The sequence below is a fragment of the Salmo salar genome, chromosome 14, assembly GCF_965601325.2.
Source record: "Salmo salar chromosome 14, fSalSal1, whole genome shotgun sequence".
NCBI classification, from domain to species: Eukaryota; Metazoa; Chordata; class Actinopteri; order Salmoniformes; family Salmonidae; genus Salmo; species Salmo salar.
This window is the reverse complement of record NC_138304.1, coordinates 76,427,575-76,571,128: the sequence shown is the minus strand read 5'-3', so window position 1 is coordinate 76,571,128 and position 143,554 is coordinate 76,427,575. Positions and strand designations below refer to the sequence as shown.

At 42.9% G+C, this 143,554-nt stretch overlaps 3 protein-coding genes across 4 annotated transcripts; all 3 read right to left on the bottom strand.

Annotated features, from left to right (window-relative positions):
* Nucleotides 1-43,732: 43,732 nt before the first annotated feature.
* On the bottom strand, nucleotides 43,733-47,487 carry LOC106570200 (thioredoxin-interacting protein). The gene is made up of 6 exons (XM_014142278.3): nucleotides 47,015-47,487; nucleotides 46,382-46,457; nucleotides 46,129-46,276; nucleotides 45,297-45,656; nucleotides 44,703-45,005; nucleotides 43,733-44,590 (listed from the first exon to the last, which is right to left on the bottom strand). Exons 1-6 carry the CDS (start codon nucleotides 47,268-47,270, stop codon nucleotides 44,543-44,545), a joined length of 1,191 nt encoding a protein of 396 aa, XP_013997753.1. The 5' UTR covers nucleotides 47,271-47,487; the 3' UTR covers nucleotides 43,733-44,542.
* A 12,005-nt stretch (nucleotides 47,488-59,492) lies between these two features.
* LOC106570201 (thrombospondin-3b) lies at nucleotides 59,493-101,544 on the bottom strand. Its single transcript, XM_014142279.3, has 23 exons — nucleotides 101,195-101,544; nucleotides 97,020-97,226; nucleotides 91,044-91,297; nucleotides 86,629-86,731; nucleotides 80,257-80,283; nucleotides 80,030-80,112; nucleotides 75,992-76,043; nucleotides 74,639-74,787; nucleotides 74,262-74,402; nucleotides 73,870-73,944; nucleotides 73,560-73,712; nucleotides 72,782-72,892; nucleotides 72,541-72,648; nucleotides 71,839-71,998; nucleotides 71,401-71,519; nucleotides 71,261-71,313; nucleotides 70,830-71,023; nucleotides 67,487-67,665; nucleotides 67,348-67,396; nucleotides 66,979-67,175; nucleotides 66,592-66,764; nucleotides 61,414-61,553; nucleotides 59,493-61,292 (listed from the first exon to the last, which is right to left on the bottom strand). Exons 1-23 carry the CDS (start codon nucleotides 101,277-101,279, stop codon nucleotides 61,237-61,239), a joined length of 2,868 nt encoding a protein of 955 aa, XP_013997754.1. The 5' UTR covers nucleotides 101,280-101,544; the 3' UTR covers nucleotides 59,493-61,236.
* Nucleotides 101,545-103,418: 1,874 nt separating this feature from the next.
* On the bottom strand, nucleotides 103,419-129,000 carry LOC106570202 (metaxin-1). 2 transcript variants are annotated; one of them, XM_014142281.3, is made up of 8 exons: nucleotides 128,890-129,000; nucleotides 120,846-120,915; nucleotides 119,213-119,298; nucleotides 111,727-111,819; nucleotides 105,227-105,409; nucleotides 104,727-104,803; nucleotides 104,459-104,616; nucleotides 103,419-104,077 (listed from the first exon to the last, which is right to left on the bottom strand). In XM_014142281.3, the coding sequence occupies exons 1-8, from the start codon at nucleotides 128,890-128,892 to the stop codon at nucleotides 103,854-103,856; spliced, it is 894 nt and encodes a 297-aa protein (XP_013997756.1). In that variant the 5' UTR covers nucleotides 128,893-129,000; the 3' UTR covers nucleotides 103,419-103,853. The 2 variants fall into 2 exon arrangements, with proteins under 2 accessions (XP_013997756.1, XP_013997755.1); XM_014142280.3 differs by lacking the exon at nucleotides 128,890-129,000 and adding an exon at nucleotides 128,676-128,864.
* Nucleotides 129,001-143,554: the final 14,554 nt, after the last annotated feature.

Sequence of the window (143,554 nt, the reverse complement as noted above, 5' to 3'; positions counted from 1 at the left end):
TACATAGACGAGGACACGTAAACAAACAGCCTCGACTGATTCTGAAGAGTTGGTCAACATAATCACAGAATACTCCTTCAAAACAAGGTTGTGTTCATTTGGCACCAAACAGAAGAAAACATCCTGAAATAGGGAGAGAATACCTTGGTCGAGAGCAAGTCATTTTAGTTTTCAGTTGCAAAATATTTACTGTTTCATGTCCGCAATGAACATAACCCTGGACTTCTTCACCACACACCTTCCATGGGTATCCCACTGGAATCGAGCCATGCTGCTCCCCCATGAATCAAGACCATGGGACGTAACCAGAGAGGATTCTACTGTCTGGTCAGGGCCGGCCAAGCAGGCGACAATTTACAGCTCTTGACAGCCCCTACATTTTAACTGCCTGCAAGAATATCAGCCTTATGGAGTGGCCTGTGGCCATAGTGCTGGCACCTACACAAGACAGTTTTTACAATGGGGCACACTTATTTCTTTGTCCACGACCTTGTGTTTGAACAGTGTATAGGTTAGTCCCTGTTGACCTCTTACATGTCCTCTTCCATGCCGTCCCTGGGAGGGGTGCGTCACTTGAGTGGGTTGAGTCACTGACGTGGTCTTCCTGTCTGGGTTGGCGCCCCCCCCCCCCCCTTGGGCTGTGCCGTGGCGGAGATCTTTGTGGGCTATACTCTGCCTTGTCCCGGGATGGTATGTTGGTGGTTGGAGATATCCCTCCAGTGGTGTGGAGGCTGTGCTTTGGCAAAGTGGGTGGGGTTATATCCTACCTGTTTGGCCCTGTCCGGGGGTTTCATCGGATGGGGCCACAGTGTCTCCTGACCCATCCTGTCTCAGCCTCCAGTATTTATGCTGCAGTAGTTTATGTGTCGGGGGGCTAGGGTCAGTCTGTCACATCTGGAGTATTTCTCTTGTCTTTTCCGGTGTCCTGTGTGAATTTAAATATTCTCTCTCTAATTCTCTCTTTCTTTCTCTCTCTCGGAGGACCTGAGCCCTAGGACCATGCCTCAGGACTACCTGGCTTGATGACTCCTTGCTGTCCCCAGTTCACCTGGCCGTGCTGCTGCTCCAGTTCCAACTGTTCTGCCTGCAGCTATGGAACCCTGACCTGTTCACCGGACGTGCTACCTGTCCCAGACCTGTTGTCCCAGACCTGCTGGAACCCTGACCTATTCACCGGACGTGCTACCTGTCCCAGACCTGCTGTTTTCAACTCTCTAGAGACAGCAGGAGCGGTAGAGATAATCTCAAAGATAGGCTATGAAAAAGCCAACTGACACTTACTCTTGTGTTACTGACTTGTTGCACCCTCAACAACTACTATGATTATTATTATTTGACAATGCTGGTCATTTATGAACATTTGAACATCTAGGCCATGTGCTGTTATAATCTCTACCCGGCACAGCCAGAAGAGGACTGGCCACCCCTCATAGCCTGGTTCCTCTCTAGGTTTCTTCCTAGGTTTTGGCCTTTCTAGGGAGTTTTTCCTAGCCACCGTGCTTCTACACCTGCATTGCTTGCTGTTTGGGGTTTTAGGCTGGGTTTCTGTACAGCACTTTGTGATATCAGCTGATGTAAGAAGGACTATATAAATAAATTTGATTTGATTTATGTCTCCTACCATGCTGGTAATTTTATCAGCAAGATCACCTTTACTGTAAGTGTGAAAGTGGTATTGCGGTTAGCCTTCCGTTAATGGTGGGAGAGAACATAACCAGAAGATGATGTGCTGTGTCCTCTACTGAAACCTTTTGGGTGGATGGGTGTCTACAGAGAAAAGGAACTCTTAGAAAAGTAGACTTGCACATCAGAGTTGTGTATAGGGACAAGCTGGAGTGTGATAGTGCAAAGCATCTGACTGTTTCTTTTTTTTGTCATTGTGGTTTCCCGAGGATATGGCCCCACCATCCTCACAGTGGAAGTATACTCTTCTGAACTATGTTCAAAACAGTTCATAGGAGAGGAGCTTGTTGTTTATCTCACTTTCACCTGCCAACCATGGAAACTGTGGGGCTACGCAACACACGTTGCTCTGCCTTTATTTGAAGTAATAACCATCATATGTAATCAAAAGAAATACATTGCATTCACCATAATGTCTATAGATATGGCTGTACAAGGATGAAGGAGCATCCAACTCTAACCGTAGTTGTGAGGTTCACTTGAATGGTGCATTTTGTTTCATTAAAGAAGTTTGTTATTGTGTCCTTTTTTGTCCTTCATGTTTCTTCCAGGCCCTTCATTCAGGAGGGCCTTCCACCATATGTTTGTGTGTGCGTGGCAGTGTGCGCATAAGCTACCTTCAACTTTACGGTGGTTAGAGTGACTGTCTATGGTATAGAGTTAAACAGTGGTCAAAGACTGTCAAGGGCAATCCCTTTATTCGTTTTTTTGCTTGCTAGTTTGTTTGAAGCTTAAGCCATACGAAAGACCTACATGAAATCTTGGACAACATGAAAAGACACGCTGTTTGTGTACCTCCTAAGGCAACACATTGTTGTAGTGACAGAAACAGAGACTACACCATTCTAGGGCAAGAGCTGTTTGAATGTATGGTATCATATCTGTTGGCCTAATCACAAGCTTAGTGTTTATATATCAAACCCCGATCATTAGGCCTACAGTACTTCAGTGTAATTAGCTACTTCAACTATTTCAACACATTTGGTTGGTCCTGGTAGTAGACGATACCTCATTGTGTTTAAATAACACCCCAAAAAACTAAAAGTAATTACTAGGGAAATAAAGTTACGCATTTTCAGTAAGAGAATATCTTTACATTTGCATTACTTATTTGAAATGGAAATTGACGCAACCCTGATTAAGGTTAAATCCGGTGTGTATCTTGGTTACCAAAGTAACCCTTTGGTTCGAGGCTAGTTCTGCAATGTTGGTCTGTCAGAGGCTTATCTTCCTGCCTGGCTGACCCAGCTGAGTTCTGCTGAGTAACACAAGCGGGTTAGGTTCCCAAGCACCTGTCACGCTTGGAGGAGCTCATCACTAATCAATAAGATTGTTGCCTTGAATACTCTCTTCTATATCCACTGTGTTGAGAGACTAGCTTTGACCAAGGTAGGTGCGGTTTGTTACCATGGTAAAAACAGTGGAGATTGACTGACTTGAAGTGAGGTAATGGTCCTTTAGGTTGATGAACTGAAGGACGAGTAGCTGCTCGTCAATAGTGTACATGCAGAACACACTAACCAGTATGTTTGCCCATATTCTCAACCATAAGGTCCATAGTAGAGTTTTGATATGTCCAAGGATGGTGTGTTAGTGTAACATTAGTACCTATATTTCCCAGTGCCTGTACTTTCCAAGATTTCTCAGTCAGGTCAAGTGCACAGACGTGCCGCAGCTAGTCTCCTAGCTCATTCTCTGGCTCTGAGAGGCTCTTTTCACAGGTGGCCATCCAATAAAACAACCCTCTTTGAGCCACCGCTGGTCATCCAATCAGGGCCCCGCAATTATCCAAGCGCTGGCACGGACCCAATTGGATGCTTCTTTCACCATTGGAGGCTAAGCCGGTCCTGGTAGCATGCGGGATAACCGGATGGGCTTATCCGATTTTATCCTTCTCATTCTACGTCACCCCCAGGTCACCAAGTTCTGACCCCGTCCTTCAGGTGACACCACATGGCGCAGGTTTCCGCCACACTGCCAAAACGAGCCAGGTGAAAGTAGAGGATGGAAGAGGAGGTACTTATAGGACCAGAGCTAGGCTTTGCTTTAATCCAGAGTTGGAAAGATTAGAACGCAGTAAGTAAAAAAGAGGATTGGACCAATGAGAATGAAAAGGGTGCACATGTCACAACTTCCCGTTGTGTCACTCCAGACTGGGGGAGAGCTGAGCAGAAGGAGAGAGGAAGAGGACAACAGGAGTATTACAGCAAGGTGATCCCTATGAAGTGTGCCTAAACCTACATTTACTGACGCCATAGTGTAGATTCATGCTTTTCTGGTCTGTTGATGAATCTGTTCTTCCCTAATCTAGCGGCAGGAATAGGGAAAACAGGTTAAAACAGCCATGATTGTCCGCCGGACCATTACTACCCTTGTCCGAGCCTCATAAGAATCAATTTAATGAGGATCTTATTTATGTCCTAAAGGACTGACATACTATTGCAGTTCTGTGGCTGTGAACTATGAATTCAGCTTTCAGCCATACCTATGGAAAGGGAGTATTACAGGGTAACCGAGAGCCGTTACTCTGCACTAGAACTCCTGACCTCTTAGTTATGAGCCCTACATCCCACATTTCAGGCCACAGGCTGACTCGAATGTCTAGCACGGCGCTTGGAATATGAAGTCTTCCACTTTGGCCACATCAAAGTTATCCCCATATGGCCCCAGAGCAACAGCTCCAAATGACACCAGTCAATTTTGTGCCGTTAATTGTTTGATCCTCTGTCTAACTGTGAGGAGAGAAACTGGTCGGTATTGTGTCTTTATATAGTGAATAAAATCTAAGTGTTTACAGAGAGCTACTTGCTTGTCAAGAGGCATCAGTCTAATTTCCATATCAACTTCAAGTTTTGCTGTCTCTTATGTCATGGCTTCAAAAAAGATCAATCTGAAGTGAAGTTTTGTGTGGCTGACAAAAAAGTATCTCTTGTCGGGTATATTTGGCTCAGCCAATGTCTTTTTAATCTGATAGACTCGGTCTTGTAATTGGTTTAAAACAAAACGGAAAACCGTGACCTCTGCTGTTTTATGAACATAGCCACTGGTGATTAACACAGGTTTCCTCCTACTTTAGTTTATCTCACAGAGTAAGAGAGGTAATCTAAGTGTAATAAACAAATCTAAATCTAGGATTTATCAGGTTCTCGTGAAAGCCATCAAGCCACAGATGGATTATAATGTTTATGTCCTGTAATCAGTTTATGCTGATAAGGGAGCATATGTGGTCTTTTCTTGCTGAGGCTGACCCTTTTTTCCTCCGCTAATTCGGTGTGGCGTATCTCCTGTCTCCCACAAGACTCCCGGCCAACAAAACACTTCCTGTTTCACCCACAGCACAGATCAAGCCATTTGACAGTGTTTCCAGTCCGGATGGACCCTGACTGTGGGAGGGTCTGCGTTACACTTCCTCTGTTTGTTCGTTTTACAGCTATCGCTTCCTCACAACTTCCTCTGGAATGGGCTTGCTACCCTGAGACTGCATGCTTTATTATTTCAACAAACAAAGAGGATATTAGTGTTTCACTCTTACAAAGATGTCAGTAAATATTAAATATATTTCTTATCAAATACCTCCTTGTTATAAACGGGGCATATGACGTAAAACCGGTTTCACACTTTCCCTTTTCTCTGTTTCTCATGTTTCCTCTGTTTCGGATATCTAATAACAAATGTACTTTATTTCTAGGTTATTATATTCCTATGTTGTACTGATCCAGTATCTTACTTACTATATTTTCAACATCAAAGGTTATGTTCTTTATGGAAGAATCACTGATCCGATGAAGCCCTTGTCCCCCAGTTCTCATGATGACCTTTAGACTTCCTGGATTCAACCAATTACTGTATGCTCTAAACAGTCTGCCATTGGAACAGCCTGGGGCCTGGGGCAGCTAACGCAAGAGACACTTTGTTGAAGCCCTACCAGCTGTCAACACTTCCTATGTGTGAGCATGTGGGCCCTCGATAGGACTTGATGACAGTGTACTTCCACAAGAGCAGCAGATCACTGAACTCTAATGCTTATGAATGAGGAAGTTAATGCTGACGTTGTTGCTACCTATAAGGCATAGACCTATCAGGGCACTACATTATATATAATCTATAGTGCTGTGTATTGCGTAGTCATTTGAACTCATTGGCATATTGTGCATACTATACCTTTTGTGGTGGATCTGGACATTTCACATGGCTGTAGGGTTATGAATGTTATGTAATGGATGTAGGACTAAGCTAAAGGAACATTACATATCATCTTTAATAGGAAATGACTGGAAGTACAATGATATCGACAGAATCGTAACTGTACTTTGAAGGGCAGACCTCTGAAGATTGATGTGCCATTGTCTTTTGAAGGGTTGTTGCATTGCAAAGTGAAGCACACTCCATCTTATCCAACCAAACTCAAAAGCAGTTTACAGCCATTGGTATCAGAGAGCCTATGCAATATCCATGACAACAAAGCAGGCCATAGCCATTTAAATGATTTTAGATGAGAACATAGAGAAACAAAACAACAATATGCTGAAATCTAGCATTTAGCCATAACACAGTATGATACTCGGAACAAGCCAAGGTCAGTAGTGTGTGGCTAAAGTGATTGGTTTTCTTCCATCCTTTGGGAGGATTCAAGTTTTTCTTTTCTGATGTCCTTCCATACAGAACAAAGACTCAGCAGCTGCATCTTAGCAGCATCCACCTGGACAAATCTGTGTCCTTCTGCGTCCTGAAACACCTTCTGTAATGTAATGCAATCATTAAAACAAATTAAAGTATAGTCTACCCCTTTTTTAATGAAAAACATTTTTGTCTATACCTCCTTCAATTACACTTGTACAGAACAGAGGCATGGGACTCCCAGGTCTGTTTCTCTGATGTCCAGCCAAAACCCTCCATGCTCTGTATCCTCTTTATTCCTTTCATTCCTTTCATTAAAGCTTCTCTCTACCACTAAGAGGGCCAATAACATCAATCTGTGATATATCGTCATTCTGTTCCTTTGCCAAGCCCATGTCAACAAGTTGACACTGAGATAGCGCAACCCTAACCCATGGTGAGACGGTGGGGACATCCATGCTCCGTACTGCCACAACCAGCAGAGCTCAACAGGCCATGATTGATGCTATTATTAGCCTAGGATAGAGGGACCGTGATATGGTATAGTGAGAAGGGCATTTCCCTGCAAGGCATTGCAGCTGCATCGTTAGAGTGCACATTTAGTGGTAATGGAACTCTCTGGCACATGCAATGCTGTTTAGAGCTTAAAGATGTCCATTGAAGTTTTACTGTTGAAAAGCGATAACCCATGTATAAATACAGTAAAGTAGGCACACTAAAGGGTAAAGAAAATATGTTTTTGAGCAAAATAGTTAGTTTTTTTAGACACAGCTGCAAAATTCAAGGAGTTGATCTCATGGGTATTCGTGATGTCATCCACTTTTTGCTATGTCATGAGGATACCTGGACCACCTATTGAGACGGGCCTTTTTTAAAGTAAATCAGGTGATAAATGAGCTGAAAAAGAGACTGGAGTATGACTTTAAATGGGTAGTTTACACCAAAATCAAAGTTTGTAAGACATCTAGAGATCTTTAATGTGGTGTATTTTCAGGATATCTCTATTTTCTAAGTCCTCTATTATGGAGATCCAGCTACTGGTATGTGACTCAATCCCAAATTAATGGAAAAGGCCATTGAAATGCAGTTGCATTACAGTTGACTGGCGTGTTTTGCAACCCTATCAACAATCAAGCAATACAAGTCATTATCAGATAACTAGTGCGGAGCAGCACTTTGCGAGGGGAGTTAACCTCGTGGTATCTCTTGTTTTGTTCTCTTTCGCCTGGTATGCTGAAGCTTCAGGTAAACAGCACATTCTGATCCCTCGCAGAGTGTGGGAGGAATGTGTTTGCTCAGCCTCACTGCTTGCTCAGCCTCGCTCTGCGTGCCTCTGCATGTCCACAAACACACATGTGCACTCATACACCACATGCACGCACAACACATGCGCACACACACACTCTTTCCCTTTCTGTGTACATTCGTTAACGATCTTGCCCATGACGTTTTGATTCTATCTTCTAATTGTCTTAAAGGAGAACCAAGTGTTTTTCACACATTTGCACAGTCTGAATACTGAGAGTATTCAGGTCATAGATAGGCTTACTGTATCTCTGCATGTATACTGAATTTTACTGTGCAGAGCAGTTGACTTTACTCTTTCATTACTATGATCCAGAAAATGAGTGATAATAGCCAGTTTCCCAGACTTGGATTAAGCCTAGTCTAGTTTAGGACTAGGCTTAATCTGTGTCCGTGCGAAACTGTCCCTAAAGAGTTTAACCTGGCAAGTAGCTACAGATTATGTCTGTGTGTTGTGGGCGGAATAGCAGGTACTTTCTCTTCCTTCAGCAGAGAGCATGTACATGACCCCTTTTGAGACATGTGACCGCAGTATCTCAAATTCCACCAGCCCACATCCTGCTTATATCTTTCACCAGTCCTTGTGTTGTGTTTTCTCTTTTACAGTTTTTCTGTGTTAGCTGATCATGTCGATTTTTACACAGCCTGTGTCTCATGTCTATATGTAAGTCAGTACAGTCCTTGACCATGAAAGTACCTTCTATCTGCGGTAAACAAAGAAGACGTCAAAGAAGACGTCGTCTTAGTTTAGTGCTCCGGGAAGTAGTGGTTCAAAACGTGCAAATGTAAGGTAAAAGTGGATGACGTGAAAGAGATTTGTTGAAACAATATGCTATGTTACCTTTTGTAGCATATGCAGACTTATGTAACTATTTAACTGTGTATGATTTCCACACCCCTTCGGAGCGAAAAGAGACATGTGGTCAAGGGATTCCTCACCCTCATGACTTGAGCGAACATCTTGTCTCCCTCTTCATTAAACCCCATTTTGCCATGGCAGGTCACACAGAATAGAAAAAAACTTTCCCGTCTTAATTCAACCTAACAGAGTCTGATAATTTGTTTTTCATGTGTTCCCTTCTAGGTTAAGCTCTCTCCTGTTTTAACAAAAGACTCATAGCAAAACAGTCTACGGCCGGGATTCAATCAAAGATCCCTTCCTTGATGTTCACAGAGATCGGATTCACATTGACATAACGCTGTGGATGTCGGCTCAAGCGTAAAATATCTTGAAGTGCACTTTCGAATCCCGGCCTAAGGAGGAGTCTAATCTTTGCATTCTCAATTGAATTCTTAAATGCAGAATGCTTGTTATAGATGTTACTGTGAATCAGCTTGACTAGTTGGAGCCCACAAAATTACAACAGGCGTGTTTGGAGTAATTATTGAACATTTTATGGTTCAGAATTGACTACAGTGGGTACAGTCAAATAAATGGGCAAGGGCCTAGTTTGGGTTTCAGACGAGTTCCGTGTTATGTCATAGATAGGTTGGTTGTTTAGCAACAAAACAGACGCGTGCGCAACTAAAAACAGACAGGGTTGGCTTAGATTGTTTACAACGTATATTATCGAAAACATAAATACGTTTGCACAATGAGCACTTGTCTCTCAAATACATTGTCACGGTTGTTGGTTAGCTAGCTAGCTAGTACATTTTTGCCATATATGTGACATCAGTCAAAACACCTCAAGTCAAGACATGGTATCAACAACACGATAGTCTAGCTGAAACGAGCCACCTACGATTCCCCACATGGCAGCTTCTTGTCATTGTTGCTAGCTATTTTGCCATCCAGAATCACAACAACACGCGGCCTTCTGCCCCATTAAAGAGCGCACATTGTTTTCGTGACGTTGTCAGCTAACCTGTCTATAGAAAGAGCATATGCTAGAAGACTCAGCTCATTTAACTGACGCATGTGTGTCCACTCAATCATGGAAGATGTAGGTCAGTGTCTGAGTTACGTGGACGCCACCATTGTACCTTCTACCCAGGGGAGATAGGGAGATTGGAGTGGGGCCCAGGGGTGTAGTGCCATAAGAGTGTGGGAACAGGGATTGATGTAGCAAAATTCACTGGGAACCAGATAAACCAGTTCTTCACATGTACTCTAGCAAAATTCACTGGGAACCAGATAAACCAGTGTTTCACAAGAATGAAAGAAATGGGAAGAAATATTTAGTAACCTTTTAGTAGTGCACATTGAGTGGAGGGGGTAAGAGACATTAACTAGCTTTCATTTCTAGCACACCTTGTTCTTCAGGTCCAGTCCATTTGAAGTTGGGCTCCAACGTAGGAATGGTGAGCTCACTCTTAAAACAAAGTTAGTCAGTCATTAGTGGTATGAGGGAGGCCCTGGAGAAAGCCTCTCTTCTAAAAAAAAGTACTGTCTCAAGACCAGAGCCTGAACTGAACTGCCTGCAGGGGATGCTTACATGCACTCCTCGCATGGCAGCCGCATGCACACGCCCTTCAGCCAATCAGAGAGCGAGTGATAGCGCCTGTCGGCCAATGGGGGCTCACCTCATTTTTGTTGAGGATAAGCAGAGAGGAAAAGACTGAGTTCACCTCAAGCGAGGGCCTGTTGTACCATAGCAAATGTTCTGAAGGTCATAAAAGTGATATCACCTCATAGAGTATGTGATGAGTTTATTTGATACAGGCTATTAGATTCTTCTAAAACAATATAACCTTCACATGTTTAAATCCACTTTTAACCTGTGATATATTCATGTTTTAGCACATTCTTTATCACCATCAATCCCATATACATTTCAATTAGTAATTCCCAATTTAATCAGTGTAGTTTGTACACACATCTGCTTTGACTTTGATCATCCCTGCTGTGAGATCCTATACTGCTATCAGATCAGCTCTTCTTTCTAAGCATTTACACAATGACCTAATCAGTTTCCTATTTCAGAGTCAGACAAGGCTATACTGGGAATGAAAGGATCCATGCTTGCATAAGAGAAAGACAGTTACCCTATACTGGCGCTTCTGTGACTGTAGTTATCTAATGCCCGTGTCTACTGGATTGACAAAATGTTGGTCAAGTTAACATTCACCTATCCATCAAATATCTTGTGTGTCATGTAGTCTACATACAGTAGGACTACCTCACTAATTTGTCAGGCAAATTCTTATAGGTGAAAAAGGTATTGGGGGTAGTCTCGGGTCTGTATTTAGAATGGTCAATAGTCAAACTTGTTGAACAGGAATGTGATGTAATGTAAAGCCAGCATGCCAAGTAAGCCTTTGCATTTATCCGGACATGCTCTCCCTAGGGAACATGAAAGAGAAAAACACAGAAAGGAAGACTGCAAAGTTTGATGAGGGATTTTAGAGACAGAAATTGTTTGCCCAGACAATGTGATGCGTTATGGCGTTCTTTCACAGATCAGGATTCATTGTTATTTTACACATGCTTTTTACTCACACACGCTCAACCCCTCTTTTTACAATAAATATGATATATATTTGTAAAAATATATCAGTCTTTTACATGAATCTTTTGTAAACCATTTTATATTAAAATATATTGTGTGCCGTGGTTTTATGGATGTGTTTCAGAGGTGCCTAAGCCTAATACTCGTAAAAGCAGGTCTATAACTGATCAGAGATGCTGTTTGTTTCCTATAGCAGCTAGCTAACACATGGTGGCCTGGATTCTCTCAACCAGCTGTAATACAAGCAGAACAGAGAGGAGAGAAGAGAGGGAGGCTTGCTCGACTCAGGCCCCTAGAACAGAAACAGGAAATCCACAAGTGGGAGTGCAGGGGTGTCTGGTGCAGGGTGTGGTGAACACGCGCTGACTGAATGGTAGCCCTCGTGAACAACCGATATGACCAATCGCAATGTGAGTGATCAAGTGGCTGAGCCAATGAGAAGCCCTATAAAGAAACCAGAGAGTGTGAATACTGAGTTGAGTATAATGGTTTCATACCATCAGAGGGTCTTCTGTGATGAGACAATACTCAAATTTAGAACAAGGGCAGGATAGTCTGTTGCAATGTTGTGCATTTTTGCGGAAAGGAAAGTTAGAACACATCTTCCAATCCAGGGGATGGTAACATGACCTTGTTTTTCCTTTTTGATGATGGAAAAAAGTTGACATGAGGCTTATTTCCAAAGGTATTCAGAAAGTGAATAGAGTTACAGGGAATCATTAATGTAATTTGTGTTAACTGGGTATCATCCTGGCAAATCTTCCCACAAAATGTAATATTCTATTAATTGTATGGTACTTGCTTGTTTCAGAATATAGAATGATTACTGAAGAGAACGACATACACCAAGGACTCCAAACTCTGATTCAAGAGTGACCAACATATAGTAACCACACAATGGGCACAATTATTGTGTCTGTGTGTCGGTGACTGAAAGTTAGCTGCAAAATTAACTATTACTACAGTAGCTTCAGCGTACACGGTTTACCAGTGGTGGAAAAAGTATTAAATTGTCATACTTGTGTAAAAGTAAAGATACCTTAATAGAAATTTACTCAAGTAAAAGTAAAAGTCACCCAGCAAAATACTACTTGATTAAAGTCTAAAAGTATTTGGTTTTAAAAATACTTAAGTATCAAAAGTAAAAGTGTAAATCATTTCAAATTGCTTATATTAAGCAAACTAGACGGCACAATAAAAAAATAAAAAAATGTAATTGACGGATAGCCAGGGGCTACCTCCGACTTAATTTACAAACAACGCATTTGTGTTTAGTGAGTCTGCCAGATCAGATGCAGTAGGGATGATCAGGGATGTTCCCTTGATAAGTGTGTGAATTAGACAATTTTCCTGTCCAACTGTAACAAGTACTTTTGGGTGTCAGGGAAAATGTATGGAGTAAAAAGTACCTTATTTTCCTTCGGAATGTAGTGAAGTAAAAGTTGCCAAAAATATAAATAGTAAAGTACAGACACCCCCCAAAAAGACTTAAGTAGTACTTTAAAGTATTTTTACTGAAGTGCTTTATACCACTGCAGTTTACTAGCCTGGTCAAGTGTGGAAACTGGATGGGGTGTATTTCCTTTTTTCCTAGAAGACCGGCTGCACATATCTTGGCAAGAGACCAGTGTAAGTATGCGTGTGTCAGGAAATCTTGAAGCACATGCCATAGTAGTCAAGGCATACCAGAGCAGCACTGAGCAGGGAAGGAGAGCATTGCAGCAGACAGAGTAACCTTGTTTGGTCAGAGAGAACGGCTAAGAGAACATTGGGTACTTCTCTCAGCTTTACAATGCTGGCCAAGCTTTTGGTCACAACACAATACTTAACACCGACAGGTATAACATATTATGATCCATTTATAATGCACTGTAAGACTTGTTATCAGCACGTATGACTTCCTGACTAAATAACAGCCATTTTGAGTACAACAATTTGCTACATAGAGAGACATAACATAACATACTGTACAATACAGGAATCCTTAAAATAATAACACATTATAAAGGCTCATAAATGGTTATAACAAGTTATAAAGCTTTATGTCTGTCAGTTTTATGTGAAGTAGTTCAATTTAAACCATCGTCTCCCTTCAATATCACTGTAACATGAATAATGCATTTTATAGTTTCCGACAGTTTATCAAATGACTGACCACTTCTGTTACAGAAAAGCTATAGGGAACACAAATAATCAAATCAAAACAAAACAAAATTGTATTTGTCACATGCGCCGAATACAACCGGTGTAGACTTAACCATGAAATGCTTACTTACAAGCCCTTTCCAACAATGCAGAGTTAGAAAGTACGAAAAGATTATCAAAGAAGAGAAAAATAAAAAAGTAAATGGTAACACAATAAAATAACAATAACGAGGCTATATACAAGGAGTACCAGTACCGAGTCATTGTGCAGGTGTACGCGGTAGTTGAGGTAATTGAGGTAATACAGTGCATTCGAAAGTATTCAGACCCCTTGACTTTTTCCACATTTTGTTACGTTACAGCCTTATTTTTCCTCATCAGTCTACACACAATACCCCATAATAACAAAGCAAAAACAGGTTTTTAGACATTTTAGCAAATGCAATGAAATATGACATTTACATAAGTATTCAACCCTCTACTCAGTACTTTGTTGAAGCACCTTTGGCAGCGATTACAGCCTCGAGTCTTGTTGGGTATGATGCTACAAGCTTGGCACACCTGTATTTGGGGAGTTTAACCCATTCTTCTCTGCAGATCCTCTCAAGCGCTGTAAGGTTGGATGGGGAGCGTTGCTGCACAGCTATTTTCAGGTCTCTCCAGAGATGTTCGATCGGGTTCAAGTCCAGGCTCTGGCTGGGCCACTCAAGGACATTCAGAGACTTGTCCTGAAGCCACTCCTGCATTGTCTTGGCTGTGTGCTTAGGGTTGTTGTCCTGTTGAAAGGTGAACCTTTGCCCTGTCTGAGGTCCTGAGCGCTCTGGAGCAGGTTTTCATCAAGGAACTCTCTGTACTTTGCTCCGTTCATCTTTCCCTCGATCCTGACTAGTCTCCCAGTCCCTGCCGCTGAAAAACATCCCCACAGCATGATGCTGCCACCACCATGCTTCACCATAGGGATGGTGCCAGGTTTACTCCAGACGTTGCGCTTGGCATTCAGGTCAGAGTTCAATCTTGGTTTCATCAGACCAGAGAATCTTGTTTCTCATGGTCTAAGAGTCTTTAGGTGTCTTTTGGTAAACTCCAAGCTGGCTGTCATGTGCCCTTTACCAAGGAGTGGCTTCTGTCTGGCCACTCTACCATAAAGTCCTGATTGGTGGAGTGCTGCATAGATGGTTTCTCCCATCTTCACAGAGGAACTCTAGTGCTCTGTTAGAGTGATCATCGGGTTCTTGGTCACCTCCCTGACCAAGGCCCTTCTCCCCCGGATTGCTCAGTTTGGCCGGGTGGCCAGCTCAAGGAAGAGTCTTGAGCTGTGTTCAAATACTCATACTAACCACACTAACTGTACTATTTGTGAGTATATATTATGCTTATTGGTCATTGTATGGATATAGTTAGCATGCCAAAAGTTCCCGGATGTCGTACTACATTCGCCAAAATACGAAGTATACAAGCAGTGGACAATATTTCTGTGTTTTTAGGGCCTATAATGCAATTCTTCAGGAAATGGGCGTCACTTCACAACATTTTCAGATTTGAAGAAAATGGCATAAAAATTCCAACGAGGGATAAAAGCTGTTCAGGAGCCTTTTAGTCCCAGACTTGGCGCTTCGGTACCGCTTGCCATGTGGTATCAGAGAAAACATTCTATGACTTGGGTGACTGGTGTCTTTGACAATTTTTAGGGCCTTCCTCTGACACCGCCTGGTATAGAGGTCCTTAATGGCATGGAGCTCGGCCCCAGTGATCTACTGGGCCGTACGCAATACCCTCTGTAGCGCCTTGTGGTCGGATGCCAAGCAGTTGCCATACAAAGCGGTGATGCAGCCAGTCAAGATGCTCTCAATGGTGCAGCTGTAGAACTTTTTGAGGATCTGAGGATCCATGCCAAATCTTTTCAGCTTCCTGTGGGGAAAGAGGCGTTGTCGTGCCCTCTTCATGACTGTGTTGGTGTGTTTGGACCATGATAGGTCCTTAGTGATGGGGACACTGAGGAACTTGAAGCTCTCGACTTGCTCCACTACAGCCCTGTCAAAGTGAATGGGGTGCTCCTTTGCTAGCTTTGAGGGAGAGGTTGTTGTCCTGGCACCACATTGCCAGGTCTCTGACCTCCTGCCTGTAGGCTGTCTTATCGTCATCGGTGATCAGGCCTACCACCGTCGTGTCATCGGAAAACGTAATGATGGTGTTGGAGTCGTGCACGGCCAAGCAGTCATGGGTGAACAGGGAGTACAGGAGGGGACTAAATATGCACCCCTGAGGGGCCCCCGTGTTGAGGGTCAGTGTGGCGGATGTGTTGTTGCCTACCCTCACCAACTGGGAGCGGCCCACCAGGGTGTCTGCGATATGATGGTGTGATGTGAGCCATGACCAGCCTATCAAAGTATTTCATGGCTACAGATATGAGTGCTACGGGGCGAGTTCTCTTTACACTAGGACACATACAGAGAGCAAAGAAATGAAACTACAGTATACAACAAAAACTTCTTTGAACAATTTTAACTAAATTAAAGGTTAGATCCATTTGATATTTTGAGTGTAAGATCAAGCTGATAAACAACAATGACATTTTTTCACAGCATTTTTTGTTCATATTTACCTAAGGTGCCAACCTGAGGAGGGCACTGTATATACTGGAACCAACTTACAGATCGCATTCACAGATCTCCAGAAGTTGCATTGCATGCGCGCAACGGACGTTCTCCCCATAAGAATCAGGACAGTGAATCATTTTAATAAGTTTGGTTTTAGTAAAATTCTACAAAAAACAAGCAATCTGTTGTGTTTTTAGGGTTTTTCAACAACAATAAATAAATGTAAAATGTAATGATATCATAAAATCGCCAGGATAAAAAAGACAACGCATTGCTGTTGAACCAGCCTTCGTTAAAGTAGGCTTAGGTGAAGGGTAACCTACAGAGCGCTTGGGTTTAAAAAATATGAAACGGAAAACAAACCTTTGTTACAGGAAAATAACTTATAAATACGAGGTTCACCAATATTCACCGAGATCCTCATCTCTTGTTTCATGATGGACATGGACACATGCAGCCTACATCAAGGAGGGGTTTTTACGCATGTCTAAAGCATGGTTAAAATAATGTACGCCTGCCTACAATACATAGATAAAAAAAGGACTGTCCGTTCACTGTTTTACCCCTCTCAAACTTGATCTTTTATTAAAGCTTTGTTGATTAAGATTTATTTCCAAGTGGTTTCATGAACCAAACACTATCGGTGGACTTGACTAGCCTACTTGATTACATTGGGCAGGACAAAAATAAAACAGCCTTCATTGAGAGGAGGAGAGGCTATTTGGTTTTGAATCAAACAAAACGAAAGTTTTATGTTTGTAAATACAAAGTAGCCTATACAGGTACCAAAAGCACATCTTGTTACATGCGCATATAGGCAGTGCGCGCCATGACTGGATAGGCTGCATTTCCGCTATCAAAATTCACACCATAACCAACTGTGTTACCACTAAAATCACTTAAATATCCAAACCAGCGCTGCCTGAAATTAGCACTTTGGATCATGTTTTTAAGGTCACATCTGAAATATTTCCATCCCTCCCATCTGAGTGCAAGCAAGCTGATGTTAGACAGGTAAATTGCCGAACCTGGCATTAGGGCTGGAAAATGCCAGTGTGCCAGTTTTTACATTAAAAAATTCCAAACTAACGTGCATTTGACACTAGCACTGCCTTAATGCTAGCTGAAAATCGAGCCCTGGGTCAGGGAGAGGTTGAAAATGTCAGTGAAGACACTTGCCAGTTGGTCAGTGCATGCTCTGAGTACGCGTCCTGGTAATCTGTCTAGCCCTGTGGCCTTGTGAATGTTAACCTGTTTAAAGGTCTTACTCACATTGCCTACCGAGAGCGTGATCACACAGTCATCTGGAAAAGCTGGTGCTCTCATGCATGGTTAAGTGTTACTGGCCTCGAAGCCAGCATAGAAGGTATTTCGCTTGTCTGGTAGGCTTGCGTCACTGGACAGCTCGCGGCTGGGTTTTCCTTTGTAATCTGTGATAGTTTGCAAGCCCTGTCATGACCAACGAGCGTCAGAGCCTGGATATGGGCCTGGCTCGGGATAGTCAATATGTCCTTCGCCTCTGACTCAGTGAAGTAGAAGTCCTCATCCAAATCAAGGTTAGTGATTGCTGTTCTGATGTCCAGAAGCTCTTTTCAGTCATCACGTTCTATTATTCATTTTCCCCTCTGAAGAGCAAACAAAAACTTGAAGGGCATTGTCATGAAGACTTTGTGTTTGTTACAAGTTAGGTCTGTCAATTCATCCATTGTTCATTGTGAAACAATTGAGTGCCCCTATTGGATATGCCTGGATGGTAGATGGTAAGGTGACGAGTATATTCCACGTACAGATGTTCTAAGATAACAGCCAGAGGGAAAGAGTCACTCCTAAAGTACATTGGTTTCTGATATTTGCCATCACCAAGGACTTCCTATTTCACATGCTGACTCAACTCGTTTCTGATTGGCCAGAGAACTAAATCACTTGCAATGCAATTGGCTGAGACCAGTTTCACATAACATTTTACATTTTAGTCATTTAGCAGACGCTCTTATCCAGAGCGACTTACAGTAGTGAATGCATACATTTCATTTCTAAACATTTTTTTTTTTTTTTTCTGTGCTGGCCCCCCGTGGGAATCGAACCCACAACCCTGGTGTTGCAAAGCCCTTGAAATAGGCCTTGAAATACATCCGCAGGTACACATCCAAATGACTCAAATGATGTCAGTTAGCCTATCAGAAGCTTCTAAAGCCATGACATAATTTTCTGGAATTTTCCAAGCTGTTTAAAGGCACAGTCAACTTAGTGTATGTAAACCTCTGACCCACTGGAATTGTGACACAGTGAATTATAAGTGAAATAATCTGTCTGTAAACAATTGTTGGAAAAATTACTTGTGTCATGCACGAAGTAGATGTCCTAACCGACTTGCCAAAACTATAGTTTGTTAACAAGAAATTTGTGGAGTGGTTGAAAAACGAGTTTTAATGACTCCAACTTAAGTGTATGTAAACTTCCGACTTCAACTATAAATAGCCTTTCTAACGTCGCAAACATTTTTATAAGGATAGTGATGCTGTTTGTTGAGTTGTCATATATCTTTCTAAAAATTAAACTAAAGGTTGATGAAGTCAAATCTAGAACCAAAATGTGAATTGACCCTCTGTTTTTAATCCCATTTGACTGGTCGTGAACTTGGCACTGTGACAGTGATTGCAGGTGTAAAAATACTTTCTCCTACAGTATGCCGGCGCCTCAGAGCACTAATGAACACTGTATAAATTTAGCCCCCACTAATCTAAGGATTTCAATGGCTTAATCAACAGGCTGCTATCTGACAGTGTGCACACTTGCCCTGTCCCTGTAAAGACATTCCAGCACCTTTAAGTATAGAATGTATGGCACAGCAATAATTTGCAATGTTTGCATTAACAGATGCACATTTAAAATAGATGGAAAATATTCAATTATATCATATTAATATTGTCTGGTGGTGCGGGTAGCACTAGCTAGCTTTACACTTATTTCCCTGGGGTTCAGTGGAGTGGAGTGTCTTCTCTGTGACATAATTCTCAGATTAGTTTCCTGAAAGGCACAGTGTACAAAACATTAGGAACACCTGCTCTTTCCATGACATAAATTGACCAGGTGAATCCAGGCAAAAGCTATGATCCCTTGTTGATGTCACTGTTAAATCCACTTCAATCAGTGTAGCTGAAGGGGAGGAGACACGTTAATAAATAAGGATTTTTAAGCCTTGAGGCAATTGAGACATGGATTGTGTATGTGTGCCATTCAGTGGGTGAATGGGCAAGACAAAAGATTTAAGTGAATTTGAGCGAGGTACGGTAGTAGGTGCCAGGTGCACTGGTTTGAGTGTGCGAAGAACTGCAATGGTGCTGGGTTTTTCACGCTCAACAGATTACTGGGTATCAAGAATGGTCTACCTCCCAAAGGACATCCAGCCAACATGACTAAACTGTCGGAAGCATTGGAGTCAACCTGGGCAATGAATTGAGGCTGTTCAGAGGGCAAAAGAGGGTGCAACTAAATATTAGGAAGGTGTTCCTAATGTTTTGTACACTCAGTGGTGCTTTTTCTCTTGACGACCCAAACGCACACCACTCACAGAACCGCTTTATTTGATGAATTTGGTTTGCTCATAGACACAGGATTGACTGTCAAATTTATGTTATACTTATTACTCTATAATGACTGAGCTTTTGTGAAAACGCACCGGCTTTCTTATAAGCTCCTGAGATAGGCTTCTTTACTGAACCTATAGACTGAAGTGGATTTTTATCAATTTATAACCATGCAGTTTCTGCGTATATCTCAATGCACATATTTTTCATTGATTACGGACAGAATCATTTTCACAACTGTCTCAGAAATATAATCCACTTTGTTCTTGAGGATTATTATCTTGCCAACTGGGTGAAAGGGAAGATGGTAATAAGATCAGTATAGATGGGGCTACTAAGTAATCCTTGTTTTGATATAATTCTCTCAGAAAGATCCCAGAACAGGTTTCATATTACGTCCTCTTGTCGCAGGACATGACCTTGTTTGTTCCACCTCTTGGCTTCGCTTGCCATTGAACATTCCAAAACAAACACATTTACACCACATGTTGCATGTCTCCCAGAGTGCCTGGATAAAAAATGATTTAAGAGAAATGTTGATGTCGCTGGCTACCCAGCAGGTGATGGAAACTGGAGAACAGGTTTATCCTCTCACCTTTGTTCCACATGGCATAATGTAACGTAGAAGGCTCATCAGGCCAATTTCCCCACTCACACAGTTCACATACTGTACTCCCAGCTCATGCTGCTCCACATTACATTCAGTTTCATTCGTGATGCTGACGATATGCCTCTTCAGAATGCAGAGATTCTAATACTGCTTGATTCAAAGTTGTTTGATTTTGTAGCATTTAAGGGCCAATCCACAGTTGAAACATTAACAAAGTGACACCACGCCTCTGTTTTGGTCAAAAGCTGAGGGATGGGGCTGGAGAAAATGTAACTACTCTCAAATTCATAGACTGCGCTATGGATGCAAGGACTGACCATCCATGATTAAAAAATATATAGTTTTAACAATTTAGTGAGTCTATACAGGGTTTGTTTACATTTGCTATGTTTACAAAACAAACAAGTTTATATTCTGGGTTCTGTTATATTCTTCAAGAATCAATGGGTATATATCATAAATGTATAGGTCCAAAAATGTATGTAGCAACTGCAGATTGCCGCTTTAAGATTAATTTAGTTATTTCCATGGTCCAATACTATCCAGGTCTGTACCCAAACAATTTGAACTTCTACTTTTAAAAATCCATCTCTCTAAAAACAAGTCTCTCACCGTTGCCGCCTGCTATAGACCACCCTCTGCCCCCAGCTGTGCTCTGGACACCATATGTGAACTGATTGCCCCCCATCTATCTTCAGAGCTCGTGCTGGTAGGTGACCTAAACTGGGACATGCTTAACACCCCAGCCATCCTACAATCTAAGCTTGATGCCCTCAATCTCACACAAATGATCAATGAACCTACCAGGTACCACCACAAAGCCGTAAACACGGGCACCCTCATAGATATCATCCTAACCAACTTGCCCTCTAAATACACCTCTGCTGTTTTCAACCAAGATCGCCAATGAGGCGATCACTGCCTCATTGCCTGCATCCGTAATGGGTCAGCGGTTGAACGACCTCCACTCATCACTGTCAAACGCTCCCTGAAACATTTCAGTGAGCAAGCCTTTCTAATTGACCTGGCCCGGGTATCCTGGAAGGATATTGACCTCATCCCATCAGTAGAGGATGCCTGGTTATTTAAAAAAAATGCCTTCCTCACCATCTTAAATAAGCATGCCCCATTCAAGAAATTTTTAACCAGGAACAGATATAGCCCTTGGTTCTCTCCAGACCTGACTGCCCTTAACCAACACAAAAACATCCTGTGGTGTTCTGCATTAGCATCGAACAGCCCCCGTGATATGCAACTTTTCAGGGAAGTTAGAAACCAATATACACAGGCAGTTAGAAATGCTAAGGCTAGCTTTTTCAAGCAGAAATTTGCTTCCTGCAACACAAACTCAAAAATGTTCTGGGACACTGTAAAGTCCATGGAGAATAAGAACACCTCCTCCCAGCTGCCCACTGCACTGAGGATAGGAAACTCTGTCACCACTGATAAATCCACTATAACTGAGAATCTGAATAAGTATTTTTCTACGGCAGGCAATGCTTTCCACCTGGCTACCCCTACCGCGGACAACAGCACTGCACCCCCCACAGCTACTCGCCCAAGCCTTCCCCATTTCTCCTTCTCCCAAATCCAGTCAACTGATGTTCTGAAAGACCTGCAAAATCTGGACCCCTACAAATCAGCTGGGCTAGACAATCTGGACCCTTTCTAAAATGATCTGCCGAAATTGTTGCAACCCCTATTACTAGCCTGTTCAACCTCTCTTTCCTGTCATCTGAGATTCCAAAAGATTGGAAAGCAGCTGCTGTCATCCCCCTCTTCAAAGGAGGGGACACTCTTGACCCAAACTGCTACAGACCTATATCTATCCTATCCTGCCTTTCTAAGGTCTTCGAAAGCCAAGTCAACAAACAGATAACCGACCATTTCGAATCCCACCACACCTTCTCCGCTATGCAATCTGGTTTCAGAGCTGGTCATGGGTGCATTTCAGCCACGCTCAAGGTCCTAAACGATATCGTAACCGCCATCGATAAGAAACAATACTGTGCTGCCGTATTCATTGACCTGGCCAAGGCTTTCGACTCTGTCAATCACCACATCCTCATCGGCAGACTCAATAGCCTTGGTTTCTCAAATGATTGCCTCGCCTGGTTCACCAACTACTTCTCTGATAGAGTTTAATGTGTCAAATCGGATGGCCTGTTGTCCGGACCTCTGGCAGTCTCTATGAGGGTGGCACAGGGTTCAATTCTTGGGCAAACTCTTTTCTCTGTATACATCAATGATGTCGCTCTTGCTGCTGGTGAGTCTCTGATTCACCTCTACGCAGACGACACCATTCTGTATACTTCTGGCCCTTCTTTGGACACTGTGTTAACAACCCTCCAGACGAGCTTCAATGCCATAGAACTCTCCTTCCGTGGCCTCCAACTGCTCTTAAATACAACTAAAACTAAATGCATGCTATTCAACCGATCGCTGCCTGCACCTGCCCGCCCGTCCAGCATCACTACTCTGGACGGTTCTGACTTAGAATATGTGGACAACTACAAATACCTAGGTGTCTGGTTAGACTGTAAGCTCTCCTTCCAGACTCACATCAAACATCTCCAATCCAAAATTAAATCTAGAATTGGCTTCCTATTTCGCAACAAAGCATCCTTCACTCATGCTGCCAAACATACCCTCATAAAACTGACCATACTACCGATCCTCGACTTCGGCGATGTCATTTACAAAATAGCCTCCAATACCCTACTCAATAAACTGGATGCAGTCTATCACAGTGCCATCCGTTTTGTCACCAAAGCCCCATATACTACCCACCACTGCGACCTGTACGCTCTCGTTGGCTGGCCCTCGCTTCATACTCGTCGCCAAACCCACTGGCTCCAGGTCATCTGCAAGACCCTGCTAGGTAAAGTCTCCCTCACTAGCTTTAAGCACCAGCTGTCAGAGCAGCTCACAGATCACTGCACCTGTACATAGCCCATCTATAATTTAGCCCATACAACTACCCCTTCCCCTACTGTATTTATTTATTTATTTTATTTTGCTCCTTCACACCCCATTATTTATATTTCTACTTTGCACTTTCTTCCTCTGCAAATCTACCATTCCAGTGTTTTACTTGCTATATTGTATTTACTTTGCCACCATGGCCTTTTTTTGCCTTTACCTCCCTTATCTCACCTCATTTGCTCACATTGTATATAGACTTATTTTTCTACTGTATTATTGACTGTATGTTTGTTTTACTCCATGTGTAACTCTGTGTTGTTGTATGTGTCGAACTGCTTTGCTTTATATTGGCCAGGTCGCAATTGTAAATGAGAACTTGTTCTCAACTTGCCTACCTGGTTAAATAAAGGTTAAATATTATATATATATTTTTTAAATCCATGGAAATTGCATGAACCTGGATCCTATCCTGGTGAGGTGGGGACATGTTGACAAGGTTGGTACTATCATTAAAACAATGCCAATCATCATTAGTTGGTGATGAGAGGGTAATAAATGCTCACACATAATGGGGAAGTGGTGATGGAAGGGAGGAGGGCAGGGTTTGACCTGGCCTCACTTGACGCTCCCTCGTGTCTCGTTTCCCCTGTCTGTAGTTACCTGGACTGCTATTTTGACAGCTAGGCGTTTGATTGGCCAAGGGGTGAGGGTAAGGAGGTGAGAGGTATTGGAGTCAAGTCCAAAGGGGAGTCTTGCTCTATTCTAAGAATAGTTGCAGGTGGAGTAAACAACAGTGTTGGGTTGCTAATGGGGTGTCTGTAGGGGCTCACTAGGACACTGACCAATGGGGCTGCTGGGCTATGTTGGTGGACAGAGGAGCCAACAGTTAAATGTAAATGGCCACTGCATTAATTATGCGTTTTAATCTATGTGTTTTTACATTGCTGAAATTATTGTTATCATAGTATACAGTGCATTTGATTTCAGAATTTTCAAAAAATATTAATAAAGAACGAATTGCATATATATATATATTTTTTTTACGTCATATAGTGTGTGAAGTATGCATTTCTATGAACATATATTGTCACCATTATTCCTTTCAATTCCAATCACATTTATTTTCAATACCAGCCATTTGAACCTTACCTCTTCAAATGATAATGGTGCCTGGTGGTGTGCAGGGCCTGCGGGGTAAGGGATAAAGCTTTCAGCGATGAGTCTCCCGAGCGAAGAGGCTACCTCCGACAGCAAACTGCACAAACCTTGCCACGCTTGATATATTAAACTTTTACAATAGCCAGTTGGCAAGCATGCTACAGTATAATGTCTCTTTTGCCAGTCAACCTTTTTAAACACATCTGTTGGAGTGGCTTAAACAAAGGGATGGAATGGACACTGCTAAGATTTGAAACATGCTCACACAATTTCATGTTGACACTGCATGGATGATAAACACAGGTGAAAGGAAGGGTGGGGGCTTTGGCAGAGAGTTTCCATTTACAAGGCTGGAGACTTCGCAAATCGCGTTATCACATTTTCTAACACGTCTCCCCCCAGAGCATCTGACCAAATTACATGAGGTTTTAGTTCTGGGTTAACCGAGATTACTCTAATGCTAACCGTTTCCTGTCTCCGCTAGGTTTAGGGCCTAAGATTAGAGGTATGCCCTGGCTAGGTCATGCAATGGACAAAGGGAGCGAGGGATCGAGGATTACAACGCTCTCACACTCTTTATTTATAACCCGAGTGCACAAATGCAATGCCATGGAAAAAGTTCACAGAAATCTGAGTGGAAGAAAGTAAGGAGCTGCTCACAAACTAAACTGTTTATATTAGCAGATAAGCAGTCCACACAGATAAGGTTTCTGCCTTTGTACTTTATAAAGTACTGGTTACTCCCAGTGCCCTATATTTCCCATTGAGTAACACTGTTTACAGCACACGCTATGTACGTATATGCAATTACAGGTTTTGTTTCGGGATAAATACACGCAACAGTTTTCTAATGACAGCAATGTTGAAACATAGCAATAGCATGTCGATTTTGGACATCGACTTGTCCTCTTCATAACCTGGTATGACTATGTGAAAGACGTCCATAATGTAACACCGGAGATATCTTTCCACACTTGGCTGAGAAATAGTTTCTGTCATATGCCAATGAAACATAGCGAGACTTCCAGTAGCGTTTTTAAGAACTGGCTCTAGTGTTCAGTTGTTTTTAGGGGGCCTTGATCATTTGCATACATGTCCAAAATACAGTGCCTTGGGAAAGTATTCAGACCTCTTGACTTTTTCCACATTTTGTTACGTTATAGCCTTATTCTAAAATGGATTAAATAATAAAAATCCTCAGCAATCTACACACAATACCTCATAATGACAAAGCGAAAACAGGTTTGTTGAAATTTTTGCCAATTTTTTACGAATAAAAAAACAGATACCTTATTTACATAAGTATTCAGACTCTTTGTTATAAGACTCAAAATTGAGCTCAGGTGCATCCTGCTTCCATTGATCATCCTTGAGATGTTTCTACAACTTTATTGGAGTCCACCTGTGGTAAATTCGAGGCACACACCTGTCTATATAACGTCCCACAGTTGACAGTGCATGTCAGAGCAAAAACCAAGCCATGAGGTCGAAGGAATTGTCCATAGCGCTCTGAGAGAGGATTGTGTTCAGGCACAGATCTGGGGATGGGTACCAAAAAAAGTCTGCAGCATTGAAGGTCACCAAGAACACAGTGGCCTCCATCATTCTTAAATGGAAGAAGTTTGGAACCACCAAGACTCTTCCTAGAGCTGGCCACCCAGCCAAACTGAGCAATCGGCGGAGAAGGGCCTTTGTCAGGGAGGTGACCGAGAACATGATGGTCACTCTGACAGAGCTCTAGAGTTCCTTTGTGGAGATGGGAGAACCTTCCAGAAGGACAACCATCTCTACAGCACTCCACCAATCAGGCAGTCACGGATACTCCCTCTCCGGCCTCTAGGTCATCAGGCTGCTGATTATCCCGCACACCTGTCACCATCGTCAAGCGCACCAGCGCCTCATGACACTCACCTGGACTCCATCACCTCCTTGATTATCTTCCCTATAGCCGTCACTCCCCTTGGTTCTTTCCTCATGTATTATTGACTCTGTTTCACGTCGGTGTGTTGTTTGTGTTTCGTGTTTATTGTTTTGTTTATTTATTAAAACACTCACTCCCTGTATTTGCTGCCCGCACTCGTTACACAGGCCTTTATGGTAGAGTGGCCAGATGGAAGCCACTCCTCAATAAGAGGCACATGACAGCCCGCTTGGAGTTTGCCAAAAGGCACCTAAAGACTCTCAGACCATGAGAAACAAGATTCTCTGGTCTGATGAAACCAAGATTGAACTCTTTGGCATGAATGCCAAACGTCACGTCTGGAGGAAACCTGGCACCATCCCTACAGTGAAACATGGTAGTGGCGGCATCATGCTGTGGGGATGTTTTTCAGCAGCAGGGACAAGAAAACTAGTCAAGATCGAGGGAAAGATGAACAGAGCAAAGTACAGAGAGATCCTTGATGAAAACCTGCTCCAGAGCGCTCAGGACCTCAGACTGGGGTGAAGTTTCACCTTCCAACAGGACAACGACCCTAAACACACAGCAAAGACAACGCAGGAGTCTCTGAATGTCCTTGAGTGGCCCAGCCAGAGCCCAGACTTGAACCCGATCGAACATCTCTGGAGAGACCTGAAAATAGCTGTGCAGCGATGCTCCCCATCCAACCTGACAGACCTTGAGAGGATCTGCAGAGAAAAATGGGAGAAACTCCCCAAATACAGGTGCGCCAAGCTTGTAGTGTCATACCCAAGAAGACTCAAGGCTGTAATCTCTGACAAAGGTGCTTCAACAAAGTACTGAGTAAAGGGTCTGAAAACATATGTAAATGTGATATTTCAGTTTTTGATTTTTAATAAATTTGCAAACATTTCTAAAAACCTGTTTTTGCTTTGTATTTATGGGGCATTGTGTGTAGATTGAAGATTGATGAGGGAAACAAACAATTTAATCAATTTTAGAATAAGGCTGTAATGTAACAAAATGTGGAAAAAGTCAAGGGGCCTGAATACTTCCCGAATGCGGGTGGGTGGTATCCCCCATTACATAACACAGGATCACTGGTCAGCCAATCTATTGTGAGATAAACAGGGGCTGCTGACAGCTCTGGTGATGGTCAGTCAGCTACAGAGATATACAGTATATAGCTGTCAAGAGATGGTACTTGTTTTCATAACGCTGGCTCTGGGGTTGGGTTGTGGGGATTGTAGTTGAATAGTTGGGTTACAGACCAATCTCTCTTCTACACTGCGATTATAAAATACTCAGAATCAGGCTGTGTTTGAATTGCCTTCTGCTGTACCCAAACTACAAAAAATATTTTAGTTGCGCAATTTTACATCTAACTAAAGTGTTTGGTGCAGTATTTCGCAAGTATTGTGATGTGTGGTCTTATGTAAACAAAATCAGAACTACTGGGCAGGTCTGTCTCAATGTCTATAGATGGGTTAGCTGACAACGTCACGAAAACAATGCGCACGCTTTAATTGGGCAGAAGTCCATGTGTTGTTTTGATTCTGGATGACCAGATAGCTAGCAACAATGACAAGAAAGAGAGCAATCACCACAGCTGTTCACCCCATGTTAGTGGGCAAATGGACATCGTGAAATCAAAATCCAACCTTCATTTACCCATTGTGATGCACGGATGTTCCAAACTCTGTTTTAGACGAGACTAACTTTATGACCAAAATTATCATATTTACACTTTGTAGTCAATTTTGACTCTAGAATAACTGTTTCTGAATCATATCGATGCCACATACAGTACTCCATTTTCAAAGGGATTCATTGCTTTAAGTCCAGGGACTCTGAAGTCTATTTTGTGTGTTCTTATTTAATTGTTTACGTATACACTGAGTATACCAAACATTAGGAACACCTTCTTTATATTGAGTTGCAATTGTTTTTTTCTGTCAATGACGTTTGGCTTATAGATGTGATGTGATTGGTGTGATGGGAGAATGGGAGAAACTCCCCAAATACAGGTGCGCCAAGCTTGTAGTGTGTATTTCTCGTAGCTGTTTACATACCACCACATTCAGAGGCTGGCACTAAGACAGCATTGAATGAGCTGTATTGTGCCATAAGAAAACAAGAATTTAAGCAGGAAGCACCAGTGACTAGATCAATAAAAAAGTGTTCAGATGAAGCAGATGCTAAGCTACAGGACTGTTTTTCTAGCACAGACTTGAATATGTTCTGGGATTCCTCCGATGGCATTGAGGAATACACCATATCAGTCATTGGCTTTATCAATAAGTGCATCGATGACATCATCCCCACAGTGACCGTACGTACATACCCCAACCAGAAGCCATGGATTACAGGCAACATACACACTGAGCTAGAGGCTAGAGCTGCCGCTTTCAAGCAGCGGAACTCTAACTAGGAAGCTTATAAGAAATCACGCTATGCCCTCCGATGAATCACCAAAAACGCAAGTGTCAATACAGGACTAAGATTGAATCATACTACACCGGCTCTGATGCTCGTCGGATGTGGCAGGGCTAGCAAACCATTACAGACTACAAAGGGAAGCATAGCCGAGAGCTACCAGACGAGCTAAACTACTTCTATGCTCGCTTCGAGGCAAATAACACTGAAACATGCATGAGAGCACCAGCTGTTCCGGAAGACTGTGTGATCACGCTCTCCGCAGCTGATGTGAGTAAGACCTTTAAACAGGTCAACATTCACAAGGCCGCAGGGCCAGACGGATTACCAGGACGTGTACTGTGAGCATGCGCTGACCAACTGGCAAGTGGCTTCACTGACATTTTCAACCTCTCTCTGTCCGAGTCTGTATAGCCAACATGTTTTAAGCAGACCACCATAGTGCCTGTGCCCAATAACTCTAAGGTAACCAGCCTAAATGACCACCGACCCGTAGCACTCACGTCTGTAGCCATGAAGTGCTTTGAAAGGCTGGTCATGGCTCACATCAACACCATTATCCCAGAAACCCTAGACCCACTTCAATTTCCATACCGCCCCAACAGATCCACAGATAATGCAATCTCTATTGCACTCCACACTGCCCTTTCCCACCTGGACAAAAGGAACACCTATGTGAGAATGCTATTCATTGACTACAGCTCAGCGTTCAACACCATAGTGCCCTCAAAGCTCATCACTAAGCTAAGGACCCTGGGACTAAACACCTCCCTCTGCGACTGGATCCTGGACTTTCTGATGGGACGCCCCCTCAGGGGTGCATTCTCAGTCCCCTCCTGTACTCCCTGTTCACTCATGACTGCACGGCCAGGCACGACTAAAACACCATTATTCAATTTGCAGACGACACAACAGTGGTAGGCCTGATCACCGACAATGACGAGACAGCCTATAGGGAGGAGGACGGGGTAGCAGTGGAGCAGGTTGAGAGCTTCAAGTTCCTTCACCAACAAACTAACATGGTCCAAGCACACCAAGACAGTCGTGAAAGGGCATGACAAAACCTATTCCACCACAGGAGACCGAAAAGACTTGGCATGGGTCCTCAGATCCTCAGAAGGTCCTACAGCTGCACCATCGAGAGCATCCTGACTGGTTGCATCACTGCCTGGTATGACAACTGCTTGGCCCATGACCGCAAGGCACTACAGAGGGTAGTGCGAACGGCCCAGTACATCACTGGGGCCAAGCTTCCTGCCATCCAGGGACTCTATACCAGGCGGTGTCAGAGGAAGGCCCTAAAAATGTTCAAAGACTCCAGCCAACCTAGTCATATAATGTTCTCTCTGATACCGCACGGCAAGCGGTACCGGAGCACCAAGTCTAGGTGCACAAGGCTTCTAAACAGCTTCTACCCCCAAGCAATAAGACTCCTGAACACCTAATCAAATGGCTACCCAGACTATTTGCATTGCCCCCCCCCCCCCCCCCCCCCTTTACACTGCTGCTACTCTCTGTTGTTATCATCTATGCATAGTCACTTTAATAACTCTAATAACTCTAGTCGGAAGTTTACATATACCTTAGCCAAATACATTTAAACTCAGTTTTTCACAATTCCTGACATTTAATCCTAGTAAAAATTCCCTGTCTTAGGTCAGTTAGGATCACCACTTTATTTTAAGAATGTGAAATGTCAGAATAATAGCAAAGAGAATGATTTATTTCAGCTTTTATTTATTTCATCACATTCCCAGTGGGTCAGAAGTTTACATACATTCAATTAGTATTTGGTAGCATTGCCTTTAAATTGTTTAACTTGGGTCAAACATTTCAGTAGCCTTCCACAAGCTTAAGTTGGGTGAATTTTGGCCCATCTCAATTGTCTCAAGGCTTAAAAATCCTTCTTTAACCTGTCTCCTCCCCTTCACCTACACTGATTGAAGTGGATGTAAGTGACATCAATAAGGGATCATAGCTTTCACCTGGATTCAGCTGGTCAGTCTATGACATGGAAAGAGCACGTGTTCTTACTTTTTTGTATACTCAGTTTATGTTTAATCTTCCATCATGCTTATATGCATCGTCTATTATTTAGCTAACCTTTTGTTCTGTGTGGTTTTGTGTATCTTCTTTTCTGTGCTACGCCAATAAAAATGTTTCAGAATTGGGGATACATTTTTTCTTAAAAAGGTGTGACTAAGGGTACGCAAACCCTAATTAAGTGACTCACATGACCAGAATGACAGGTAAATTAGTCAGCATTCTGTACTGAACTAAAATATAAACGCAACAATTTCAACAATTTTACTGCGTTACAGTTCATATAAGGAAATCAGTCAATTGAAATAAATTCATTAGGCCCTATTCTATGGATTTCACATAACGGGGAATACAGATATGCATCTGTTGGTCACAGATAACTTTTTTTTTTAAGTGGGGGCGTGGATCTGAAAACCAGTCAGTATCTGGTGTGACCACCATTTACCTCATGCAGCGCAACACATCTCCTTTGCATAGAGTTGATCAGGCTGTTGATTGTGACCTGTGGAATGTTGTCCCACTACTCTTCAATGGCTGTGCAAAGTTTCTGGATATTGGCGGGAACTGGAACACGCTGTCATACACGTCGATCCAGAGCATCCCAAACATGTTCAATGGGAGACATGTCTGTTGAGTATGCAGGCCATTGAAGAACTGGGACAGTTTCAGTTTCCAGGAATTGTGTACAGATCCTTGCGACATGGGGCCGTGCATTATCATGCTGAAACTTGAGGGGATGGCGGTGGATGAATGGCACGACAATGGGCCGCAGGATCTCATCACGGTATCTCTATGCCTTCAAATTGACATCGATAAAATGCCATTGTGTTAGTTGTCCGCAGCTTATACCTGCCCATACCATAACCCCACCTCCACCATTGGGCACTATGTTAGCAACGTCAGCAAATCGCTCGCCCACACGACGCCATACACGCTGTCTGCCATCTACCCGGTACAGTTGAAACAGTGAAGAGCACACTTCTCCTGCATGCCAGTGGCCAACGAAGTTGAGCATTTGCCCACTGAAGTCAGTTACGACACCAAACTGCAGTCAGGTCAAGACCCTGGTGAGGATGACGAGCACGCAGATGAGCTTCAGAGACGGACTGTTTCTGACAGTTTGTGAAGAAATTCTTTGGTTGTGCAAATCCACAGTTTCATCAGCTGTCCGGATGGCTGGTCTCAGACGATACAGCAGGTGAAGAAGCCGGATGTGGAGGTCCTGGGCTGGTGTGGTTACACGTGGTCTGCGGTTGTGAGGCCGGTTGGATGTACTGTCAAATTCTCTGATGGACATTCCTGCAGTCAGCATGCCAATTGTACGCTCCCTCAAAACTTCAGACATCTGTGGCATTGTGTGGCAAAACTGTGTGGAGAAACTGCACATTTTAGAGTGTTCTTTTATTGTCCCCAGCACAAGGTAATCTGTGTAATCATGCTGTTTAATCAGCTTCTTGATATGCCACACCTGTCTGGTGGATGGATTATTTTGGCAAAGGAGAAATGCTCACTAACAGGGATTTAAAGAAATTTGTGCAAAACATTTGAGAGAAATAAGCTTTTTGTGCGTATGGATTATTATTATTTCTTTATTTTATCTCATGACACATGGGACCTACACTACATATTGCGTTTATATTTTTGTTAAGTGTACATAGAATGTTCCCCTAAAGCCTCTAAAGTTCTAAGCTGTTGGGGGGGCTGACAATGGAATTGTTTTAAGATGGTTTTACCATGGATCATTTAGCGATTTGATTTTGAATTTTAGATTGATGGATTTTGATGGGGCAAGTGGGGAAACTTCAGGCTGAGGAGTATGTTTCACACAACCAAATCTCCATGTGCTACACAGGCAGGTAGGGACAAATATCACAGACGTACAATTATGCACACAAACATGTTTTTTTACTTGTGTGTGTTGTGTACTGCAATTTAGCTTTTAGCTGCCAAGCACAGTCTACATGTAAAATGAAAAAAACTACTATCTACAGCTACCCTTTGGACTCCCATCCAGGGTTTTAACCAAGCCCAGCTATGATATTTGTCACTGACTATTACCAATGTGCTATTGTGTGAATGATTGCTGAGAGATCTCCACTTAAAAACTAAATAGATTCACTGTTGCTATTGAAGTCATTCCAAAGGGTAGGTTTAACAGAGCAAACGTGACCATAGTTGATCACTTGTGTATGCTCATATGATGCTATTTAGGCCTACAGTGGCAAGCAGAAGTATGTGAACCCTTTGGAATTACCTGGATTTCTGCATAAATTGGTCATCAAATTTGATCTGATCTTCATCTAAGTCACAACAATAGACAAACATAGTGTGCTTAAACTAATAACACACAAATGATTGTACTTTTTGGTCTATATTGAATGCATAATTTAAACATTCACAGTGTTGGTTGGAAAAAGTATGTGAACCCTTAGGCTAATGACTTCTCCAAAAGCTAATTGGGAGTCAGGAGTCAGCTAACCTGGAGTCCAATCAATGAGACGAGATTGGAGATTAGAGCTGCCTTGCCCTATAAAAAACACTCTCAAAATTTGAGTTTGCTATTCACAAGAAGCATTGCCTGATGTGAACCATGCCTCAAACAAAAGAGATCTCAGAAGACCTAAGATTAAGAATTGTTGTCTTGCATAAAGCTGGAAAGGGTTACAAAAGTATCTCTAAAAGCCTTGATGTTCATCAGTCCGTGGTAAGACAAATTGTCTATAAATAGAGAAAGTTCAGCACTGTTACTACTCTCCCTAGGAGTGGCCGTCCTGCAAAGATGACTGCAAGAGCACAGCGCAGCATGCTCAATGAGGTTAAGAAGAATCCTAGAGTGTCCGCTAAAGACTTACATAAATCTATGGAACATGTTAACATCTCTGTTGACGAGTCTACGACACGTAGAACACTAAACAAGAATGGTGTTTATTGGAGGACACCACGGAAGAAGCCACTTCTGTCAAAAAAAACATTGCTGCACGTCTGAAGTTTGCAAAAGTGCACCTGGATGTTCCACAGCGCTACTGGCAAAATATTCTGTGGACAGATGAAACTACAGTTGAATTGTTTGGAAGGAACACAACACTGTGTGTGGAGAAAAAAAGGCACAGCACACCAACATCAAAACCTCATCCCAACTGTAAAGTATGGTGGAGGGATCATCATGGTTTGGGGCTGCTTTGCTGCCTCAGGGCCTGGACAGCTTGCTATCATTGACGGAAAAATGAATTCCCAAGTTTATCAAGACATTTTGCAGGAGAAAGTTAGGCTAACTGTCCGCCAATTGAAGCTCAACAGAAGTTGGGTGATGTAACAGGACAACAACCCAAAACACAGAAGTAAATCAACAACAGAAATGCTTCAACAGAAGAAAATACGCCTTCTGGAGTGGCCCAGTCAGAGTCCTGACCTCAACCCGACTGAGATGCTGTGGCATGACCTCAAGAGAGTAGTTCACACCAGATATCCCAAGAATATTGCTGAACTGAAACAGTTTTGTAAAGAGGAATGGTCCAAAATTCATCCTGACCGCTGTGCAGGTCTGATCTGCAACTACATAAAATGTTTGGTTGAGGTTATTGCTGCCAAAGGAGGGTCAACCAGTTATTAAATCCAAGGGTTCACATACTTTTTCCACCCTGCACTGTGAATGTTTACATGGTGTGTTCAATAAAGACATGAAAACGTATAATTGTTTGTGTGTTATTAGTTTAAGCAGACTGTGTTTGTCTATTGTTGTGACCTAGATGAAGTTCAGATAAAATGTTATGACCAATTTATGCAGAAATCCAGGTAATTCCAAAGGGTTCACATACGTTTGCTTGCCACTGTATATAACATTTTCAAAGTCATCAACAGCTATTGTTTCAATTCAACCCAGAATTCATCTAAAGATAGACAATACAGTTTCAAGCTAGGGTTTCAAGCTCTGGTTGATTTCAAAATGTAATGATATTTAGTGATATTGTGTTTGGTTGTCAATGCCACCACATCAACATTTAAAGAAGATGTATATACAGCTTGGATAGTTCCACCTGTACCACTGACTTAGTCTGGCTTTAATTCCAGTTTGTCTACAAATTAATAATTAATGTGTTGAATTCACGTCTCATCTCAACCAAATCAAAGTTGAAGAATAGGACTGAATCAAATCAGACTTTAAAGTGCATTTAAAGTTTGATTTGATTTAGTCCTATTCTAGGAAGTGAATTGAATATATAAATTATTCATTTGTAGAAAAACTGGAATTGAAGCCAGACTAAGGGATCTATTCATTCTGTATTGCTGAAGTATTACAGATTGCGTGATTTCCAATTGAGGGTAGATATGCAGCGTTGAATGCAGTCTCCGCTAATGCGGCAACATTGGCTTGTAATTTCAATCCTGCTGTAACGCTGAACATCCACAATACAGATTGAATAGAGCCCTAAATCAGTGGCACAAATGTAACTATCCAAGCTGAAGATAAATCTCCTTCAAATGTTGGTATTTGGTTGCGGGCGGCAGGTAGCCTAGTGGTTAGAGCATTGGGCCAGTAAACGAAAGGTTGCTAGATCAAATCCCTGAGCTGACAAGGGGATCTGTCGTTCTGCCCCTGAACAAGGCAGTTAACCCACTGTTCCTAGGCCGTCATTGTAAATAAGAATTTGTTCTTAACTGACTTGCATAGTTAAATAAAGGTTTAAAAAAAGTATCAGAAGTAAATGTAACTGCAAAAATATAAGTCAAGTAAAAGTATAAATAATTTCAAAGTGCTTATATTAAACAAACCAGACGGCACAATTTTCTTATTTTTTTAATTTACGGATAGCCAGGAGCACACTAGAACACGTAGGCATGATTTACAAATTAAGCATTTGTGTTTAGTGAGTCCACCTGGTCAGAGGCAGTAGGGATGACCAGGGATGTTCTCTTCATAAGTGTGTGAATTGGACCATTTCCCTGTCCTGCTAAGCATTCCAAATCTAATGAGTACTTTTGGGTGTCAGGGAAAATGTATGGAGTAAAAAGTACATTATTTTATTTTGGAATGTAGTGAAGTAAAAGTAAAAGTAGTCAAAAATATTAACAGTAAAGTACAGATACCTCAAAAAAAACTACTTAAGTAGTACTTTAAAGTATTTTTACTTAAGTACTTTACACCACTAGAAATGACTCACACCCCACTGGCCACAGATGTCCATTCAATGTCTATTCCCTGTTGGTTCAGTGTAATGTCATTAAAATTAGATGGAAACAACATTGATTCAACCAGTGGGACAGTTCACCTGAACAAAAATGTATGCTTTACCCTGGTGAGTGGGCTGTCAGAAACATGTCCCCTTCCTTAACCCCGTGGCAGCAGAGCTGTTATAGGAGGCAGGGTCAACAACAAGTGCATGAGATGAATGACCTGAGGTCAAAGGCTGAAGAAGGTTAAAGGTTAGTGACTCATCTGAAAAACCTTGGTCCATCCCCATACCAGATATTTTTTCATGGTGACTTTTTGCACCTTCATTGCCATACCCCTGACCAGACATTATCCACTTTGAAGGTTGCTGTAAATTGTTGTTCAGGTATATAAGATGTTGAAGTTGGCATGGCACTGGGGGGATGGCTGCCGTTTTATGGGCTCTTAACAAACCGTGCTATTATGTTTGTTTTTTCACATTGTTTGTAACTTATTTTGTACATAATGTTTCTGCTACCGTCTCTTATGACCAAAAAAAGCTTCTGGACATCAGAACAGCGATTACTCACCTTGAATTGGATGACACATTTTTCTTTAATGAGTCGGACGAGAGGGATTTACTCCAGACACCCGAACAGGCCCTCATCCCCGTCATTCGCAAGAGAAAGAGACAACAGGTTTCGCGGAAGGAGATTGGGGTGCCATGTGAGGATCCGGCGACAAGTGCCTAATCTGCCTTTGCCATCGGTACTATTGGCAAATGTATAATCGCTGGATAATAAAGTGGATGAACAAAAAGCATATATATCCTACCAACAAGACATTAAAAACTGTAATATCTTATGTGTCACCAAGTCGTGGCTGAACGACGACATAAAAAACATACAGTGCCTTGCAAAAGTATTCATCCCCCTTGGCGTTTTTCCTATTTTGTTGCATTACAACCTGCAATTTAAATTGATTTTTATTCGGATTTCATGTAATGGACATACACAAAATACTCCAAATTGGTGAAATGTGAAATGAAAAAAATATCTCTACAATTCTACTATTTTTTTTTTTTTAAGTGGTGCGTGCATATGTATTCACCCCCTTTGCTATGAAGCTCCTAAAAAAGATCTGGTGCAACCAGTTACCTTCAGAAGTCACATAATACGTTTAATAAAGTCCACCTGTGTGCAATCTAAGTGTCACATGATCTGTCACATGATCTTAGTATATATACACCTGTTCTGAAAGGCCCCAGAGTCTGCAACACCGCATAGCAAGGGGTACCACCAAGCAAGTGGCACCATGAAGACCAAGGAGCTCTCCAAACAGGTCAGGGACAAAGTTGTGGAGAAGTACAGAACAGGGTTGGGTTATAAAAAACTATCAGAAACTTTGAACATCCCACGGAGCACCATTAAATCCATTATTAAAACATTGAAAGAATATGGCACCACCACAAACTTGCCAAGAGAGGGCTGCCCACCAAAACTCACAGACCAGGCCAGGAGGGCATTAATCAGAGAGGCAACAAAGAGACCAAAGATAACCCTGAAGAAGCTGCAAAGCTCCACAGCGGAGATTGGAGTATCTAGCCATAGGACCACTTTAAGCCGTACACTCCACAGAGCTGGGTGCTATGGAAGAGTAGCCAGAAAAAAGCCATTGCTTAAAGAAATAAATAAGCAAAAATGTTTGGTGTTCGCCAAAAGGCATGTGGGAGACTCCCCAAACATATGGAAGAAGGTACTCTGGTCAGATGAGACTAAAATGTTGCTTTTTGGCCATCAAGGAAAATGCTATGTCTGGCGCAAACCCAACACCTCTCATCACCCCGAGAACACCATCCCCACAGTGAAGCATGGTGGTGGCAGCATCATGCTGTGGGGAGGTTTTTCATCAGCAGGGACTGGGAAACTGGTCAGAATTGAAGGAATGATGGATGGCATTGAATACAGGGAAATTCTTGAGGGAAACCTGTTTCAGTCTTCATGAGATTTGAGACTGGGATGGAGGTTCAACTTCCAGCAGGACAATGACCCTAAGCATACTGCTAAAGCAACACTCAAGTGGTTTAAGGGGAAACATTTAAATGTCTTGGAATGGCCTAGTCAAAGCCCAGACCTCAATCCAATTGAGAATCTGTGGTATGACTTAAGGATTGCTGTACACTAGCGGAACCCATACAACTTGAAGGAGCTGGAGCAGTTTTGCCTTGAAGAATGGGCAAAAATCCCAGTGGCTAGATGTGCCAAGCTTTTAGAGACATACCTCAAGAGACTTGCAGCTGTAATTGCTGCAAAAGGTGGCTCTACAACGTATTGACTTTGGGGGGGTGAATAGTTATGCACGCTCAAGTTTTCAGTATTTTTAACCTTATTTCTTGTTTGTTTCACAATAAATAATATTTTGCATCTTCAAAGTGGTAGGCATGTTGTGTAAATCAAATAATACAATAATCAAATTTAATTCCAGGTTGTAAGGCAACAAAATAGGACAACAAATATCTAGACCACCTTTACTCCACACACAGAGACACATACAAAGCTCTCCCTCACCCTTCATTTGGCAAATCTGACCATAATTCTACCCTCCTGATTCCTGCTTACAAAAAAAATAAAGCAGGAAGCACCAGTGACTCAGTCAATAAGAAAGTGGTCAGATGAAGCAGATGCTAAGCTACAGGACTGTTTTGCTAGCACAGACTGGAATATGTTCCGAAGTTCTTCCGATGGCATTGAGGACTACACCACATCAGTCACTGGCTTCATCAATAAGTGCATTGATGACATCGTCCCCACAGTGACTGTACGTACATACCCCTCAGGGGTGCGTGCTCAGTCCCCTCCTGTAATCCCTGTCCACTCATGACTGCACGGCCAGGCACGACTCCAACACCATCATTAACTTTGCCGATGACACAACAGTGGTAGGCTTGACCAGCAACAACGACGAGACAGCCTATAGGGAGGAGGTAAGAGACTGCCCGTGTGGTGCAAGGACAACAACCTCTCCCTCAACGTGATCAAGACAAAGGAGATGATTGTGGACTACAGGAAAAGGAGGACTGAGCACGCCCCCATTCTCATCGACAGAGCTGTAATGGAGCAGGTTGAGAGCTTCAAGTTCCTTGGCGTCCACATCACCAACAAACTAACAAGCACACCAAGACAGTCATGAAGATGGCACGACAAAACCTATTCCCCCTCAGGAGACTGAAAAGATTTGCCATGGGTCTGCAGATCCTCAAAGGTTCTACAGCTACCATTGAGAGCATCCTGACGGGTTGCATCACTGCCTGGTATGGCAACTCCTCGGCCTCCGACCGCAAGGCATTACAGAGGGTAATGTGTACGGCCCAGTACATCACTGGGGCCAAGCTTCCTGCCATCCAAGACCTCTATACCAGGCAGTGTCAGAAGATGGTCCTAAAAATTTTCAAAGACTCCAGCCACCGTAGTCATAGACTGTTCTCTCTGCTACCGCATGGCAAGCAGTACTGGAGCACCAAGTCTAGGTTCAAGAGGCTTCTAAAAAGCTTCTACCCCCAAGCCATAAGACTCCTGTACATCTAATCGAATGGCTACCCAGACTATTTGCATTGCCCCCCCCCCTCTTTTACGCTGCTGCTACTCTCTGTTATTATCTATGCATAGTCACTTTAATAACTCTACCTACATGTACATATTACCTTGACTAACCGGTACCCCTGCACATTGACTCTGTACCAGTACCCCTAGCCTCGCCATTGTTATTTTACTGCTGCTCTTTAATTATTTGTTACTTTCTTGGGGGGTATTTTTCTTAAAACTGCATTGTTGGTTAAGGGCTTGTAAGTAAACATTTCACTGTAAGGTCTACACCTGTTGTATTTGACGCACGTGACAAATCAAATTTGATTTGATTTTGAGTAGGGAATATATAGAATATATAGAATTCTCTAGTAAACTGTAGTATACTGTAGAACACTATACTACACACACTGTAGTGTCCCTCGATCATGTGTAGTACTTGCTATATAATGTTGTACTATACTGTAGAATATTATAGTAAATACTACAGTATTATCCCCCAAAAACTCTGTAGTAAGTACTACAGTAATGTCCGCAAAAACACTACAGTCCGCAAAAACACATAGAACAGATCTACCACTTCTTAAACTTGCTTGCAATTATAATGACAGATCTATAACTCATATTTCTATGTGAATTTGGTCAGGTCGCCCAAAAAGTTACATATTGCAGCTTTAACTGTAATTACTACAATATTAGTCCGCAAAAACACTACAGTGCATACTACAGTACAGTAAAGTGAATACTATATTATTTATAACATTTCCTATAGTATTTTTTTCATGTGGGTAGCTCTGTTATGTGCTGTTGATATTTCTTCCACAGCCACTATATTAGCCATACCCACTCATTAAGTTCAGAATGGGCAAGTAATGGTGACGCAATGGAGTGGAACAATCTCAAGGGAAACAGTCATTAACCGATATGCGTGGGCGGGTTTCAACCATTTCAGTTCACCATCTGCTACTCCTTTGGTCAACCATTAACTTTGGGAATGTTTCCAGAAGAAGGTGGACATTACAGTTTTTTAAATCTGTACAATGCCACCCTTATCCTTTGACCATAGGGAAGTTGTATACACCTGTACATGGAACTGCCCACCCATGACATATGGCCAAACCAAACATGTACATTAGTGCAGATGTTGGAAAAATGGTAATAGAAAAGCATGGCACGGCATGAGGATGGGCACTTCTACTATTAACGTAGCTAGTCGGTGTGACCTCACAGAGCTGTGTGAGGCCATGTGTCCACAAATGTGAGGGGATCCTGAATGGATACGAGGGATGGGCCCAGGAAAAACATTTGTTAAGGTTTCCCCAGGTCATGTGACCGGTGACCCTATGACGTCTGAAGAGTCAGGCCTTGCGGATCTCAACTTAGGATCAACCCTATATGTTCAGACAGAAAGTGAAATTGAAGCATAGGCTTCAGAGGTTAAGTCAGAGAAGAGAGGGGGTGGAGCTGCTGGACAGAAGATAAGCGACGGCCCTTATCGCTCTACCCACAGGAGTAGCACTCAGGCACGTCAGCACCGAAAGAGCAGAGAATATGCTTAGGAAAAATGACCCCTGTTCATGCTTCTTGGGCCCTCAGTCTTGACTGAATCCATCACTGACCAGACAAGGGCACAAACAATTAAGGAGTCCTCTGCCTGTCTCCCTCAATGAAGTGTTAAAAGGCCAAATTACCAAAATAGTCTGGCCACAGGTTTGTAGGATAACCATCGCATTCAGGTAATATAAGCAAAATGACATGACTTTGGATTCCCACGCTAGACAGACAAAAAGGAGAAAGCCATCTAATTTGGGACATAAACTCAGCAGAAAAAGAAATGTCCCCTTTTCAGGACCCTGTCTTTCAAAGATCATTCGTAAAAATCCAAATAACTTCACAGATCGTCATTGTAAAAGGTTTAAACACTGTTTCCCATGCTTGTTCAATGAACCATAAACTATTAATGAACATGCACCTGTGGAATGGTCGTTAAGACACTAACAGCTTACAGACCGTAGGCAAATAAGGTCACAGTTATGAAAACTTAGGACACTAAAGAGACCTTTCTACTGACTCTGAAAAACACCAAAAGAAAAATGCCCAGGGTTCCTGCTCATCTGCGTGAATGTGCCTTAGGCATGCTGCAAGGAGGCATGAGGACTGCAGATGTGGCCAGGGAAATAAATTGCAATGTCCGTACTGTGAGACGCCTAAGACAGTGCTACAGGGAGACAGGACGGACAGCTGATCGTCCTCGCAGTGGCAGACCACATGTAACAACACCTGCACAGGATTGGTACATCCGAACATCACACCTGCGGGACAGATGGCAACAACAACTTCCCGAGTTCCATCAGTGCTCAGACTGTCCGCAATAGGCTGAGAGAGGCTGGACTGAGGGCTTGTAGGCCTGTTGTAAGGCAGGTCCTCACCAGACATCACCGGCAACAACATTGCCTATGAGCACAAACCCACCGTAGCTGGACCAGACAGGACTGGCAAAAAGTGCTCTCCTCTAACGAGTCGCGGTTTTGTCTCACCAGTGGTGATGGTCGGATTCGCGTTTATCGTCGAAGGAATGAGCGTTACACTGAGGCCCATACTCTGGAGCGGGATCGATTTGGAGGTGGAGGGTGTGTCACAGCATCATCGGACTGAGCTTGTTGTCATTGCAAAACGCTGTGCGTTACAGGGAAGACATCCTCCTCCCTCATGTGGTACCCTTCCTGCAGGAGAATCCTAACATGACCCTCCAGCATGACATTGCCACCAACCATACTGCTCGTTCTGTGCGTGATTTCCTGCATGACAAGAATGTCAGTGTTCTGCCATGGCCAGCAAAGAGCCCGGATCTCAATCCCATTGAGCACGTCTGAGACCTGTTGGATCGGAGGGTGAGGGCTAGGGCCATTCCCCCCAGAAATGTCCGGGAACTTGCAGGTGCCTTGGTGGAAGAGTGGGGTAACATCTCACAGCAAGAACTGGCAAATCTGGTGCAGTCCATGAGGAGGAGATGTACTGCAGTACTTAATGCAGCTGGTGGCCACACCAGATACCGACTGTTACTTTTGATTTTGACCCCCCCTTTGTTCATGGACACATTATTCCATTTCTGTTAGTCACATGTCTGTTGACCTTGTTCAGTTTATGTCTCAGTTATTGAATCTTATGTTCATACAAATATTTACACGTTAAGTTTGCTGAAAATAAACGCAGTTGACAGTGAGAGGACATTTCTTTATAAGGTGAAGTGGTAAAAACCTGGGGACATGTGTTCTTTTGATCTCCCTCTATTTACAAAACGTAATTGGGATCACTAGACATGGAGGTAACTTGAAAGGATAAAAGTACAAGCTTCCCAAAGACGATGAGAAAGGTCACAAAACCAATAGTGTATACACCATGCATAGCACGACTAAACTAAGCCTGCATTAGCTCCACTCTCATTTGAAATGCCTTTCAAGTATCTTTTCTAGCTAGGTAAACAGTATTTCGGTTTGTCTTGACCTATTTCATGAAGGGAATGTTTCCAAAGAATTGTGTTTATCCTTGTTCAGTTGGTAGGGCAGGGGAAGTTTTTACAGGAAAGGTAGGGATCGAAATCAATTGTGGATTTGCACAATGTGTCATTTAAAGGCCATTTCCGATTGAGGAGCCATATGCAGCATTTACTGTGAATGGGGTAACATTGCCTTTAAAACATGCATTGCAAAGTGCAATCAGATTGAATCCCAGTGCAAGTATATTTGCTCGTTATCGTGGTCTCTTGAAAAATTGTGCCCGATTTTAGTTCTGAAAGGTGCTACCTCCAATAGTCGTGAAGCTGTAATTGCACAAGTTCAATAAAAAAAATAAGTCAGTATGACTGGTTATAAAATGGAATTTGGTGAAAGCGAAGGTTTCAGAACCATTGTGTAAATACTAGGGGAAGAACTCAATCCATATCGCAGAAGATCTGCATAAAACATTTTCCCATTGCGCCAACATGAATTTACAGTGAATGCAGGAACATCGTCTTTAAATGGAGCTATAACGAGGATATTCTGCAATACAGATTGAATCCCACCCTAGGCTTTTAATTAAAATTCCCTTTCAGCAAAGGGACCATCTCTATAAGCAATTGTGGCCTGGTACCATTAACACTTGGCTAAACCGTAATGATTGTAGGTTGTCGTCATGCCATTAGATTTGTATGTACCACAAGACAAATTAATTTCAACTTTTTATTAATAGATATTAACCCATAGGGTCTCATACAAAAAAAAACTTTTCATTTATGATCTGGACAAAATATAAAAGATGCATTGCATGTGTTCTCACAGATCAGTCTTACAGTCATTCAGTTGAGGGCCTACTTAGGCATCCCACAGTGAAACGCTGTCTAGGAGAAACCAAATATACTGACAATAATATTCACATAAGTTCATTTGTCAACGTCTGATAGCATGTGCGAGGAGTTAAGACTAAATACACCCCAGTTTGGCTTAGTGATTCAGCCCTCATTTGGAATAAGAAACAATTTGAGCCCTTGCCATAATATATTGAGGTTTGTTTTGGACACTCAAACATAACAGAAACCTTTTTTTTTTTTTTTTTTTTCAACAGAAACAAACAAATCTAAACCAGGAGATCTCCTGTAGGCAGTTACAGAGCAATATGCATCCATAAGAAAGTGCAATACCACATAGAATTAACATTTTTAAAAAACACTGGTACAGAAAAATATATGGACTCGGCACAATTGTCCCTTGGGAGAATATATCTCTCAACATTCCGCAATTATCAAAAGCAACAAATATTCTCTTAACATCTGTCTGTCAAACAAACATCTGTCTGTCAAACAAACTCCATAACAAAATTGCTAACTTTCATTCTAGAAATCAACAAAAATATGGTTCCTCAGATGAAATCCCAATTTTCATGAAATACAGGAATTATATGAATTGACTACACACTATGAAGGACGGACACCCAACAAGCAAAGAGCTTATTCATAATCAGTTGGGGACTTGTCAACATGTGCTTAACCCCGGTGGGAAACTAATCGACAAGACATCGCAAACCACAAGGTCTGCAGTGTCACGTTCTGAAACCAGAACAGCAACAGTTCAGAAGGAAACAGAACAAGATCAGCTTAGATGGCGCAGCAAAGATTGCCGACAGCACGGGCACAAGAACACTTCAGCCTCTTGCCCTTTACATCCTCTTCCTTTCTCGATGCAGGGCCAGCTCCGATATCCGCCACATCACTTCTCAAAGTCCGTTCAACAAGTAGTTTGGCTCTTCAACTCAAGTGAGCTAAGTGCCGAAAGTGGCCCTTGTGCAGTGGACCAGAGTTCTGGAAGCGACAAGATAGTTCAGCAGACCTGAAGCATGTGAGCGTTTCCACTGAACTCCTCATCAACCTGAAACAGACGAGACGCTTTGTTAGATCACCTGCTCATCAATTCAATCACCCTTCAACTAGTACCATCATGGAGATATCACTTAATCACTGCATTTATTTTCGAGACTCACCTCAGAGTAGGCAGGAAGGTTCGGGAACTGGAATGCAGAGGCGTGCATGAAGATGGGGCTGTCGTCGCCATCGTAGTCATTCAGCAGGGGCGTGAGGGGCTGGTCCAGGCGGCAGTCACGCGTGACGTCACAGTAGCTGGGGGGAGCAGAAGGCATGCGCAGGGACACCCAGCTGGCTGAGGCGTTGCTGACCGAGCCATCTGTGCTGCTCATGCTGTTGGTGCGGCTTCCCAGGCCGGCTGTGCCTATGACCAGCGGCAGCTCCAGGATCAGCTTTTCGCTGCCTGGGATGTGCATGTAGATCTGGGGGAAGAGATAACATTTGAAACCAGACTTGCCGAGTGGCCATTTCAAAAGGTTGCATGTCTAAACTAGTGCGGTCACTTGGCTAATCCCCTTATCCAACTAAGGGATCTGGCGGATTTACAGTAATGACCATAGTATTACAAGCATGTCTATGATGCGTTAGTTTGAAGGTTGATCAATACACTTAATTTCCCCAATGAAAGTTCTTTGCTACTAGAAACGGCTGCTTACCACCAAAACCATTAGCACTATGCTATTATGCTAGTTGGAGAGGATCAAGATGCTCACCATGAGGGCATACTCTACACGGATGATGTTGCAGCCCAGCATGGAGGGCTTGATCTTGGGCACCCGGATGGTCTTGCCCTGCCAGGCGTCGCACATGCCGGAGATGATGTGGTTGCCGCGCACTGAGGAGAGCTTCTGACGGAAGACCTTGGTCCTGCCATTGGCCTGGTAGGTGTGCTTGGAGATGATGGCCGCCTTGGGGATCACAATCCGTGAGCAGGTGTTCTCAAACTTGGCGCAGATGCAGATGTCTTCACCCTCACAGAACCCCTTGCGGTCAATCTTGGCGTTCAGGGACACCTGGCCGTCAGGAATGAACATGCAGGTGACCTTCTTCTCCTTCATGCCACCTGTAGGAGACTGAAGAGCGGACAAGAAAAATAGTGGTTTCACAGGGGCTCACTTGAACAGATGTTTAACCATGTTTTTTTAGAGCTCCAATTCAATATCTCTATTCCTTCATGTCCACATAAATGCCGAGTTAACTTAATAATTTGAGGACTTCAAGGGTCTATGACCTGAATTGCAGGTGTTCAAATCTGTCCATGCTTTAAGGCTTTACAAGGAAGGCAGATGCGCAGGATATGACAGAGGTGCCCGACCTGAAGCTTTACTTCAGGACCCGACTAATCCCACATTTAAAATTATAGCTCAAGGGAAAAATCTGCAATACAGACTGCTCACTCTTAATGCTTTCAAAATGTCATATGTTGTATATCAGAAATACTATTAAAGATGAGTTTCCTTTCAGACTTCAAGTGGCAAGTTAGCATGCAACTCAGCTATTTCTACTTTTGCAGTTCAGGCTGCAGTAAGTGAGAGATGAACTCACCAACAGATCTGGTGTGTTCACATCCAGGGGCTCCTCCACCTCAAAGTGTTTCTTGCACTCCAGGGCAGGCTGAGCAGGCCTCTCCATAAAGGCCTTGACGTAGTATTGGACATAGCCAAACTTGCCCTTGTAGGAAGACACAATCTGCCTTTGGGGAAACAAAAAGGTAAAGATAAGACAGAGCCACAGACCCATAGAGGAAGATTTATTGTATTGACCCAATAAAAGAATACAGGCCAATGCAGAGACTTACCCTTGCTGGGGGAGCTCAAATCCAAACATGTACTCATACTTGTTGCCAGGTCTAAGGATAACTGATCCATCATGATCTGAAAATGAAAAGAAAGCTATTTAATAAAGGTGATTTATCTTGCCAATTCCACTAATCAGGCAAAAGGTTGGTTTGTTGACTTGTTAGCTATGTTAACTTCCTGCCAAGCCTTGTGTTGGGGATTTTCCAAGGACACCATGTCACTCTGCCAAGTATGGTGAAACATAGATACTAAATGCTTGATACAGGGGATTCCCTGTATCGACTGACCATGCACTGCTCAGTTAATGCTGCCAGAATCTTTTGCATTGTTCATTCAACTCTAAAATCAATGACTCCTCATAAGTAGTGGACACTTCCAGTCTAAATAACAGCAAATATAACTGCTTGGTAAACTGACCTAATACCGTTATTTCACATTCATCTGTAATTCGACCCTTACAGTGACATTTGAAATGCATGTCATAATCACGAAATTGATTTGAGTCACTAACCTTAGCTAGCAAGTTACTCATCATCTACAGCAGCACCAGTTAAACGGGCATCCACATGGCTACACTTGAAAACAAGTTATCATATTGATTGCTTGGAAAAAAAATTCTAGGAGGATCTTACCAGCTGGATGGTCATCAAGTTGAACAACCTCTTCGTATCTCAAGTACTCATTCTCCTCTCGGCATTTCTGCTTTCCTTTGGCATATTCCACTTTTGCGCATCCAACTCCGAGCACTTTCATAGCCGAGACTCTCGTCACCTCAGCTACTTCCACCAGGATCTTCCCGGCAACTTTGTCTCCACTGCAGTAAAAAGTCTTGCTAGGATCGCTGAAAATAACCTCGAAGGTCTTCACTGTCTTTGACATAACAACCATGTTGGCTATTTAATCGATATCCAAGTCGAAGAAGATTTGAACTGCAAGAAGTTCAGAGCTATTCCAATTCGAAGTTTTGTTTTTCAATTAGACTGTCAATATGATTGAGTGAGGATCAGAGGTCTACGATTGTGAAGCAGAGCAAAATGCTTGCTTTATAGCGTACGACTAAACTCATGTGTTACCTACTCTCATGTTAACAGTGCGCACTATAAACCAAGGAGCGCAGCTTTTATATGAGGAGACCAGCCAGTGATTCACCAGGGTTGGCGATCACCTCAGCTGAGCATGTGGAAGCAGAATGCACATCATGGCTCAGCGCATGCACATCACTGTCATTGGTTGAAAAATATGTTTGTGTGGTCTTTAACCAATCACCACCCGGGAACTGCGCGTGGACACCTCGTGGCTGAGAGGATAGCGCGAGTGATCAGCAGCTGTAACGGATGCGGAGGAGTGGCTAGACTAGACGCTTGTCTGGAGAAAGAAATTAACTTCACAAGCCCGGGACAGGAAGGAGATGATTAATTTGTCCTCAAATCTATAATGTGATTTAGTATTTTACAGCCCCATCGATTTACATTTTCCATCCTGTTAGTGGATAAATGAGTGTTATGGCTCTTAACTATTGTCAGTCGTGTTGGGAAAACAATTTGACAGTTGTTTGAGGACAAGCTTGCTTTGGAATATTTTTGTAAAACCTTTTGGTCATATTTTTACATAGGCTTGGCCATGCCTTCAGTAGGCTTTCAAGGAAGCACACCGTGATTAGGTTCACAGTCAGACATGTCACTGCACACAACATACAATTTACAATCATCCCCAAAATGATAAAGAAAGAACTACATACATTTTCCTCCGGTTTGTTATTCCATGAAACCCACTTAGAAAAAGTAGCCAGCACTGCATTTTAACGAGATTTATGAGGGGTGATGTTCAGTGTACATCCACTATTATCAAATCAACATCCAAAACGACATATTGATAACTAACATATGGACTCTAAAGTTCCCGAGCATAGGCTGGCCGAATTAAGAAATCATTGGCCCCATGGCTTTGTTTTTTTCATGCAATTCTACGTAATTTACATGACAGAAGACAATAGCTGAATCTTTTTTAATAACAGACAAATTACATAAATGAGTGGCTACTCTGACTGACAAACTGAGATCAATTGGTCTTGAATTCGTCAGGGCATGGGCTCCACCGGGATTTCGGCCCACGTTGATTCCATTGAAAAATGTCTCGCCTCACATGAACTCACATGAATGCGCAGGTGCGCGCAATAATGAAGTGACGACATCCCAGGGACGTCAACTTCTCTTCCTTGTCATCCGGTCTCTGTTCATCATAGACGCTTCAAACAACTTTATAAAGATCGTTGACATCTAGTGGAAGCCGTAGGAAGTGCGAAATGAATCCTTTGTCACTGTGTGATCTATTAGCAATGACTCGTAAAATAGTACAGCCACAAAATTGGTTTTGTTTTTCTCAGGTTTTTGCCTGCCATATGAGTTTTGTTATACTTACAGACACCATTCAAACAGTTTTAGAAAATTCAGAGTGTTTTCTATCCAAATATGGTAATAATATGCATATCCTAGCTTCTGAGTTGGTGTAGGAGGCAGTTCAAAATGGGCACATATTTTTTTCAAAATTCTCAATACTGCCCCCTAGCCCCAACAGATGTGTAAAATTGGCTAGATGTCCTTTGGGTGGTGGATCATTCATAATACACACAGGGAACTTTAGCGTGGAAAACCCAGCGCCGTTGCAGTTCTTGACAAAAACCGGTATGCAAATTGATGGCGGGTGCCAGAACAAGGTGGAGTTCTTATAGACCGCCAGCAAAACAAAAACCTCTATTTACATGTTGCATATGAGTGCATTTCACACTACTTTTGGATTGTAATTTAACTGTAAAGCTGGGATGAAATTGATTGTCAAAGGTTAGTGCATAATTTTAGCTGGTTATCTGCTTTTGGTGACGCCTGTCTTTGAATTGACAAAACATTACACACAGCTATTTTCAATGTACTCTCCTAACATAACCTAACTTTATGCTTTCGCCGTAAAGCCTCTTTGAAATCGGACAATGTGGTTGGATTTAGGAGATGTTTATCTTTCAAATGGTGAAAAATAGTTGATTGTTTGAGAAATTGAAATTATTAGATTCTTGCAGTTTTGAATTTCCCGCCATGGTCTCTTGACAATAAATCCCAATACCGGGCAGGGATCCTCTTAATAGAATGTTTGTGTCATCATCGCAAATCAACTGCATTATACTTATAAAACACTTCAACTTCAACCAGTAAAATGGCTCTTTGGCTAGCTTTTGCTATTAAATTAGTTAACGTGACAGCCTAACCTATATCAATGACGTTAGCATTTTAGCTAACAACTGCTGCATCCAAAATAGTTATTTTGCAAAGATCACAAGCAAATGTATAATCTTAACGACTGTTCAAGCAATAATCAAAACATCATTATAAGCGTATGATAACCCAACAAAGTCATTTTGTTTAGAAGTAATAAAAACGTACATCTAGGCTATGTTGAAAGGGGGGCAGTTGGCGATGGCTTTCTTACAGCCACCTAGAGTCGCACGCATCTGGAAAAGAGTCTGGGCTTTCACCTGTTCAGTCTATATCATGGAAAGAACATATGTTCTTAAATTTGTGTATACTCAGTGTATATCATAGGCTACAGTAGGCTACTAAATACAATTCCAAGTGGCACACTGACTCACCTAATGATGAAGGTGATCCTACTCATGGACCGTTGATGACCGATGCGCTCGTAGAGGCAGTAGCGTACTATTACCTATCTCAAAATGCGCTACTTTGAAAAACAGTGCTGCTGTTAGCAAAAAAAATGTTTCTAACGGTTCTACAGACAGATAAGTATTTTCAGCTGTATGCATTTTCTTTCCAAACTAAGTTTTTCCCTCGGTTTCTGAAACCAGCCCTAAATATAATCCATAGATGGTAGTTCCCATTCAAGTCAGGACTGGCATACATTGATTGCAAGGGCACCCATGAGTTTAACATTGGAATTGCCAGAGTAAGAGGTTACAAAACCCTTCTATGGGTTATATGTTTATAACCACAAGGCATGCTTTCCACCTGGCTACCCCTACCACGGTCAACAGCACTGCACCCCCCACAGCTACTTGCCCAAGCCTTCCCCATTTCTCCTTCTCCCAAATCCAGTCAGCTGATGTTATGAAAGAGCTGCAAAATCTGGACCCCTACAAATCAGCTGGGCTAGACAATCTGGACCCTTTCTTTCTAAAATGATCTGCCGAAATTGTTGCAACCCCTATTACTAGCCTGTTCAACCTCTCTTTCGTGTCATCTGAGATTCCAAAAGATTGGAAAGCAGCTGCTGTCATCCCCCTCTTCAAAGGAGGGGACACTCTTGACCCAAACTGCTACAGACCTATATCTATCCTAACCTACCTTTCCAAGCTCTTCGAAAGCCAAGTCAACAAACAGATTACCGACCATTTCGAATCCCACCGCACCTTCTCTGCTATGCAATCTGGTTTCAGAGCTGGTCATGGGTGCACCTCAGCCACGCTCAAGGTCCTAAACGATATCATAACCACCATCGATAAGAAACAATACTGTGCTGCCGTATTCATTGACCTGGCCAAGGCTTTCGACTCTGTCAATCACCACATCCTCATCGGCAGACTCAATAGCCTTGGTTTATCAAATGATTGCCTCGCCTGGTTCACCAACTACTTCTCTGATAGAGTCCAATGTGTCAAATCGGATGGCCTGTTGTCCGGGCCTCTGGTAGTCTCTATGGGGGTGCCACAGGGTTCAATTCTTGGGCCAACTCTTTTCTCTGTATACATCAATGATGTCGCTCTTGCTGCTGGTGAGTCTCTGATCCACCTCTACGCAGACGACACCATTCTGCATACTTCTGGCCCTTCTTTGGACACTGTGTTAACAACCCTCCAGACAAGCTTCAATGCCATACAACTCTCCTTCTGTGGCCTCCAACTGCTCTTAAATACAAGTAAAACTAAATGCATGCTCTTCAACCGATCGCTGCCCGCACCTGCCCGCCGGTCCAACATCACTACTCTGGACGGTTCTGAAATAGAATATGTGGACAACTACAACTACCTAGGTGTCTGGTTAGACTGTAAGCTCTCCTTCCAGACTCACATCAAACATCTCCAATCCAAAGTTAAATCTAGAATTGGCTTCCTATTTCGCAACAAAGCATCTTTCACTCATGCTGCCAAACATACCCTCGTAAAACTGACCATCCTACCGATCCTCGACTTCGGCGATGTCATTTACAAAATAGCCTCCAATAACCTACTCAATAAACTGGATGCAGTCTATCACAGTGCCATCCGTTTTGTCACCAAAGCCCCATATACTACCCACCACTGCGACCTGTACGCTCTCGTTGGCTGGCCCTCGCTTCATATTCGTCGCCAAACCCACTGGCTTCAGGTCATCTACAAGACCCTGCTAGGTAAAGTCCCCCCTTATCTCAGCTCACTGGTCACCATAGCAGCACCCACCTGTAGCACACGCTCCAGCAGGTATATCTCTCTGGTCACCCCCAAAGCCAATTCCTCCTTTGGCCGTCTCTCCTTCCAGTTCTCTTCTGCCAATGACTGGAACGTACTACTAAAATCTCTGAAACTGGAAACACTTATCTCCCTCACTAGCTTTAAGCACCAGCTGTCAGAGCAGCTCACAGATCACTGCACCTGTACATAGCCCATCTATAATTTAGCCCAAACAACTACCTCTTCCCCTACTGTATTTATTTATTTATTTTGTTCCTTTGCACCCCATTATTTCTATTTCTACTTTGCACTTTCTTCCACTACAAATCTACCATTCCAGTGTTTTACTTGCTATATTGTATTTACTTTGCCACCATGGCCTTTTTTGCCTTTACCTCCCTTATCTCACCTCATTTGCTCACATTGTATATAGACTTATTTTTCTACTGTATTATTGACTGTATGTTTGTTTTTCTCCATGTGTAACTCTGTGTTGTTGTATGTGTCGAACTGCTTTGCTTCATCTTGGCCAGGTCACAATTGTAAATGAGAACTTGTTCTCAACTTGCCTACCTGGTTAAATAAAGGTGAAATAAAAATGTATTTTTTATTTTTTGTGCAGTGGTGGGAAAAGTACCCAAGGTCATACTTGTAAAGATACCTTAATAGGAAATAACTCAAGTAAAAGTGAAAGTCACCCAGTAAAATTCTACTATAGTAAAAGTATTTGGTTTTAAATATATTTAAGTATCAAAAGTAAATATAATTGCAAAAATGTACTTAAGTATAAAAAGTAAAAGTATAAATTGTTTCAAATTCCTTTTATTAAGCAAACCAGACTGCACAATTGTTTACGGATAGCCAGGGGCACACTCAAACAGTCAGACATCATTCAGAAACAAAGCAGTTGTGTTTAGTGAGTTGCCAGATCAGAGGTAGTAGACATGACCAGGGATGTTCTCTTGATAAGTGCATGAATTTGACTTTTTCTGTCCTGCTATGCATTTAATATGTAACAAGTGTTTCAATAATACATCAATATTGCTACAAAGAGTACTTTTGGGTGTCAGGGAAAATGTATGGATTAAAAAGTACATAATTTTATTTAACAATGTAGTGAAGTTAAAGCTGTCAAAAATATAAATAGTAAAGTACAGATACCCCAAAAAACAACTTAAGTAGTACTTTAAAAAGTTTTTTTACTTAAGTACTTTACACCACTGCCGATTTGGTGCACGCTGCCCAAACTGTGGCCTTCCCAAAGGTAGGCATACTGCTAACTGCCAAAATAAAGGATACATTTTCCTGGCATGGTTAAGGTCCACTTGTAAAATTTATTGCCAAGGTGCATTGAAGCTGTTCTGGCAGCTCGTGGTGGCCCAACACCCTTTTAAGACTCTTTATGTTGGGGTTTCCTTTATTTTTGTCAGATACCTTTATGTGCTTGTGATAAATATTAATCCACAGTATTTTTTAAGGAACTATTGATCCTCTGTAGCTAAATTATACTCTCTGGTGTATTTTGAATATTGAGAACGGGCTCCTGTGGTTGAATAAAAAAATATTATAAAAAAACGAAATAACCTCATTTTTTTATTTATTTGTTTATTCTTTTGCCTCTTGGGCCCAGCCCCTGACTCACACAATTGACCAGTCACATGTATTTATTATGCAGTTTTTAAATTAATCAATTACCCAATCAAGGCAGGGCCCGCCAGTTACCCATGTGGGTCTCCTACCTCCTTTCCACCCCCATATGATGTTTAGCAGAGTGGCAGCAGCAAGCTGTCTACACTCATTGCGAGTGGGCTCTTGAGTCCTCCTGTGATTGGCAGTTGTAGTAAAAATAAATGACAAAATATATACTACATATATAATATATACAGTATATATAGAATATACAGTATATATTTCCTTTTTATACAATTTTTTTCCTTCCTCTTGGGCCCCCCACTGGCCTGGGCCCAGGGGCTTCAGCATAGGCCTACATGCATGCAAGCAGGAGCACGCACGCATGCATGCACACACACGCTTAATTGCTTTGGGTTCTATTCAACCATGAAAAGGACTGAAGGCCCTGCAACCATGGGTCACAGGAAAGCTTTCTCAACAACTGTCATCTTTTTAGCATGTAGATCCTACAGTGGGGGAAAAAAGTATTTGATCCCCTGCTGATTTTGTACGTTTGCCCACTTACAAAGAAAGGATCAGTCTATAATTTTAATAGTAGGTTTATTTGAACAGTGAGAGACAGAATAACAACAACAAAATCCAGAAAAACGCATGTCAAAAATGTTATAAAATGATTTGCATTTTAATGAGGGAAATAAGTATTTGACCCCTCTGCAAAACATAACTTAGTACTTGGTGGCAAAACCCTTGTTGGCAATCACAGAGGTCAGACCTATCTTGTAGTTGGCCACCAGGTTTGCACACATCTCAGGAGGGATTTTGTCCCACTCCTCTTTGCAGACCTTCTCCAAGTCATTAAGGTTTCGAGGCTGACGTTTGGCAACTCGAACCTTCAGCTCCCTCCACAGATTTTCTATGGGATTAAGGTCTGGAGACTGGCTAGGCCACTCCAGGACCTTAATGTGCTTCTTCTTGAGCCACTCCTTTGTTGCCGTGGCCGTGTGTTTTGGGTCATTGTCATGCTGGAATACCCATCCACGACCCATTTTCAATGCCCTGGTTGAGGGAAGGAGGTTCTCACCCAAGATTTGACGGTACATGGCCCCGTCCATCGTCCCTTTGATGCGGTGAAGTTGTCCTGTCCCCTTAGCAGAAAAACACCCCCAAAGCATAATGTTTCTACCTCCATGTTTGACGGTGGAGATGGTGTTCTTGGGGGTCATAGGCAGCATTCCTCCTACTCCAAACACGGCGAGTTGAGTTGATGTCAAAGAGCTCCATTTTGGTCTCATATGACCACAACACTTTCACCAGTTGTCCTCTGAGTCATTCAGATGTTCATTGGCAAACTTCAGACGGGCATGTATATGTGTTCTTGAGCAGGGGGACCTTGCGGGCGCTGCAGGATTTCAGTCCTTCACGGCGTAGTGTGTTACCAATTGTTTTCTTGGTGACTATGGTCCCAGCTGCCTTGAAACCATTGACAAGATCCTCCCGTGTAGTTCTGGGCTGATTCCTCACCGTTCTCATGATCATTGCAACTCCACGAGGTGAGATCTTGCATGGAGCCCCAGGCCGAGGGATATTGACAGTTCTTTTGTGTTTCTTCCATTTGCGAATAATCGCACCAAATGTTGTCACCTTCTCACCAAGCTGCTTGGCGATGGTCTTGTATTCCAGCCTTGTGTAGGTCTACAATCTTGTCCCTGACATCCTTGGAGAGCTCTTTGGTCTTGGCCATGGTGGAGAGTTTGGAATCTGATTGATTGCTTCTGTAGACAGGTGTCTTTTTTACAGGTAACAAGCTGCGGTTAGGAGCACTCCCGTTAAGAGTGTGCTCCTAATCTCAGCTCATTACCTGTATAAAAGACACCTGGGAGCCAGAAATCTTTCTGATTGAGAGGGGGTCAAATACTTATTTCCCTCATTAAAATGCAAATAATTTTATAACATTTTTGACATGCGTATTTCTGGATTTTTTTGTTGTTATTCTGTCTCTCACTGTTCAAATAAACCTACCATTAAAATTATAGACTGACAATTTCTTTGTAAGTGGGCAAACGTACAAAATCAGCAGGGGATCAAATACTTTTTTCCCCCACTGTATATTTACCCCAAAAAAGATATGGAGGATTGGAAATGATGCAGACAACTTCATTGATGGAAGCAACAATCTTTCCGCAATATTAAACTGATCCACCCTAAAAAATAAAATAAAAATGTAAAAAAATATATCATGGTCCAAACACACCAAGACAGTCATGAAGAGGGCACGACAAAGCCTATTCCCCCTCAGGAGACTGAAAAGATTTGGCATGGGTCCACAGATCCTCAAAAAATTCTACAGCTGCACCATCGAGAGCATCCTGACTGGTTGCATCACTGCCTGGTATGGCAACTGCTCAGCCTCCGACCGCAAGGCACCACAGAGTGTGTACGGCCCAGTACATCACTGGGGCCAAGCTTCCTGCAATCCAGGGCCTCTATACCAGGCGGTGTCAGAGGAAGGCCCTAAAAATTGTCAAAGACTCCAGCCACCCTAGTCATAGACTGTTCTCTCTGCTACCGCACGGCAAGCGGTACAGGAGCGCCATGTCTAGGTCCAAAAGGCTTCTTAACAGCTTCTACCCCCTCGCCATAAGACTCCTGAACAGCTAATCAAACGGCTCCCCAGACTATTTCTGCTGCTACTCTCTGTTTATTATCTGTGCATAGTCACTTTAACTCTACGTACATGTACATATTACCTCAATTACATTGACTAACCTGTGCCCCCACACATTGACTCTGTTATTTTACTGCTGCTCTTTATAACAATTTTTTTTCCTTATCTATTTTTTACTTAACACTTATTTTTCTTAAAACTGCATCGTTGGTTAAGGGCTTGTAAGTAAGCATTTCACTGTAAGGTTTACACCTGTTGTATTCGGCTCATGTGACAAATACAATTTGATTTGATTTTGAGTGGGCAATATGGGTGAAAGGCCTTGCTTTTCCCAGGACTTGCAGAGCATGAGCATGCCAGCTGTGGACATGCAGTGTCCCTGTGTCTGGCTTCATAAAGCATTATAGCATTCGGCTTTTAGAAAAGTGTTACCAATATTCCCGACACCAAACATGAGTCAAACAAATTTGGGGTTAAAGACAAATTTGGTAAACAATCTCAGAATAAAGGGTCACACACATAGCTCATTCCTGAAATTGCTGGTAATATCCATTACAAAACGACAGCTGGCTTTGTGCCAATTACATAACGTATGAATAAAGTTTGAAGAGAGGTCGACTGCTTTTGCTTTTACGGAGGATGTTTGAGTATGCCAGGTGATTTCTTGGAAGCAGGAAAACAACTGACTCAAGCAATGTCAATGTTTAAACGCTGGCTTCATAGGTAATACTCATACTGTAAATTTGACCTATGAATGAATATGACCCACATTACAGAGTTCCAAGTAGTAATGGATTCTTAAGTTATAAAACGTATACCTGGGCTTTACCTACATACCTTACTTTTTTTCTGTGACTTTATTTAAATGCTGCAAAGTTAAAGACTTCAAGTGTTACCCTTTTTTCTGAGACATTAGATTGTTTGATTGGATGTCATGACATATATTATACCCAGATAGCACACATAAGTCTCGCCGATGTTGTACACATGATACATAGGGAAAATGTTGTATGGAGAGTGTTTGCTAACTGGCAAGACGTTGGTAAGACTATCTGGGTAGTCAACAGTCTAAATTGGTCAAATTTCATCAAATAATCTGCTTCACCCACATTTTACTGGTGTTTGAATTTGAATGTCTGGAGCGTGAATCAGAAGTGCAGAGAAAGTTAATGTTTCCCCTGTCACCACTAAAATTGTGATCACAATGCACCATCTAGAGGTCAAAGTGTGCTGTTATAGTTATTTTCTATGTAAACGCCTGCCACATCGTTTTTATCCCAGTGGCGGTTCTAGACCATTTCAACTGGGGGGGGCCAAGCTGGGGCCAGTTGTACTGTTAGAGGGGCCAGTTACAATAGACGTTATTGTTGTCGTATCGTTTTCTTCACTGCATTGCAGGCATTAGCAGGCAAAAGACCATGTTTATAATCATCATCGTTGCCACTGTCTAATAACGGATGTAAAAAAAAGAATGATAGCAAAAATTAGTTATGTAAAAATTATTTCATACTCCACATTTAGGGGGGCCACAAGGGGGTCCAAAATTGTTGTCACAGGGGCTCTGCCCCCCCCCCCCCCCCAGAACCGCTAGTGTTTTATCCATGCCCACGGTTGTTCCTTGGGATAAGTAAAGGCACGCGGTAGAAGGAAGAACGCTAGAGACCAAAACAAAACATTTCCATCCATACCTTGCATTTTCCCAAATGTGCATATGAAGTTGCATTAAAATGGATTTTTTTGTGAGCGATTGCAGCCAGCCTGACCAGATGGATAGCATCAACATCAATGATAGTTGCATTGTTTCTGGAGGTAATTAAACTGTGAATTATAACAAGTGTTATTGCTATTTTACAACGCTGACTTTACATTTTTTTTTTTACCTTTATTTAACTAGTCAAGTCAGTTAAGATTCTTATTTACAATGACGGCCTAGGAACAGTGAGTTAATTGCGTTGTTCAGGGGCAGAACAACACATTTTTACCTTGTCAGCTCGGGGATTTAATCTAGCAACCTTTCTGGTTACTGGCCCAACGCTCTAACCACTAGGCTCTAACCACTAGGCTACCTGCTGCCCCACTGGGTTGGGTTGAAGTAGTGTGTGTCTATCATAAGCTTAGTGTGGTTATCTAAGGGTTTAAGAAATTACTATTGAGATACTTCGCTACATGACATTTGTGCTAGTTGGCAACTAAAAAAAGATGCTGCAAAGCTAGCTCTATTGATTCCAGAGGCCAGTCGTCATTCAGGGCAGGTGGGGCAGAGCCTGTTTTGAGCCCTACCTGTTGCTAGGTTGAAAAGAAACGGGGAGGGACCTACCAGATTTTTTTCAATAGAAATTCTTGTTTTCGTTACAAAATGTTTTCCGTTTGGAGTAAATGGTTTCAGTTGCAACAGACGAAGTGTTTTGCAACAGTCTGCGTAATGAATACACCCCTGGTTATAACATGCATCCTGTGTCCTGATCTTGTCCTCATTCTTTTTGCTCCTACATTTTCAGACTTGTCTACACATGGTGTTAAAATTGATTTTATCCATCCACTGTGTATGCATTGTGACCAGATTTCCCGGCCCCCCTGTAAGACGCATAGCCTGCTGATGCCATAAGTCAATGGATCCAGCTATAAATTATTTTAGAGGGCAGAATAATCATTTAAATGGATTCACTGTCCAGAGCCATCTACACTTGTAAGATATGCAGATACAACGCGTGCCTGACTACCTCTGAAGATGGGCAGGAGGATCTGATCACATTCAGATCACAATGCATCTTAGTTTTTTGCCCCCATTTTTGTTATATCCAATTGGTAGTTACAACCTTGTCTCATCCCTGCAACGAGGCGAAGGTTGAGGCACGCATCCTCTGAAACGTGACCTGCCAAGCCGTGCTGCTTCATAACACACTGCTCACTTAACCCTGGAAGTCAGCCTTACCAATGTGCTGAAGGATTCCAACTTCTGTCAAATTAACGTAAAATATTGGCATTTTAGCTAACCTTAACCTTATTCCTAACCTTAACCTAATTCTCCTAACCTGCTACTTTAATTATCCTAACCTGTTGTATAAGTTCTCCTAACCTGCTACAAAAAGTCAAATCTGATGTTAATTTGACCAAAGCTGGATCCCTTCTAGCCATGACCTGTTTTCTCTGACACATTGGTAAGGCTGACTTCTGGGTTAGGCGAGCAGTGTGTTAAGAAGCAGCGTGTCTTGTTTCCGAGGACCGAACTCAGCTTGCTTATTTACTCAAAATACCAATTAGTGAAAAAAAGGATCAGAATTAGGCTGCCTGCGTAAATGTAGCCAATTCATCTTATGTATATGTTGGGTTGGTGAGATCTAATATTATGGGTTACATACAAACAGACTCAGTAAAAAAGATGGTGGATGCAGATTTGTATGTTTATTACTATGAAATGTGTTTCTCGCAGGCTTCCACATAGGCCTGTCTCATATTCTTCACAAAAGTCAGTGAGATATACAGTACTTCTCTTGAATCACTTCCATATCTGTAACAGCTATGCATAGCATTATTTCCTTATTGGGCAAAAATAACATACACCTTTGTTTTCCATGATCCTCATAGAAAAAACAAGTATAGAATTGATTGTAACCTCAGCCTTGTGTTAAACCCTTCATCATGACAAATATTGTACAATTTAACAGTGGATTCAGTGGTGTGTAATGTGACAAGTGTGAGTCTGAAACCTTCATGATGCTCAGTTTAAGTCTAAGATTAGGCTTTTACATTTTTCCAACATATATTCACTAGTAAACAAAACAATGCATTTCCATTATACACATACACTGAGTGTACAAAACATTAGGAACATTAGGGTGCTTCAAAGGGTGAGTGGGCATGACAAACAATTCAAGATATGCAATGCTGCTGGGTTATTCCACGTTCAACAGTTTCCGTGTGTACCAAGAATGGTCCACCACCCAAAGGTCATCCAGCCAACTTGACACAACTGTGGGAAGCATTGGAGTCAACATGGGCCATATCCCTGTGGATGCTTTCGATACCTTGTAGAGTCCATGCCCCGACGACTTGAGGCTCTTCTGATTCAATATTAGGAAGGTGTTCCTAATGTTTTGTACACTCAGTGTAGTCCTGTACCTTGGGATTTCACAATCCTGATTTCATGAAAGTATACTGAACAAAAATGTAAATGTATAGTGTTGGTCCCATGCTTCATGAGAAAGATCCCAGAAATGTTCCATACACACAAAAAGCTTATTTCTCTCAAATTGTGCACACATTTGTTTACATCCCTTTTAGTGAGCATTTCTCCTTTGTCAAGATAATTCATCCACTTGACAGGTGTGGCATATTAAGAAGCTGATTAAACAGGTGCACCTTGTTCTGGGGACAATAAAATGCCACTCTAAAATGTTTAGTTTTGTCATACAATGCCACAGATGTCTTAAGTTTTGAGGGAGTGTGCAATTGGAATGCTGACTGCAGGAATGTTGAACAGAGCTCTACCCAGAGAATTTAATGTTAATTTCTCTACCATAAAACGTCTCCAACATAATTTTAGAGAATTTGTCAGTATGTCCAACCGGCCTCACAACAACAGACCACGTGTAACCATGCCAACCCAGGACCTCCACATCCGGCTTCTTCACCTGCAGGATCGTCTGAGGAGATGAGGAGTATTTCTTCTGTCCTGTAATAAAGCCCTTTTGTTGGGAAAAACTCATTCTGATTGGCTGGGCCAGGCCCACCCACGGCTGCGCTCATTGCCCAGTAATGTGAAATCCATAAATTAGTGCCTAATTAATTTATTTAAATTGACTGATTTCCTTCTATGAGCTGTAACTAAGTAAAATCTTTGAAACGGTTGCATTTTGCGTTAACATTTTTGTTCAGCATAGCTTTCATTCTTCATTTTATATAATAAACACTTATTTTGTCAATCAATCTTTAACTCTTGACTTGGCCAACCTGTAGTCAGGTGTAAGGTTGCTGTGGGGTTAAAGACAGAAAGAGCACCACTGTAAAGTAAATGTACCTTAAAAACACACAAGTATGCATGTATATGCGCACACACAGACACACAGGATACAGCGAAGGCACAGGTGATGTAGTGTATCTACACAGATGCTGTGCTAGCCTCACAGTCACACCCTGATGTGGATCAGCTTGTGGTAGAACTCATAGTCCTCTGGTACAGTATCTGATGGGAAAAAGAAAGGAAGGTTATAAGATAACCAGGAAGCCATAACAATGTAAATGTAATTAATTCAAGAGGTTAAATTCCAAATGAAGAAAATTCTGTTCTGAGAAGGTTGACATACCGTTGCAGCGATAGCCCAGGTTGGACCAGATGATTTGCTCCTGGGAGAAGCAGAAGACGCCCAGCCTCCCGCCCCTCATTGAGGTATCCACCAGCACGCCCGAGTCTGCCACCAATGTCATGCCTTCATACAGTCTCACTCTGTGGCATAGATATACACAATGAAGAGCCATACAGATCTCTCTATAATCATCTGAATTATATACAGATACTGTATAGCCATAAAGAGCTATAGATCTATCTCTATACAGTAAAAGGCTCAATGAAACAGTGAGGAAGGCCCTACTTAATAAACTTCCATCTTCTCTAACTTTGCTGTTGAATTATAGACACCTGAGTTGCCTAACTTTTTCACATGATTGGTTAACTTGATGTTCCTAGGGCCTCCACCGAGCTACTGAATGTATATATATGTACAGTCGTGGCCAAAAGTTTTGAGAATGACACAAATATTAATTTCCACAAAGCTTGTTGCTTCAGTCTCTTTAGATATTTTTGTCAGATGTTACTATGGAATACTGAAGTATAATTACAAGCATTTCATAAGTGTCAAAGGCTTTTATTGACAATTACATGAAGTTGATGCAAAGAGTCAATATTTGCCGTGTTGACCCTTCTTTTTCAAGGCCTCTGCAATCCGCCCTGGAATGCTGTCAATTAACTTCTGGGCCACATCCTGACTGATGGCAGCCCATTCTTGCATAATCAATGCTTGGAGTTTGTCAGAATTTGTGGGTTTTTGTTTCTCCACCCGCCTCTTGAGGATTGACCATAAGTTCTCAATGGGATTAAGGTCTGGGGAGGTTCCTGGCCATGGACCCAAAATATCAATGTTTTGTTCCCTGAGCCACTTAGTTATCACTAACAATGATTCCAAGCACCACCCTCCTTTTGAAGCTTCCAGTCTGTTATTTGAACTCAATCAGCATGACAGAGTGATCTCCAGTCTTGTCCTCGTCAACACTCACACCTGTGTTAACGAGAGAATCACTGACATGATGTCAGCTGGTCCTTTTGTGGCAGGGCTGAAATGCAGTAGAAATGTTTTTGGGGGATTCAGTTCATTTGCATGGCAAAGAGGGAATTTGCAATTAATTGCAATTCATCTGATCACTCTTCATAACATTCTGGAGTATATGCAAATTGCCATCATACAAACTGAGGCAGCAGACTTTGTGAAAATTAATATTAGTGTCATTCTCAAAACTTTTGGCCACGACTGTATATAGTGCATTCAGAAAGTATTCAGACTTGAATACTTGACTTTTTCCACGTTTTGTTACTTTACAGCCTTATTCCAAAATTGATTAAGTCGTTTTTTCCCCGCATCAAAACGGGAAAAAACAGGTTTAGACATTTTTGCAAATGTATAAAAAAAAACCCGGAAATATTACATTTACATAAGTATTCAGACCCTTCACACAGTACTTTGTTGAAGCACCTTTGGCAACGAATACATCCTCAAGTCTTCTTGGATATGACGCTACAATCTTGGCACACCTGTGTTTGGGGAGTTTCTCACATTCCTCTCTGCAGATTCTCTCAAGCTCTGTCAGGTTGGATGGGGAGCTTTGCTGCACAGCTATTTTCAGGTCTCTCCAGTGATGTTCGATCGGGTTCAAGTCCGGGCTCTGGCTGGGCCACTCAAGGACATTCAGAGACTTTTCCCAAAGCCACTCCCGCATTGTCTTCGCTGTGGGCTTAGGGTTGTTGTCTTATTGGAAGGTGAACCTTTGCCCCAGTTTGAGGTTCTGAGCACTCTGGGGCAGGTTTTTATCAAGGATCTCTCTGTACTTTGCCTCGATCCTGACTAGTGTCCCAGTCCCTGCTGCTGAAAAACATCCCCACAGCATTACATTTACATTTTACATTTAAGTCATTTAGCAGACGCTCTTATCCAGAGCGACTTACAAATTGGTGCATTCACCTTATGATATCCAGTGGAACAACCACTTTACAATAGTGCATCTAAATATTTTAAGGGGGGGGGGGGGTTAGAAGGATTACTTTATCCTATCCTAGGTATTCCTTAAAGAGGTGGGGTTTCAGGTGTCTCCGGAAGGTGGTGATTGACTCCGCTGTCCTGGCGTCGTGAGGGAGCTTGTTCCACCATTGGGATGCCAGAGCAGCGAACAGTTTTGACTGGGCTGAGCGGGAACTGTGCTTCCTCAGAGGTAGGGGGGCCAGCAGGCCAGAGGTGGATGAACGCAGTGCCCTTGTTTGGGTGTAGGGCCTGATCAGAGCCTGAAGGTATGGAGGTGCCGTTCCCTTCACAGCTCCGTAGGCAATCACCATGGTCTTGTAGCGGATGCGAGCTTCAACTGGAAGCCAGTGGAGAGAGCGGAGGAGCGGGGTGACGTGAGAGAACTTGGGAAGTTTGAACACCATGATTCTGCCACCACCATGCTTCACCGTAGGAATGGTGCCAGGTTTCCTCCAGATGTGATACTTGGCATTCAGGCCAAGAAGTTCAATCTTGGTTTCATCAGACCAGAGAATCTTGTTTCTCGTGGTCTGAGAGTCTTTAGGTGCTATTGGCAAACTGCAAGCGGGCTGTCTTTTACCTTTTACTGAGGAGTGGCTTCCATCTGGCTACTCTACCATAAAGTACTGATTGATGGAGTGCTGCAGAGATGGTTGTCCTTCTGGGAGGTTCTCCCATCTCCACAGAGGAAGTCTGGAACTCTGTCAGAGTGACCATCGGGTTCTTGGTCACCTCTCTGACCAAGGCCCTTCTCCCCTGATTGCTCAGTTTGGCTGGGCGGCCAGCTCTAGGAAGAGTCTTGGTGGTTCCAAACTTCTTCCACTTAAGAATGATGGAGGGCACTGTGTTCTTGGGGACCTTCAATGCTGCAGAATTTTTTTTATACCTTTCCCTAGATCTGTGCCTCAACAAAATCCTGTCTTGGGGCTCTACAATCATGTCCAATCAATTTAATTTAGCAGAGGTGGACTCCAATCATGTTGTAGAAACATCTCAAGGATGACCAATGGAAACAGGATGCACCTGAGTTTAATTTCGAGTTTCATAGCAAAGGGTCTGAATACTTATGTAATTAAGGTATTTCCGTTTTTATTTGTAATAAATTTGCAAACATTTCTAAAAACCTGTTTTCTCTTTGTCATTATGGGGTATTGTGTGTAGATTGCTGAGAAAAAAATGCATATTTAATCCAATTTTAGAATAAAGCTGTAACGTAACAAAATGTGGAAAAAGTCAAGGGGTCTGAATACTTTCCGAAGGCACTGTATTCACATATACACTATCGTTCAAAAGTTTGGGGTCACTTATAAATGTCCTTGTTTTTTAAAGAAAAGCACATTTGTTGTCCACTAAAATAACATCAAATTGATCTTAAATACAGTGTAGACATTGTTAATGTTGTAAATGACTACTGTAGCTGGAAACGGCTGATTTTGAATGGATTATCTACATAGGCGTACAGAGGCCCATTATCAGCAACCATCACTCCTGTGTTCAAATGGCACGTTGTGTTAGCTAATCCAAGTTGATCATTTTAAAAGGCTAATTAATCATTAGAAAACCCTTTTGCAATTATGTTCGCACAGCTGAAAGCTTTTGTGCTGATTAAAGAAGCAATAAAACTGGCCTTCTTTAGACTAGTTGAGTGTCTGGAGCATCAGTATTTGTGGGTTCGATTACAGGCTCAAAATGGCCAGAAACAAATAACTTTCTTCTGAAACTCGTCAGTCTATTATTGTTATGAGGAATGAAAGCCATTCCATGCGAGAAATTGCCAAGAACCTGAAGATCCCGTACAACGCTGTGTATTACTCCCTTCACAGAACAGCGAAAACTGGCTCTAACCAGAATAGGAAGAGTGGGAGGCCCCGGTGCACAACTGAGCAAGAGGACAAGTACATTAGAGTGTCTAGTTTGAGATTCAGACGCATCACAAGTCCTCGACTGGCAGCTTCATTAAACAGTACCCGCAAAACACCAGTCTCAACATCAACAGTGAAGAGGCGACTCCGGGATACCAGTGGTTGTGTGAATATTTGTTTTGTCTTATGCAGCTGTATTACCCAATGGGTGAATAAACTTGGTTAAAGCTTTACTAATCTTCTGTGAGTTTTACTAACAATACACACACACACAATAACTCGGTGGAGGCCTAGGAGATATATATATATATATATATATATATATATATATATACATACACACTGAACAAAAAAATAAACGCAACATGTAAAATGTTGGTCCCGTGTTTCATGAGCTGCAATAAAATATCCCAGAAATGTTCCATACGCACAAAAAACGTATTTTTCTCAAATTTTGTGCACACATTTTTTTACATCCCTGTTAGTGAGCATTTCTCCTTTGCCAAAATAATCCATCTGATATGTGTTTACATCCCTGCTAGTGAGCATTTCTCCTTTGCCAAGATAGTCCATCCACCTGACAGGTATGGCATATCAAGAAGCTGATTAAACAGCATGATCATTACCCAGGTGCACCTTGTGCTGGAGACAATAAAAGGCCACTTTTAAAATATGCAGTTTTGTCATACAACACAATGCCACCGATGTCTCAAGTTTTGATGGAGCATGCAATTGTCATGCTGACTGCAGGAATGTCCACCAGAGCTGTTGACACAGAATTGATAGTTCATTTCTATACCATAAGCTGCCTCCAAAGTCATTTTAGAGAATTTGGCAGTACGTCCAACCAGCCTCACAACCGCAGACCTCGCGTAACCACGCCAGCCCAGGACCTCCACATCCGGCTTCTTCACCTGTGGGATCGTCTGAGTGAGAGGTGGGGGGGTGATGCGGAGTATTTCTGTCTGTAATAAAGCCCTTTTGTGGGGAAAAATTCATTCTGATGGACTGGGCCTGGCTCCCCAGTGGGTAGGCCTGGCTGCACCCCTGCCCAGTCATGTGAAATCCATAGATTAGGACCAAATGAATTTATTTCAATTGACTGACTTCTTTGAAATTGTTTCATTTATATTTTTGTTCAGTATATTTTTGTTCAGTATATATATATATATATACTTTTTGGGGTGTGTAAAATGTGTATATTTATAGGTCTCTACATCTCAAAATGTCTTCCCTGTTAAAATAAAGGTTAAATAAATATAATAAATTGGCAGAAGAATACAACTAGGAGTAGAGCATGTGTGGCTGTAATGCCCTTTGACGTTTTGCTCACTTGATGTAGCCCACCTGCGGGCGGTGGCTGAGGTGCCAGCGGTAGGATGTCTTGTCCCTCCACCCCACATTCCGGGGGTCCTTCCACAGCAGGGTGACCTCACCCGGGGTGTCGCCCGTGTGCCACAGGGCATTCCGGAGGTACTCGCCTGGACCCGTATGTGACTTCACTGCCTGTAGAGAAAAGCGAGTAAAGTCAAGTGTGTGGCTGTGGTAATCTAATATCTATTACATTTGGAGTTGAGGCATGTAGCTGGAACTACACAACTGGATGGCGTGGGATTATTGACACAAGACTACTTTGAAGGTTGAAAAACATCTGACAAACGTCTGATGTTGGTGTAATGTCCCTTTAAAGCCAACTGGTTCAGTTTCCTGTGTGCCCCACCTTTAGTTGCAGGCCTGGCTGAGCCATGGCCCTAAAAGGCAGCGACTGCCAGTAGGTTTGCTCCGTCTGTTTCCACATGACCACGTAGAAGCTGGACGAGTCCTGGTAACCGAAAATGAAGCCCACGTAGTCATCGTCTGTGGCCGTGTTGATGTGGAACGTCCCTTCAAAGTCTACCCCGTTAAAGGCTGTGTAGCCTGGTGGGGATTGGGTGGAGGGAGAGAGCAAGATACTTGACTTTTCATGTTCTTTTTTTGAGACATCTTCACTTAAAAAGGAGAGAAAGTGGAATAAAGAGGGGGGGGGGGGCAGAGAAAGACAGACAGAAAGATACACCACAGAGTGGCAGAAGGAGGTTTACAGACTTACCTATGGCCAAACCAGGGTCACTGTTCATGGTTTGAACAATTTCCATACCCTAAAAATAAATTCCAGAACAATGCTAAATTAATTGAAGTACATATAATATAATGTTTGTTTTCTATATGGGAATATTCCAAATGGTCACCCGATTGAGCACAATCCACTTGGGTTCGATTTGGGCATCGTCCTCCGGGTTCAGGATGACCGTCTGATAGTTTCTGAAGTCGGTCATTGTGACTTCAGCGCTCTCTGGACACACGTCAATCAAGTCTATCACGGAGTCGTTGTCAAAGTCATTCTCGCACATGTCACCAACGCCATTTCCTGATTGGATAAGGGGGACACAAAAATACACAAACATACACCACTCTGAGAACACAGATGGGGATGGGAGTATAGCGGAAGTAGGTTACTGAAGTATGACATACAGTATAGGTTAGGACAAACATAGGTGGCCTGTGGTAGTTTGCCAGCAGTCCAATAAAATGCCAAACCATTTGAAACAGTATACGAAATTCTACTCTAACTTTAATTTCCAGTAAAAAGTTCTACCCCTCTGTGTGTGTCTGAAAAGTTACAGATTGTGCCTTTTAATCCTGGTAACCTTCTCACGTGTGAGTTTCAACTATCTTGAACATTCGCACCAGTGTGAGTTTCTTTATGCACATGTCAGAATGTACTGACTCACTGTTCCAAAATGTGATTCAAACCAAGCCATGCTGTCTGCTAATTATCTATAGGCTATGTTTCAACTAGTCAATTTCAAATTATTTTGAATTGAGTTTGAATTGAGGCGTGTTCCACCTCCACCTCCAAATAGACTACATATAAGTAGTCCATTTCACTGTTGCGGACAATTTACGTTTGAGGCTTTACTGAGCAGGACAAACTTCTCTCTTCAATGAAAGCCCAAGCACAAACTTTTTCCTCCCTGGCACATTTTCCAGCTTCCTTCACTACTAATAATAACTTTGGACATGTGTGCATTCCTATCAAAGTAAATGCCTTATTACGCTATCATTATAGTTTCTGTATATCGTGTTGTCGTTTCTAATGTAGCACACCGCATGTATGTATGGAGCATAATGTGTTAACTGTTTTATTCACGTTTTCAAGTACTGGTGACAAATCATGCATTCCGATTCTTGCATAGATTATAATGGACACATATGTGTGTAAAATACTTTTTTGAAGGATGTACTTATTATGATGAGCTAATGCTAAGCTATTTGCCAGCTACATTTAAACTAAGTTTTTCACAATTCCTGACATTTAATCCTAGTAAAAATTCCCTGTCTTAGTCAGTTAGGATCACCACTTTATTTTAAGAATGTGAAATGTCAGAATAATAGTAGAGAGAATGATTTATTTCAGCTTTTATTTCTTTCATCACATTCCCAGTGGGTCAGAAGTTTGCATACACTCAATTAGTATTTGGTAGCATTGCCTTTAAACTGTTTAACTTGGGTCAAACGTTTTGGGTAGCCTTCCACAAGCTCCCCACAATAAGTTGGGTGATTTTGGCCCATTCCTCCTGACAGAGCTGGTGTAACTGAGTCAGGTTTGTAGGCCTCCTTGCTCGCACACGCTTTTTCAGTTCTGCCCACACATTTTCTATGGAATTGAGGTCAGGGCTTTGTGGTGGCCACACCAATACCTCGACTTTGTTGTCCTTAAGCCATTTTTCCACAACTTTGGAAGCATGCTTGGGGTCATTGTCCATTTGGAAGACCCATTTGCGACCAAGCTTTAACTTCCTGACTGATGTCTTGAGATGTTGCCTCAATATATCTACATTATTTTCCTCCCTCATGATGCCATCTATTTTGTGAAGTGCACCAGTTCCTCCTGCAGCAAAGCATCCCCACAACATGATACTGCCACCCCCATGCTTCACGGTTGGGATGGTGTTCTTCGGCTTCCAAGCCTCCCCCTTTTTCCTCCAAACATAACGATGGTCATTATGGCCAAACAGTTCTATTTTTGTTTCATCAGACCAGAAGACATTTCTCCAAAAAGTATTATCTTTGTCCCCATGTGCAGTTGCAAACCGTAGTCTGGCTTTTTTATGGCGGTTTTGGAGCAGTGGCTTCTTCCTTGCTGAGCGGCCTTTCAAGTTATGTCGGTATAGGACTGATTTTGCTGTTGATATAGATACTTTTGTACCTGTTTCCTCCAGCATCTTCACAAGGTCCTTTGCTGCTGTTCTGGGATTGATTTGCACTTTTCGCACCAAAGTACGTACATCTCTAGGAGACAGAATGCGTCTCCTTTCTGAGCGGTATGACGGCTGCGTGGTCCCATGTTGTTTATACTTCTGTACTATTGTTTGTTCAGATGAACATGGTACCTTCAGGCGTTTGGAAATTGCTCCCAAGGATGAACCGGACTTGTGGAGGTCTACAATTGTCTTTCTTAGGTCTTGGCTGATTTCTTTTGATTTTCCCATGATGTCAAGCAAAGAGGCACTGAGTTTGAAGGTAGGCCTTGAAATACATCCACAGGTACACCTCCAATTCACTCAAATGATGTCAATTAGCCCATCAGAAGCTTCTAAAGCCATAAAATAATTTTCTGGAATTTTCCAAGCTGTTTAAAGGCACAGTCAACTTAGTGTATGTAAACTTCCGACCCACTGGAATTGTGATACAGTGAATTATAAGTGAAATAATCTGTCTGTAAACAATTGTTGGAAAAATTACTTGTGTCATGCACAAAATATGCATGCTTTGTGCATGCACAAACTATAGTTTGTTAACAAGAAATGTGTGGAGTGGTTGAAAAACGAGTTATAATGACTCCAACCTTAGTGTATGTAAACTTCCGACTTCAACTGTATGTGTGGCACCATGTTTGTTGACCTCATACAATGCATTCACGTAAACGTCTGTTAGACCAAAGGTGTTATAACAAAACGAGGTGAAGGGATGGTTCACTCGTCTTTCGAGTAAACTTTCGGAATTGAATGATGAAGTGAATGATGTTAGACGACACACCCCCTTCAACATGCATAGTGCAAACAGACCCAACTCATCTTGTAACCTCTTATCTTTGGTTGACGTGAACAAACAAACAAACATGGCAGCGCGCACAAACTACCCATCGTCGGATTACTTTTATTCGATTTTTAGAAAGGGTTTTACTAAATTATTTAGATCACTGGAGAGGTCACCAGTGATGTGATGAATTGTAAATAGTAAATGCTATTAGCTAATTCATATTATGGTTTCTGTCATCCGAGAGTTAGCTAAATATGACTGCTTGTGTTAGGTCACTCTTTCCCCAGTTAACACTACGACTAATGTGGCCAGCTCAAACACTGACTGTTGCATCAATCGTAACTGTACCTTCTAAATAAGTGTTCTAGTCACGCGTGCGCGTACGCTGCAGGGACCACTGTAGAATGATCACACCCATGTGTTCATACGTGTCAAAGGTTTAAAACTCTGTGCTTCAAAGCATTTCTTTCCCTGGAACTCCTTCCATACCATCAGTGTCTGTTTGGCTGGGGTTAGGGATGAGACGACAGTTATCCGGCCCGGGAGGTCTCGCATCTGGAATGCCATCGTTGTCGTCGTCATCGTCGCATTCGTTGCCGATGCCGTCATTGTCTGAGTCCAGCTGGGAGCTGTTAGGGACGTCTGGACAGTTGTCCCTTGAATCCTGGTGGCCGTCCCCATCCCTGGACAAGATTGGGACATTAGGAGAAGGCTCAAGTATACAACCTGAGATCATGGACAGGTTGTATACTTATTGTAAAATTATGTTTTTTACACGTCTTGTTAGTGACAAGAAAAAGACAGCTTTACCTTGTTCAGCCTGGTTGTTATCTGGTTATATAACCAGATAACAATCCCAAAATAGCTTCTTTATGTTGTTCTGAAGTTCCCTAAACCAGAAAACTAGTAAGAGCACTCACATGTCCTGGTTGTTGTCACACACATCTCCCACCAGGTCGTTGTCTATATCAGACTGAACGGGGAAAAGAGGTTTCAAAGACTTCCTCAATAAACTATATTTTTATTTCAACTCTCTAGAATGCAATTCTTGACCTCTGACCTGCATGGGGTCGTTGACTTCCGGGCAGCTGTCACAGGCGTCCCCCACTCGATCCCCATCCCGGTCAGTCTGCATAGGGTTGGGCACCTTGGGACAGTTGTCCAGCACGTTTGGGATACCTGGCGAGAGGACAAGGAGGCGGAAGATGAGCGATTCAATTATGGTTGTGGGCCGGTATTCACAAAGGGTCTCAGAGTAGAGTGCTGATGATCTAGGATTAAGTCCTCCCTGTTCATATACTCTTATTCATTATGATTGACAGGCAAAAGTGATCCTATATCAGCACTCCTACTCTGAGATTCTTTGTGAATACGGACCCTAACCCTAACCCTAAATCAGACAAGGAACATAATCAATAATATTAACCAATCAATTAACTACCAGGTGGGAAAAAAACCCAGCAGTACTTTGGTCCTTGTGGGACAGTAATTAGCCTACCATCCCCATCAATGTCATTGTCACAGGTGTCCCCAGCCCCGTTTCCATCTGTGTCCTTCTGGCTTCCATTGGGAACGTTGGGGCAGTTGTCACATGTGTCCCCATATGAGTCTGTGTCCGAGTTCTGTTGATCCTTGTTGGGGACCAGGCAGCAGTTGTCCTAGAAAAACGAAGAGGAAAATCTAAATGGTGTGAAGTGGAAACAGGGAGATTTCATTTTGCCTACTGAACATGATCACACACTGACAAAATACAAGCACAGAATTTCTAAACCCAGAGGCGCAACCATCGCAAGACGTCCGGGAACACAACAGCCCGACCATGGTTTAACGAGTCAAAGAGAGAAGTGAAAAATTCTTCCTTACTTGTTAATTTTCTGAAAATGTAAAGGCACAACCTTGATTCGAGCCAATGTCTTAAGTAGTTGAACATGTTATTACTTCAACCTCGTGAAATTGGCAAACTGACAAATTTTTCGTCAAAAACAACTTCATATTGAAGGAGTACCTTTGATTTGACGGCCTGCACATGCACAGTTTGGCATGAGACGACCGTTAGACCTGATGACATGTGTCTACGCGTGAGCTTAGCTAGGCAACGTCACCATGACATCGCCTACAAGTGTGATCGGGGATTTCTGTTGGAGAAACACTTTTAGCCTATCTTCATAATGTACTGTCTTTGATACAAGGCTAGACTGACCTCCACGTTCCTGATGCCGTCTCCGTCCGCATCTTCATCACACTGGTCACCTATACCGTCTCCGTCTGCGTCCTCCTGGCCAGAGTTGGGCGTGTTCACACAGTTGTCCTGCATAGGGAACACAACACACGATGATTGTGGTAAGTAAGACATTTTGTTAGTGTGTGTGTGTGTGTGTGTGTGTGTGTGTGTGTGTGTGTGTGTGTGTGTGTGTGTGTGTGTGTGTGTGTAACATGCTTACGGCTCGGCAGTGATAGTTATTGTCTATGCAGGGGAGAGGCTGGTCGGGGTAGCCATCGATGTCTGTGTCTGGACCACATGTATGCCCATTACCTGCCCAGCCCACATTACACTGTAAGGGAAGAGATATTCAGAGAGAATATACCAAGTGGTAAAAGATTGGAATATGATTTCTTAATGATGTCATACTGTATAACCAGATTACATCCAACTGGTCTCTGTTACAACCAGATAAAGAAGTATTTTCCATGGCAACACATTTTGGGGAAAATGTCATATTTTGGTTGTTATCTTTTTCATGTTGCTAAAAAGACATTGAAGGGAAAAAAATGACATATTGGTTCCCTTACCCCGTAAGCAGTTTAGGGTCAAAGTATGACAGAAATCCATGCGTTGGTTTAGTTTAGTTTCCACATGCAATATTTTAGCGTTTCTGGCACAAATCTTATTCAAGTCATGGGACCGATATTAGCATTTTTCGCCCATCATGTTCAAATAAACTATAAGGGACGTTGTTGAGGTTCACAATCAATTTTAGATAATTTTGGAGGATTTGGACATGATGCACGAAAAATGATAATATCGGTCCCATGACTTGAATGGGATTTGTGCCACAAATGCTAAAACATTAGCATGTGGAAACAATGACAGGGAAACTTAACCAAAGCATGAATTGCTGGAAACCAATGTGTCATTTTGTAATTTGGGTGAACTATCCCTTTAACAACTTCCTTTTAAAAGCGTCTTTAGCCTATCGAGATGTGCTATGCGTGTCTTACCTCGCAGGAGACGCTGGCAGCACCCTTTATGACACAGTGGGCGTTGACGTCACAGGGGTTGAAGCCCAGCGTGGCGCAGGACCTCCGCAGGAAACAGCCCACCGTCTGGTTGCCTACGAAGCTCTCCTTACACGGACCACACCTGAACGAGCCCTTTGGTGGGAGGGTGAGATGGAGGAGGGAGTTGGGGTAAGACAGAAGGAGAGAGAGAGGGAGACAGAGAGAAAGACAGAAAGGGAATCATGCATTTCTTTTAAGTGATAAAAAAATATTTCACCTAGCAACCTCTGACTCCCTTTCCACTACTGACCTCTGTGTTGATGCAGACAGAGTTGGGCACGCAGGACTTGGAGAGGTCAGCACACTCATCCACATCTATGCACTTCTACATAGATAGAACACATCAATTTAAGGACAAAACATCAATTTAAGGACAAAACATATCAGACCACCTATTATGATGGCCATAGAGGCAATCACTTTGACACAGTGCACATCCATGTATACAGTAGGTGAGAAGAGGTGTCAATAGTGGTGGTGGTGTGTGCTTGCTGTGTATGTGTGTGTGCACAATGTTTATGTATGTGTGTAGGGTTAGGGAAAATAGGATTATTAATGGTCAAACATTTTACACTCCAAAAAGTCCTGACGTTTCACAAAAACAAAGTGTGTGTGTGTCAGGGTGTCTCATGTTGGTCAGACCTGCTTGTGGCTCTTGGCAAACTCCACCCCAAGCCCGCTAAGGAGGGGTCCTGAGAAGCCGACGGGACATGGTTCACAGGTGAAGCCCTTTGCCATGTTTACGCACCCCTCGGGCGAGAAACAAGGCTGGGCTAGAGCACACTTAGACATAGAGAGAGAGACAGAAAGTAACAATACATATGTCAGTGTATTTGTGTTTTTGTCACACATCAACTTTCTAATTGTTACTCTGCAGCTGGGTCGTCTGAGGAAATATTGTTCCACCTTAGCTGCAAAGCTTTTGGGAAACTCAACCAAGAATGTTTAAGAAATGATGGGAGCATATCATGCTATCATCTTGTGGTGCTAAAGAAATATAAATAAGACCCTTAGAATACCTCGTCAATGTCCTGGCAGTGGGTGCCATTCCCTGTCATGCCATCTGGGCAGGCACCACAACGGTACCCTGGGTACTCCCAGGTCTCTGTACAGGCCAAGCCCTTATAGCAGGGGTTGGGCTTGCAGCGGGAGTGGGTCTCGTAGAAGCCTGGTTAACAAAGATATAGAGCATACCAGAGCTGGGTTCAAAATAGGATTTGAAATCTTTTAGCATGCCTTCGAGCCTGCAAAGAGTGCCATTTGGGTAGGGTTTGCACTTAAATGGGCAATCTGCAGTTGGTACATACATTTCTGAACTTAGAAATTAATTATATGCATCCATTGATTCTTGAAGAATATAACTTAGAAATGCTTAATGAGCTCAGGTCAACTGTCACATCCCATCAGAACCCAAAATATAAGCTACTCCAATGTTTGTAAACAAATTAAATGTAAACACACACTGTATAGCCAAACTATCATTTTGGTATCATTGATGGTCAGTCCTTGCATCAATAGCTCTGTCTATGAATTTGAGAGTGGTTACATTTCTCCAGCCCCTTTCCTCAGCTTTTTACCGGAACAGTGGCGGGGAACTCTTATTTTGCTAAATTGAAAGGGGCAATTTTTCCATTGGTTCCATTGCGCCAGGCTGTCAGGAATCCCGCTTCCTGAGTCTGTTTCTGCCTGAGATGACTGTGTTGGTTTAAGTGTTGTCTAAGGTTCCTGTACGCACCCTGTCTGGTTGCCAGGCAACGAGGTTAGGCGGGAGATCTATTTATTACCCGCACCTGCATCTCATCAACCTTCTGCACACCTGGTCCTGATCATCACCTCTTCTTAAACCCTGACCTGACATCCATTCCCTGCCGGATCGTTAGCAACGAACAGTATGTTGTGCCAGCGTATCAGCCTCATGTTTCCTGAGATAGTTTTGTTGTTTTGTACTTGTTGCTGGTTACTCACTCCCGTTTACTCTGTCTACAGTCATTCTCCCGGAACATTCAACTCCCTTGCCTGGCCGTCGGTGGATACAGTGACGTCATTGGATCAACCCATTTACTCTCATCAACTCACCTCCGCTGCCGTTCCGTCTCCTGGATTATTCAATTTACACATCAAGACTACCAATAAATACTCACCTTCATTTTACTCACCTTGTCCTGGTCTGCTTCTGGGTTCTGTCTTAAAGAATCATTACACAGGCAAGATCAATCAAACACAGCTAAAGTACTTCATATATTTCAATCTCTCTCTCTCTCTCTCTCTCTCTCTGATTTCCTGTGCTTCTCATCTCTTTGTGTTTATCTTTTCTTTATATTAATCTCCTCTGTTTTATACATGGAGGCCCAGCCTGCTCTTCATGCACTCACCACATACTTGGCACTCCAGGATAGTGTTCCTAATCAGAGACATCTCCTTTACCTGTGAAGACCACAAACATACAGCAGTCACCAGAATTGTTTAATGTATTCAACTCTAAATGTAGTATACTGCAGTTGCTCTATAGAACAGTAGTGTACTGCAGTTGCTCTATAGAACAGTAGTGTACTGCAGTTGCTCTATAGAACAGTAGTGTACTGCAGTTGCTCTATAGAACAGTAGTGTACTGCAGTTGCTCTATAGAACAGTAGTGTACTGCAGTTGCTCTATAGAACAGTAGTGTACTGCAGTTGCTCTATAGAATAGTAGTGTACTGCAGTTGCTCTATAGAACAGTAGTGTACTGCAGTTGCTCTATAGAACAGTAGTGTACTGCAGTTGCTCTATAGAACAGTAGTGTACTGCAGTTGCTCTATTGAACAGTAGTGTACTGCAGTTGCTCTATTGAACAGTAGTGTACTGCAGTTGCTCTATTGAACAGTAGTGTACTGCAGTTGCTCTATAGAACAGAAGTGTACTGCAGTTGCTCTATAGAACAGTAGTGTACTGCAGTTGCTCTATAGAACAGTAGTGTACTGCAGTTGCTCTATTGAACAGTAGTGTACTGCAGTTGCTCTATTGAACAGTAGTGTACTGCAGTTTCTCTATAGAACAGTAGTGTACTGCAGTTGCTCTATAGAACAGTAGTGTACTGCATTGCTCTATAGAACAGTAGTGTACTGCAGTTGCTCTATTGAACAGTAGTGTACTGCAGTTGCTCTATAGAACAGTAGTGTACTGCAGTTGCTCTATTGAACAGTAGTGTACTGCAGTTGCTCTATAGAACAGTAGTGTACTGCAGTTGCTCTATAGAACAGTAGTGTACTGCATTGCTCTATAGAACAGTAGTGTACTGCAGTTGCTCTATTGAACAGTAGTGTACTGCAGTTGCTCTATAGAACAGTAGTGTACTGCAGTTGCTCTATAGAACAGTAGTGTACTGCAGTTGCTCTATAGAACAGTAGTGTACTGCAGTTGCTCTATAGAACAGTAGTGTACTGCAGTTGCTCTATAGAACAGTAGTGTACTGCAGTTGCTCTATAGAACAGTAGTGTACTGCAGTTGCTCTATAGAACAGTAGTGTACTGCAGTTGCTCTATAGAATAGTAGTGTACTGCAGTTGCTCTATAGAACAGTAGTGTACTGCAGTTGCTCTATAGAACAGTAGTGTACTGCAGTTGCTCTATAGAACAGTAGTGTACTGCAGTTGCTCTATTGAACAGTAGTGTACTGCAGTTGCTCTATAGAACAGTAGTGTACTGCAGCTGTTCTATTGAACAGTAGTGTACTGCAGTTGCTCTATAGAACAGTAGTGTACTGCAGTTGCTCTATAGAACAGTAGTGTACTGCAGTTGCTTTATAGAACAGTAGTGTATTGCAGTTGCTCTATAGAACAGTAGTGTACTGCAGTTGCTCTATTGAACAGTAGTGTACTGCAGTTGCTCTATTGAACAGTAGTGTACTGCAGTTGCTCTATAGAACAGTAGTGTACTGCAGTTGCTCTGTAGAACAGTAGTGTACTGCATTGCTCTATAGAACAGTAGTGTACTGCAGTTGCTCTATTGAACAGTAGTGTACTGCAGTTGCTCTATAGAACAGTAGTGTACTGCAGTTGCTCTATAGAACAGTAGTGTACTGCAGTTGCTCTATAGAACAGTAGTGTACTGCAGTTGCTCTATAGAACAGTAGTGTACTGCAGTTGCTCTATAGAACAGTAGTGTACTGCAGTTGCTCTATAGAACAGTAGTGTACTGCAGTTGCTCTATAGAATAGTAGTGTACTGCAGTTGCTCTATAGAACAGTAGTGTACTGCAGTTGCTCTATAGAACAGTAGTGTACTGCAGTTGCTCTATTGAACAGTAGTGTACTGCAGTTGCTCTATAGAACAGTAGTGTACTGCAGCTGCTCTATTGAACAGTAGTGTACTGCAGTTGCTCTATAGAACAGTAGTGTACTGCAGTTGCTCTATAGAACAGTAGTGTACTGCAGTTGCTCTATAGAACAGTAGTGTATTGCAGTTGCTCTATAGAACAGTAGTGTGCTGCAGTTGCTCTATTGAACAGTAGTGTACTGCAGTTGCTCTATTGAACAGTAGTGTACTGCAGTTGCTCTATAGAACAGTAGTGTACTGCAGTTGCTCTATAGAACAGTAGTGTACTGCATTGCTCTATAGAACAGTAGTGTACTGCAGTTGCTCTATTGAACAGTAGTGTACTGCAGTTGCTCTATAGAACAGTAGTGTACTGCAGTTGCTCTATAGAACAGTAGTGTACTGCAGTTGCTCTATTGAACAGTAGTGTACTGCAGTTGCTCTATAGAACAGTAGTGTACTGCAGTTGCTCTATAGAACAGTAGTGTACTGCATTGCTCTATAGAACAGTAGTGTACTGCAGTTGCTCTATTGAACAGTAGTGTACTGCAGTTGCTCTATAGAACAGTAGTGTACTGCAGTTGCTCTATAGAACAGTAGTGTACTGCAGTTGCTCTATAGAACAGTAGTGTACTGCAGTTGCTCTATAGAACAGTAGTGTACTGCAGTTGCTCTATAGAACAGTAGTGTACTGCAGTTGCTCTATAGAACAGTAGTGTACTGCAGTTGCTCTATAGAACAGTAGTGTACTGCAGTTGCTCTATAGAACAGTAGTGTACTGCAGTTGCTCTATAGAACAGTAGTGTACTGCAGTTGCTCTATAGAACAGTAGTGTACTGCAGTTGCTCTATAGAACAGTAGTGTACTGCAGTTGCTCTATTGAACAGTAGTGTACTGCAGTTGCTCTATAGAACAGTAGTGTACTGTAGTTGCTCTATTGAACAGTAGTAGACTGTAGTTGCTCTATAGAACAGTAGTGTACTGTAGTTGCTCTATAGAACAGTAGTGTACTGCAGTTGCTCTATAGAACAATAGTGTACTGCAGTTGCTCTATAGAACAGTAGTGTACTGCAGTTGCTCTATAGAACAGTAGTGTACTGCAGTTGCTCTATAGAACAGTAGTGTACTGCAGTTGCTCTATAGAACAGTAGTGTACTGCAGTTGCTCTATAGAACAGTAGTGTACTGCAGTTGCTCTATAGAACAGTAGTGTACTGCAGTTGCTCTATTGAACAGTAGTGTACTGCAGTTGCTCTATAGAACAGTAGTGTACTGCAGTTGCTCTATTGAACAGTAGTAGACTGTAGTTGCTCTATAGAACAGTAGTGTACTGTTGTTGCTCTATAGAACAGTAGTGTACTGTAGTTGCTCTATAGAACAGTAGTGTACTGTAGTTGCTCTATTGAACAGTAGTGTACTGTAGTTGCTCTATAGAACAGTAGTATATTGTAGTTGCTCTATAGGACAGTAGTGTACTGTAGTTGCTCTATTGAACAGTAGTGTACTGTAGTTGCTCTATAGAACAGTAGTGTACTGTAGTTGCTCTATAGAACAGTAGTGTACTGTAGTTGCTATATAGAACAGTAGTGTACTGTAGTTGCTCTATAGAACAGTAGTGTACTGTAGTTGCTCTATTGAACAGTAGTGTACTGTAGTTGCTCTATAGAACAGTAGTGTACTGTAGTTGCTCTATAGAACAGTAGTGTACTGTAGTTGCTCTATAGAACAGTAGTGTACTGTAGTTGCTCTATAGAACAGGGGTATTCAACTGGGGGAGGTACAGGGGGTCCAAAATAATGAGAAACTATCTAGCAAATCTATTCATTTTAAAATATGATAACTTCTCCTTGCCTGATGATAAGACATGACATATAATGGGGGTCCCAGTTTGGTTTCCTGGGAGGAGGTCCCTGGGCAAGAAAAGCTTGAAAACCCGTGCTATAGAACACTGCCATCTCTCAAACAGTTACGTTGTTGTTTATGTGAGCACACAATTGTTGAACCTGCACATTTCTGCTTGTTTCCTCTCTCTTTTAGTCCCCTCTCACCCTCAGTCCCTGTGCCTCTTATCCAGTCACCACCTGGGCCTATTCCCCCTCTCATTCTCTCTCCATCTCTTACCTGTTCCCTGATGTCCTCTCGGAGTTCGCCAAGAATCTGGTTGAAGATGATCAGCTGGCCAATCAAAGCCTTGGTGTGGTCACCTGACACAGTGATGTCCAAGCATTAGAACATAAGCACAGGCAAACCATTAAAGTAAATGATAGCATTATACCGGTAACTATAATTGTTAGGTAGCATTTGGGTAGGGGGAGGTTGAAAAACCAGTGTTTCTGATTGATACTCACCCAGAATGGCATTGACATCGGCGCTAACTATGGAGACAAGAAAGTCCACTTTAATCATTTCAATCATAACACACTACTCATTTTAATATACTATTCCTAACAATGCCTTTCACAGACATGAACTAGTACATGTAAACAGAGATGGAAAAAGGACAACCGAAATGACAATTATATGTTAGTTACGTGGGCTCACCACTAGAGGGGGTTAAAGTGATAAGAATACACTACTGAGATTAGCTTCTGCTGACCAAATACCTAATGTGACGTTTGGGTAGGAGGAACAAGTGGATGGAAATATATATATCAGCAGATATCAAAGTGAACAGTCTCTATAGACAGACAGGTTTCCTCCCACAATGTACCAATATTCTGGCTTATATGTCTGTACATAATAAATGTCAGTTTGGCACAGAGGAAAAAGGCAGAGTTGGGACATCTGGCTTTCCTACATCACTGTCTAATCCGCAAGTTGCCGCAAGTCCACAATAAAACCCCCAGACAAAAATGTAGTTTTTTTGTTACCAAGACAATGTCATTAATCCCAGATCTAGTGATGTTACTCCTAGGTCTGAGTTTCTAAGACTAAAGTGAATATAACATTATACACTTAGTATACCAAACATTAGGAACAACCTCCTAATACTGAGTTGCACAGAGTTGCACAAATTTCGTCAGCTGGTGATTGTCAGGCAAATAACTGCCGGTCTCACGATAATTGACCGTTTGTCAACAAACACATTTAGCATCTTCTGGCTCCCACACATAGCCTACAAGCCACTGATGCAGACCGTGGGAACATTTACATTTTAAAAAGTATAATAAATCCATGCAATATAGCCTACACAATCACAATAAATCCATTATTTAATTTAGACAGGTCTAAAGAAACATGATATGGAGAAAATGTAGTCTATTTCAGAAGAACAGAATAGCATACTCTGAGTTGTCCTTATGTTAGGTCCTGATCTGGCTATGCCATATGGCTGTAGGCTACACTAGTTCATTTAGCAGACAAGATTTTCTTTGAATTTCGTGGCATAATTTTCTAGTATAAATTAGAAAGGGTCTTTTCTCTAAACGATTTGAGGGAGTGTGCACATGCAGCTATTCTGTGTTGAGCGGTTAACAAAGAAACAGGTACTCCTACATGCATAATTTAGAGTTATTTAAGTAACTTTAGTTATGATACAAAGGCTTGTCTATATGTTTTGATTTTTAATACATTCTAAGGCTGCATGATGCGACTCTAATGATTATTTGAAAAAAAGTTGAATGAAAGGCATGAGCTCTATTTGTTTTTTCATCAGTCTCTCATTCACAATTTGACAAGCACTTGATAATGCCTTGAATTTCCCAGCGGCATCCCCTTTGTGTGGCCGTAATTCCCCCCCAAAATATCCATGCCTTTAGTGGCCAGTGGCTGTTGTGCTCTCGGGCTGAATATAATCATTATAATTCCTTCTCCCTGTGTGCTGCTTGCTCCAAAGCACCTCTCACTCACATGGCTCTGTCACGGATCCCTTGGAACTTTCATTACGCACACCTGTCCCCTATTCCCACTGATTAGTACTTGTACAGTTGAAGAAGTCAGAAGTTTACATACACTTAGGTTGGAGTCCTTAAAACTCGTTTTTCAACCACTCCACACATTTCTTGTTAACAAACTATAGGTTTTGGCAAGTCGGTTAGGACATCTACTTTGTGAATGACACAAGTAATTTTTCCAACAATTGTTTACAGACAGATTATTTCACTGTATCACAATTCCAGTGGGTCAGAAGTTTACATACACTAAGTTGACTGTGCCTTTAAAAAGCTTGGACAATTCCAGAAAATAATGTAATGGCTTTAGAAGCTTCTCATAGGCTAATTGACATCATTTGAGTCAATTGGAGGTGTACCTGTGGATGTATTACAAGGTCTACCTTCAAACTCAGTGCCTCTTTGCTTGACATCATGGGAAAATCAAAATAAATCAGCCAAGACCTCAGAAAAACAATTGTAGATCTCCACAAGTCTGGTTCATCCTTGGGAGCAATTTCCAAACCGCTGAAGGTACCACGTTCATCTGTACAAACAATAGTACGCAAATTTAAACACCATGGGACCACGCAGCCATCATATCGCTCAGGAAGGAGACGCGTTCTGTCTCCTAGAGATGAACGTACGTTGGTGTGAAAAGTGCAAATCAATCCCAGAACAACAGCAAAGGACCTTGTGAAGATGCTGGAGGAAAACAGGTACAAAAGTATCTATATCCACAGTAAAATGAGTCCTATATCGACATAACCTGAAAGGCCGCTCAGCAAGGAAGAAGCCACTGCTCCAAAACTGCCATAAAAAAGCCAGACTACGCTTTGCAACTGCACATGGGGATAAAGATCATACTTTTTGGAGAAATGTCCTCTGGTCTGATGAAACAAAAATAGAACTGTTTGGCCATAATGACCATCGTTATGTTTGGAGGAAAACGGGGGAGGCTTGCAAGCCGAAGAACACCATCCCAACCGTGAAGCACGGGGTGGCAGTATCATGTTGTGGGGGTGCTTTGCTGCAGGAGGGACTGATGCACTTCACAAAATAGATGGCATCATGAGGTAGGAAAATGATGTAGATATATTGAAGCAACGTATCAAGGCATCAGTCAGGAAGTTAAAGCTTGGTCGCAAATGAGTCTTCCAAATGGACAATGACCCCAAGCATACGTCCAAAGTTGTGGCAAAATGGCTTAAGGACAACAAAGTCAAGGTATTGGAGTGGCCATCACAAAGCCCTGACCTCAATCCCATAGACAATGTGTGAGCAGAACTGAAAAAGCGTGTGCGAGCAAGGAGGCCTACAAACCTGACTCAGTTACACCAGCTCTGTCAGGTGGAATGGGCCAAAATTCACCCAACTTATTGTGGGAAGCTTGTGGAAGGCTACCCGAAACGTTAAAAGTTAAACAATTTAAAAGCAACGCTAACAAATACTAATTGAGTGTATGTAAACTTCTGACCCACTGGGAATGTGATGAAAGAAATAAAAGCTGAAATAAATCACTCTACTATTATTCTGACATTTCACATTCTTAAAATAAAGTGGTGATCCTAACTGACCTAAGACAGGGAATTTTTACTAGGATTAAATGTCAGGAATTGTGAAAAACTGAGTTTAAATGTATTTGGCTAAGGTGTATGTAAACTTCTGACTTCAACTGTATAAGTGTGCCCTTTGGTTTCCATTGGGCTGTCGATTATTGTTATAATGTCCGTTGGTGCGTGTGAGTACCTGTGCTGTGTGCTTTGGGCTTTCGTGCCCTTGTGGATTGTGTAGATGATTGCGGGTCTCGTCCTGTGGGTGGGTGGGTGCGCGCGCGCGTGCGTGCGTGCGTGCGCGCGCGGCACCCACCCACAGGACGAGACCCGCAATCATCTACACAATCCACAAGGATTATGCATGTAATGCTTTTAATCCACATACATACATACATACATACATACATACATACATACATACATACATACATACATACATACATACATACATACATACATACATACATACATACATACATACATACATACATACATACATACATACATACATACATACATAGATAGATAGATAGATAGATAGATAGATAGATAGATAGATAGATAGATAGATAGATAGATAGATAGATAGATAGATAGATAGATAGATAGATAGATAGATAGATAGATAGATAGATAGATAGATAGATAGATAGATAGATAGATAGATAGATAGATAGATAGATAGATAGATAGATAGATAGATAGATAGATAGATAGATAGATAGATAGATAGATAGATAGATAGATAGATAGATAGATAGATAGATAGATAGATAGATAGATAGATAGATAGATAGATAGATAGATAGATACATACATACATACATACATACATACATACATACATACATACATACATACATACATACATACATACATACATACATACATACATACATACATACATACATACATACATACATACATACATACATACATACATACATACATACATACATACATAGATACATACATACATACATACATACATACATACATACATAGATACATACATACATAGATACATAGATACATACATAGATAGATAGATAGATAGATAGATAGATAGATAGATAGATAGATAGATAGATAGATAGATAGATAGATAGATAGATAGATAGACACGCATACATACATACATACGTACGCACACATACGCACGCACGCATACATACGTACGCACGCACGCACACACGCACGCACATATATATATACATACACATATATATATATATATATATATACATACATACATACATACATACATACATACATACATACATACATACATACATACATACATACATACATATATATATATATATATATATATATATATAAATACATTTTTTTCGAGGTAATCCTCGCTCTTTTGTTTGGGTTTCAACCCTGTGTGTTGTATACGTGTTTGTTTGGTCTTCGTCCCCGTGCCCTCACACAGCACGCCGTAACTTGGGGGCGTAATAAAAAACCCTATTACGCATTCCTGCGCCTGTCTCCTGAATCCTTGTTACCAACGTGACAGGCTTTCCGTCACGTAATCGGGTCTTTCGCATAGGCTACAAGTGAAGACCGATACATCGGGGATGCAACTGCGCGTCTCTTTATCCAATTCTGAGGCGCATATTGAAGATATTGAACGGTTCACATTTAATTTGTCAGCCAACTAGGTGAGTAGGCATAACAAACAGCAAAAGCACTAGCCTATGTCAGTCTACTATCCCCCATAGTACAAATGTTCACCTATTCTGTGTGAGAAGTAAATGTTCCAAACATAGTCTGGGACAGTTGTGGGATGCGATAGATCCCAAATTAATACAACCACTAGCATCCAAAACCCTTTTTTAAGCAATGAGGCTTACGCAACAGATCAGAATGTTTAGCTTAAAATGTAATGATAAACTATTAGGCTATTTCTTCACATTATAAGCGCAACCATGTGCACACGGCAGTAGGCGGTAAGCGCGAATGTTCCATTAACGAGAAAACACCATTATCAAAAGCGACCGCACAAAGGATTATGCATGTAATGCTTTTATTATAGAGGTGCATTTTGTACAGACTGTATATAGACTTTCTTTTTTCTACTGTGTCATTGACATGTTTATTGTGTTATTGGCTTGTTTATTGTTTACTTCATGTGTAACTCTGTGTTGTTGTCTGTGTCACACTGCTTTGCTTTATCTTGGCCAGGTCGCAGTTGTAAATGAGAACTTGTTCTCAACTAGGCTACCTGGTTAAATAAAGGTGAAATAAAAATAAATTAAAAAATGTATGGTGAAAATTATCTTCCCCAAACTTCAAACTCACGCACTGCGTATGTATGCCAGTTAGGCTCTATGCCTGTTGCAAAGCGGATTAATGTGCTTACATTTTAAGAAGTTATTTGGCCACTTGAGTTGCGATACAAACCTTACCAAAACATATAGGCCTATGGGCTAGGCTACATGAGTTGTGCGACTATGATTTGAAAAAGTCACAAAAAAAGGTATGTCTTCTTTCTTGCCTTATGCTGGTCATCATTCACAAGTGATAATAAACTCAGAAAAAAAAATAAACATCCTCTCACTGTCAACTGCATTTATCTTCAGCAAACTTAACGTGTAAATATTTGTATGAACATAACAAGATTCAACAACTGAGAAATAAACTGAACAAGTTCCACAGACATGTGACTAACATAAATTGAATAATGTGTCCCTGAACAAAGGGGGGGTCAAAATCAAAAGTAACAGTCAATATCTGGTGTGGCCACCAGCTGCATTAAGTACTGCAGTGTATCTCCTCCTCATGGACTGTACCAGATTTGCCAGTTCTTGCTGTGAGATGTTACCCCACTCTTCCACCAAGGCACCTGCAAGTTCCCGGACATTTCTGGGGGGAATGGCCCTAGCCCTCACCCTCCGATCCAACAGGTCTCAGACGTGCTCAATAGGATTGAGATCCGGGCTCTTCGCTGGCCATGGCATAACACTGACATTCTTGTCTTGCAGGAAATCACGCACAGAACGAGCAGTATGGTTGGTGGCAATGTCATGCTGGAGGGTCATGTTAGGACCCTCCACCTCCAAATCGATCCCGCTCCAGAGTACAGTTGTCTCCTCCCCTTCATCTACACTGATTTAAGTAGATTTAAACAGGTGACATCAATATGGGATCATAATATTCACCTGGATTCACCTGGTCAGTCTATGTCATAGAAAGAGCAGGTTTTCTTAATGTTTTGTATACTCAGTGTAATAAATTAGTATGAGGATTGTTTGCATGAGTTTATGGTTGTATACAAAGATTTTACCTGAATTCTGAAAATGTGTATCTCCCTGAAACGGACAGTCGGTAAGGATTCCTGCTTTGGCTATGGAGCCACCCAAAGCCAGTTTCAAAGAGTCCACTGAGCCCTGAAACACGCACACACAAGCACAGTACAGTTAAAATAATGAACTCTCTCACACACACAAAGGGGCATGGTAAGTGGAAAATCATGCTAATTTGTATTCGGAGTAAACTGTCACTTTTAAATGAATGTCTAGGCCTAGGGCTATGTTTATGCAACTGACAACATGCAACATTCCCTACAACTCCTCTGGGACTGCAGCTCCCCCAGGACTGCTGCGCTAAAGAAATATCAGCCAGTGCAGAGAAGTACAAAAAAAGATTTCCCCCGTTAGTTAACACAATCAACGTTTCCCTCTACTCAAAATGTTTCACAAAATCTATGTAATATTAGCCACTTTCAATGCGACGTGACGAGCATGAGCAGTTGCGAGTAGATTAACTTGTTTTGAGATCAAAGCGAGAGCTGCATGTAGCCACGTGTGCACATTTATTCATCTTCGTTGCTAGTTATTGAGTTATGGCTAATTTCTGGTCAGCGTCTTTGAAAAACGAGTCAGGTAAAGAGCTTTTTTATGTCTTAAAGGGGCAGTGTTATATTTTGAGACAGGCTTGAATAAGCTAAAAAGTAGCCAATAGGCAGAGGATACCATACATTTTTGTCTGATTCTTTGTAACAATAATAATGGTATGGGAATAATAATGCATTTTATTTTGTAAAAGTGGTTTCTAGCATCAAACACAACACAACTACATTTTCTGGCACTTCCTTGTCTGAAGGACAAGTGGATAAACAGGTTAATGTCAAGCCCTGCAAGTTTTTTTTAAAGTCTCATGGAATGTAATTCTACATTTAATACCACACATTGACTGCTACAGTAGGCTGAATGCTAGAACTGCTATTTCCATGTAAATAATATTTTTGTAATGGTAGGCCACTCTGGTAGGCCTAGATTATGATCACTTAAAATCTCAGTGTTCACAGTAAACACACACAGGAAGTTGCACAGAATATTCACAACATACAAATTCGCACTCAGTAGACCTGAAATTTTCTCAGTGCAAAAACAATTAGAGGGAACATTGACCCCCGGTCTTACTTAGACATATTGCGGCACATGCTCTGGGTTGTATTCATTGGGGCACACCATAGCAAAAAATAATCAAAATGTTGTGCAACGAACAAATTCTGGTAGTACCTCCCCGTTTCACTCCCCTTCTGACCGCTTCCTTCTGTTTTATGCCTAGTGAACATGACCCTGGTCAGTACCCGTGTACACCTGCATACATGTCACCTGAGCGGTCCATTCAAGATAAGAGATACAAACTAGGAACAATAGCTGTAGTGTGCCCTCTCATTTTAGATATTTCCTTCTACAATTTCCCCCCTCCTCCTTCCTGCTCTCTCTTTCATCCATCCTGACAGGGAGTGTGGCATCTATCAGTCAGATAGTCCCACATGCAAACAGCACCACAGGGTTACAGATAACTACATAGTTCTCCATATAAGCGTCAGCATGAGCCATAGAAATGTAGCTGACAGATAGGATGTGCAGCTCTAGTCCACGTTATTCAATTTTTTTGATGAAAAGTTACTTATAAAATAGGAGACATTTGACAGTTCACTCAACATACATACGTACATACCCCAAACAGAAGCCATGGATTACAGGCAGCATCCGCACTGAACTAAAGCCTAGAGCTGCCGCTTTCAAGGAGCTGGACTCTAACCCCGAACCTTACAAGAAATCCCGCTATGCCCTCCGACGAACCATCAAACAGGCAAAGCATCAATACAGGACTAAGATCAAGTCATACTACACCGGCTCTGACGTTCGACAGATGTGGCATGGCTTGCAAACCATTACAGACTACAAAGGGAAGCACAGCCGAGAGCTGCCCAGTGACACGAGCCTACCAGGCGAGCTAAACTACTTCTATGCTCGCTTCGAGGCAAATAACACTGAAACATGCATGAGAGCACCAGCTGTTCCGGAAGACTGTGTGATCATGCTCTCCGCAGCCGATGTGAGTAAGACCTTTAAACAGGTCAACATTCACAAGGCCGCAGGGCCAGACGGATTACCAGGACGGGTACTACGCGCATGCACTGACCAACTGGCAAATATCTTCGCTGACATTTTCAACCTCTCCTTGTCCAAGTCTGTAATACCAACATGCTTTAAGCAGACCACTACAGTCCCTGTGCCCAAGAACACTAAGGTAACCTGCCTAAATGACTACCGACCCGTAGCACTCACGTCTGTAGCCATGAAGTGCTTTGAAAGGCTGGTCATGGCACACATCAACACCATCATCCCAGAAACCCTAGACCCACTCCAATTTGCATACCACCCCAACAGATCCACAGATTATGCAATCACTATTGCACTCCACACTGCTCTTTCTCACCTGGACAAAAGGAACACCTATGTGAGAATGCTATTCATTGACTACTGCTCAGCATTCAACACCATAGTGCCCTCAAAGCTCATCAATCAGCTAAGGACCCTGGGACTAAACACCTCCCTCTGCAACTGGATCCTGGACTTCCTGACGGGCCACCCCCAGGTGGTAAGGGTAGGTAACAACACATCCGCCACGCTGATCCTCAACACAGGGGCCCCTCAGGGGTGCGTGTTCAGTCCCCTCCTGTACTCCATGTTCACTCATGACTGCATGGCCAGGCACAACTCCAACACCATCATTAAATTTGCCGATGACACAACAGTGGTAGGCCTGATCACGGACAACGACAAGACAGCCTATAGGGAGGAGGTCAGAGACCTGGCCGTGTGGTGCCAGGACAACAACCTCTCTCTCAACGTGATCAAGACAAAGGAGATGATTGTGGACTACAGGAAAAAGAGGACCGAGCACACCCCCATTCTCATCGACGGGGCTGCAGTGGAGCAGGTTGAGAGCTTCAAGTTCCTTGGTGTCCACATTGCCAACAAACTAACATGGTTCAAGCACACCAAGACAGTCGTGAAAGGGCACGACAAAACCTATTCCCCCTCAGGAGACTGAAAAGATTTGGCATGGGTCCTCAGATCCTCAAAAGGTTCTACAGCTGCACCATCGAGAGCATTCTGACTGGTTGCATCACTGCCTGGTATGGCAACTGCTCGGCCTCTGACCACAAGGCACTACAGAGGGTAGTGCAAATGGCCCAGTACATCACTGGGGTCAAGCTTCCAGCCATCCAGGACCTCTATACCAGGCAGTGTCAGAGTAAGACCCTAAAAATTTTCAACGACTCCAGCCACCCTAGTCATAGACTGTTCTCTCTGCTACCGCACGGCAAGCAGTACCGGAGTGCCAAGTCTAGGTCCAAGAGGATTCTAAACAGCTTCTACCCCCAAGCCAAAAGACTCCTGAAGATCTAGTCAAATGGCTACCCAGACTATTTGCAGTGCCCCCCCCCCCCCTTTACACCACTGCTACTCTCTGTTGTCATCTATGCATAGTCACTTTAATAACTCTACCTACATGTACATACTACCTCAACTAACCTGTGCCGCCGCACATTGACTCTGTATCGGTACCCCCCTGTATATAATTTCGCTATTGTTATTTTACTGCTGCTCTTTAATTGTTTGTTGTTGCTTTTATTCTTATCTGTATTGTTTTGAAACTGCATTGTTGGTTAGGGGCTCGTAAGTAAGAATTTCACTGTAAGGTTTCACTGTACCTGTTGTTTTCGGCGCATGTGACTAATATAATTACATTTTATTTGATAACTAATATCTACGACATCTTATTAGCCATGCAAAATCTAGGTAATTTGCTTAATAAGTGGCATAGATGTCAGTTGTGGATAGAAGATTAGGCATGTAAAACAACCATAAATGAGCAACACTATTAAAATGAGGAATTCATTGGTCAGGCTGGGTTTGTGTTTCATGTATGGCCTAATTACCTAATTAGGTGATTTGTATGGGGATCTGGAATACTCCCTGTATTTGCTTTGGTCTTATAAAAGCTAACCTGCCAGACTCCTGCCAACCACATACAAGTAGTGTAGTACAACATGTTGAGTTAGGAAGTATGATTAGAGACTGAGTCTGAGAGCATGCTTTAAAATGTGCTCTGAATAAATAGAGGTAGACTAAGCAATATGACATCATAATTTTGCAGCCCTGCCACCTTCTGCTTCACAAAAACTATTAGCTCTTCCCAATTTTTGCGCTCCCTTGAGTCACACGTGCCCACATTGGGAAGAGTTAATTGTGGAAGCCATTGGGCAGATTTAAATATTGTTGTTGATTTCTGTAAGCAGGATGCCCCACTGCGTATGATGATATCTTATTGCTAAGTCTACCTTTAACTTCAGTCTTGGTCTGTTCGGAACTTATTAAAGTTGTGTTTCATCACCTGTAGCCTGGCATAGGCCTTCTGCCCGTTGCGTATCTCCACAGACTCTGCCTCAGCTGGGAGCTGGACCATGGACGGCAGGACCTGTGCTGAGTCAGCCAATCGGCAGTTGACATAGAGTTCCATGTGGAGGTGGTTTTGTTGGAGCCCACCCACATGGAGGATGAGTGACTGGATGCGTCCATCGGAGAGGCCGGGGTTCTGGAGGTTCACTGTGTGGAGTTTACCATTCTCGCGTACGTAGCGCACCAGAACTGAGAAACAGAGAGGATTCTAAGATCAGGTCATCTCTTGTGGACAGATCTACGTAAACATAACTGGTACCATAGAATCTGTCGGGAAGGAATGGGATGCGTTGGATAACGAGCAGCAGTAGTTCCTGTGTTTGGATTTTTTGTCACTGGTTATTTGTAAAAATCACAATTTCATAGGTGTTAGCATCTTTCAAATTACAGAAGGGAAGGGGACATTCAGTCCATAGCCCGTAATCTCTCTTGGACAGATTCTCGTGAAAAGATGAAACTGCGATAATCTAGTAGTTCCTGGTTTGGAGTTTTAGACATTTATTATTTGGACGAATCAGGATTGGATGAAATCAGTGCTTAAACTGGTGGGATGATTTTCAAGCCTGTGTATGGATGATAAATGGTTTCCACTAGATCCCACAGTCACAAAGTCAAAATTGGCTGTATGATAAAAATTCATACAAATAAAAAAAAAACGTTTTTGCCCAAAATAAACACAAGTGAAATTAGCGGAAGGGAGGGGTTTAGCCAAGAGTTTCTATTTGCGAGGGAGAAGACTTCACTTCCTAAGGTAATAACAATTGTTAACGGCATTCCCCCAGAAAGTAAAACAGGAAATTACACACTTTCAGGGGAGAATTTTACTTCTTGGTAACCGAGATTAATTTGCCTGTAATTTAGCAAAGAGAGAAGGTGGAGATCCTCGTTCCGGTTCCGCTCCTCGTTCTAGCATCTCTTAATCCCTTCTCTTAAAATGTACCGTATGTACCCAGAACATAGAGATCAGGCAACCCTGAGCATCATTCAAGCTAGCCTACATACTGTAGAACAGTTTGTAGAACGAGAGCTCCATATGAAAAAGCAACATACATATTGTTCATTGTTTTGCAACTATCTTAGATGTATGTGTCACGAATCCCACCGAAGGTGGCTCCCCTGCCTGCTCGGGCGGCGCTCGGCGGTCGTCGTCACCAACCTACTAGCCGCCGCTGATCCCTTTTTCCTTTTTCATTTGGTATGTCTTATTGTTTGCACCTGTTCCTCATTTGGGTCTTTTGATTTTGGTTATTTAAGCCTGGTTAGCCCGCCCAGGTTTGTGCGGGATTATTTAGCGTCAGGTTGTGTTTTTTTGTAGTTGGATGTGCTGGCGATTTACTGCTGTTATATTGTATGCAGGCTGTGCACCTGTTCTGGGCACTTTGCATTTTTTCCACGCCGGTTGTGTTGGCGTCGATCGTGTTGTGTTTTATTTAAATAAACACAAAGTTCCTTACCTCTGCTCTCTGCGCCTGACTCCTACCACCACTCCTAGCAACTACTGACAGAATCCCGCACCAGCTATGGAGTCAGCAGGAGCAACCTCCCCTCCTCTCCCATCGATGGAGGAACGGGTCCTTCACCATACCACCATCCTCCACCGAATCGGCTCAGCAATGGAGCAGATGATGGAGAGGATGGACCGATGGGAGAGGAGTGGCCTCCCTACCGCATCCCCAGCACCAATTCCCCCTCCACCATCTACCCCTCCACCGACATCCGGACCCGGAGCCCTACGCCTGGCTCTCCCCAGGGAGTACGATGGAGCGGCGGCTGGGTGCCAGGGGTTCCTGCTACAGTTGGAGTTGTACCTGGCTACCGTTTGTCCGACTCCCTCGGGAGAGGAGAGCGTAAGCGTCCTCGTCTCCTGCTTAACGGGACGTGCCCTGGAGTGGGCCAACGCAGTGTGGTATGGCCCAGACTCGGCAAGGGATCACTACCCCGAGTTCACCCGCCGTTTCCGGGCCGTGTTCGACCACCCAGCAGAAGGCCGGGCGACGGGTGAACGGCTGTTCCACCTGCAGCAGGAGACGAGGAGCGCACAGGACTTTGCTCTGGAGTTCCGGACCTTGGCTGCTGGAGCGGGGTGGAACGACAGGGCCCTGATGGACCACTATCGGTGTAGCCTCCGGGAGGACGTCCGCCGTGAGCTAGCCTGTCGGGACACTACCCTGTCACTAGATGAACTAATCGACATGTCCATTCGTCTCGACAATCTGCTGGCTGCGCGCGGGCGTCCAGACAGGGCCCTGTTGGTTCCACCTCCAGGTCCTCCAGCCCCCATACCTATGGAGCTAGGGGGGGCCGCGTCCAGGGGAACCGGAGGAGGAGGCTCCTCTTGTACCCAGTGTGGTCAGAGAGGACACACTACCGACCGGTGCTGGGGGAGCTCCTCTGGGAATCGGGATGGCAGACGGAGCACTCCTCGTTCATCTCAGGTGAGTAAGCACCAACCTCACCCAGAGCTCCCTGTTGGTCACATGTTCGTTTTAGTAACTTTCCCCTTGTTTTCTCCCTCTTTCCAGCATAAGGCGCTAGTCGATTCAGGCGCAGCTGGAAACTTTATGGATCGTGGGCTCGCATTAAGGCTAGGGATTCCCCTGGTGTCGTTGGACCAACCTTTCCCCGTGCACTCCTTAGATAGCCGACCATTAGGGTCAGGACTGGTCAGGGAGGCCACGGTGCCACTGGACATGGTAACGCAGGGGGATCATGGGGAACGGATTAGTCTCTTCCTCATTGATTCTCCTGCGTTTCTGGGGTGCTGGGGATTCCCTGGCTGGCCAATCACAATCCCAATATTTCGTGGAGACTGAGCACTCCTCAGAGGGTGGTCAGAGGAGTGCTCAGGCAGGTGTAATGGAGTTTCCATCGGTGCGACGACGGTGGAGAGTCCAGACCATTTTTCCACTGTGCGCATTCCCTCAGAATATGCCGATTTGGCTATCGCCTTCTGTAAAAAGAGGGCGACCCGATTACCACCTCATCGACGAGGGGATTGCGTGATAAATCTCCAGGTAAACGCTGCACTTCCCAGGAGTCACGTGTACCCATTGTCACAGGAGGAAACGTTGGCTATGGAGACATATGTCACGGAATCTCTGAGACAGGGGTACATTCGGCCCTCCATGTCACCCGTCTCCTCGAGTTTCTTTTTCGTGAAGAAAAAGGATGGAGGGTTGCGTCCGTGCATTGATTATCGAGGTCTAAATTCCATCACAGTAGGGTGCAGTTACCCACTACCTCTCATCACTACGGCGGTGGAATCATTTCACGGCGCGCGTTTTTTCACGAAACTGGACCTCAGGAGCGCTTACAATCTGGTGCGTATCCGGGGAGGAGACGAGTGGAAAACCGCATTCAGTACCACATCGGGCCACTATGAGTACCTCGTCATGCCGTATGGGTTAAAGAATGCTCCAGCCGTCTTTCAATCCTTTGTTGACGAGATTCTCAGGGACCTGCACGGGCAGGGGGTGGTGGTGTATATTGACGACATCCTGATTTATTCCGCTACCCGCGCCGCGCATGTCTCCCTGGTGCGCAAGGTGCTTGGGCGACTGCTGGAGAATGACCTGTACGTCAAGGCTGAGAAATGTGAGTTTTTCAAACGAGCCATTTCCTTCCTGGGCTATCGCATTTCCACCTCGGGGGTGGTGATGGAGGATGACCGCGTTAAAGCCGTGCGTAATTGGCCGACTCCGACCACGGTAAAGGAGGTGCAGCGGTTTTTAGGGTTTGCCAATTACTACCGGAGGTTTATCCGGGGCTTTGGTCAAGTTGCTGCTCCCATTACCTCACTGCTGAAAGGGGGTCCGGCGCGCTTGCGCTGGTCAGCAGAGGCGAACAGAGCGTTCAGTCGCCTGAAGGAGTTGTTTACCGTCGCTCCAGTGCTGGCTCATCCGGATCCCTCTTTGGCATTCATAGTGGAGGTGGACGCGTCCGAGACTGGGGTGGGGGCCGTGCTATCACAGCGCTCGGGCACGCCACCCAAACTCCGCCCGTGCGCTTTCTTTTCTAGGAAGCTCGGGCCGGCGGAGCAGAACTATGACTTGGGGGACAGGGAGTTGTTAGCTGTGGTCAAGGCTCTGAAGGTGTGGAGACATTGGCTTGAGGGGGCTAAGCACCCTTTCCTCATCTGGACTGACCACCATAATCTCGAGTACATCCGGGCAGCTAGGAGACTGAATCCGCGTCAGGCCAGGTGGGCCATGTTCTTTACCCGTTTCCGGTTCACGATCTCTTATCGGCCAGGTTCACAGAACACGAAGGCCGACGCACTGTCCCGCCTATATGACACCGAGGAGAGGGCCATCGATCCGGCTCCCATTCTTCCAGCGTCGTGTTTGGTAGCTCCGGTGGTATGGGAGTTGGACGCGGAGATCGAGTGGACGTTACGGTTGGAACCTGCACCATCGCAGTGTCCGGCAGGTGTTCAGTACGTACCGTTTGGTCTCCGTGATTGATTGATTCGATGGGCCCATAATCTCCCCTCTTCGGGTCACCCTGGGATCGAGAGGACAGTGCGGAACCTGAGGGGGAAGTACTGGTGGCCCACCTTGGGTAAGGACGTGCGGTTTTATGTTTCCTCCTGCTCGGTGTGCGCTCAGAGCAAGGCTCCTCGACACCTGCCTAGAGGGAAATTACACCCCCTCCCCGTTCCACAGCGGCCGTGGTCACACTTGTCAGTGGACTTCCTCACTGACCTTCCCGTATCTCAGGGGAACACCACTATCCTGGACGTTGTGGATCGGTTCTCGAAGTCCTGTCGTCTCATCCCGTTGCCCGGTCTCCCTACGGAGCGCTGACCAGCACCGCAGTGAGACCCCTGTGTTTGCACCAGGGGATCGAGTCTGGCTCTCGGCTAGAAACCTGCCCCTCCGCTTGCCCTGCCGGAAGCTGGGCCCGCAGTGTGTAGGGCCGTTTAAAGTCCTGAGGAGGATAAACGAGGTGTGTTACCGGTTACAACTTCCATCTTACTACCGTATTAACCCCTCGTTTCATGTGTCTCTCCTCAGGCCGGTGGTGGCTGGTCCCATGCAGGAAGGTGAGGTGCCGGAGGTTCCTCCCCCCCGCTGGACATTGGGGGGTCCCCGGCGTATAAGATACGCGCCATTCTGGACTCCAGACTTCGGGGGGGGGCCTACAGTACCTCGTCGACTGGGAGGGGTACGGCGCGGAGGAGAGGTGCTGGGTACCCAGGAAGGACATTTTGGACCCCCCACTACTGAGGGAGTTCCACCGCCTTCATGGGGATCGCCCTGCGCCTCGTCCTCCGGGTCGCCCTCGAGGTCGGTGGCGGCGCGCTGCGGGAGCCGCGCGTCAGGAGGGGGGTACTGTCACGAATCCCACTGAAGGTGGCTCCCCTGCCTGCTCGGGTGGCGCTCGGCGGTCGTCGTCACCGACCTACTAGCCGCCGCTGATCCCTTTTTCCTTTTTCATTTGGTATGTCTTATTGTTTGCACCTGTTCCTCATTTGGGTCTTTTGATTTTGGTTATTTAAGCCTGGTTAGCCCGCCCAGGTTTGTGCGGGATTATTTAGCGTCAGGTTGTGTTTTTTTGTAGTTGGATGTGCTGGCGATTTACTGCTGTTATATTGTATGCATGCTGTGCACCTGTTCTGGGCACTTTGCATTTTTTCCACGCCGGTTGTGTTGGCGTCGATCGTGTTGTGTTTTATTTAAATAAACACAAAGTTCCTTACCTCTGCTCTCTGCGCCTGACTCCTACCACCACTCCTAGCAATTACTGACAGTATGGGTGTAGGGGCTCGGGGTCAATTGGGGAATCCCACTATTGGGATTGGGTGACTGTGTCTTAGTTATAGGCCAGGAAGAGAATCAATTTAGGCTACACCAAAATATCTATCTACCACACTTCCCTCCCTATCCCCTCTACTGACAGTACACCCTACCTTTGTTGATCTTGCCCATGAGGGCCACCTCCAGGTACTTCCTGTTGTCGCCTTTGTTGTAGACTCCCAACAGCACTCCTCCCAGTTTGGGCGGCAGACGAACAGTTGACACCAGGTAAAAGTCCGACACGAAGCCCAGAGCCCCCGACATCTTCCCCACCGCGGACGCAATCTGCCTGGCATCATGCAGCTCCAGCATGTCAATCACTGAAAGATGGAGGGGTGGTAGTGAATTACATGGGTCCAGTTTGAATACTTTGGAAATGCCTCCTTAAAGTGTGCACGTGTGTAGAGTGTGAAAAGGAGGAGGGATGGATAGTGATGGAGAGGGTAGAGAAAGAGGGATATTGCAATAGAGAGAAAATAGGCATACAAAAAAGAAAGAAGGACAAACAGATGACACAAAAAAAGGAGATATCGGATGGAGTAAGAGTGAAAGAGAAAAGATGAACGAACAGACACTTTGGAGGGTTTATTGAGAATTTATAAGCCAGACACAAACTCAACGCCTCGTCTTCTTTCTGTTCCGTCGCCCCTGCCACAAAATAAACACTGTCACTGAAAAGACCAGCATTTGCTGTCACTGTTGGTGGCAGAATTTATGTCTCTCATTGAACTGGGTGCTGCTGGAATCTTTTCTTTATGAGACGTCTCTCCATTTATGGTGAATTTTGGTGGTGTTATAATGGTAAGTTATTGGCCATGGTTGGCAATGGCGACTGACGTGGGGCTGCAATATACAGTATGTTCCTTTGCTTTAAAAAAACGGTTTCTTATATTTGTCTATGAAGATATTGGAAACACTTTGAGAGGTTGGAAATACTGCAGGGAGAAAAACATGGAGTTCGGATGACAGGAAAAGTCTTAAAATGCTTGTAACCAACATGAATGTGTGCAAATGTGTGCAGCAACAGAACGCAGACAAAAAATGTCATATGTAACATTCTCAACTGTTGTAACAAGTATGTTCAAGGCCTAGATAAGAGTTCATTTATCCTATGAGCGTTTTGCTTGACCTCTCGTCCAGGTGAGTGAGTGAGTGAGAGAAAGAGAGAGAGACGAGAGAGATGACAGACGAATCGGATTAGACATACCAGCCTCTCTCTAATCGTTCTCGTGTCTCCCTAGTGGCTGCCCATTCAGCAATCTGACTAAAGCCAAAGACATCAGGAGTGCCTCTAACCACCAATTCTCCCCTTGCAGACGCACGTCTCTGTATACCTTCCCCCCTTATAATACAAGCCCAGGATTTGTTCAGTCTGAATTATGTTAAATATAGACCTGGACCTAATGTGTGACCAACTGCGTTCGAACCCAGTTCTCTTGCGGGCCAGAAGATTAGCCAACTCAGCTAAAACCTTCATGTGTCAGGCAGCTACAGTACTCATCTCTTCATGGTTAACCAAATCACCAGTTAGGAATGAACCTAATGTTTAGGATTTAGCTTAGCGGGTTAATACAGTATTGTGGTGTGCAGGAGACCCGGGTTCAAACCAATAATGTATATAAACCCAGGATTGCTGATGCTACGTATTGCCAATGAGAGGATTTGAAGCAACCGGTTGGCAATATTGACAGTTTTGGCACTCCTCAGAAGAAGCAGTCCTCGATAGGAATGAATGTAATTCTACAGTATTTTATTTAAATGTCTCAAGAACAAAATTACACGTATTTCAGTATTTTTTTGTGGTAGTGGGGGCAGTAACATAAAACAATGCAAAAAATTGTACTTTAAGGATTTATTTTATGTTTAGCTGGCATATAATTTAAAATAATGCATTGATATGTATGTAATATAATAAATATCACAAAATAAATGTAGACATTAATAAATGCATTTGCATAGCTTCCAAAATATTTTTTTTACAGTGGTGTGGAGTGCCATGTTGGAGGCAAGAAAACAGCGCCCCCTGTCAATCATATAGTGTATATATAAATCATTGGTTCGAACCCAGTTGGTCACATCAGCACCCCAGGCATTCCATTGTCACACAATGCTAACTCCTCTTGTTGGTCACCTTTGCTTTCAATCAATTTTTCTCACTCTCTACCTTGGTCTCCTCCCCATCTCAACTGCTGCGTTGCTTGTTGGTTAGTTCTACTTGGTCTCCTCCCCATCTCAACTGCTGCGTTGCTTGTTGGTTAGTTCTACTTGGTCTCCTCCCCATCTCAACTGCTGCGTTGCTTGTTGGTTAGTTCTACTTGGTCTCCTCCCCATCTCAACTGCTGCGTTGCTTGTTGGTTAGTTCTACTTGGTCTCCTCCCCATCTCAACTGCTGCGTTGCTTGTTGGTTAGTTCTACTTGGTCTCCTCCCCATCTCAACTGCTGCGTTGCTTGTTGGTTAGTTCTACTTGGTCTCCTCCCCATCTCAACTGCTGCGTTGCTTGTTGGTTAGTTCTACTTGGTCTCCTCCCCATCTCAACTGCTGCGTTGCTTGTTGGTTAGTTCTACTTGGTCTCCTCCCCATCTCAACTGCTGCGTTGCTTGTTGGTTAGTTCTACTTGGTCTCCTCCCCATCTCAACTGCTGCGTTGGTTAGTTCTACTTGGTCTCCTCCCCATCTCAACTGCTGCGTTGCTTGTTGGTTAGTTCTACTTGGTCTCCTCCCCATCTCAACTGCTGCGTTGGTTAGTTCTACTTGGTTAGTTCTACTTGGTCTCCTCCCCATCTCAACTGCTGCGTTGGTTAGTTCTACTTGGTTAGTTCTACTTGGTCTCCTTTTTATTTTCTTTGATGATCTTCCTCCAAGTCCTTATCATCTCACACTCATTCGCTCTTCAGTCTTCTCCCATTCTCTGTCACTTCAGATATTCACTCTGACACATGGCTGAAAGTCAAAGCTGCAAGAATTGAAGGGGTAGAGCTCAACATCATTGGAAGTCTCGTGAGTCTGTCCTGGCTTGCAAAAACAAGGCTCTCTGCATTTGATATCCCCCTTACCAAAGTTCTTCTTTTTTCTTTTTTTTATCAGCCTCCACTGTTTGATCGAATCCGAAAGGTCGCCTTCTGGACACCCTCTTCTTTCCTCTATCCCCAACGTTCAGAACACTCTGTTAAATCACTTTTAAACTGCTACTGAGTGGGATGGGCTTGTTCAGTAGACCAGAACACTGACCACTGCAGATAGAAATGCACCGTATAGAACAGATTCCCAATTGTATAGGTGAAGAGTGAGTCCAGTCTCTACCATTTCTGTCTGCACCATTCTGAATGTTCAGTCCCACTGAAAGCAGCCCTAGTGAATGAAAAGGCAGAGCAGCAATGAGCCTACGTGTTAAGAATTTGTGAGGTGATCCTTCTCTTTAAAAGGACTGTTGTATGGGCCAGTAACCATTAGTAATCAGTGTGATGGACAGGTGTAATTAGAATATCTCTTTCTCGCTCTCCCTAAGTCATAGTTGACATGTGCACACCTTGAGCTGACAGCCATTCAACCGCTGCACCATCATTGTGGGCATGTCCCTGTGAAAACCTATTGATGCCCATCATCTGTTTGGCCCCATTGCACCATATGGTTCAGCAAACACCGTCTAGTAGGAGGCAGACCCGTAAGCATTTAGCAGGTCATCTGGTCTTCTCTATTGTATAGAGACTGCAGCCATTGTATGCAGAATTAAGAAGGAAAAGAGTAGGCTTGAGATGTTTACCGTTTCAAGTTTAGGAGCTCTTTATAAAGCAAATGTATGCTTAATATGTCATTTATTATTCTGACGGCATTGCAATGTAATGATAGAGATTATGTAATACGCAGCCACAAAATTAAGGAAATTAGAGGGGGGGGGGGGGGGGATTCTGGCAGGGGGGAGATTTTCGGCACAACACGCAACAACAAAAAAGTCATTCAATTTGCATGACCTCAAATGTTGAAAAGGTGGTGGGCGATGGCAAGCATTCCACAAGAGCGCACATTTCGCGTTTGCCACATTGGTGTCTATTTGGTCTATTTTTAATACACTCGAGTCTACAGTGGTTAAATTGAACATAGCCTAATCAGAATGCCTCAACACCGCGAAAGTCAATTTGATAGGAATTACCATAATAATCATTAACCTTTTTATTATTTTACATATAAGTTGTGGCATACAGCTAGTGAACGATGCAGTGGCTTCACTTACAATGCAATTAAAACTAACAGAATACTATTTTGTCAAAGCATGCGTTATAGTTTTCATTACCTTGCATTTCTGAAGCCCTGGTCAAGCTCAAGAGAACAGCCGCGCTCGCAAGCAGCAAACTTAGCACAAACCTCACCATATCCATCCTCAAGGCACAAGGTTCATGAACGTTCCCTAAAATAATCTAATGTATAACTTTTCAACTGTGACTACACCGAAGTAACGAAACGTGAGTGGAGGTGTGTGAAGAACACTCCTCGACAGGCACGCTGACCAGCGCGGGTGGAGTTGTCAATGAGTTTAGGCTCACAGTCGCGCTCTCCGCGCGCCAGGCAGGTCAGCGGGTCCCGCTCGTTGATCCGCGCAGTTTAGGCGTGTGCTGCGCCGAACACTTTCCTTATCTCCCAAATGAGAAACATGAGCTGGTCTGCGAGCTACTTCAGACAGTGAACAGGGCAATTGCCTCTGTGCGCTCCCTGTCTCCAGCTTGCATACTGATAAACTGAAAATTATTCAAACTAAATGAAAACAAATATCACTTCTTACTGTACATGAATTGCAATCACACAATTAATGTTGAATTATGGTGCAATGATTCCGTTTAATATGTGTGCATACATACGATTTGCTTAATTGAGAGCTGGTAAATACGGGATATTCATTTAACAATAGCACCATTTTATATAAAAAAAGCATCCCACAGGATCTAATTGACAATCCTACTAGACCAGGTCCAAACAGCCAAACTTGACTCTTGACAACATTTGGAATGACCTGCCAGAAGCTTTGAGAATTATCTTATGTATTTCTGAAAACTTGTTTTTTGGTTCAAGTACCACTGCTGAGATTATGTCATGGCTCTGGGCTTTTGCCTTCAAGTTATAGTTTTCTTTTCTGAAATAATGTGGTTGTAGATTGATTATTGAGACTGTTTAAACTAAAGTACAATTAGTTTGATTTCATCCATATGTTGTGTCTCATTGGCAATGTTTTGGCCTACACTGTACACAATGACAACACACAGGTCAAAAGACTAATGCGGAGACAAAACATATGGTGAAAATAATATCTCCCTCCTTGTAGTAGTTGCCTGAAGTGGAGCTCATAGAACACACAAACATTGTCAGTTGGAGCCATTTTTCAGCATATTATTGAGTGTACTGTGTGTATTTCCCTGTTTATATGCTTCAGTTCAACCTCAGCGTAAGAACCAGGGCGTGTTCAGGAGGGTGTAACATAACATAACATTCAGATAAGTATATATTGTCTCCACAAAGCATTTCTAACAAACATATAAAACGCAACATGCAACAATGTCAAAGATTTGACAGAGTTACAGTTCATATGAGGAAATCAGTCAATTTAAATTAATTCACTAGGAGCTAAATCTATGGATTTCACATGACTGGGAATACAGATATGCATCTGTTTGTCAGATACCTTTAAAAAAATGGGCCTAAGGATCTCATCATTGTATTTCTGTGGATTCAAATTGCCATTGAGAAAATGCAATTGTGTTCGTTGTCCATAGCTTATGCCTGCCCATACCATAACTCCACTGCCACCATGGGGTACATGGTACACGAAGTTGACATCAGCAAACTGCTCGCCCACACAACGTCATACACACTGTCTGCTATCTGCCCAGTACAGTTGAAACCGGGATTCATTTGTGAAGAGCCCACTTCTCCATAGGACATCAAAGGTGAGCATTTGCCCACTGAAGTCTGTTTCGACACTGAACTGCAGTCAGGTCAAGACCCTGGTGAGGACGACGAGCACACAGATGAGCTTCCCTGAGATGGTTTCTGACAGTTTGTGCAGCAATTCTTTGGTTTTGCAAACCCACAGTTTCATCAGCTGTCTGTAATAAAGCCCTTTTGAGGGGAAAAACAAATTCTGATTGGCTAGGCTATGCCCCTTCTCAGTCATTTGAAATCCATAGATTAGGGGCTAATCAATTTATATCAATTGACTGATTTCCTTATATGAACTGTAACTCAGTAAACTCTTTGAAATTGTTTCATGTTGCATTTATATTTTTGTTCAGTGTATAAATGTGTTTTTTTTCTGTTGTGACAGAAACCTTCCCTGTGTTAACCTAAAGTCTGTCTCCTTCCCATTCTTGGAAAGATCAAGCAATTTAAATAACTTCCAGTTAATATATGTGCTGTACTGTATAATTCTGTCTATGTTTTCCATTGTGATTTTAGGGGTAGGGTAACATATTTGAAGCTCGGAGAAACTGGAATGTTGGCAAACATACAACAAACACCTTGTGACAGATGGTTCAGCATTTTTACTTTTAATGACCTGAAATCAAGTCAAAATTCTGTTTGTGTAAGTGAAACCTGACAAAACATTTCAGAAAGTGGCTCAACCCTCATAACCTCTACCTGAAAGAAATAAACCTGAAAAAACGAAAGGCATACCATTCTTGAATTAAATTAAAGCGTTCTTGAAGATTCTGAGACAAGAAAAGGTATGCCTTCCTGGGATGTCGAGAAAACAAAAATCAAGCACCAAAAACAGGCCTGTTTGTGGATGCCTAGAAGTGGTCTGAACTGACAGAGGATTATCGTGCATAGTGAGAGATTGAGATTTTTGAGGAACGTAATTCCTGTTCCTCTATTCTCCGTCAATATGCACAGAATAAGTCAGATTGTCCATTTTCCCCTCACAACACCTCCTATCTGGTCCTACACCGAGCCAGTACTGCTCATTCATCTTCCTCTTCCTCGCCTCCCTCTTCGATGTGGCGGGGTCCCACTAGCGCTGCCTGCGGTCGGATGTGCTGGATGCTGACGATCCCCATCAAAATGGCGTAGCCCAGCATCGAGCCCATGGCGAACAGGACCGACAGGATTTGCTTGCGTCGTTTATGGGGCTCGCTGTCAAAGTCACTACTGTCCGAATGGACTGACACCTTGCGAATGGGTGGCTCTAAAACAGAGAAGAAAAAACAGGATGAGAGTCAAAGAGCAGAAAGCATGAAGTCTCTGCACACAGTGGACCTAACATTTTAGCAATAAATTCTCAATACAGTTCTCAATACAGTTAGAGTTTAAAGTGTTTTGGAATTGAGTATCAGACTGCTAGACTAGGCACTCAAGATCAGCATTTTTAAACTCTGGTTTTCGAGTATCCCAAACAGTACAACTTTTGTTGTAGCCACAGACAAGCACACCTGAATCAACCAGTCAACCAATCATCCACTTGACTAGTTGAATCATGTGTGTTTGTCCTGTGCTACAACAAATGTGTGTACGGTTGGGGGTACTGCTCGAGGCCCGGAGTTGAGAAATAGTCCTCCAGGGAACTTACCTCCGCCCTCTGAGGGGAAATAGAGGATGAGGATGTTGGTGCAGTAGTGCCGCAGGTTGTCCAGGGAGTTGAGGTGTTGCTGGAGTTTCCCATTGGGCAGCTTCACCTTCAGCAGGGGGGCTAGGTGACCAAACACATAGGCATCCAAAGAGGATGGGCTGTGGAGACAATCCACAAATGACAGTATACACACACTCATATGAAAGACAGTGTGGCAAACGTGTTATACATGCAATTTGTTTGCAGTTTGCACACAGCAGCCACTTACGAATCCCCGAAGAAGAACTTGTGTGAGCCCAGCCGTTGAGAGAGCAGGGTCATGCACTCTAGCGCATCATGGTAGAGCTGTGGAGAAGATGCAAAGCCCCCAGACAACCATCAGCATGGACACACAGAGGCATTCACAGCCTAAACAGCTGTATCTGCATTCATGAAAAAGGTAGTCAGCGAGCAAGTGCCCATGGGGCTTATTTATGAACTATCCTTCAACGAAGCCAGAACATTGTTGTGTGTACAGTTAAACCAGGGATGGGCAACTCTGCCAAGGACCGGAGTTGCCCATCCAAAGTTAGAGTCAAAGTATAGCATAAAAAAACAATACCCCCTTTACCATGGAGATAAAGGGCCTCTCTATAGTAATAGCTAGCTGCCTTCTATCTCATCCCTCCACCTGCTACCTGCCCATTTGCCGAATCCCATTGCGTCAATTCACACTCTCTTATCTTCTTCCATAATATGTCTTTCTCACCCTCAACCGTTCCTCCTCACCTCCTTCTCCAGCTGCTCCCCAGGCTCCAGTGTGGGGTCTCCCCTCACCAGCCTCAGCCTTTCCAGTTGCTGGTTGTGAATGCGGTTGGGCAGCAGGAAGTTGAGTGGGAAGGGGATGTTCTCGGCGTACCAGCGCCGTGTCACGTCCACATAGTTTTTTGAGTCCACCCACAGTGTGTAGATCTGAGGAGGGAGATGGAGAGAGACAGAGAAAGGCAGGGACAGACACATACAGTGCCTTCAGAAAGTATTCATACCCCTGGACTTTTTTAGCCTGAATTTAAAATTGATTGAGATTTTTTGTTACTTGCCTACACACAATAGCCCATAATGTCAAAGTGAAATCAGTAAAAAAAATTTAAAAACATTTTAACAAATTAATTAACAATGAAAAGCTGAAATGTCTTGAGTCAATAAGTATTCAACCTCTTTGTAATGGCAAGCCTAAATACACTGCTCAAAAAAATAAAGGGAACACTTAAACAACACAATGTAACTCCAAGTCAATCACACTTCTGTGAAATCAAACTGTCCACTTAGGAAGCAACACTGATTGACAATAAATGTCACATGCTGTTGTGCAAATGGAATAGACAACAGGTGGAAATTATAGGCAATTAGCAAGACACCCCCAATAAAGGAGTGGTTCTGCAGGTGGTGACCACAGACCACTTCTCAGTTCCTATGCTTCCTGGCTGATGTTTTGGTCACTTTTGAATGCTGGCGGTGCTTTCACTCTAGTGGTAGCATGAGACGGAGTCTACAACCCACACAAGTGGCTCAGGTAGTGCAGCTCATCCAGGATGGCACATCAATGCGAGCTGTGGCAAGAAGGTTTGCTGTGTCTGTCAGCGTAGTGTCCAGAGCATGGAGGCGATACCAGGAGACAGGCCAGTACATCAGGAGACGTGGAGGAGGCCGTAGCAGGGCAACAACCCAGCAGCAGGACCGCTACCTCCGCCTTTGTGCAAGGAGGAGCAGGAGGAGCACTGCCAGAGCCCTGCAAAATGACCTCCAGCAGGCCACAAATGTGCATGTGTCTGCTCAAACGGTCAGAAACAGACTCCATGAGGGTGGTATGAGGGCCCGACGTCCACAGGTGGGGGTTGTGCTTACAGCCCAACACCGTGCAGGACGTTTGGCATTTGCCAGAGAACACCAAGAGTGGCAAATTCGCCACTGGCGCCCTGTGCTCTTCACAGATGAAAGCAGGTTCACACTGAGCACGTGACAGACGTGACAGAGTCTGGAGACACCATGGAGAACGTTCTGCTGCCTGCAACATCCTCCAGCATGACCGGTTTGGCGGTGGGTCAGTCATGGTGTGGGGTGGCATTTCTTTGGGGGGCCGCACAGCCCTCCATGTGCTCGCCAGAGGTAGCCTGACTGACATTAGGTACCGAGATGAGATCCTCAGACCCCTTGTGAGACCATATGCTGGTGCGGTTGGTCCTGGGCATTGATGCTATGGACTGGCCCGCCCGTTCCCCAGACCTGAATCCAATTGAGCACATCTGGGACATCCTGTCTCGCTCCATCCACCAACGCCACGTTGCACCACAGACTGTCCAGGAGTTGGCTGATGCTTTAGTCCAGGTCTCGGAGATCCCTCAGGAGACCATCCGCCACCTCATCAGGAGCATGCCCAGGCGTTGTAGGGAGGTCATACTGGCACGTGGAGGCCACACACACTACTGAGCCTCATTTTGACTTGTTTTAAGGACATTACATCAAAGTTGGATCAGCCTGTAGTGTGGTTTTCCACTTTAATTTTGAGTGTGACTCCAAATCCAGACCTTCATGGGTTGATAAATTGGATTTCCATTGAATATTTTAGTGTGATTTTGTTGTCAGCACATTCAACTATGTAAAGAAAAAAGTATTTAATAAGATTATTTCATTCATTCAGATCTAGGATGTGTTATTTTAGTGTTCCCTTTATTTTTTTGAGCAGTGTACATTCAGGAGTAAAAATGTGCTTAACAAGTCACATAATAAGTTGCATAGACTATGTGCAATAATAGTGTTTAACATGATTTGTGAATGACTACCTCATCTCTGTCACCCACACATACAATTATCATCCCTCAGTTGAACAGTGAATTTCAAACACAGATTCAACCACAAAGACCAGGAAGGTTTTCCAATGCCTCACAAAGAAGGGCACCTATTGGTAGATGGGTACAAATAAAAAAAGCAGACATTGAATATCCCTTTGAGCATGGTGAAGTTATTAATTACACTTTGGATGGTGCATCAATACACCCAGTCACTACAAAGATACAGGTGTCCTTCCTACCACAGTTTAGTAGCTGTGATAGGATAGAACAACAACAACATTGTAGTTACTCCACAATACTAACCTAATTGATAGAGTGAAAAGGAGGAAGCCTGTACAGAAAACAAATATTTCAAAACATGCATCCTGTTTTCAACAAGGCACTAAAGTAATACTGCAAAAAAATGTGGCAAAGCATTTCACTTTTTGTCCTGAATACAAAGTGTTATGTTTGGGGCAAATCCAATACAATACATTACTGATTACTACTTCCCATATTTTCAAGCATAGTGATGGCTGGATCATGTTATGGTTATGCTTGTAATCGTTAAGGACCGGGGAGTTTTTCCAGGATAAAAAAAATTATGGAATGGAGCTAAGCACAGGCAAAATCCTTGAGTAAAACCTGGTTAAGTCTGCTTTCCACCGGACACTCGGAGATTAATTCACATTTCAGCATTACAATAACCTAAAAGACAAGGCCAAATCTACACTGGAGTTGCTTACAAAGAAGACAGTGAATGTTCCTGAATGGTCGAGTTACAGTTTTGACTTAAATCTGCTTGAATCTATTGCAAGACTTGAAAGTGGTTGTCTAGCAATGATCAACAACCAATTTGATAGAACTTAAAGAATTTAGAATATAATAAAAATGGGCAAATGTTGTACAATTCAGGTGTACAAAGCTCTTAGAGACTTACCCAGAAAGACTTGCAGCTTTAATCACTGCCAAAGGTGATCCTAACATGTATTGACTCAGGAGTGTGAATACTTATGTAAAATGAGATACACTATATATACAAAAACATATGTGGACACCCCTTTAAATTAATGGATTTGGTTAATGCAGCCACACCTGCTGCTGACAGGTCTATAAAATTGAGCACACCGCCATGCAATCTCCATAGACAAACATAGGCAGTAGAATGGCCTTACTAAAGATCTCAGTGACTTTCAACATGGCACGGTCATAGGATGCCACCTTTTCAACAAGTCAGTTTGTCGAATTTCTTCCCTAATAGAGCTCCCCGGTCAACTATAAGTGCTGTTATTATGAAGTGGAAACATCTAGAAGCAACAACAGCTCAGCCACAAAGTGGTAGGCCACACAAGCTCAAAGAATGAGACTGCAGTGCTGAAGCGAGTAAAACTTGTCTGTCCTCGGTTGAAACACTCACTACCGAGTTCCAAACTGCCTCTGGAAGCAACATCAGTACAATAACTGTTGGTTGGGAGCTTTATGACATGGGTTTCCATGGCCGGACAGCCGCACACAAGCCTAATATCACCACGTGCAACGCCAAGCGTCGCCTGGAGTGGTGTAAAGCTCTTCGCCTTTGGACTCTGGAGCAGTGGAAACGCGTTCTCTGGAGTGATTAATAACGCTTCACCATCTGGCAGTCCGACGGTCGAATATGGGTTTAACGGATGCCAGGGGAACACTACCTGCCTGAATGCATAGTGCCAACTGTAAAGTTTGGTGGAGGAGGAATAATGGTCTGAGGCTGTTTTTCATGGTTTGTGCTAGGCCCCTTAGGACCAGTGAAGGGAAATCTTAAAGCTACAGCATACAATGACATTCAAGACGATTCTGTGATTTGTGGCAACAGTTTAGGGAAGGCCCTGTGCACAAAGCCATGTCCATACAGAAATGATTTGTCGAACATCTTTGGGATTAATTGGAAGGCCAACTGCGTGCCAAGCCTAATCGCCCAACATCAGTGCCCGACCTCACTAATGCTCATGGCTGAATGGATGCAAGTCCCCACAGCAATGTTCCAACATCTAGCGGAAAGCCTTCCCAGAAGAGTGGAGGCTGTTATATCAGCAAAAAGGGGCACCAACTCCATATTAATGCCCATGATTTTGGAATGAGGATGTTCGATAAGCAGGGCTCCACATACTTTTGGTCATGTAGTGTATTTCATTTTCAATAAATTTGCAAACGTTTCTAAAAACATGTTTTCATTGTCATTATGGGGTACTGTGTGTAGAAAAAAAATATTTGATCAATTTTGAATTCAGGCTGTAACAACAAAATGTGGAATAAGTCAAGGGGGTATGAATACTTTCTGAAAGCACTGTAAATGGATGGAGGAGAACAGAAGTGGCAGGTACCATAGATTGCGACCATAAAGTACTGCTAGAGCAACTACAACAAATGATCAAAAGGCACGTCATAGATCCAACACACAACAATGAAGATCAAATGCACCTTTTTTCAAAGCACACCTGTGACCTTTTCAAGGTGGACAAACGTGCGTGTTCCAGAGTAGTTCCTAACCTTGTCAAAACTATAGGTTATCAAAAGGTCAACTCCCAATACCAGACAGAATTAATAGGACAGGACCACCCTGACTTTCCAATATGGGAAACAGTTGATCCTATTGTTGAAAATAGTATCAATGGCTAGGACTCCAATTTTGAAATCTGGATGTTTCATGACATAATGCATGCGATTTAACCAGGGGCACAACGGTATTTAAGCTGACCATCTTGGGGTGCCATTTTCCTAATAGTAAAGCCACACTGCTGCTCTATTCCCAGGGGCTCAGTGCACATGCAAGGGGTCACCCCAGGTATGGTCAAAGGTACTTGAGACTCTTCCGCTTGTTTCCAGACGCATCTCCTTCCCCCCCAGAGACACAACGTCTGTCGACTGTTTCTTTATCACCTTTGGGTTTTGTTTTACACAGGAAGCCAGACACTTTTATACAGGAAATGCAGCACAGGTTGGGCACAGTAAACTTATGAGGATTCTCTGCAGGGCCCAAACAGTAAACACAGGCAAGCCTGTCTTGCTCAATCACTGTCCCTGAGCCATGTTCCAATGTCCATATTAGCCTACTACTAAGAATACATGTCAAATACTTTGCTGCACACATATGCTAGAATGAAAATTGGTACATTACCATAGAGCTGGGTACTATCGCTGCTAATCAATGCTCACTTAAGCTTCGACGATGAATACCTACTTTCCCTTCAACATTACGCTGAGTAGAAATCTATTATTTCACAGTTCTAAAGCATATTTCACAATAGCTTACTTTTCTTGTAATATTAAGAGAGCAATTGCATTACCAAGACAGAACCTGGCATTTAACCTTGCCCACTGAAGGTCATGCCAGGTGAAAGCATTTAAAAACAAGGTGATATTTATTAGGAGTGGGTCACATGCTGACCACACCGCTCGCGTCGCAAAATAAATGTACACATACATGTTATTCAAATCATTGCGCGCGCCAACGAGCATCTGCATTGCCAGGCGCTAAAATAGAAGTCAGTTCTATTTGTGACGCTGAGCAAGTTCTGCCTCTCCCATCTCCTCATTGGTTTATAGAAGCAGATACCCACGTGCCATCTCCTCATTGGTTATACCCACGTGGGTGATTGAAAGACGAACTGAGGTCGGTCGTCGTCGTGGTAATACTATGAAAGTTAGATGCCAATCGCCATATAAAGTCCAAAGAAGAAAAAGCCTGGAAGGAGGAGAGATGACTAGAAACGATTTGGTTGACTGTTTTATGTGTGGAATAATTTTCTGAGTAGAGGGCCTTGTGCATTTCAGGTAAAATAACAACTCAACGTTTATATCCCAGGACAAATTAGCTAGCAACAGCAAGCTAGGTAAATAGGACAAATTAGCTAGCAACTGCAAGCTAGCTAGCTAAATTGGCATAAATGTTTAATGCTTTTCGGCCTGTCCCCAAATTAATATAATTGGTTCAGAGTTTGTTTTGATATTTCAACCTGCGTGTCGTGATCACGTTTGGTGTGGGGGGGACAAAATCAATTTGCGCACGATGGCGGGTGGACGAACACATGCACCCGGTTTGGGTACGGTGTCAGACAGAATTTTCCCTTTTCAATGACTTGCAAGCATTCCTGAATCCACAGGGGTAACTCCAACTCCTCCCCCTGGCACAGACTGAAAGAGCCGAGACCTTTGATATTGTTTGGATCATCCTCAACCACCATAGAAAGGCGATAATGGGAATGTTAAGATGTGGGTATGGTTATTTGTGTGTGTGTGTGTGTGTGTGTGGGTGTGTGTTGACCCCATGCCCCTGATCTGCTAAACCATATCCACCCATTACCCCTCTTTTCATCTCACTTTCCCTTTCTTTTTCTATGTTCTACGATATGTGAAGAGAGAAAAACAAACTGTCATCTCTTTCCTCCGGCCTTCCCTCGCCCTCTCCACATGCAGACGTTATCTCACCAATGCGGGCAGCAGTTTCTCCTCCAGTAGTGACACAAAGGCCAGAGTGTCCGCCCCTTCCTTGGCTGAGAGGTCATAGTCAGCGTTGTATTTCTGAAAGACAAGGACAGTCAGTCACTTAGTTTAGATATGGGATATCAGGTCCTAGATGAGAGTATGGATGCCCTTACAAAATAGTCAATAGAATTCACCAGGAAAACAGGCAGGCATAGCAAAAGTTCCGGTGAAAAGACCTTTACAAAGCACAGAGAGGAATCTATACTGAACCAAAACATAAACGCAACATGTAAAGTGGTGGTCTCATGTTTCATGAGCTGAAATGAAAGAACCCTGAAATGTTCCATACGCACAAAATGCTTATTTATCTAATTTTGTGCACAACATTTGTTTACATCCCTGTTAGTGAGCATTTCTCCTTTGCCAAGATAATCCATCTACCTGACAGGTGTGGCACATCAAGAAGCTGATTAAAAAGCATGATCATTACACAGGTGCACCTTGTGTTGGAGACAATAAAAGGCCACTCTAAAATGTGCAGCTTTGTCACACAAGTCACACAACACAATGCCACAGATGTCTCAAGTTGAGGGAGTATTCAATTGGAATGCTGACTGCAGGAAAATCCACCAGAGCGGCTGCCAGAGAATTGAATGTTCAATTCTCTACCATAAGCCACCTCCAACATAATTTTAGAGATTTTGGCATTACATCCAACCGGACTAAAAACCGCAGACCACATGTAACCACGCCAGCCGAGGCCCTCCACATCCGTCTTCTTCACCTGACGAATTGTCTGAGATCAGCCACCCGGTCAGCTGATGAAACTGAGGAGTATTTCTGTCTGTAATAAAGCCCTTTGTGGGGGAAAAACTAATTCTGATTGGCTGGGCCTGGCTCCCCAGTGGGTGGGCCTATGCCCTCTCAGGCCCAACCATGGCTGCACCCCTGCCCAGTCATGTGAAATCCGTAGATTTGGGCCTAATGAATTTATTTAAATAGATGGATTTCCTTATATGAACTGTAACTTAGTAAAATCTTAATTGTTGCATATATATATATATATATATATATATATATATATATATATATATACACATATACATATACATACATACATATACAGTACCAGTCAAAAGTTTGGACACTCATTCAATAGTTTTTCTTTATTTTTACTATTTTCTACATTGTAGAATAATACTGAAGACATACAACACATATGGAATCATGTAGTAAGTAACCCCCCCCAAAAAGTGTTAAAACAATTCAAAATATATACACTGCTCAAAAAAATAAAGGGAACAGTTAAACAACACAATGTAACTCCAAGTCAATCACACTTCTGTGAAATAAAACTGTCCACTTAGGAAGCAACACGGATTGACAATAAATTTCACATGCTGTTGTGCAAATGGAATAGACAACAGGTGGAAATTATAGGCAATTAGCAAGACACAACCCAATAAAGGAGTGGTTCTGCAGGTGGTGACCACAGACCACTTCTCAGTTCCTATGCTTCCTGGCTGATGTTTTGGTCACTTTTGAATGCTGGCGGTGCTTTCACTCTAGTGGTAGCATGAGACGGAGTCTACAACCCACACAAGTGGCTCAGGTAGTGCAGCTCATCCAGGATGGCACATCAATGCGAGCTGTGGGAAGAAGGTTTGCTGTGTCTGTCAGCGTAGTGTCCAGAGCATGGAGGCGCTACCAGGAGACAGGCCAGTACATCAGGAGACGTGGAGGAGGCCGTAGGAGGGCAACAAGCCAGCAGCAGGACTGCTACCTCCGTCTTTGTGCAAGGAGGAGCAGGAGGAGCACTGCCAGAGCCCTGCAAAATGACCTCCAGCAGGCCACAAATGTGCATGTGTCTGCTCAAATGGTCAGAAACAGACTCCATGAGGGTGGTATGAGGGCCCGACGTCCACAGGTGGGGGTTGTGCTTACAGCCCAACACCGTGCAGGACGTTTGGCGTTTGCCAGAGAACACCAAGATTGGCAAATTCGCCACTGGCCCCCTGTGCTCTTCACAGATGAAAGCAGGTTCACACTGAGCACGTGACAGACGTGACAGAGTCTGGAGACGCCGTGGAGAACGTTCTGCTGCCTGCAACATCCTCCAGCATGACCGGTTTGGCGGTGGGTCAGTCATGGTGTGGGGTGGAATTTCTTTGGGAGGCCGCACTGCCCTCCATGTGCTCGCAAGAGTTAGCCTGACTGCCATTAGGTACCGAGATGAGATCCTCAGACCCCTTGTGAGACCATATGCTGGTGCGGTTGGCCCTGGGTTCCTCCTAATGCAAGACAATGCTAGATCTCATGTGGCTGGAGTGTGTCAGCAGTTCCTGCAAGAGGAAGGCATTGATGCTATGGACTGGCCCGCCCGTTCCCCAGACATGAATCCAATTGAGCACATCTGGGACATCATGTCTCGCTCCATCCACCAACGCCACGTTGCACCACAGACTGTCCAGGAGTTGGCGGATGCTTTAGTCCAGGTCTGGGAGGAGATCCTTCAGGAGACCATCCGCCACCTCATCAGGAGCATGCCCAGGCATTGTAGGGAGGTTATACAGGCATGTGGAGGCCACACACACTACTGAGCCTCATTTTGACTTGTTTTAAGGACATTACATCAAAGTTGGATCAGCCTGTAGTGTGGTTTTCCACTTTAATTTTGAGTGTGACTCCAAATCCAGACCTCCATGGGTTGATAAATTGGATTTCCATTGATTATTTTTGTGTGATTTTGTTGTCAGCACATTCAACTATGTAAAGAAAAAAGTATTTAATAAGATTATTTCTTTCATTCAGATCTAGGATGTGTTGTTTAAGTGTTCCCTTTATTTTTTTGAGCAGTAAATTTTATATTTGAGATTCTTCAAAGTGGCCACCCTTTGCCTTGACAGCTTTGCACACTCTTGGCATTCTCTCAACCAGCTTCATGAGGTAGTCACCTGGAATGCATTTCAATTTGTAGAATTTCTTTCCTTCTTAATGCGTTTGAGCCAATCAGTTGTGTTGTGACAAGGTAGGGGTGGTATACAGAAGATGGTATTTTACCAAATATGGCTAAGTCCATATTATGGCAAGAACAGCTCAAATAAGCAAAGAGAAATGACAGTTTGTCATTACAGTCAATCCGGAACAATTCAAGAACTTTGTCAGTTTCTTCAAGTGCAGTCGAAAAAAAAACATCAAGCACTATGATGAAACTGGCTCATGAGGACCGCCACAGGAAAGGAAGACCCAGAGTTACCGCTGCTGCAGAGGATAAGTACATTAGAGTTACCATCCTCAGAAATCGGCAATTAATTGCACCTTAGATTGCTACTTGAACTCTGTGAGGTGCAAACACATCTCATCATCAACTGTTCAGAGGAGACTGTGTGAATCAGGCCCTCATGGTTGAATTGCTGCAAAGAAACCACTACTAAAGGACACCAATAAGAAGAAGAGACTTGCTTGGGCCAAGAAACACGAGCAATGGACATTAGACTGGTGGAGATCTGTCCTTTGGTCTAATGAGTCCAAATTTGAGATTTTTGATTCCAACCACTGTGTCTTTGTGAGACGCAGAGTAGGTGAACGGATGATCTCTGCATGTGAGGTTCCCACTGTGAAGCACGTAGGAGGTGGTGTGATGGTGCTTTGCTGGTGACACGGTCTGTGATTTATTTAGAGTTCAAGGCACACTTAACCAGCATGGCTACCAGAGCATTCTGCAGCGATACGCCATCCCATCTGGTTTGCTCATAGGGGGACTATCATTTGTTTTTCAACAGGACAATGACCCAACACACCTTCAGGCTGTGTAAGGGCTAGTTGACCAAGAAGGAGAGTGCTGGAGTGCTGTATCAGATGACCTGGCCTCCACAATCCCCCGACCTCAACCCAATTAAGATGGTTTGGGATGAGTTGGATCGCAGAATGAAGGAAAAGCAGCCAACAAGTGCTCAGTATATGTGGGAACTCCAAGACTGTTGGAAAAACATTCCAGGTGAAGCTGGTTGAGAGAATGCCAACAGTGTGCAAAGCTGTATTATTATATTATTATTTAACCAGGTAGGCCAGTTGAGAACAAGTTCTCATTTACAACTGCGACCTGGCCAAGATAAAGCAAACAGTTCGACAAAAACAACACAGAGTTACACAAACAAACGTACAGTCAATAACACAATAGAAAAATCTATATACAGTGTGTGCAAATGTAGTAAGATTAGGGAGGTAAGGCAATAAATAGCCATAGTGGCGAAATAATTACAATTTAGCATTAACACTGGAGGGATAGATGTTCAGAAGATGATGTGCAAGTAGGGATACTGAGGTGCAAAAGAGCAAAAATAAATAACATGGGGATGAGGTAGTTGGGTGGGCTATTTACAGATGGGCTGTGTACAGATGCAGTGATCGGTAAGCTGCTCTGACAGCTGATGCTTAAAGTTAGTAAAAGAGATAAGACTCCAGCTTCAGTGATTTTTGCAATTTGTTCCAGTCATTGGCAGCAGAGAACTGGAAGGAAAGGCGGCCAAAGTAGGTGTTGGCTTTGGGGATGACCAGTGAAATATACCTGCTGGAGCGTGTGCTACGGGTGGATGTTGCTATGGTGACCAGTGAGCTGAGATAAGGCAGGGCTTTACCTAGCAAATACTTATAGATGACCTGGAGCCAGTGGGTTTGGCGACGAATATGAAGCGAGGGCCAGCCAATGAGAGCATACAGGTCGCAGTGGTGGGTAGTATATGGGGCTTTGGTGACAAAACGGATGGCACTGTGATAGCCTCCAACATTCTACTCAGCAAATTGGATGTAGTCTATTTTGTAAATGTCATTGCCGAAGCCAAGGATCGGTAGGATAGGCAGTTTTACATTTTACATTTTAGTCATTTAGCAGACGCTCTTATCCAGAGCGACTTACAAATTGGTGCATTCACCTATAATATCCAGTGGAACAACCACTTTACAATAGTGCATCTAAATCTTTTAAGGGGGGGGTTAGAAGGATTACTTTATCCTATCCCAGGTATTCCTTGAAGAGGTGGGGTTTCAGGTGTCTCCGGAAGGTGGTGATTGACTCCGCTGTCCTGGCGTCGTGAGGGTATGTTTAGCAGCATGAGTGGAAGCGGCTTTGTTGCGAAATAGGAAGCCGATTCCAGATTTAATTTTGGATTGGAGATGCTTAATGTGAGTCTGGAAGGAAAGTTTCCAGTTTAACCAGACACCTAGGTATTTGTAGTTGTCCACATATTCTAAGTCAGAACCGTCCAGAGTAGTGATGCTAGTCGGGCGGGCGGGTAGCGATCGGTTGAAGAGCATGCATTACATTTTACTAGCATTTAAGAGCAGTTGGAGGCCACGGAAGGAGTGTTGTATGGCATTGAAGCCCATTTGTTAACACAGTGTCCAAAGAAGGGCCAAAAGTATACAGAACGGTGTCGTCTGCGTAGAGCTGGATCAGAGAATTACCAGCATCAAGAGCAACATCATTGATATATACAGAGAAAAGAGTCGGCCTGAGAATTGAACCCTGTGGCACCCCCATAGAGACTGCCAGAGGTCCGGACAACAGGCCCTCCGATTTGACACACTCAACTCTATCGGAGAAGTAGTTGGTGAACCAGGCGAGGCAGTCATTTGAGAAACCAAGGCTGTAAGAGTTTGGGTCTAGAGTGTCTCCCCCTTTGAAGAGTGGGATGACCGCGGCAGCATTCCAATCCTTAGGGATCTTAGACAATAGGAAAGAGAGGTTGAACAGGCTAGTAATAGGGGTTGCAACAATTGCGGCGGATAATTTTAGAAAGAGAGGGTCCAGATTGTCTAGCCCAGCTGATTTGTAGGGGTCCAGATTTTGCAGCTCTTTCAGAACATCAGCTATCTGGATTTGGGTGAAGGAGAGGGGGGGCTTGGGCAAGTTGCAGCGGGGGGTGCAGAGCTGTTGGCCAGGGTTGGGGTAGCCTGGTGGAAAGCATGGCCAGCCGTAGAAAAATGTTTATTGAAATTCTCAATTATCGTGGATTTATCGGTGGTGACAGTGTTTCCGAGACTCAGTGCAGTGGGCAGCTGGGAGGAGGTGCACTTATTCTCCATGGACTTTACAGTGTCACAAAACTTTTTGGAATTTGTGCTACAGGATGAACATTTCTGTTTGAAAAAGCTAGCCTTAGCTTTCCTAACTGACTGTGTATTGGTTCCTAACTTCCCTGAAAAGTTGCATATCGCGGGGGCTATTCAATATTAATGCAGTTCGCCAATAAAATGTATTTTTTGTTATGTGTCGGACCCCAATAAGACTGTTGCCATTGGCCCTAACCCCTCAATCTGTAAGGTCGAAGCAATATGGGAGACGCTTTACCACAACACTGCTAAACAAATCATCTGTTGCTCAACCTGTGGGGTATACTACAAAGTAGGATCAATGAGTTAGCCAACTAATTTGATAAACAACCAGAAACAACTATTGATTGATTTCTGAAAGCTAAACTTAGATGTGTTTTTGGTTGTTGTAGTCAATTAGACCAAGTCCATTTCAAGCTTATCTTTCTAAATTGTAAAAGGTTATTTGGAATATTAAGGCAATTAAGCTAGCTAATTTATTAATCCTGATTTTTAGTATACCCCTCTGGTGACTTTATGAGAGACCCCTTCCATCTATGCAGAGTTTATGGCCAAGATTTCTACACCAGAGGCTCATAACCCAGCCTAAAACACTAAATTAAGCCTAGTAAATCACTATGCCAAGACTTTCTACCAATAAAATGCAATGCAACAACTCATAACCAGTTAACCTCCACCCCCAAGACTCACTGTCCCTGGACAGCAATATATTTAAGGACCTCAAGTTTTGCCTACCGTCTTCCTTTTGCATACCAGTTGTATCAGTTTGGCAGAAGTGAAAGACCCCTCGCACTTATGCAAAAGTGTGCCTTTTTAAGTTGCTTAAACATACTTCTTAATATGGTTGGTTAAATTGTTATATCAAATAAAAAATTGTTTAATGTAAACTTTAAATCCAAGAGTGTGAACCACCACTGAGTACTGACGATTTAACTTGAACGCACCAACTAAATAACTAGTGCCCAACCCAACTATAGATGTGGATGTCTTGTAGAGATTACCATGTTGTTACCGGAGCTCAAGAAAACCCTCGTGAAACTAATTTGTGCCTTGATTCTGCATGCCCAGAATTTATAAGCAAGGGAATATATCTTGAGGCCAAAAGCAGTACACATTGGAAATCAGTTCCTGACTATGACGATATCTACAAATGGCTCCGGATGTCACTCACCTGTTTGTTACTAAGAATGTCTCAATCATTTAGTGTTACATTAAGACACATCTGTTTCCTATAGAACAGCTCATAATTTGGCAGAACATCATTACCCACATATTCCCTCTCCAAAAGGATGGGGGGTGGAGGGGGAGGTTGTCTTTCACCTGTTTACCATTCATCTCCCCTGTGGGAAGAGGAAGAGACAGTGGGAATAGGACTCACCTGTTTTCTAAGGTGAATGATGATATTACTGGGTTTGGAAAGACTACGAGTACTTTCCTCCGTGGTCTTCAGTGCCGGCAAGGTACCTGAAACGAGGGACCAGAGCAGTCAGCCGAAAGGGCGCTATCAAGGTCGTCTTTATTGCAATCGCGCTGCGCAGATTATCAGACCTCACTCACAACGCGTGGAAAAGTGTTTAACATCTCAGGAAACACATTAATATGATACAGCGATCTTCTGAAATGCGTAGCGCGAATGCAAAAAAACAATGATCCAGACAGTAACCTTAAAGACCTCAGAGTCGTCTGAACCCCCTGTGGTGTGAAGAAGCCAGGAGGGTGCAGCAAAACTGGGCTGGCATACAAAGGAGGTGGTACTGAGAGATATGAGAACGTCAGGTGCTCGCTGACCTTTTGACTGTTACCACACAACCTGTGACCCCTGTTCTACTCCAGTGAGAAGAGGGGGAAAGTAAGAGCTTCCTGTTCTCATATATCAAACCATCGCTTTCTTCGTTCCTAAGGGTGAGTGAACGCAGACGGTAAAGTAACGCTATGGGAGTCAGGTGATGTGTGACCCTGTGACCCTTTACTGAGTTCAGTGAGGAGGTCATTCCCAAAAAGGCATGGTGACTACTAGGGCTGGGAATTGCCAGGGACCTCATTACGATATCACAATGCTTAGATGCCGATAAGATAAGAATTGCAATTCTCCCGATTCTATATGTATTGCGATTCGATTGCGATTTGATGTTCCAAACATATTGCTCACTATACACTGTGTACAAAACATTAGAAACATCTTCATAATATTGACTTGCACACCCTTTTGCCCTCAGAACAGTCTCAATTTGTCAGGGCATGAACTCTAAACGGTATCGAAAGCATTCCACAGGGATGTTGGCCCATGTTGACTCCAATGCTTCCCACAGTTGTGTCAAGTTGGCCTGATGTCCTTTGGGTGGTGGACCATTCTTGATACTCACATGATACTGTTGAGCGTGAAAAACAGCAGCATTGCAGTTATTGACACATTAAAACCGGTGTAGCTGGCACCTACTACCATACCCTGTTGAAAGGCATTTCAATCTTTGTCTTGCCCATTCACCCTCTGAATGGCACACATTCACAATCCATGTCTCAATTGTCTCAAGGCTTAAAAATCCTTCTTTAACCTGTCTCCTCCCCTTCATTTAGACTGATTGAAGGGGACTTAACAAGTGACATCAATAAGGGATCATAGCTTTCACCTGGTCCAGTCTATGTCATGGAAAGAGCAGGTGTCCTAATGTTTTGGACACTCGGTGTGTGTCTGCTGCAGAGAGACGAGATAGCATAAGAAAATGACTTTTGATCAGTCATGGAAATAAAAGTGCTGAAAACTTGTTGGCTCACTATTTAAAAGAAGATGGAGAACAAGTTGAAAAGGATGAAAAATACTGGAGTTTTGGTGCAGGTACTGCTGACTAGCGCTAGCCAAGCTACCAAGCAAAGAAATACAACATTTCAAATTGATACTTGAAGTCAAAATATCAATATAATATCATCCAAAATAATATTGCAATATGTATCGATTTTTATCCCCCCCATCACTAGTGAGAACAGAACATAGCCGTGCTCTGGGTTGGAATTACCTGTGGGGCTTCTCCAGGGGTTGGTGATCTTGTGGACTTTGAGTGGAGCACCAGCAAATTTGGCATAGGCCTGAGAGAAAGAAAGACAGAGAAACAGATGAGCAAACAGTTTCCAATAAAGTTTATGACTCAATATAATAAATGCCATTTATTAGACGCTTTTATCCAAAGCATTTTACATATTGGTGGCCCCGGGAATCAAACACAGAACCCTGGCTGTGCAAGCGCCATGCTCTACCAACTAAGCCATACAGGACCACAGTAATGGAGTCTTATGGATTACTTTGGTGCCTTGTACTTTTTTATTACGAGATGCCTCTTTCACCACAGAGAAACTAATCAAGCAAGAAGACCACCACTTCTTCCAGATCGCACTGAAGAAATTACATGTCTTTGGAACTGAAGAGAGGTGCAATGACTCTTTTCCGGCCAAAATACCAGATTACAAAGCTCATTACCTTCTTGAAAAGTCAGTGAGTGTTTAAATAACACAACAGCTCCTTCAAAGACCGAGAGATCTCGTTAGGAAAACTCAAAAGGCAAGAATATCCTGACATTTTCAACCTCCCCTGTCTGAGTCTGTAATACCAACATGTTTCAAGCAGACCACTATAGTCCCTGTGCCCAAGAACACTAAGATAACCTTCCTAAATGACTACCGACCCATAGCACTCACGTCTGTAGCCATGAAGTGCTTTGAAAGGCTGGTCATGGCTCACATCAACACCATCATCCCAGAAACACTAGACCCACTCCAATTTGCATACCGCCCTAAAAGATCCATAGATTATGCAATCTCTATTGCACTCCACACTGCCCTTTCCCACCTGGACAAAAGGAACACCTATGTGAGAATGCTATTAATTGACTACAGCTCAGCGTTCAACACCATAGTGCCCTCAAAGTTCATCAATAAGCTAAGGACCCTGGGACTAAACACCTCCCTCTACAACTGGATCCTGGACTTCCTGACGGGCCACCCCCAGGTGGTAAGGGTAGGTAACAACACATCCGCCACGCTGATCCTCAACACGGGGGTCCCTCAGGGGTGCATGTTCAGTCCCCTCCTGTACTCCATGTTCACTCATGACTGCACTGCCAGGCACAACTCCAACACCATCATTAAGTTTGCCGATGACACAACAGCAGTAGGCCTGATCACCGACAAAGACGAGACAGCATATAGGGAGGTGGTCAGAGACCTGGCCGTGTGGCGGCAGCACAACCACCTCTCCCGCAACGTGATCAAGACAAAGGAGATGATTGTGGACTACAGGAAAAGGAGGACCGAGCATGCCCCCATTCTCATCGACGGGGCTGCAGTGGAGCAGGTTGAGAGCTTCAAGTTCCTTGGCGTCCACATCACCAACAAACTAACATGGTCCAAGCACACCAAGACAGTCGTGAAGAGGGCACGACAAAACCTATTCCCCCTCAGGAGAATGAAAAGATTTAGCATGGATCCTCAGATCCTCAAAAGGTTCTACAGCTGCACCATCGAGAGCATCCTGACTGGTTGCATCCCTGCCTGGTATGGCAACTGCTCGGTCTCTGACCGCAAGGCACTACTGAGGGTAGTGCGAATGGCCCAGTACATCACTGGGGCCAAGCTACCTGCCATCCAGGACCTCTATACCAGGCAGTGTCAGAGGAAGGCCCTAAAAATTGTCAAAGACTCCAGCCACCCTAGTCATAGACTGGCGAGCGCTACCGGAGCACCAAGTCTAGGTCCAAGAGGCTTCTAAACAGCTGCTACCCCCAAGCCGTAAGACTCCTGAACATCTAATCAAATGGCTACCCAGATTATTCGCATTGCCCCCCTCTTTTACACCGCTGCTATTCTCTGTTATTATCTTTGCATAGTCACTTTAACTCTACCTACATGTACATATTACCTCGAATAGCCGGTGCCCCTGCACATTGACTCTGTACCGGTACCCCCTGTATATAGCCTCACCATTGTTATTTTACTGCTGCTCCTTAAATTATTTGTTAGTTTTATTTATTATTCTTATTCTTAATTCTTAAGTATTTTTTAAATTTTAAACTGCATTGTTAGTTAGGGCTTGTAAGTAAGCTTTTCACTGTAAGATCTACACCTGTTGTATTCGGCGCATGTGACAAATAAAATTTGATATCCAGGATTATCCTACCTTTACGAAGTGGAGCTTACGGCGCTCCAAAACCCTTAAGGGCACATTACTTGCATTATGCTGACAGGGCAAGTGTCCAAATTTTTCCATTTACCTCAACTATAAGTTAAACCCCCAGGACGTCAGGCCAACAAAATGAAACAACCAACCTGCACTCCCTAAATTAGGTCTACATATAGGCTAGGCCTCTTGAAAGTTGAGAGGGGATACATTCAATATTCCCTAGACTCAAACTAGCTGGGTTTAATTGAAAACAAAGACGTCAATCATCGCTTTGGCATAAAGTAGGCTAAAAGTAGTCACCCTTACAGGGGTTAACTTAAAATCGAGCTGGGTGGTGGTGGTAGGAGGAGTAGGAGGGGAAAGAAAAGGAAAGGAAAGGAGGGGTGACGAGCCCCTAAGTCGTCTTCCTGAGGTTCAAACCCCCCATTTTCTGAAACCCCTAGGAAACCGCAGTTAAAAAACAAAACGCAGATACCCTCACCCGCGGGACTGTTGGCAAATTTCACTGAGGATTGAGGTACTCTGTGGCGCTCGGAGCGCTCTATAAATCATCTTCCTTTTTGCGTGTCCGTAGGGATGGAGAGGAATGCATAGCCTATTTCACATAGAGGGCAATAAGAACCTACAGTACACTAAACAAACATTGACAAGGACATACAAGCCAAGTATGCTGTAGCCTAAACTTGGCCCAAATATCACAATCATTTTGAAATCCATCCTGGAAATTTTTTAAACGAGGGCCTGAACTAAACTCAGCAAAAAATAAATGTCCCTTTTTCAGGACCCTGTCTCTCAAAGATAATTCGTAAAAATCCAAATAACTTCACAGATCTTCATTGTAAAGGGTTTAAACACTGTTTCCCATGCTTGTTCCATGAACCATAAACAAAACTTAGGACACTAAAAAGAGGCCTTTCTACTGACTCTGAAAAACACCAAAAGAAAGATGCCCAGGGTCCCTGATCATCTGTGTGAATGTGCCTTAGGCATGCTGCAAGGAGGCATGAGGACTGCAGATGTGGCCAGGGCAATTAATTGCAATGTCCATAGTGTGAGACGCCAAAGACAGCGCTACAGGGAGACAGGACGGACAGCTGATCGTCCTCGCAGTGGCAGACCACATGTAACAACACCTGCACAGGATCGGTACATCCGAACATCACACCTGCGGGACAGCTACAAGATGGCAACAACAACTGCCCGAGTTACACCAGGAATGCAAAATCCCTCCATCAGTGCGCAGACTGTCCGCAATAGGCTGAGAGAGGCTGGACTGAGGGCTTGTAGGCCTGTTGTAAGCCAGGTCCTCACCAGACATCACCAGCAACAACGTCGCCTATGGGCACAAACCCACCGTCGCTGGACCAGACAGGACTGGCAAAAAGTGCTCTTCACTGACGAGTCGAGGTTTTGTCTCACCAGGGCTGATGGTCGGATTCGCGTTTATCGTCAAAGGAATGAGCATTACACCGAGGCCTGTACTCTGGAGCGGGATCGATTTGGAGGTGGAGGGTCCGTCATGGTGTGGGGCAGTGTGTCACAGCATCATCGGACTGAGCTTGTTGTCATTGCAGGCAATCTCAAAGCTGTGCGTCCTCCTCCCTCATGTAGTACCCTTCCTGCAGGCTCATCCTGACATGACCCTCCAGCATGACAATGCCACCAACCATACTGCTCGTTCTGTGCGTGATTTCCAGCAAGACAGGAATGTCAGTGTTCTGCCATGGCCAGCGAAGAGCCCGGATCTCAATCCCATTGAGCACGTCTGGGACCTGTTGGATCGGAGGGGGAGGGCTAGGGCCATTCCCCCCAGAAACGTCCGGGAACTTGCAGGTGCCTTGGTGGAAGAGTGGGGTAACATCTCACAGCAAGAACTGGCAAATCTGGTAGAGTCCATGAGGAGGAGATGCACTGCAGTACTTAATGCAGCTTGATTTTGACACCCCCTTGGTTCAGGGACACATTATTCCATTTATGTTAGTCACATGTCTGTGGAACTTGTTCAGTTTATGTCTCAGTTGTTGAATCTTGTTATGTTCATACAAATATTTACACATGTTAAGTTAAGGCTATCCCTGGATAATAATAACAAAATCAATGACTTTCCCAAAATTCCCAGTTTTTCCATAAATCCTGGTTGGGAAAATCCTGGAATCTAGAAATCCTGGTTAAAGGATTAAAAACCTGGGAATTGTAGGTAAGTTACCAGACTGTTGCAACCCTACACCTGACCAAGACACGTTTATTGTCAAGTAAAAAAACAGGTAGCTAGAAAGTCAAATTAGGTAAACTGGCCTGGATGTTGATACTGTGAATGCATGCTGTCAAACAATGGTTCTTAATACCTTGATGTGTTTTGTGCTCAGTATGTGTGGGTTCACTGGAGCAGGACAACACTGACACAGCTTTAGAAAATGGCCCATGACTTAGGAAAATATCTTAAGTGAAACCTGAATGAGATTACTCATTCTGTGGCCTGACAAAATAAAGCCCTGTCTGCCTTGTCATGGCAGATCATATAACACTGCCAAGTGGCCTCCAACCCCACAGTGGCTGCTGTGCAGCTTTAGAGCAGCTAAGCAGAACATTCCTCCCTCCCTCAATCTGAGTGTGATGAAGTCCAAACGTCACTTTCTCAGCATGTCAGTACAGTAACTAAACAGTAGATTTCCCAATGTCTGAATGTAGACAGTTTGGGCCTATAGAGCTCTCATCTCTCTTTGAGTAGCTCAATTATCATAGTGCCTAAAGGGTAGGCTATCGTGCTGACCCGAACTGTGCTGGTCTGGCTTGGATATGTCTTTGACCCTACATCGTAATTTCTAGCGTGGTTCAAGCAGCTAACCTAAGCGTAACCAGGTCAGCACAGAACAGTTCATATCGGCTTGTGAAATGGCTATTAGACCACTTTAAGCTCTCAGAATGAAGACAACCTTGATACTCGGATGTGTATACAAGAAAATCACATTTACCCCTCCCATATGGCCTCTGTGTGTGACTGTAGTTATAATAAGAGAGGGCTCAGGACATTGTACCATACGTTAGAAACCATAACCCCACCCTCATCCCCCTCGGGTGTGGGTTTAGTAATGGAGACCCCACTTTGTTGCAGATGAGAATGAAAATCATTACATTTTTCCCTGCCACGGGAAAAATAATGGGAGTGTTTCCTTCCCACTGTGGGATTTGCCAGACGCTTTAAATCCCCTTTCCTTCAGAAAAAAAGCTACTTGGGTTTGCCAGCTGAAGTGTGTCTGGCTCGAGGGACACGAAAGAAACACTAAGGTCTAGAGCACTATCCTAGTATGCCTAAGTCATTAAACAGAAGCTGTGGAATGAACATTGTTCATTAACATGGTTTTAACTACTGTCGATTATGCCAACACCTGCCTGAGATGGGGAGAGAGATGAGGTAGTCTATGGTTTATGCTATATAGACGGCATTGGAGCTTTAAAGTAAGAGCCTGGTAGTATTGTGCAGTGCATATCATGTAAATTGAGAAACCTCAACAAGCATTTGGGTTTCAGATCCCCTAAAAATACAGACAAAGTAGGGAGCCACAGTAATTGACAGAGACCTTTGTCAGGCAGCAGGACATTTCCTTGTGGCTCCCAGTCATGTCTACACATATTTTGTTGGAACTTACACTACATGACCAAAAGTATGTGGACACCTTCTCATAACTCTTATCCCAAAATCATGGGCATTAATATGCAGTTGGTTCCCGCATTTGCTGCTATAACAGCCTACACACTTCTGGGAAGGCTTTCCACTAGATGTTGGAACATTGCTGTGGGGACTTGCTTCCATTCAGCCACAAGAGCATTAGTGAGGTTGGGCACTGATGTTGGGCGATTAGGCCTGGCTCGCAGATGGTGATCCAATTCATCCCAAAGGTATTTGTTGGGGTTGAGGTCAGGGTTCTATGCAGGACAGTCAAGTTCTTTCACACAGAGATCGGTAAAGGTGCATCAAAGCTTGGACCGAGAGCCTAAAAAACAGCTTCTATCTCAAGGCCATCAGATGGTTAAATAGCCATCACTAGCTGGCTTCCACCCAGTTACGCAACCCTGCACCTTAGAAGCTGCTGCCCTATATACATAGACTTGGAATCACTGGCCACTTTAATAATGGAACACAAGTCACTTTAATAAATGTTTAAATAACATTTACATACGGCTTTACTCATCTCATATGTATATACTGTATTCTATTCTACTGTATTTTAGTCAATGCTCGATTTTATAGATGTGTCAGCAGCGGGTGTGGGGAGGGGGTAACAGGGCATCTTTCCACAGGAAACACAATTTTTTGTAAATTATACAGGGGGAAGAGTGTGTGCTTATTTATGTTCTCTTCCCCTTTCTTGGCTTTTCTCTAGTTTCTTAGAACTCCGCTAGTTGGGTGGTGGTGGTGATGATGATGGCTGCATGCTGTTTAGACAGCTGCACTGGACAGTGAAATAATCCTTGCTGGGTAAATTAAAACAAAGACAAGTAATAACAGGCTAGCCAGGGTTCAAAGCAAGTCCCTATAACACCAACAAAAGGGGGCTAAAGTGAGAGCTGGTCCCTTTCCAGTCGCCAACATTCACAACGAAATCAGCATCAATTGTGTGTTAGTTAAATGAAGTCTGCATATTAATTACCCTATGCCGAATACAAAGCAAACACTAGGCTAACCCCTTAAATCGGTTAAATTATTGACACTTTTCCTTACAGTCAAAGATCTCAAACACCATCAGGTAATTAAAGTCATGAAATAGCCTAGTGTTTAATCTGTCCACAAATATTTGGGTGTATGACCTCGGAGAATTGTATGTTTAGTTAGAAGTAGTAAATGAAATCTAAACTAAAAGTTATTGCCATTGTAAATAGTGTAAATGTTTCACTTCACAAATGAATGCGTATTGTGGACTGGACATTGCAGTGGCCACTTATCAGTCACTTTAAGAAGAAAAAATCTCACTATAAATTACACATTTATTTTAGTCCTAACAAAAAAAATTTCAGGAGGCAAATTATAAAATTGGTGTCTGAGCAGACAGTTTAGCAAAACAGAATGGAAAGCGTTTTGCGTTTGACAACCTTTGACAATTTAGGCCATTACTCATTCCTTGGCTTTAGCTAATACCAAGACATGTAGCTAATTCAAACTGTCATCAAATTCAGCACTAGAAATTCTCAACACAATAGTCCAACAGAGTAGTACAGTAGGCCGTTTTAGTCATGTCACACTTGACTTGTCAAAAGCAAGCAACCAGAAACCTGAAATTGGCTGATAAACCAGAATTATAATGACAGAGCTCCCTGACCAAGTTGCATATCCAACTAGTTAACGTTACCTGGCTAAATAATAAGAGCATGTTTTACTGGATTTGAGCTAAATGTTATAACTGAGCTAACATAATGGAAACGTGACGATCATTGACCAGCCTAGGATTGTTGGTTCAATGCATGTCAAGTTGTCAATAACACATGATGTAGTTAGTTAGCTTGTTAACATGAGTGTGCATTCCAGTCATTCATCAAAGCGGAGCTAACCGTTAGCTAGCTAGTTAGGTCACCTCAGTCCTCACCCTCTGTTGCCTTGTGTTGAAGGGAAATTATTTATGCGACGACAGTAACGGTGAATAATAATTTACGTATTGTAATCACCTATTGTATTTCTTACCAAAACGGTTAGACAGTCTGTATCAACTGAGGGTAAACCCCAATCGCCTTTCCAACAGTACAACTCCAAGGGGGCAGCCATCTTAATTTGTTAACCCTTCACTCGGAAGCTAAGCTGCGAACGCCTCGATAACATCGACAGTGTCATTGTGCAAAATGGTACGCAGCATCATCTGGATGTGGGCAATAAAAGTTAAACATTCACATTCTACTACCATTTCGGTCAAGCCTTCTCTGCATACGTTCGAGAAATCCACACAGAACGCACTGATTCTGCAATGCTGCAAGGCACAAGCAGCGTTCCATTGGAAATGAATGTACCAAACCCTAAACACTGTCGGTGTGATCAAGGCGTTCGCGCCACTGTAACCACTGACAACAATCTCAGGACTTCCTTAGCAACGTTGAATGAAGCGCAGATATAACAATGCGCTCTTTGATGAAGGCACAAGAAGGGATGACAAAGATGGTGAATACATGAAGATAGCGGTAGTTCACTGAGGCCGTTTACCGATGAAAAAAATATTATTCTTCGATGAGGTTTAATGGCGGTTGGCATCCAATAAAGGTTGCATTACCGCCACCTACTAGACTGGAGTACAACTCCCTTACACTTTGCTTGAATAAATAAATAAATGATAACCATCGCTATAAATGCTAAAAATCCAATCTCACTGAAACATATATCACTTGTTGGCCAATCCATATGTACTGGTACAGATCTACAACTCGCACCACTCCTCTAAGGATCCTGCCCACTTTAAAAAATGTTTTATTTCACCTTTATTTAACCAGGTAGGCAAGTTGAGAACAAGTTCTCATTTACAATTGCGACCTGGCCAAGATAAAGAAAAGCAGTTCGACAACATACAAAAACACAGAGTTACACATGGAGTAAAACAACATACACTTTACCCATCTTCCTCTACTTTCTTCACTGCCTCAGCATATGACAACTTCTGCACTACTCTAACCCTGGAAACCTCAACCTGCCTCTCTCACACGGGACATTTCTGATCCCCAGCCCCATGGGCACCCCTACAATTAACACATACCACTACTTTCCCCAATGCTACACATTCACATGCCCTTCTGCACACTTCTCACACCTAGGAACCTCCATCCTACACTCTGATGCCACATGCCCAGAAGCTTGACAACTGTAACAACATAATTTATTCCGCACAAAAGCTGAATAAATGATATATCCTAGCATCACTTTGTCGGGCAAAGACTCAACATCAAAACTCATAAGAACAGACAACGAATCTTCTGTTTCACCACTGACGCCACCCTGTCTGTGTCGCACCAAATGACAAGCATCACAAACACCGGGAATCTTCCCCTTCAGTTGGTCAACTTTCACATTTACTGCTACCCCAGTAATCACTCCTTTTAATGGTGCCCTTATCTTGAGAGCAAAATAATTCACATCTCGTCTCCCCATTCATTTAACATGGAGCGCCTCTCCCTCTGACCAGCAGAAACACAAACAATTATCACAAGACCACTTCTGGTTACCCTCAACTATTCCACAGCACCCAACTCTATTTTCACCCACCCTGAAACCACAAATGGATCAGCCAAAGGCAAGGGTCCACTTTTTCCCAAAACTTCACTTCTACTGTCACAGACTCATCTTTATCCTGACCCTCAGTGCAAGCCTCGTGCTCTGAGAACTTCACCAAACCTACCACCTCCAATACTTCGACCTCATCCACCTCCATTTCTCCTCCTGCCTTCAGCTCATTCTGCTTACACTTTCTACCATTCTTCTTTAACAAACCATCTCCTTTTTTTTCACCATTTTTAACCGACTCATGCTCACACTCTTCCTCCCTCTCCCTCGCTCTATTTTCCCCTCCATTCTTCCTCTGTATTCCAAGTATACATCTCCTTATGATAATACTGCACTTCTCCTGACATACATCTTGTTCTTGCCTTCTCAAGTGACGCTATTTAACTGGCTGTCACAATCTCCATACAATCAGCACAAACCCCTCGAGATGTAGCGCTCAACAGTGCATCCCACTAATAAAGCAGCTGCTTCGTCTTGATGTTCTTCTTTATCAAAAGCTACCGCAATGCTTTTCCATTTCAAACAATCACGCTCTTCCAACCATATTCTGAGCAATAAATGATCAAAACGTTATAAAATTTGGCAACCTCTCCTCTCTTATTTGGACCATTTGGCGCTGTGAAATTGTACATTTCCATGCACGCTTCCTTGTGATATTTTAATCTACCGAAAATGCGCTTGCCGCCCAAGGGTAGATTAAAGGGAGGAGGGTGAAGGGGGTGTTGATGGAAGGATGGATATGGGGGGTGACATCTGCCCTCTTTCTGTTTACCTGTCCCTGTTCTGTATATCTTATTATGTATTATATATTATTTTTGTATCTGTCAGCTCTTTTATGTTTATATAAGAATTGCATACATGTCTTTTCTACAAAGTACCAATGCACCATTCTTGTGTGCGTTCAACAACAAATATTTAAGTTAAAAAATTATAAAAAGTAATGCCACAGAATACTTTTTTTTACCCCCTTTTTCTCCCGCTAAAGCACTCTCCTAAACACCCGCCCGCTTAACCCGGAAGCCAGCTGCACCAATGTGTTGGAGGAAACACCATTCAACTGATGGCAGGCGTCCGGCCTGCCACAAGGAGTCGCTAGACTGCGATGAGCCAAGTAAAGCCCCCCTAGCCAAACCCTCCCCTAACCCGGACGACGCTGGGCCAATTGTGCGCCGCCTTATGGGACTCCCAGGCACGGCCGGTTGTGACACTGAGATCAAACCCGGGTCTGTAGTATTTTTATTTTTACTCATTATGCCAAGACAGCAGCTACTCTTCCTGGGTTTCAAGCACACCAAAGCATCAACATTACAAATAAAACAAAATATAAAACAGTGAACTGTTTGTACTGAATGAGCTAAAGATAAAACAGTACATCATATAACATCCCTAGACCACCACATATCCTCAACACAAAATGTTCAATACCACCATACAACAGTATCACAATGTATGCGTATGCATGTGTCTGTACCTTTGTGTGTGTCTCATGTGTCTGTACCTTTGTGTGACTCGGGAGGCCAATGCCACAAAATTCTAAGCAAATCTTGTATGCTAAACGAACTAGTCTAGCCCACAGCCATATGGCATAGCCATATCAGGGTTTAACATGCTATTCTGATTTATTAGACTGTAGATGTTCCGAAGGTTTGCATCAGTGGCTTGTAGGCTATGAGTGGAAGCCAGGAGATGCTAAATGTGTTTATGTTCATAAACGGTCAATTACCATGAGACAGGCAGTTATTTGCTTGACAATCACCAGCTGACAAAATGTCATTACCGCCACAGTACTAATTCTGAGCAAAACGTTTATTTTCTTTTAAAGACTCATTTTAAATTGCATGTACGTGTCTAATCTGTGATATGTCTCAACAGCTCTGCCCAAGGCTTCACTGACTAAAGATCCAAGAGACAGTCACTCTGACCTATACTGTGCATTCTCACAGTAACTGGAGCTACCAGCAGTTCAAAGACATTAGTCATTTAGCAGACACTCTTATCCAGAGCCACTTACAGTAGTGAATGCATACATTTCATGCATTTTTTTTTGTACTGGCCCCCCGTGGAAATCGAACCCATAACCCTGGCGTTGCAAACACCATGCTCTACCAACTGAGCCACAGGGAATACAGTGTTCCAGTCTGATGATTCGACTGCAGCCTCTCACACCATTAGTATAGCTTCTGTATCTGACCAGGGTCAGTACTGGTGTGAAGGGAACAGATTCTCTAGACCCACATCTTCATAACCAAGTGACATGTTTACTCTGACTATAAATGGTGAGTTACTCTCTTGTGTGCGACTTTTTGTCATACAGTTGGACATTGAGTCAATGTTGAGTCAATTATAGACATGTTATGTGTCAGTAGGCTATTCTGCCTCACTGAACTTTGATCAGTTACTCATCAAGAGGACATATCAGGCAGCAGATTCGATAGATGTTTTCCTGTTGCATAACACCCTTTTCTTAATTCCAAAAGATAATCGTCCGACAGCCACACTGAAGTCCGGCCAAAGGGCTGTATTCACAGGCGACACAGTGACACTGACCTGTACAGTCGAGTCTTCTGGGTGGACAATCTACTGGTACTGACACAGCCAAGGCTCTGACCCAGTTACTATCACTGGATACTCCTACACAGCCGAGTCAGTGTCTCAGATGGAGGGCAGTACTGGTGCAGAGCTGGGAGCGAAGACCCTGCCTACTGAACAGTGATCCAATCCAGATAAATATTAATGGTGAATCTGAAATAAACTATATTTTTTACCTAAACATGAATGGATGATGAATTTTACTTAATTGTATTGTCTACACATGATCCATTTCCAGTTCTTAATGTAACCTCAAGCTTTTTGTCATGAGTATCGATTAATATATTCAGAATGGTAAAACTGAGATTATTGTGTGTGTTGTGTTTGTACAGACAGATCCAATGCTGTTGTGACCTTGTAGTCTGACTGGCCCCAGATATTCAGTGGAGAGATAGTCATTATTAGATGTAAGAGACTGGGAGTATAAGTGGTATAAGGACAGGATGTCCGGCTACTCCAGTACAGAGCTCTAGTACAGAATCAGTCCTGCCAAAATGACTGACAGATGTTCAAACCCTGGAGACTCAGTGACTGAGCTGTGGGGTTAAAGAGTTATCTACAGGGTGGAGGTTCTTCTGGTACAAGATTGTTCCCTACAGAGAAGAGTAACCTATTGAGCCCCTATATGACATCAGTAATGGGAATGCAGGGAGGTTCTACACTCTTATCCCTGCTGGTTCTACTTACAAAGGAGGATATGTGTGTGTAGCTGGGAGAGGCAAATAGCTAACTTCAGTTTCTCTGGTCAGGAGGTAAGCCTCTATGGTTCTGTCTGTCTGCCTGCCTGCTTGTCTATCTCACACTACTGTATCTCAGTTGAAACTCTGACCAAGTATGTCTTTGTATTAGATATGCATCCTCCTTTAGTTTCTTTTACCATAAGTCTCAAGAAAACCCAGCATTTTGCATGGACATCTCTCACATTGAGCTCTGCGGAGAAGGGGAACGCTACTGGATAGAGACTGAAAAGGTACAGACAGAGGATACCTGTCAATGTCTGTCTGACTATAACAAGGGGTCAGTAACAGGGTCCACATGTACCATCAGCTACACACTTGAAGGGGACAGTGGAGTATACTGGCGTGAATCTGGAACAGGAGAGTACACTACTGCTGTCAATATCACATTGCATGGTATGACTGTTGTACTCCATGAAAATTGTCATTGTAGAATTCAATGCATTATGAGATACAAGCTCAAACGAAATTGTTAAATTGTGTGTGATGTCTGTCTATGACGTCTATAGTGATGTTGATTAATGCATGCCGATTTACAGTGTAAATATATTTTTGCTGTGATCCTGGAGACTGAGGGAGAATCTATTACTATGCGCTGTGGATTTAGATATCAGGACTGAGTACTACAAAGACGGATTACGCATCAAGAATGAGACCACCGGAGAATTTAACTATCCCCATAGTGGCATAATCAGGCAGATGAAAGCTCCTATAAGTGTATGTCTAATGAGAGAGAATAACTAGAGAGCTGGGTGACAGTTGGAGGTGAGAGAACCTGTTTGACCACTTGTTATCTTTTCATAATGTCTTTGATAGTCTAAGATTTGTTATGTTAGTGTTAACAAGCATAGGTTTGGAGGTGCAACCTTTGCCGGTCAGTTGTCAAGATATTTATTCTATATTTTATCTACAGCTGTAACGCCCTGGCCATAGAGAGTTTTTTTTTTTGTTCTTTATTTTGGTTAGGCCAGGGTGTTTCATTGGGTGGGCGTTCTATCTTTTTTCTATGTTTTTGTATTTCTTTGTTTTGGGCCGTGTGTGGCTCCCAATCAGGCACAGCTGAAGTTCGTTGTTGTTGATTGGGAGTCACACATAAGGAGCATGTGTTTTCTTTGGGTTTTGTGGGGGATTATTTCTGTTTAGTGTTTTGCACCTGACAGGACTGTTTGGCTGTCGGTTTTCTTGTTTGTTTTGTATAGTGTTCTTACGTAATTAAAAATACAAAGATGAACACTAACTCCGCTGCGTATTGGTCCACTTTCTCGGACGATGACTTCTCTGTTTCGTCTGACGAAGAAGACAGCCGTTACAACAGCAGTGTGTCCACTTCAATAAATTATATTTATTCTCTATTTCATATAGTTTTTTCTTTGAGTATTGGTCTGATGTTTTGCGGTCCTTAAAGTCTCATCAGTCACAGCTTTTGGATCGTCTTCATCAGTCCCAGTTGGGGGGGATTGTGGGTCTTGTGGCCGCCTGTGTTTTACTGGTATTTCTACTGATACTGCTGTCTTTATATAAATATGTCAAAAGTGAGACCTTTACTAGAATTCAGATGTGCTGACACTACTAAAAGACTTCTCTGTAATGGGGTACTTTTTTTAGTATTCCAAAAAAATGACAGTAGCAACAATGTTTTTAATTCATGGTGCTCTTATTATTTTTAAAAAGCTGACAATGCTTGCCATGCTTTAAAAATAGTTTGATGTGTCCTAACAAACTCCATATGGGGATTTGTTGCAGGTACTTGAGGGGGATGGAGGGACACCCCTTCAGAGGAGGAGCATGAGAAAACTAGGAACATTCATGTTCTTACGCATGAACACACACCCACGCAGTTATGCACACACACACACACGCACGCACGCACGCACGCACGCACGCACGCACGCACGCACGCACACACACACACACACACACACACACACACACACACACACACACACACACACACACACAATAACAGCTTGTACATGAAATATTTTAAACTTATTTTATAAGCTATATTTTATTGAATTGTGGATTAATCATGGTTTGATTGTGTTGAACCATATTCTTGTTAATATGCTATGCTATGTTTATATGCTATTTTCAGTTTTTTTCCATTGTGGTCTGAGAAGCATTTGAGAAGAAGTCAGTTACAATTCATATGATGTTTGATATTATCAGATGTTGTGTGGAAGGCTGATGACTCCGGGTTGGTTGCCTCTGACAATGGCACTTGCCAATATCCCTTATAGAGGTCGGGAATAGTGAGGTACTTGTGTGCTCAATATGTCACACCCTGATCGGTTTCACCTATCTTTGTGCTTGTCTCTACCCCCACTCCAGGTGTCGCCCATCTTCCCATTGTCCCCTGTGTATTTATACCTGTGTTCTCTGTTTGCCTGTTGCCAGTTCATCTTGTCTTGTCAGGTCTTACCAGCGTTCTTTCCCACCTTCCTGTTTCTCTAATTCTGTTTCCTAGTTTTTTCTGGTTCTGCCCATTCTGCCTGCCCTGACCCCGAGCCTGCTTGCCGTCCTGTACCTGCCTGACTCTGACCTGATCACGAACCTTTGCCTGTCCTCGACCTGCCCTTTACCTGACCCTGTGTTATAATAAATTATCTGAGAACTGTACTATCCGCCTCCTGTGTCTGCATCTGGGTCATATCCTGAGCCATGATACAATAAGCTTAGTAATATCATCCTTTCTAAGCAGCATAGGGTAGAGGTAAAATGTTGAAATGGAGATTTCATCCTGACAAAACCTAGGCATGATGTGGAGTGTTTGGTTTCAAAGTCTTTTTTAAATGTATTTAATTTATTGTTACGTAAACTCAAACTTTTCGTGGTTCTTGCATCAAAAATTGCATCAAAATTCAACGTCTGTGGTAATTGGGATAAAAAATAAATAAAAATAAATATGGACACTGAGAACCCTGTAGAGGCTCTTCAAGGACCACGGTATAGGTACTGTGTATAGCAGACAAGTTAGGTAAGATATTAATCAAATTCTACCACTGGGCGGCACTAACTGCAAACAGATAGCCAATAGATTGCAGGCAGCCAGAATGGAAACAGTTTTTTATAGTTGAAAATCAACAGAAAGTCTGCACCCAATGTCTCACTAGCCTGTGAGTAATATGATGTTCATTTGGTCATACATTGGTTAATACAATCCCAGCCTTGAAACATTTTGTCGCCATGGAAGATAATTCAAGATTACAGGTACTGTACCTCACTTGTGTTGTTGATTATTAGTGTTGTGTTGGATAGTCAATCACTCAGCTCAATCATAGTCTAGACAAAAATAATCCATCAAACATATTTGGCGTTTCATCATAGTGGTCTCTGACTTGTGGCCAGACTCGCTCAGGTGTAACAAACTTAAACTTGAGCCTTTTTTTCAATGGTGAATTGAATGTCATTGAGAAAACAGAAAAGTGTCACAATCAAAATTTTTTGGGAAACATCCTTTCTGAAATTAAAAGTAATCCAATGAGTAATCATCTATTTTTTGTAAAGTATCTGTAATCTGATTACAATATTTTTGCTGGTAACTGATTACAGTTACAGTTTTTTTGTAATCAGTTACTCCCCAACCCTGGTCTTATTCATAGTTTTATTTTCTGGTTGATGAATTGCATCCCACAGGGTTTGCCATTACGCAACAGAGTGTAAATCGTTCCAACATGACAAGTCATTTGGGTGGATACAAGGACCTAATAACAGTAAGCAAAGGCTCCAAGGCTTTGTGACAGCAAATACAACCTATTATAGATGGATTAAAAAGCAATTTTACATGCTGGTGACAAGCTACATACGTCAAAAAATGTCTATGTGTCCTCCTTTGCCACACAACTCCCTTCCCTTTTGAAGCACAATTATAAGAATAGGTTAGGCAAAAAACTAACGTCAAGGTGATGTTTTGTTTGTGTATAAACAGATCCTAATCAATGACAACATTTGAAATTGAGTTATCAAGAAGTTTAAGTTCAATATAAAAGAGCTGCATCATAACCAAAGATATTAAAGCATTTTGATTGAGATACTGAAAATGCTGATTTTGAATGATTTTGAAAATCACTTTTTCTGTTTTAGTCTAACTGAGAAAACACAAAATCAGAGTACAGTGTTGGAAAAACACCTATTTGGTTAGCCTTCTCAAGTCTCAATTGCATGCATTCCTCTCTCCTCTGTCTAAAATGTTATTTAATAATGTTATCCGTACACTAACACAACTATTTAGCTATTCCAATAATAAGTTCTGTCTGACTTTGGCATCATAACTGAGAAGAATGGGATAAGTGATGCTTTTAATCATCATTTTATCTCGGTAGGCTTTTTATTTGAGAGAAACGGTGGTGTAGTTGACCCTGGTCAGTCAATCAACTGCTCTTCCCTCATTAAAATGCAAATCAATTTATAACATTTTTGACATGCGTTCTTCTGGATTTTTTTGTTGTTATTCTGTCTCTCACTGTTCAAATAAACCTACCATTAAAATTATAGACTGATCATTTCTTTGTCAGTGGGCAAACGTACAAAATCAGCAGAGGATCAAATACCTTTTTCCCTCACTGTACCTTGTCCATAATGTCGAGGCCCATGGTATTTTCATTGAAAATGTAAGGAAGGAGGATGGTACATGTGATCTGCATAACATACCAATACCAATTGACATACCTTTGTGTGCCACCTCGTCTGCATACTTGCAGACACAGACACAAAAGTGAGTAGTTCTGCACCCAATACGGCTAGCCTTCAGCATATGCTTATAGCCTATATATTCTTACCTCTTTCTTGATTGATATCCATTGAATTGTGTCCATTTTCTGTTTTAGAAAGATTTGCACAAATATGTATAGATGGTATTATAAAACAACATCAATTTAGATCACACAAGGGACAAACCTTACCTTAAATTGAGGAGATCTTAAAATGTATCAGTTAAGTGCCTGCACCAGCTATCCTTCCAAATTCAAATGTTTCAGTTGGGCAGTTAGGTTCCTGCGAGACTAAGGAGGTTTGTCGATGAACCCCACCTCCTATGGGGTTCTTGGAAGAACCTTTTGGTGGCAATTTTCAGTACCAAGAACCCTAAGATTCTTGAAGAACTTTGAGGATCTTAGAAGAACCAATTTTGTACTCATTACTGCATTCTCTACCAGAAAGTTGGTTGGCCCTCTTTGATGTCACTTAGGTTGATACACGCTATGTTTTCATGTATAAAGCCCTTTTACAAAAGGTCTCACTCTACCTAACATCCTTATTAAACTTTAGACATACGAGTTACCACACCCTGTCTCAGGGATGGCTAACTCTGGAAATTCCTTTTGGTCTCTACTGAGTTAGGTCAATCAGCTTTTAGTTTTTTTGCACCTTATTTGTGGAACAATCTTCAAAATGTTGTTAAATGTGATGTTCTGGTGCCTCTAGGGTAATTCAGAAAGCTGATTGAGGACCTTTTTACTGATGAATGTGTTTGTTTTTACGACCATGTTTTTGTTCCTGCTTGCATTTTGAATTTATGTTTTAAAGTGTGTATTCTCAGTAATTTATGTAATTCAGGGCTCATCTGTAAATGACACCTTGGTCTCAGAATGACTCCCAGATAAAATAATTGTTAAATAAATTGCAGCCCAGCCAATGATTTACACAAGTGTCAGGACACATATAGATATCATTTTTATCAGATCCAATTCAGTGTATTGTGTGTTCAGGTCAAACAAATGTCCCTTGAGTTGAGGTATGATTCACCTCTCACTCAGTTTTATCACGGCCCAGCCTCAGACCCACGTGGCAACTGAGTTAGGTTTACCCAGATAAAAGACTGGTACCTCACCCTGCAGATGACAAATTCCACTCACCATTGAAAAGTCCATACTTGAGAAGTTAAATCATTTGTATAATATATTTGGTTAAATTTGTTTAAATAGCCTGATTTTAATCATCAAGATGGTACGACCTTCGAATAACCTTTTGAGGACTACACAATGCATTTTAGTGTTTGCCATCTCAGGTAAGAAAACTCATTCAGTTAAGTAAACACAACATTATTGTTGCTTTATGGAAAAAGGAAGGAGAAATGTTTCTGTAGCTAGTAGTTGGAAAAATGTCACACTTGACTTGCCCTAACATAAAATGTATCAACCCCTACAAAAAAATTGACTGGTGATTGTCTTGGTGTTGATTCAGGTATATTTGACTGATTTTAAGCGGGAAAAGATGCCCTACTTTCTGTGACTTGAAAATACAATTATTTTGAAATATATACATAATTAAATTCAATCTACTTTGGTTTGGCTTATTTGAGCTAAAAGGACAATGGTCCTTGTATACTGTAGTCTTAGTCCCAACCCTAAATGCCTTGCATATTAATGACAGTGATGGAATCGCTCGAGTGTTCTCTACACTCAGATCTCCATGAGTTGAGCATCCCACAACAACTAACTAGCAAAGTCAATCTAAGTGCAAACACTTTTGAGAGGGGTATTGTTCTTCAATTAATGTCTGACGCGAATAGAGTAATCTAAACTAAAGAGTAATGAGGATAGAGTAATCCGGTACACATTGAATTCTATGTCGGGCATAAATGAGTGTTTGTATAGAAAAGTTTCCTTTTATGACCTCTACAGGCCTGAATGTTAAATACAATTATATTTTACTTTACGGGTTTGTACGTGTCCTTTTACAGGTAGGAATGTGATACAATATACAGTATCCCCAGAAAAGTATAATTCCATCCAACTTTTGAAAGCGCATGTAATGCATAATCACCTGAAGCATGCGCACAAGATGAAAATACATGCACAAGACATATGCATACTTGCCAAGAACGTGTTTACATGGTTCTCCGCATGCGTCAGGTGATAGAAATCTGAAAGCACTATCAGCTCTTTGACAAGTTGATGTAATTATACTTTCCTGTGGATATGTTGTCTCACATTCCTACCTACAAAAGGACCAACCGCACGGAAAACTGGTAAAGTAAGTCAAAATACAATTTTATTTAACAGTTGTCAGGCTATCTCAAACTATACAGCCAACAGCTAACTCTGTGTGTGCACAGATGTAGGATCTTAATCTCTTTTGCTGCTGAGAATGTTCCTGCACTTTACCTTCCTGACTTTATTGTCCCCATAAGTAAATTTTATTGCAGTATCATGTACACGTTTAAAGTGTCGTTTAAATACAGGAGGCAACAAATTGTATTTATTTATTTTTATTTAACCTTTGTTTAACCAGGTAGGCAAGTTGAGAACAAGTTCTCATTTACAACTGCGACCTGGCCAATATAAAGCAAAGCAGTTTGACACATACAACAACACAGAGTTACAGATGGGGTAAAACAAACATACAGTCAATAATACAGTACAAAAAACAAGTCTATATACAATGTGAGCAAATGAGATGAGATAAGGGATGTAAAGGCAATAAATAGGCCCCGGTGGAGAAGTAAATACAATATAGCAATTAAAAAACACTGGAATTGTAGATTTGCAGTAGGTGAATGTGCAAAGTAGAAATACTGGGGTGCAAGGGAGCAAAATAAGTAAATAAATACAGTAGGGGATGAGGTAATTGTTTGTGCTATTTATAGATGGGCTATGTACAGGTGCAGTGATTGGTGAGCTGCTCTGACAGCTAGTGTGTAAAGCTGGTGAGGGAGATAAGTGTTTCCAGTTTCATAGATTTTTGTAGTTCGTTCCAGTCAAAGGAGGAATTGGCCCTGGGGGTGACCAGTGAAATACACCTGCTGGAGCGCGTGCTACAGGTGGGTGCTGCTATGGTGACCAGCGAGCTGAGATAAAGCGGGACTTTACCTAGCAGGGTCTTGTAGATGACCTGGAACCAGTGGGTTTGGCGACGAGTATGAAGCGAGGGCCAGCCAACGGGAGCGTACAGGTCGCAGTGGTGGGTAGTATATGGGGCTTTGGTGACAAAACGGATGGCACTGTGATAGACTGCATCCAATTTGTTGAGTAGGGTAGAAAGAGGAGGAAGGGAAGCGCTACTAAGGTACACAATAGTAAATGTTGGTAGACAGAAGGTGCTCTTTGGTAAAAGGGGTGAGTTGGTCATCAAAAAGAAAGGAGGACCAAGGCACTCTTCATATAATTGATTAAAATGCCTTTATTAGTATGGCATGTTCAATAGAAACAATGTTTATAAAAATCTGACGCGTTTCGGCTGCATGGCCTTCGTCAGGGAGTACAAAGAAAAAATTCCAATGTTCTCTTTTTAACAGCTTTTCACATTAACCCTAATTTGAAGAGGGAGTGGTTAAAATTGATTGGACACACCTAGTAAGCAATAGTATACACACTTTAAAGTGAAATACTGTAGCTATGTTATCATAAAAATGTAACTCCAAGCTAGAAGTATCAGAACACTTAGAAAGGTAGTTCTAACCTAAAATATGTCTGGGAGAAGTGTCAAGAATAAGAAAGCAATATATTCCATAGTACACTCGAACACAGCAAAACATGAACAACAAGAGTCTAAACATAGCTGAGGGCAATTGAGCTAAATTGTTGAGTAGGGTGTTGGAGGCTATTTTGAAAATGACATCACCGAAGTCGAGGATCGGTAGGATGGTCGGTTTTACGAGGGCATGTTTGGCAGCATGAGTGAAGGATGCTTTGTTGCGAAATAGGAAGCCAATTCTAGATATAACATTGGATTGGAGATGTTAGATGTGAGTCTGGAAGGAGAGTTTACAGTCTAACCAGACACCTAGGTATTTGTAGTTGTCCACATATTCTAAGTCAGAACCGTCCAGAGTAGTGATGCTGGGCGGGCGGGCAGGTGCAGGCAGCGATTGGTTGAAGAGCATGCATTTAGTTTTTCTTGTATTTAAGAGCAGTTGGAGGCCACGGAAGAGAGTTGTATGGCATTGAAGCTCGTCTGGAGGGTAGTTAACACAGTGTCCAAAGAAGGGCCAGAAGTATACAGAATGGTGTCATCTGCGTAGAGGTGGATCAGAGACTCACCAGCAGCAAGTGCGACATCATTGATGTATACAGAGAAAGTCGGCCCAAGAATTGAACACTGTGGCACCCCCATAGAGACTGCCAAAGGCCCAGACAACAGATTTGACACAGTGAACTCCAATTTGACACACTGAAATCTATCGGAAAAGTAGTTGGTGAACCAGGCGAGGCAATCATTTGCAAAACCGAGGCTGTTGAGTCTGCAGTGATTGACAGAGTCGAAAGCCTTGGCCAGGTCAACAAATACATTACATTTTAGTCATTTAGCAGACACTCTTATCCAGAGTGACTTACAGTAGTGAATGCATACATTTCATACATTTTTTCCTCGTACTGGTCCCCAGTGGGAATCGAACACACAACCCTGGCGTTGCAAACACCATGCTCTACCAACTGAGCCACACGGGACCGAATATGGCTGCACAGTATTGTTTCTTATCGATGGCGGTTAAGATATCGTTTAGGACCTTGAGAGTGTCTGAGGTGCACCCATCACCAGCTCTGAAACCAGATTGCATAGTGGAGAAGGTACGGTGGGATTCGAAATGGTCGGTAATCTGTTTTTTTAACTTGGGTTTCGAAGACCTTAGAAAGGCAGGGTAGGATAGATATAGGTCTGTAACAGTTTGGGTTAAGAGTGTCCCCCCCTTTGAAGAGGGGGATGACCGCAGCTGCTTTCCAATCTTTGGGAATCTCAGACGACACGAAGAGAGGTTGAACAGGCTAGTACATTTACATTTAAGTCATTTAGCAGACGCTCTTATCCAGAGCGACTTACAAATTGGTGCATTCACCTTATAATATCCAGTGGAACAACCACTTTACAATAGTGCATCTAAATCTTTAAGGGGGGGGTTAGAAGGATAACTTTATCCTATCCCAGGTATTCCTTGAAGAGGTGGGGTTTCAGGTGTCTCCGGAAGGTGGTGATTGACTCCGCTGTCCTGGCGTCGTGAGGGAGCTTGTTCCACCATTGGGGTGCCAGAGCAGCGAACAG

Bases quoted from the DNA above. Each gene is read 5' to 3' on its own strand.
- LOC106570200 (XM_014142278.3), bottom strand. From the start codon at position 47,270: ATGGTTGTTATGTCAAAGACAGTGAAGACCTTCGAGGTTATTTTCAGC. The intron at 46,458-47,014 runs GTAAGATCCTCC...TTTCATTTTCAG, and splicing joins ACTTGATGACCATCCAGCTG to ATCATGATGGATCAGTTATC. The intron at 46,277-46,381 runs GTAAGTCTCTGC...GTTTCCCCAAAG, and splicing joins TTTGAGCTCCCCCAGCAAGG to GCAGATTGTGTCTTCCTACA.
- LOC106570201 (XM_014142279.3), bottom strand. From the start codon at position 101,279: ATGGATATGGTGAGGTTTGTGCTAAGTTTGCTGCTTGCGAGCGCGGCT. The intron at 91,298-97,019 runs GTAGGGTGTACT...TCTGTTTCTCAG, and splicing joins CATGGGCAAGATCAACAAAG to TTCTGGTGCGCTACGTACGC. The intron at 73,713-73,869 runs GTCAGTAGTGGA...CTCCCACCAAAG, and splicing joins CTGTCTGCATCAACACAGAG to GGCTCGTTCAGGTGTGGTCC.
- LOC106570202 (XM_014142280.3), bottom strand. From the start codon at position 128,756: ATGGCTGCCCCCTTGGAGTTGTACTGTTGGAAAGGCGATTGGGGTTTA. The intron at 111,820-119,212 runs GTGAGTCCTATT...CTTGTCTTTCAG, and splicing joins TCATTCACCTTAGAAAACAG to AAATACAACGCTGACTATGA. The intron at 104,804-105,226 runs GTGAGGAGGAAC...TCTTCTCCACAG, and splicing joins GGGAGCAGCTGGAGAAGGAG to CTCTACCATGATGCGCTAGA.